The following is a 144,179-nucleotide window of genomic DNA, read 5'->3' as shown; positions in this document are numbered from 1 at the left end:
CATATATATATATATATATATATATATATATATATATATATATATATATATATATATATATATATATATATATATATATACATACATACATATACATACATACATATATATACATATACATATATATATATATATATATATATACACACATATACATATATATACACACATACTGTACTTACATATGTTACACCCAGTGGTGGAAGAGGTATTTAGGCCCATTACTTAAGTAAAAGTAGCAAGATCATAATGTAAAAATACTCTGTTACAATAACATCCTTCAATTAATTTATTGAAAGCATTTGACATTGACATGTTTTAATTATGTAAAGACATGTTCAAGGAATTCAGATAGAGCCTGTATCAGGGCCATATTTAGTTCAATGTGTTATATGTCACTATTTTTGGTAGCCTACTGTAAAAAAAAAAAAAAAAAAAAAAAAAAAAAAAAATTAAAAAAAAAAAAAAAATATTTGCCTAATCTATTACGTATGCAACTGCATGCACTCCCTCACTGGTTGCACCTGCATTTCATTGTGTCAGCTGGCAAGTCGATAACTTGCCATGCAGTCTTATCTGTGACGTGTGATGAATGCCTCTATAGACACACACACACACACACACACAACACACACACACACACACACACACACACACACACACACACACACACACACACACACTTGTTTGCATGCATCGACAGCCTGTCAGTAAGGTGTGAGCTATCCTTATCTGACCAGCAATATTTGGTCTTAGTCTTCTCTCCCAACTACACACATGTTGGATATTGAAATTTCTTCTTTTTTCTCAGAAAGTCCAAATATGCCATTACTGTCTGACATTACCGTATAAGTGCACTAACACTCCATAAGTCCTCTGGTGCTGTTGATACCTGATTGGAGCAAGCAAACACATTAAAATCAAAGTGTAAAGTGGTAGCACAGTGTTGTAACCATAAGTCGCTGAACAAAATATTTTTATAACGTGTTTACTTAACTGCTACAGCTGGAAAACATGTATCTGGTTGTGTGACTTCTTTTGAAAAACTGCATCCTGCTGCATACAAACACTTCACCTCCCTCATGCATGCCTCTGCACAGCCTCAATCGTGTGTACTGTTTTCCTCCGAGTACACTGCATTGTGAGACAAAATGATGCAATGTTACATGTAATGTTACATGTAAAATTAGAACTCATAAGGTTACAGGTTATTGCATGATTCACTATAATGCATCAACAATGTGGGAACTTATGTGTCCTCATATGTATGGGAGTTTAAATCGCCTCTGTCTTTGCAGCACTGTCACATGGTGCCAATGGATGCACTAAATGTTGCAGAACATCCACATCACTGCCATCACGCTGTCCCATGTGTGTTTGCATCATGGGTTACTCACCAAAGACCAAACGCTTACAGCTTGATCATTTTTGCGTCATGTGTGGTCCGCAGTAGCTTTTGGCTCAAGCTGTGGTTTTGTAATGTGGTTGTGCCAGCTCCCACTGTAGATCTCAAACAACAAAGCTCAGTGTCTTACTCTAGCTGTCCTGACTGTGATTACTCTGTGGGCCCCCCCCCCCCCTTCCACCAACACTGTCCTGGGGAAAAACAAACTTTGTTCTGCCATAACTCTTCACACTGGACTTCTCCGTCTGTCTCCTCCCAACACTTAATCAAATAGTATTCCCCTGAAGGCGGTAAAATGCAGAGAACAAAAAAAGCCTAGATTCACAATAAAGAGAGGAGGGCGTGAGAGAAAAGAGGTGAAAGGTGGCTGAGAAGGGAGGGAGGAGATACTGGCAAGCATCCCAAATTTCTGCAACTCAAGATTTGACACTCAGGCTCAAAAGCACTGACGTTGGCTCGAGATCTGGTGCTGACTGAATCCAACCTTCCTTTCATCTAATTACATGGACACAGAACACAGAGGGTATATATTCTACAAATAAACAGATATACATACACATTCCTATGACCCACGTGCATGTCACAGTGCCTTCTTTTCATAATGCAACAACCACCAATGACCAACAAACAGAAATGACAGCGAAAACAGCCACCTACTCGAATAAGGTCTCCATTGCCTTGTGGCTCCCTAACACAGAGACGCACAGATACACACATGTATGCACACGCACGCATGCACGCACGCGCACACACGCGCACACGCACATGCACACACACACACACACACACACACACACACGTTTGCCAAGTCCAGCTTTGCAGTTTGTACCTCAAAGCCAGGAAATCAAAAGCCGTTTGTATTCATGTGCACTGTTCGGAGGAAGAGGGTTGGTTGGTTTCCTGTGCCAACAACACCGCGCAGCCCTGGGGTCCTGGCGACAGCCTCACACCCCTGTCTGCATCAATAACCCAAAACCATTGTGACAGACACAAAAGCTGTCTTAGGGTAAGCCAGGAGAAAGAGGTGCCACTCTTTATTCCTCCCTCGTACCCTCGCTTCCGCCTGGCTGTGTTGAAAAAAGTCAACAGGAGCGTGGAGAAAGAGGAGGAGCAGCGAGAGGACAAAACTCTGCACGAATGTCTCCACAACCAAACGTGTTTTTACTACTCTAACTGTAACACACATTGAGCTAAGAACACGTGCGGCTGGCACAAACAAGGAGACATCAGTGCTATAAATCACAGACTCAGTCACCATCTCAAAAAGAATTATGCGAGTCTTATTACATCGTCTGGCATGTTATAAATATAAAAATTTATTGACAAAGATACACGTGGCCCCAAATACCCTGTACAGGTGATTCACTTCCTTTCTTGACAATAGCTGACCCCCATTACAGATTTACAAAGGTATTACATCAAACACCAACGTACTCCAGGGTACACCGAGAGAGCCCCACGATCATTTCTCCACAGTAATTACAACAGATGCAAACGAGAAATGATCATCTGTCAAAACACGGACACAGTGCAGGATTTACTTTGAGGTATCTCATACAAACAAGACTTCAATATGTGGGAGTGACAAAGCAGGTGATTGAGTGTGTGTCTGTTAAGCTCATTGAAAAGACATTATGTATTCCCTTAGTTGCAATAAACACTAGAATAGTTAGAACCTGCTGCGGTTAGTCAGTGTTTCACTGATGTTTTTTAATACTGGACTCATGCACTAAATGTCTGGATTAGTGATACTGATTTGAACAACAGTCAACACCAAAAACTCATTTGGAACGTCACAACATCCTGTACAGCACACGTCAAAAAGAACATTCATTGTGGTATCATATACACAGAATACTGTTAAGTATTACCTTCTCTTTTTTTTTTTTCTTTCTGTGAGGAACAAGTTAACAAGGAGAGAAAGAGTGTGGTAACAGAGCCGTTGCAGACCTTAACCTCAGAGCTGTCAGAATGAAAAACTAGTCGAACGCATATTCCTCGCCCCGTCAGTAGTAGATGGACAAAGAAATGAGGAGTGATTGGTGGCCCCTCTGAGCAGAGTCCCCGGTCAAAGTGCATTACAATGTCTGCACGGCACATCCATGCAGCAATCGCTGGTTCAGTGCATTTACCTTTTCCTCTAAAAGCCATCGCAGGAACACTTCCTTAACCACAAGCTCCCACCCTGCTTAACAGCTATTAATTAAGCATCAGCTCGGGGGCTTGAGGAGGTGCAATCCGTTCTCAGTCCTGTTTTTTTTTCAGAACAAATTGATAAACGGGACATTACAGCTCGAAAGGGAAAGCTATTTCCCCCCCCAGCTCGCCTGATTATAATATTCATTTTGTCCGAAGTGTAAGCAACACCGACTACTCGATAAGAATGAAGAGCGATGTCTCGAACATTTAGAGTACAACACGTGTACAGGACAATACAGTACAATAGCTTATCAACATGGACAGGCTGCAGGAAAGCGATGGTTATCACAGAGTTAAATGGAGTATTTATCCAACAGATCCATAAACCATCGGCCATTAAGTTTAACGCACAGCCTTCAATCCCACACAGTGCATTTATTTATTCAGTACAAAGTCCGTCATGGTTTCTAAAGCTAATAGAGATCCACACCCCGTGACTCAGACCCACTGAGGTTCCCTTTCACAGCCTACGGTCCCCATTGTCCACATACTCCGCCAGGCTGTTGAGGGCCGTCTCCTCGCTCTTGGACTGAAGGACATTGTCCCCCTTCCTGGAGGGCTTTTTAGTGGCCCGTGACAGCTTCCTCCTGAAGGTATCTCCAGCCAGGAAGTAAAGAATAGGATCCACACAGCTATTGAGGCTGGCCAGCCCCCGTGTCACCTGGTAGGTGGCGTAGACGCGGTTGTTAAAATCGCACATGTCAGGGCCCTGGAAGTAGAGCCTGGCCCTCATGTTGAGGTTCTTCATCACGTGGAAAGGCAGGTAGGAGACGGCGAAGACGGCGAGCACGATGATAACCAGGTGGATCGATTTCTGCCGCAAGTGCGCGTTGTTCATATCGTTGCAGATCAACGCTTTGACGATCATGCCATAGCAACAGAATATGATAATGAAGGGGATGCAGAACCCAAACACAGTCAAAGTCATGCTGTAGATAAAATAACCAGGTAACTCGTCCTCAGTGGTGGTGTCATAACAAGTGGTCGCGTTACGCTTTAAGCCAGTCCTGGAATAATACAGGATGGGGGAGATAGCTATAACAACCACCACCCACACCAACGCACTGGTAATAACCGCATTCTTCTTCTTCAGTCTGCCCAGAGACTTGAGCGGGTGCACGACCCCGGTGTACCTGTGAACACTGATGCAGGTCAGAAACAGAATACTGCCGTAAAGATTCACGTGGAATATGAAACGCTGCAGCCGGCACAGGACATCCCCGAATATCCAGTCTGTTTTGTTGAAGTAGTAGAAGATGAGGAAGGGCAGAGAGAGGACGTAGCAGAAGTCAGCCAGAGCCAGGTTGAACATGTAGACGGAGATGCTGCTCCAGGGTCTCATGTGGCACACGAACATCCAAATGGCTAGGCTGTTGCCCACCAGCCCTGTGACGAAGACCATGATGTAAACCGTGGGCAGGTAGTAGAACTGGAAGCCGGTCCTGGTGAGGGAACATCCTCTCGTGTGATTGTGGAGATCCGTTACGTTCAGCAGGGAGGTCAAGTTCAGGTCCGCGGTCATGGTGTCAGGGGCAGAGGCAGGTCCTTTTACTGCAATGGGAGGGATGGACAGATGAGGAAAGGTTTCATGTTTGAGATTTGATTTGGTATCAAGGTGCATAGACATAGACACACGGGTATAGGTGGAATATAGCTGTGATCTGTTGCTATCTTCTATAGTTGTTTGGGCTCCATGGAAATGACGTTTTGCATTCAAAACCAGTCGTGCACAGACTCGACGTTTATAAGCTCCAAACTTAATTCTGAGGAACGCCTACGTGCAGTCTAACAAACACTTGAGTGTGGACACACACACACACACACATACAGAGAGAGAGAGAGAGAGAGAGAGAGAGAGAGAGAGAGAGAGAGAGAGAGAGAGAGAGTGAGAGTAATTATAACCGTATTACAACACTCACCGCTGAGTTAGACCTGTATTCCACATTCCTATAGCCTTCACAGTGGCAAAGATTTTAGTCAACACGCGGATGGGAGACTACGAGCTGTCAGGTGTCTTCAATAAGCGACCGAACTGTGTCGGAAAATTGTTTAAAAGTTGCGATATCCTTCAGGTTCGCGCTGAGACTTGAAGGGGGAAAACAGCCTGCCGACGGTTCGTCACGCGGGGCGACGAGTTTCCCACAACAGCGGCCGTGGGACGCGACGGAGACAGCTGCAGGCTCTGGCATGGAGAGCAAGAATCGCAAGCAGGCTCCGTAAAGCGAGAGGAGGCTCTCTGCGCTATGGAGAGGGGAGGTGCGCACCACGCAGCTTCCCGTCTCCAAACCCGCTCTGTCTTTTTCCTCTCTCCTCCCATTGGACCCTTATCAGATCTGACCTGCCAGCGCGAGCGGCATATTGGCAGGCTATTAGAAATATAGATAGGGTGCACACATTTTTAACCAGGCGGAGTAAAAGTGATTTATGGTTATTAAATAGTATTTCAAAAACAACACAACGGTCTAATAGGCAGGCTGTTGTGTCAGACAGTAATACTATTAGACTTATAATGCACAGATTTATAAAAAAAAAAAGTAAACAAGGAAGCCCCCAAATTACAGTGACAATAATGATTTCAAAATGTTTTGGGATTGGTACAGAGAAGACACCCATATATTAAAAATCTAAATTGGAAATGGGCAGAGCTATAACTACAGTGATATGTCACGGTTATGGGGTTGCCATTGCAAATCATGAATACTGACACGAAATATCCCTATGCAATGACAGTCGATGTCAGTCATGAAGAGTCAGGAATCAACGTTAGGTTAGACAGGGCAGACGTGTATAAACAACCAACTACTGTTTTCTCCATCAAGATGGTCATTTTCTGTCTTCGAAAGTGCTGGTGAAGACAGCTGGATGTGTGCGGCACAGCCAAGGACAAAGCAGACACTGGCAGAGGCAGCAGACGGAGGGAGTATGGTGACGAATAGTGAAGGGATGGGGCAGTGGGGGGAAGAGAGAGAGAGAGAGAGAGAGAGAGAGAGAGAGAGAGAGAGAGAAAAAAAAAAAAAAAAAAAAAAAAAAAAAAAAAAAAAAAAAAAGGTTAAGGTAATTATGCTGTGATGCCAAACATCTTAAAAATTAAAGAGGAGTTAGCCAAGACTGTAGCAATAATCTAATGGATGGTATTAATGAGACAGAGAATAAATGTCCACCATAACCATACACATTATGGTCCATTAGATGATGTATAGTTAAGTTGCTTTACTGTGTGCCATAAAACTCCACAATATTATTTTTTGAAACAACAAAACAAAACATGTCAGAGAATCATAAGTTCTTGTTCTCATATTTTCTTTAGCATGGGCAACTGCTATCGCAGCAGCTTTAGCATAACATAGAGAGTCTTTAAAGGTATATTATTTAGGATTTTCCTAAGAAAACAATGTATAGACTTAACTAGACAAAAGTAATCCCTCTACAGTGTGTGGTGGTGTCTGTATCTGCAAAGACTCTGCCCTCTGCCTGTATTTTCTCTTTTCTTCTTATTTTGTGAGTGCTGGACGTTTATGGGCGTGGACCAAGAGCCTTTGGACGTGCAATGTCCACGAGGCTACCATGAATAGGACAGGATAGGATCATAGAGACACAGCATATAAGAGATGAGATGAGTATTAGCTCATCAGGAGTAGCTACAACCACAACAACAACAACAAAAAAACACTGAGGCCCGTTCCAGAAAGCAGGTTTAGTGAAAACTCTGAGTTGGTTAACCCTGAGATGAGGGAAACTCTGGGTTTTCCGTTCCAGAAAGAGAGGTAACTTAACCTCGGAGTCAGTTACTATGGTAACTGAGTCTGTGAACCTAACCTGGTCGGGAGCAGGTTTTCTTCAAGAAACCTCGAGTTTCTCTCAGTCTCCTCCCACTGAGAGGGAGGAGAAACTCATTTCCTCATTCATTCAGTCTGTATCAGGCGCATTTTAATGCAGTTTTATCTGCATGAATAAAAAAACGTATTGGTTTATATTTGGCAGATTATAAAACGTTTTTTTCTCAAACATGTCACGTCCTTTTGTCGACAATCCCATTGATGAAAAAGCTGTATTAATTCACAGAGAGTTTACGTCGGTATTGAGTCTCGACTATAGATGTATTTTCATTTCCACATAACCGATTTGAGAGGTATTTTTTATCACAGTCCATTAGATATGTAGATACCTTATCCGTCCTCATATCACTAACATCAACCATCGTGGACAGGCTTTAACATCCCAGCAGATTCTTTGTATCGCATTACGTTTTTTGCAAACAGAAGTTTTCTTAACAACAGTGTAGCGGATCATACTGTAATGGTAGCTAGGCTAAGCCACTGAATGCAGAGCAATCAGAAAAGTGTGACTCGCTCTGAAACGTTTTTTAAACTTTTTTGTAGTGTTCCCTGGACAGTAGCCGCTGTCTTGCTTTTTTAACGAAACACATGTTCAAACTCGCTGTTTGTGCGCATGAGTATTTCCGCCGACCCGTTTGTTTGTGGTTGTTACCATGGTGAATCGTAGAATCATGGCTCCATTCATACTGCCTTTTGTACACGCGCGTAACCCTGAGTGAACCTACTCCGAGTTGATTGAACCAACTCATATCAGCTGTTCTGGAACCGAAAACTCAGTTTCCCATCTCAGGGTAAATCAACTCAGACATCAGGGTTAGACTCAGAGTTTGTTAAACCTCCTACCTGGAACGGACCCCTGGTGAATGTGCACCATAACACATGAAAAAACACACAAGGGCAGTCCCTCCAGGATTTCGCTACCTTTTTTTGAGATTGTTGTGATCCAAAATGCCTGATTTCACGGGAGCTTTTGTAAAAAATTGCGATAAAAGTTGCAATGTCTTTTGTATGTTTGTTGCAATGAAGTTGCAGATGACAGTGAAAGTTGCAAAAAAAGTTTTTTTGTATAGTTCTTTAAAAATATAAAGGAAACTTGTTTTGGGGAGAATAATATTTATTACTATTAATTAATTACTGGGCTGAGATTTCCTAGGAACCTTACCAAAAAGTCTCAGGATGCTGCAAATGTTGGAATAATATGAAAATGGCTGGTGGATTTAAGACAAAAAAAAATAATAATTTATTGAATAAATCAAATATGAACATATATCTCTCTGTCAGCGGCTTGTTAATCTTTACATTGTTAGTTAATTTCCTATCCTGGCCACACACACACACATTCATACGGTTTGATAAAGGACTTATTGGACTTTAACTTATCATTGCACTTACAATAACGAGCGTAGCTGTCCTCAATTTAGGTCATTGTGTCGTCTCATCTGCGTTTTTTCCTGCATCCACTGTGTGTGACTGTGTGTGTGTGTGTCACAGGGAAAATGGAGCAGCAGCCCCGCCCGCTGCAGACAGCCGACAGTATTGAAACAGTAGCCGCTTCAGTGACTTTATAGTGAAAAAACGTCACAGCGTACATTGATGTTAAAATGTATACAGGTTGGCAGAACGGTCTGAAATGTCTTTCGCTGTACGTTTTGTTGGTAAATGTGAGATGTTCGAGTCACACACACACGTCTCGTCTTCATAACAGAAACAAGGAAACAAATTTGACCTGTTCCCACTCCCGCTTGGTCAGTGGCTGCACGTGGGACTGCTGGGATTGTCGCGAATAATGAAAATGCGATAGGGGCCCCCGGCTGTCAATCAATATCTTCCAGTGATGCGGGCCCCTGATTGGTCCGGGCCCGTAAGCACCGCTTACCCTGCTTACCGATAGTTACGCGTCTGCCATCGCACAAGTCTAACTAACACAGACCCACAGAAACAGATGGTGATGTAGCTCTAAATGATCCAGCAATGTGGCACCTTCCCGCGGAGTACTGTGTGTTTTTTTGTGCTTTAGAACATAACCACCATGAAACAATTTGATATATACTGAAATATTTGTATTTCTCTGATTGACTGTTTTTTTCACAAGTCTCTTCATTCACTCTATAGCTCTCTACACAAGGATATATACATTTCCTAGCAATCGTTCCAATTACTTTGATGACGTCATAGTAGATAGATAAGCAAGGGGCACCAGAGGAAAGGAGGATTAGTTCAAGGTTGGTTTACACAGATAAATCTTCAGGAAGGTAAACAGTGTAACAATTTCTGTACAAAGTTATGATACCAATTCAATCAAACAGATGAAAGAGGCTTTGTCCAGAGTTTTCCCAGAATGAAATGTATCAGATTCTCAACAGAAGTTTTGAAAAACCTTGCTACCAATACTATACCCGATGACCAAACCATCACAAACAACAAAAAGAAGCAAACAAAATACAAAAACAAACATTACTACAATACATTCATAGCTAAACAAAACATGGTAACCTAAAACATTAGCGAGCTTACAGTTTTTTTCGTTTGCTAAACGACTAACTCCAGTCTGCACAGCAGCAGTTCATGTGGACCAAACTCTAGTTCATTTTTCATTGCTTGAACACAGTTTTCAAAACTATACACACTTATCCCATGGCTTTAACCACAACGTGCACAACACTGTAGATTTACAGCACTTTGTTCAAATGCTAACACACTGCTGTCAAAACTGTTAACCACACATTCAAAACGGAATAGATTTCAGTCTGGCGCCTATCAAACACTGCTGATTGCAATTTTAGCTGAAAGCCTAAGCAGGTGTCTTGTTTTAGACTAGTAAGTGAACATTTACAGTATTTATATATCTCAGAAAGCCTTTTTTTGTATACAAACACCAAATAAGAATGAAACAATTATACACTGTACCGTTTGAGAGAAACAGGTAAAAGAGCAAAGATACCAATATGTCCAGGTAAGATGTCTGAGGTTATATACACAGCTATAAAAAAAGTGAAAAACACTATATCTTTACAATAGTAAAACTGCGTTTTTACTGTTTTTCAGAAAGTAATGGAGGTGAAAGCAATAGAAACACCACATTCATTTGTATTTAGAGATGATGCAGATATCCAATGTGATGAAGAAAACTTGCCACATGATGCTGGAGAGAGGCAGGATTAGTCACACTATTCTTTGTTGTTGTTATGTACCTTTAGTTTTTTTTCCCAGTAATTCCATAAATTACCAGAGACAAAATACTATATTGAAGAAAACTGCTGATTTTCATTCCTTCTTGTTTACCGTATGTAAAATTTGGTATGTTATACAATCTATATTTTTTACTTAAATAAACTATTGAGTAGTGTCAAGTCACTCAAATTGTTCAAACTGTAAAGATGAAAAAGTTTGTAATTTCTGTACTGGTGTTTGACGCTAGTGTTTTTACCCTCAGTGTGTTCTGAGTGACGCTGTGTACTCTTAAGGGAATTACTGTAATTGTTGGGGTTTTGGAATTTATAGAGTGTGGTCTCGACCTACTCTATCTCTAAAGTGTCTTGAGATAACTCTTGTTATGATTAGATACTATTAATAAAATTGAATTGAATTGTGTGTTATCTCAGTGAGGCTTGTGCACAGTGTTTGGCTGCACTGAGCCTGTTTTGAGACGTGTGTTAAGAGTTGTGTTGCTTTGAATGAGTTTTGCAGGTGATGTGAACGGTTTAGCTCGGGTGACTGTTAGTAGTGCAGACTGTAGTTTGAGTTTTGCACATGGGGCTCCAGTTGTGCCCACTGTCGTTTAGCAATCGAAAAAAACTGTAATAAGCACAATTTTTCGGTTAAGATTATTGCTGTGCACTCACAGCCATAAAACTAGCTATGGTTAGACTTTCACATACTCATCTAAGGTTCCTCCCAACACATTGGATAATACCTCAAAGAAAATTGAGTAATTTTGAAAGACTTTCAAAGAGTTGCGTAGTGACAATTCAGGTGTATTCACAAATCTGAAGTAACTCATGTGACACATCATTTCACATGAAAATATTTCATTTCCACCAAGTTAAAAACAAATAGTTGCGGACATTGAAATAGTGGTAACAGCTTGTTTGAGAATTACTGTTTTGGAAACTTGTAGCATGACGTCTCACTATAGGTTTCTAATCAGTTCAAGATATGTAACAGTGTTCATCTGCCAACAGAAACACACAGAGTGATGAAATATGCCCCTCTTGGTTTATACTTGCGAACAAATGTGCCTCTGTTGGCACTGAGGCAGACTTTAGTCAAAACAGATTTCTGCAGGCATTGTGATTGAGCAAACTCATTCCTAAAACGTAGCTGATGAGCAAGTTTGACATGCGACATTTAGAGTGCATCTGCTTACTCTGACCTCTCTTATACCCCTGCGAAACTGCCCTGTGTGTTGTCATGAAGACAGAGTGAAATTAAATGCAAGGATTTAATATTCAAAGGCTCATAGCAGGGTGAGCTAAGTTAAGAAATGCTCACTGCACCTGCCATTAAATTCCCTGCCAAGGACCCTATCCTATTTGGCTCTGACCTCCATTTTCTGCCCCAGAGGCTGAGAGGGACAGAGACATATCGGGCACGGCTGGACGCACACTGTTAGATTATTTTGGATGTGTTAAGCACTAACATTGGCGAGGTCAGTGTACCTCAACCGGTCAGAGAGGTTGCTGGGGAATGTTTGAATGGATTGTTTCAGCACATTTTCAAAATGAATTCAAGAAATTTTGCTGTGTGAGTGAAGACCCCAACATGTTTATGGAGTTGTTAATATGGCACAATGGGGTTAATACAGACATTTTAAAACATTACAAAAAACTATGTTTAGGTGATTTTTCTTTTAACTAAAACCACCAGCATGTTCTCTCAGTTCTTTCGATTATTATTTCCTTTTGTGTTGCATTTTTAAAATATTACTAGGACTTACTAGAATACTGGTAGACATGTGTGTGGAAGAACTAAGGCATACAAAAAAGGCAGTAAAAATTGTCAGCAATAAGAAAACAACATTTTGGACACAAATCTCTGTTAGGCATCAAACTCACGATACAAAAACATTATCCTCAAGCAAGGGTTGCAAAAGCAATCAAAGGAGGAGTCAAATCACAGACACCTAAAACAATAATACCTTGAATAAGTGATCAAATAGAATAACACGTGCAACGTATCTCAAGTTTAAGGATACAATAGAAACCTTGAAATGCTGTAAAAAAGTCCTGGACCATCAACAAAAATAGGTGATTGATTGTTGACAATATAATCTCACCTTAAGATCCATTTAGTGCCTGTCCTGGAGCTTTTGAGCATATCACCAGGTCTTCTTCAGCAGATGGATTTTGCTTTGTTTACCTGGAATTGTAGATGTTCACATTGTTCTGACCATATTAGCCAAAAGATAAGCTTCAAAGTTCATGCTTAAACTTCAAACAGCACTTTTCCAAACAATCTCACCTCAAGGTCCCTTTAGAAGCTGTTGTGGAGCTTTCGGTCTGTATCGCACCATCTTCCTCAGCCCATTGAGTTTGCCCAGCACTTATGGAATACATATAAATTGTCTGGACTCAGTAAACAGTGATGACTTAAATGCATGACTCACAAGACAGAATCAGTGCAGAATCAGAGAAGTTGACAGAAATACATATAAAATAGCATGCGGGGGAGACACAAATGCACAGGCCGATTGGCAGGCTGGGGTCGGCAGCAAGCAGGAAAACAAAATCTGTGGCAAACAAAACAGAGCTGGGGTTAGACAAGGGTAGGCAGGGGAACGAAAAACAGGCAAGCAAAACATCCAGGGAAGCACAATAGACAATTTAACGGCAACTGAGCGAAGTGGGCTTATGTACTGCATGGGTAATGAGGAGATAGGGAACAGGTGTGTTTAGCAGAATATCAGAGCAATTTTCCTTCCGTTATTAAACCTGTCAGTTTCCGACCTGTTTTTCTCCCTACCTTGCCATCCATCTATCACTCTCTGCCATCTGTGCTGTCTAACTGACACGTGCAGTTATGGCGGGTGACATTACCACCGCCTAGACTGAGAGATCGATGATCTGCTAGGTAGCTTGTAAGGAAACCATGTGAAAGTTCTGATGTTCACAATTTCTTACATCACCTCATTTAGGACTATGTTAGCTACGCAGAACGTGTGTTTTAAACATTGTTTGAATCATTAAGATAGAGAAATGTGTAAAAATAAATAAATTGTTGAAGATGGGCTAAGCTGTTAAGTGCCCCCTGATGACATAGAAGCGGTTAGGCCTATGTGCTGTGGCTGAGCTCTGGACAGCCCCGGCCCAATTTATCCCCTGCTTGCCCAATTCAATACAGTCCCGCCCATTTCAGCCATAACCTTACTTGATATGGTATGACCAGTAGCTATTTCAATCAGAAGATACCTCATTTAGAGTGAACAATACATTTTTATTCAAGTGCATGATAAAAAAGAATTTGAGTCTTCGGCGATTAGACCCCATTGTGACATGGTATATTTAGGGAGGTAGTAGTCTATAACCACGACGTCCCACTTCCGGGAATGTGCTGGATGTGCTGGATGTCACTCTTTTGGGCCGGATGTCCATTACCTTCCGCTTTCTTTGTGTTGGAATTTTAAACTCCGGTGGATTTCTGAGGACTATGGTTAACTGCTCCTCAGATTTCTGCAGAGTAAATCCAGACAGCTAGCTAGACCATCTGTCCAATCTGAGTTTTCTGTTGCACGACTAAAACTACTTTTGAACGAACACACGTTCCACCAAAACAAGTTCCTTTCCGAGGCTATTTTGCGGCAGCCCCGTGGCTCTGCTCGGCGCTTAGCACCGCCAAAGACGATTGTGATTGGTTTAAAGAAATGACAATGAACCAGAGCATGTTTTTCTCCCATCCCAGAAAGCTGTGGGGACTAGCCAGACCCTCCTCCGCAGCGCTGTGAAGGAAGGTCTGGCAAAGCGAGACTATGGACTATGTAGTGATGCCGTGATTGGTTCAGGATATTTCCCCCTGGTGGTGGTGGTGGTGGTGAAGAGAGTTGCTGAAGACCTGGATGATGGAATGTGACTGGTCACTGATATGATAAAGACTGGAGGTGAAGAGGTGGAGGAGAGTGACATCCGTTTGTACTGAAATGAAAACTGACAGCAGCAGAGAGGAGAACAGATTTTAAAGTTTGACCCCAAGTATATGATTGGCCAAGAGAGATCGTGGCAAGATCTGGTTGGACTACTAAGAGTGAACGCCCACAGATTACAGCTGCAGAGAGAGAGGCAGAGAGAGGCGAGAATGAAAGAGTGAGTAAAGTCTTCCTGATTGAACTTTCGCTAAACTTCATATTCCCTTTGGATAAATATCACTGAGCGTGTTTGTTTGCTTTATGACTCTTTTGTTGTGCTACTGCTAAATTATATGTGAGCATTTCCAGTAATTGTACTTGTGTAACAGTACTCTTGGCTACAGTGGCTGCTGTATTACACAATTCTACAAAGAAATTGGAGTTAATGGTGTCTTTATTAAAAATGAAAAACATCCTGTAACACTGCTGCATGCTGAACATTTTTTTTATGGATAAACCTGGCCTGACTTTTACTTGCTCTGCTCACTATGTGACAAATTCTGGTGAGTCAGGTGTTCCCAGTCAGAACCAGTCCATGTCTTAGGGAGCAGAGTTGCCTTGCACGTGCGTCCAGGTGTGAAGTTAGATAAGGACAAAGTTGAAATTGCCTTCTGCAGCTCCCATCCCCTCACTCACTGTGGCTTGCGGATCACTGCCTTCCAGTCCAAAACATCCCAACCACTGCCTCATTTGGTCTGTGTGTAAAAAGCAAACAGAATGCACAGAGAAGCGTGACATTATTGCAGACACTTTAAAACAGGTCATTACATTGAGAGTTGCAGCTGAAACACATTCTTAACTATAACAAGCCCTCTGGGTCCTGTTGTTTCTCAGCTGCGCCAGTGGATTTAGTCCCATTGCCAAACGTCTCGAAACTGACTGGATGTCTAACACTTTTCTTCATGTCCCATATGTAATCATGGTGACAATTGTAAAGCACAGGAGGGAAATTCTATTTGTCTCAGGCTCTGACCTGTATTTCTTTGCATTCTGCTTCGCTGGCTCCTCGTCGAGACGGCTAATAGTGTTTCTTGCTTGTGTCATTCTCATTAACTGTGGTGGAGCAGGGTTTCTGCAGCAACAATGGGGGGGTCTGATGAAAATCAAACCCCACGCTGCATTAGCATACTTAGACCAGCATGCATCTGTCTAATTAGGAAAATCTAATCTTACAAATTAGTGGATTTGTGAGAAAATTGTTTTCCTCGTTGCTGTTACAAGCTCTAGCGCCACATTTTATCTGATATTCTGTTACTCCATTCATCTTTTTGTTTTCTGTGTCTGCCTTTGTGCCCAGTAGGTTTTTTTTTTTTCTCTCTCTCTAATAAATCCATGGGTTTCTTTATTTTGCTTCATCTAATTCCAGGCTCATCACATGCCCAGAGGAAGAGCACCGCACACAACGCACGCGTGCTTTTGATGAGCATCTCCGCTGGTATTGATCTCTCTTATCGGCCGTCCAACAGATGAGACTGGAAAATAATGAATTCTTATTTTGCCTCTCTTTTTCTGTCACTCTGCATCACTCCACCATTCTTTCTCTTGCTCTCCCTTCCATTTATCCTTCATTCCAGATGAACATCCACCCTCACTCTCCTCCCAAAATGAACGCCTGAAAAGGTGAGGTGACTTGAATTCATTATGAGCGCTTTGCCCACATGGGAACTCTCAGTAGCCTGTATTTTGCTTTTCTGTGTTTTCAGCCTAAACACCAATTAACCACTGAGGGCCTGGGAGAGCGAAATATTTAGCTCCATTTCCAGTAATAGCATGTCTGATAGCCCGGCTGACTCTTTCCCCGAGGGACTCTTGCTGTAATGACACAGCATGGCTCACTTGGTAACAAACTTGGCAACGAACACAGTTTGGTCACAGTTGCGTCAGCAGTCAAAAATGTTAATGCTTTGTTTGTAGTAGCGAGCAGTGTGCATTTCTTAATCGTGCATGTTTGGCATTAAAGCAAAATATTTATAATATCACATATTTAAAGACAAGCTTTTTGTAAGTTACTGTTAGCCTTACAGGGAACATGAACATATTAAGAAAATACGCCGTGTACACTTGATGAATAAACATACTATGCAGGCCTAAGCATGACGATCTGTTTTATCCACATGAACATAAACTCACTCAACAACTCCTGACTTATATAAACAGGTTAGTGTACACGGTATAACTGAATCAAAACTATCATGAATCTTATTTGTGGGGTGAGCGGTGTGTTTGTTAATTCTATACGAGATCTGATAACCCTCTCGTCAGTAGTTTTCATAGACTGATTTGTGAGCATACAAAGGAACAGTTTACTCAAAGCTGCTATATTCATTATTTTTATGTTAACAATGGACTACTTGTTTGAAAGGAGACGTTCCAATTGAAAGGCCAGTAGAGAACTAGAAGGGAACTCTGAGGGCGCAGACCGCCAAGGCCATGCCCTATCTTGCAAAGTAAAAGACAGTTAAGAATAGGGCTGGGCCATAAATCGATTTTATCGATTAACTCAAATGGGTAGTTAACTTTGACTCGTTGAAAATCGGTTTTCTCCTTAACATCCGCCAACGCTCCTCTCTGTGCTCCCGTAGTTCCGAATGGGCTCAGCCCTCCCCCCGCGCGTTTTTCATAGAGATACACAAACAACATGGCAGTGACAGGGACTAATGTTACTTCTTCTCTTAAGTAGTCATTTTATTACTTACTTAACTATGCTCCATAATTAAAATAATAATCATTTATCATAAAAAATGTTTTACTCCTGCACACTTTGCACTCTTCATTGCACTACTGCCTCAACCTGTCTATATTGTTTCTGTTTATAGTGTGTATATATTGTTTGTTTTGTATGAGTAAGCACATTGTGAGCATTGTATAATCCAAAGCAAAATTCCTTGTATGTGTCCTCATAGCTGGCAAATAAAGCTGATTCTGATTCTGATTCTGTTTCTGATCTCCGCCGAAATGTCCTTCAGCTTGCGGTGCCCTGTACCCGGCTCACAGTCCCCTATTCTCGGATAACTGAACCACCAGCTACCGCTGACCTGACGGAGCACCACGTGGAGCACCGGGAGCCGGTGTTGAGGAACTCTGTAGCGACTCCACACATCCACTAAATGCTTCTGATACGACCGAGCTGTGACAGAGGTTTTTACCACTAGTTACTACGAAGGAGCTTGCTATAGGTATGCTACATTCAGGAGACCATGGGATGTTAATGTACGTTACCCGGCAACAGGTGAAAATAGGGGCAAGGTTGCGCGACTTAAGTTAAAATGAATTGAACTTTTAGGCGAGGAACGAGAAGTGAATAACCTGTATGTGTGAGAACAGCTTTATCTCACGCATCCGTTTTGTTGTTGAATATATAGCATAATTATATATACAATTTGTTGAATTTATAGCATAATTATACAATTTGTTGAATATATAACATCATTATATAATTTTGTCATTCTTTCAGGGGGGACGGGCCACCCCCCTAAAACAATGGTAGGGAAAATACTCCAACCAACAAATATTCCCACAAAATTGGAATGAATAATCATAATGATATACATGCCTATGTGGATGAGTCAAAACAAAATAAAGTTAAAACATTTTCAATTCAACAATTTCTTTGCCATCTGCAGATTGATCTTAAGTAGGGGAAAAAAAATTGATTTAAATCATAAATCAGATTTTTTGTGAAAAAATCTGGGATTTTTTTTTGCCTAACCCTAGTTAAGAATAATTTGTGTTTCCATCCCGTGATTCAGATCCGCTCCAAAATGTAGTGGATTCTTCCTTGGCCCATGCTACACCCTTCCATCAAGTTTATTGGGCCAGTAGTCTTTCCGTAATCCTGCTGACAAACAGACAAAACAAACTTGGCGGAGTTAGTTATCTCTTGGCTCTGCAGTTCTCAGCTCTGCGGAGCATTTTAGCATCTTTCAGCTCTCTGTTTTGGTTTTACGCCCCAAAAAACATTGGACTTTTGCCAGGTGGCCAGAAGCACACCTCCAAATGAATGCTATTGTTGCTCTGTATATGCTGAATGTGTGCATAGCAACTGTTTGCCGCCACCATATCAACCTAAAAGATGATGGTATGTCAATGTTGTTTCTGCTGGCCCAAGTGGCCAAAGCATCTTAAATAAACTGAAGTAAAGATGAACTGAACGGATTGTGATGTCACTTGCAAACACGTCATCATAGTAAAATTTGTGATGACCTTCATAGCTCATCTAAAGCACTATGCTCTCCTGCCCTTCTGATATAATTGCCAGATAACTAGCACTCACTCTAGATGGACCTTAAAAGAAAGGTCAAGTCACGTGCACTCTAGTTTTCAGTACACACACACACACACCCGCACACGCGCACGCACGCACGCACACACACACACACACACACACACACACACACACACACACACACACACACACACACAAAAGGTCAGCTGCTCCCTAGGGTTCCTCTGACTGCAACTGTGATCAACAGGCTAAACCTTATGGCCAACCCCACATGCAGCCTACGCTCTATCTTTTCTTCTTTATATAATCTTCCTCCTCCCTATCTTCCAATGACTCTATCGGCATTTCTCGTATCCACTATCAGTCTATCTTAACCAAATGGCAAGGTATCGCTTACTTTTGCTGGTCCAACTGACTTTTCTATTATCTGATCAATGCAGCTGAATGTCACAGAGGTTTTCTATCAAGCAGAGAGAAGGTCAGTGTATCTGCTCTGTGTAAATACCAAAGTAATGTAGCTCCTGGGCCGCCATTTTGCCAGGCCTTTTACAGTGGAGTGAGTCAAGGTATGGCTGATATTTGTGCAGTTTTGCAAGGCAACCGTGATGTGAATACAATTTTATGTTTGTTTTCCCAGAAAATAAAATAAGCGGAAGTCTGAGTTTTGACAGACGTTGCTAGCAATGTCATGTGAAGTGGTGATGAACAATCACTGGGTTCTTGCACCATTTTTGAAGTCAAATGTAATGCTTTTTAGGACCTTTTTAAGACCACCACAAATATAGTTTAAGACCTAAAAATGTTGTAAAAAAATATGTGATAGGAAAGAGTCATTAATAAGATTATTAACTAACTTAATAGTAGTCCTTGTGCATCCTCAAAAAAAAAATTATACAAGTAGATTCGAAAAGGCAATCTGAATGGTCAACTAGACATGCAGAATATGCTCAAATCAGCATGACAGCCAATACATCCATGCTTTTCTAGTCTTAACAACTACTCAAAGCGCTTTTACATAGTATGGGAACCATTCACACACTGTGGCCTAAGGCTGCCGTACAAGGTGCTACCTGCTCATCAGATAAACATTCACACTCCTATGCGCAGCATCAGAGGTAACTCTGGGTTCAGTGTCTTGCCCAAGGACACTTGGACATGAGACTGCAGAGCCAGGGATTGAACCACAAACCTTCCGATTGGCAGGCGAACGCTCTACCACTGAGCCACAGCTGCCATTTCAAGACATTTTATGACCTTAATTTCACGAAATTTAATTTCAGACATTTTAAGACTTTTTAAGGACCCGCGGGAACCCTGAATCAAAACCTGTCAAGTTTGTATTTTAGCATTTTCGTTTGCCTAAATATTTGGCAATTATTGTAAACTTCAAACTGACGATACAATTACTGTACTAATCCCACATATCCCATAACCATCACAGGTTCTTGCAGGCTCCCAGGGGGTCCCAAACACCTCATTAGAAGATGAAAGGAGAATTTGTTAGTGAACTGTGATGATGAATCAGCCTTTCTAGTGGAGAACGTTAATGACATCTGTTGACCTTCATTTCAAACAGTCCCCCCCCCCCTTCACACCATCCATATAAAGCCAAATGAGAACCTTCTGGACCTCAAACAACCACAAACCAGTTTATGTTTATGCCACCAAGTCAACACACATTTATCACAGTGAGTCCAATTCCAGAGTAAACACGAATGCTTAATAACACACACATGTGCACACATTTGTAGAATACATTTAAAAGTATTGTACTGTGCATTATAGGTACTTGTACTTATTGCCATTTTATGGAACTTTATACTTCTTTTCCACTACATCTCCGATGGAAATATCATAGTTTTTACTTCAATGCATTGACATTGCATGACAGTGTTACTTTTCAGAATACATATTTTCATTCACTTCCTGTCCATAGACAAAAGTTTACCTTTTTTTTTCATTGGAATTGTTCTGGTAAATTGAAGGGTGAAGTGTTACTTTATGGGGTTGAGAAGATTCTCCACTTTCTTGAGCTAAAGCAGCTTAAAACAGGGCTGTTTTTGACTTTTCAGAGATACTTGGTTCTCACAGCACATTGACAAACATATGATGAACTTATAGAATATGATATATATAAAAGAGTTAAAATGAGCAGACCCTTAAACATCTATGTAGACCTTAAGTAAGGTTTTGAATGCAGGACTTGTACTTTTAGATTATTTTCTATTATTAGTACTTTTAATTTAGAGAAGAATCTAAATACTTCTTTCAGACATATTGTTTATTTATTTAGCCTGCATAAAAGTTAAAGCTAAAAATAAGCTAAAAATAAGTAAAGCATGATGAAAATGAGCATCAAGAATGTCCATCTATATACTATATATTATGATAAATAACCTTCCTGTCCCACTTGCACTGACCCCCACACCATCCAGCACACCAGCTATCACCTAATAGATCCCAATGAGACTGATTGTTGAAAATGATTGAGAACATGTATGTCTGCATACAATGGCAGCATAAGGAGCCTGTGATACACACATTTAAGTATGAGATAAATATACCAAGCTAAAAAGAAAGTCTTTAAAAAACGGGTTCAGAAGAAAGGCTCTCCAAATGATCCTAAATCCTTGCAATCTCCCTTTAAGTCTAACATTTCCTGTTTCAAAACATACATATTTAATACATGTTGTCGTTGGGGTAGGTGGTGATTGTTGCTTCTAGCAGATGGGAGTAAGTCTAGTGGCTATTAAGGAAGTGAATGCTCTAATGGAGCATGTCGCTAGCTGGAGTCAATTTAATTAAGGCACAAATGGTTTGGGGAAACATATCATTTTGACACATTTGTAAAACACTAGACAACAAATACCAAAATATGTACAGTAGGTAATGTGATGCTTGGCCTTTAAACTGATGAGGATAAAGTTATGTTAGTTAAATGGATGCTTAATCTGAGGCTGTATCAGACCATGTCTGCCACTGAGAGAGAAAGTACTTTATCGATAAGGTGTCGTTTTCCACCTCTAACTCCTTTCAATAAATGAAGATATTACATATAATACCATAAAATATTAGCATTAATCTCTTTTCATTTTGGAGGTGGGGGCAACGGGACTACAGTATATCATTCTATGTTATTTGTTAAGTTGGTAAAGAAGAAATATTAGCTAAGAGCTGCCAAAAACCATAAAAAGTATGACCCAAAACTATAATTTATTGAGTCTAATGCATACAGATTCTAAAATATGCCAACGCATTGACAGACAGAAGAGAGATAGAGAGAGAGAGAGAGAGAGCACACAGCTTCAGCAGCAGAGATTTCAATTCACAACAGGAGAGCCAATTTTGCAATTAGTTCTAGGCAGAGGGGTCAGTGCATCAGTTTAGTTCAGACTTTGGGAAAAATAAGTCCTGGGAATGAAGAAACGAGCTCTTTGCATAGTCAGAATAGATAAATAGATAAGGTCGTTGTAACCCAAGAATGGCTTTATAGATAAGCGTGTGCCTGCCTGAGTGACATGACAACTGTATTTGGATAATTTAACCTTTTTAGGGGCTAGGCACATGTTCCAACTTCAAATCCAAGACACATTCTAATCCAATAAATCCTTGGCCAACAAATGATTTTCTGTATGGCACCTATCACTAGCCTGGTCCTACCAGACTCTCGTACATTTCCTTTGTACAGAGAGTCTGGCTACTCTCCATTGAAGTGCTAACTTCCTTGAAGGCGGGTACTCTGTTGAAGTTTAAAACTATTGGATCTGCCCAGAGCCACTCTTGATCTGCCATAACCAATCGCTAACGTTTGGTTGTGACGTATGTCATGCGCATGTGCAACAAGAGGGGAGACCGACAACTATCGGGTTATATTTAGCATTAGCATCGCTAGCATTAGCCTTAGCCAACTCCTTCAACACTAACGGAGCGAGCTGGAAAATCATACTTTTCCCGAACCCCGTGGGGAGGAGGGCCACAACATCATGGCCACCAACACAACTCAGCAAAGATTGTTCTTGCTCGGGCTTTAACTTCTGGATATTCGGCAGCGTTGCCACAACGGACCGAATGGCTTCGCTCGCATCTTTCTAGCGCACGTCCTCAACGTCATCGCTGATTGGACCGCCAAATATTTGGCCGGAGAAAACCCAAGAATATACCGCAAACCCAGACGTAGTACTGAAGGAAAATGAAAATTGAGCAGAAATACGTAGGAGGGCGGAGCCAGGCTAACCAAAATTTGGAATGACATTCCCCATCACATTCGAACACTATCATCCATCACATATTTTAAAAAGTCATACAAACTTTTTCTTCTTGATAGTCACACTTGCACACATTGATTGTTGTGTATTGTTCTAGTCTTGTTTGTCCGTATTTAAAGGGGTGATAGAATTCAAAACTGATTTTACCCTGTCATAGTTGAATAACGAGTTTGGAGGGTAACTAGGACATACATAGAACCTCAAAATCCCATTGACACTCCTTTCCTCTGCAAATCTCACAATTTGAAACTGCCGCTGAAAACGGGCGAATCTGAACAAAGCTGGAAGCTGACGTCAACTTCCCAAATCCTCCTCATTTAGCTCAACCTTCTATCTTTGTAAAGCCCCCAAATTTACATAGGCCACTAACTGATCTGAGGTCAGTTAGTCTTCTAAATCTAGGTCGTGCAGATCTCTGCTATTCCATTAAAAAATTCACTTCTGAGACTTTTTTATGTGAGAAATCAACTATGTAAAACTCAAATATGGGCCGTTTTATGAAAATTGATGGCTAATTGCAAATTTGGTAAGTCAGTGTCGGTCTTCACAAGCTCCACAATCTGCCGAGACAGGCGGCGGCTGATGGCCGGGTTTGCTGCCTTCCCTGTCGGCCTCACCGCCTTCACAGACTCACTGAGCTGGAGCTGTGTCAGGATCTCCCACACGAGCTGCGCAGTGTACTTTAGAAAAGAAGAAAGTTTGGAGGTTTTGCAAGGATATTGAAAATGAACCACGGTTGTAAATGCAGCGTTCCAGACTGTACAACGGAATAGCCTACTGGCCGAGAGAAAAGGGTTTAGAACGAGTATATCGGACGAGAGGGAGTTGTGGATCTAACGCAGCGCTGCAGAGGCACTGGCAGAGGACAGGCTTGCAGGAGTTCACTCTCCTCTCCCCACGCTTACTAGCTAAAAAGGTGAGTTAATTCTTTGGTGGAGTTTTTTTTATGTTGCAAGAGTAACGTTAGAACAACAATATAGTTATAATGAAAGTGTCGAAACTTTTTTATTTTGTCTCGGCTGTTTTAGCCGCTGCAGCTCTCGCCTGGGCATGTCTGGGCATGTAACAGACAGTGTGCCTGTGTTTGTGTGTGTGCGCTGTGCAGCGGTGTGTGAGTGTGTCAGTGTGTGTGTCTGTGTTTGTGTATGTGCGCTGTGCAGCGGTGTGTTTGTGTCTGTGTGTGCATGCTGTGCACAGGGCAGCAGTGTCTGCGTGTGTTTGTGTGTCTCTAATGTGTGTGTATTGGATTCGCTCAACCAATCAGCGCGTGTCTCTAATGTGTGTGTATTGCGATTCTCCTCAACCAATCAGCGCGCAGCTCATCTAAATATTCTTGAGCATACCATATTTGGAAGAAAAGCTGTCGTTCCAAATAGAGCCAAAACACAGGGATGCATAAAGGCCAAAAGAAATAGCACCTGGGCCATTTTCAGCCCAACCAATGTTACATACCCCATTAGGAGACCATAAGGAACAGTGTGAAATACCCTACATAATCATTCTCTCACCCCTTTAATGTTTTATTTGTTTGTATCTGTCTAGTCCATGATAATTCCCTGTATAAATGTTTTTTACAGGAACAGGAACCTGCTTGAAACCTGCTTGTTTTTAAACTGAGTCAGGCCCGTTTATATTGTAACTTAATTGTTCCTTTTAAATTTTCCTGTATAATAAATGAAATAAACCTATCACACAATGGTAAATTAAATTCTAGGTCAAGGCCAAACAGATCCTGATGCCTTTCATTCATCCAATCACTATTTTACATTACTCAAAAATGTAACCTTCAGGAGCAACAGTTTCAACAAAACAAGAACATTTCTAAACTGAATTTGCCACAATGAAGCTATAAAAACAAACTGAAGCTACGCACTTAACCTGATTTACGAGAGGAGTTGGGTCAAATGACGAAACGTTTCCAAAGTGGAGGGTTTTAAGTGTCAATGTGAGGAATGTGGAGGGATGGATGGAGAGGATTGCAGGGCAGAGAGGTTGTCTAATGGAGAGGGTTCTCTGTTATTCAATAATTTGTTGCCCCGTGGTTGGGAACTAGGATGCTGAAATGCTGAGATGCAAAGGGGGGGTGAAAGAGTAGGGGCTAATGGTGCACATTAGCGTAAAGCTCTTTGTGTGGCGTAATGTTGTGGGGCTAATACTGACTCAGAGACACAGGAGCTCGGTGAGACATAGAGGATGTACATTACCATACTTCCAGAACAGACCAACATCGATCTACATCATGCCAGAACTAAATACAATTTTAATCAAATACTTCCTGGATTTTACCGAACATTAGTACGTGCCTATAGTGCTTAGTGGAAATGAGGTGCAATTGTGTTTCTGTGCGTATATTTGTATGAGTGTGCTGAAAATATCCTATTTTGTGTGGAAGAAGATAAATGAGAAAATGAATGGCGCCATCTGAATGTATAGTACCTTGCCGCATTAGCATTATTGCCCTGTCTGTGAACCATAATCAGAATGGCTGTGATTCACTAAATCCTTAATGGAATAAAGCCCGATGATGAAATACAGTGCTGACAAATGGAAGAAAGGGAGAAAAGAGAAGAAAATGACTTTGTCAAACTTTTCCCATTTGGCGATCAAGCTTCCGTAAAATTGCTGAACATTCAGAGTGGAAAGTGAACGAGGTTGTGAATTTTATGAGCAGTTTGACGAGGTGAAAAATAATGTGGCGTATTTGAGACTAATCACTAAATGTGAGCAGTAAATCATGTCTTAGGGTAGGGATCCACTGTATGGTGTGTAAACTAGCATGTCTAAACATGCTAAGGAGTGTTACTGCACATTTGGCAGCCATGTTATACAGAAGAAAAGAAAGAGAGGGAGACAGAAAGAAAGAAAGAAAGAAAGAAAAAATGAAATATGAGAGGGTGATAGGTAGAAGTGGAAACTGCATGACGCAACCAGTTTAAATGCTTACACACACACACACACACACACACACACACACACACACACACACACACACACACACACACACACACACACACACACACACACACACACCTTAACATTTTCTCAAGAAATGCACATAGCAGATTAACCACATTCCAAAGCATGTTGTGTTTTTATTGCACACCACTGCCATGGCACTCAAGAAAAGTGAATGGTTGTGGTTGTACACACATAAACTGATGTGTAAAGGTTTTAATTATAAAATGGCATGCTCACATGGCAGCTTGCCAATTCAGACACGGCTTGAGTCGATGCCTGGGGAAAAAAAACACACAAAAAAACAATAGATGTTCTGTGGAGGTTTTTTAGGAGTTGCAGTTATATTAAGGATCTCTCCTTGTCACTGCTGCTCATCAATATTCTGCACCATGACAGGAGAGGGAGAGAAATGGATGAAGGTAGGAAGACTTAAAAGGCAGAAGGGACAGCACACAGAGAGAAGAGAGATGTGACAACGGGAACCGTTAGTGACAGAGGGAAGGACCAAAGGGTGAATGAATAAAAGAAAAGCAGAGAGAGAGAAGAGAGAGAGAGAGAGAGAGAAGACAAGGAAAGAAGACTCTGAATATAGAGCTGAAAACCGAGGGAAAACTGACAGATATGAAAAGAGAAAGGAAGCAACAGAGTGTTACATCTGGGAGAGAAGAGAGCGCCAAGACCGAAACAATCCCTCCTTTCTTGTTATTGGAGAAAGGGACAGGAAGGCAGCAGTGCACCATGGGAGTTCTGAGGCATTTCACTGGAGATGAAGAGAACCAAGAAATGTCTTTCATAATTACTTTCCTGTTCTTAAACATCTTCAACTGTATGCTGCCACTGCTACTTATTATTATTATTACTTTGTATTACTATATCGTTCTCCCTTCACTTCTAGAAAACGAATGTCTTTCTTATCTCCTCCTTCCCACATTCTTTAGTTTGTACCCCCTCCTACTTTCTCAGACGCATTAAACCAAAGAACCGATATGCAACTTTTTTTTAATCTTCATATTAGATAGCTGTATGGTCTGGTGAGCACCATTTTCCAAGCCTAATAAGGTGACAGAAAGGATTACAAGAGGAAGTCAGTACAGCTTCCAACAATTTGCTTCTCCAGTGTCATCCACTGGCCTGTTATTATTGGCTAATTAATATTAGATTGGCAAATACAGATGAGTGAAAATATGATTACTAAAACAGGATCTGGTGCTCCATCAATCCAACAGTGGCTCAGACAAAATAGAGCCTCTTGAGCAGCTATTTGTTCTTGTGTGATAAAGTGTCTGAGTCACGGTGCTAGTTAGAATTATTTACACACGGATTCCTGAGAAAGTGCCTACCTCAGGTTTGGCTGCCTACATGAATACACTCATGCTGAAGGTCACGTGGAGGAGCTGTGTTGGGTAGGCCACAGGAGCAGGAAATAGCAGAGAAATTAGACAGACCGGCCCTAAATAAAACAACAAGTCACTATTTCTCTTTACTGCATTTTGACCCCTAGTGGTTTTTTTTAAAACACATTTCAAGTGTGTGATGATAGCTTTAACCTGATAAGACCACGTTTCAGGAAAACAAAAAAACAGCTCTGTGCTGTGTGAGGCCAGAGAAGAAGAGGGAAAAGAGACAAATAAGCAAAGGAGCCTGTGGCAATACATCTTCTGCACTGTGATTGCTATCTTTTCTATGGCACAAACATTTTCTGTTTTGTTACAATGTGAGGCTGAAGTAATACCCACAATCTGGGAAGCATGTGTATTGAAACTTGCTCTGAGGGGCTGGAGAGATGAATCAGTCTATTGAGGGAATATTGAGACATTTTGGGAAATACGCATATTTGCTTTAGTGCCAAGCGTTAGATGAGAGGGTTGATACCACTCTCATATTTGTCCGTTAAATATAAAAAGGAGCTGTTGTCACTGCATTTGCTGCCAGGAAATGTTGTTGTGCTGTGTTTTGAAGCAGTGCTGTACTGTAAATAGAGTGGATTGTTTGTTTGATTTAATTAGAGGAAATGGCTAGCAATTTCACTGCTTTTGACCTCAGCGCCAACTGTTCGCTGTCTGAAAGTAATACTACAATTAGCATCTAGTTAGCTTATCTTAGCATAAACACTCAAAACAGGGAGAAACAGCTAGCCTGGTAAGCTAAACAATTCACCTATCAGAACTTCTAAATAATCATTACTTAACATGTCATATCTAATTAATGTAATCTGTACAAAAAAAAACATGGACCTTGCCAGGCCAGTTGTTTCCCAAACTGATATGAAATGGCGTATGTATGACACGGCAATTGGTATGCCATTATTGGCGTGTTATCAAGACGCATACTTGCTTTTTAGCGTGTTTATCAACGCCGTTTGGCCTCAATTGACTTAAATTACCTTGCGATTGCGTGTGAATTTACGCTGTAGCGAGTAGTATGAAAGGGAAACACAGGACTTTCACCCAGGAGAGCAGAGATTGTGTCCCGCGTGTGGCATTTCCTTAAAACCAACCCCGTTCTTTTCCTAAACTCGACCGTCGCTTTCTTCTAATAACACGGCAAGACGGCGACAACACGCCAAGTGGCGTGCATGTTTACGCCCACTGTATACAGCGCAGACATACACGCGGATAGCTCAAAATGCATACAGGTAACATGCCACTTGGCTTAAAGGAGAACTCCGGCCAATTTTTACGTTAATTTTGATCGCTATAAATATGCGAGTACTGTCAGAATCGGTCCTAGCAACTTGGAGTTGCTGCAGCTAATGCCCATAGCTCCCAGTTAGCTAAAACGGCAGTTGCCTCTTAACAGACACAAAATGCCATTAAAATGTCTGTGCAACATGAACAGGGCTCTTACGTGACAAAAAGATGCGTTTTCAACTCAGACATCCTGCCGGTAGCTAGCTCGCCCTGCTAGCTGCTAGCTGCCGTCCGGGATGAGTGTGAATTCAGCCAGGCTTCGATGATAATCATCACGCAGCAGTTCCATGTGTATTTGTAGCTCATCCATTTCATGTGCGATCCATCTGGCGTTGGTGAGTAGGAGTCTTGGCAGTGGCGGTCTGTGTGGTAGTTTCCTTAGCTGGGCTAGCAGGCCCGACCGACATCCTTGCTTCTGCTTTCTCCCCGCCTACCTCGCCTGCCGCGGCCGACAACAATGCAACGAGCGCCCGCTGGTCTGGTTGATGTCCTCCAGAAAACAGGGCATGCCTTCGCGGTGAAAAATTATAGTTTATTTCCACCTCAAAAATAGGTAATTGAGCGCTGTAGTGGTTATGACCATATCAGTGACTATGTAACTACATGGAAACGGGATAAATGATGTCTGTGGCTTGCACAGTGATAGCGTGAGAGAAGGCTAGCTGTAAAGTCACGCTGAAGTCCCGTGGGAATTCAGTTGAAGCAGGTAAAGGTAAACTACCACACAGATCGCCACTGCCAAGACTCCTACTCACCAACAACAGATTGATCGCACACAAAATGGATGAGCTACATTAGCTGCAGCAACTCCAGTTTGCTAGGACCGATTCTGTTTTTTGTTTTTTTTATCGACAGTACTCACATATTTATAGCGATCAAGATTCACGTAAAAATTGCCTGGAGAAAGTCTTGTGTATGTTTACGCGAAGTCATGATACCACGTTGCGTTTCCAGTCTTTATGGTAAACTAAGCTAACCAGCTCCTGGGTCCAGCTTCATTTTGAGCCAATGGGCAGACTCTCTCATCTAGCTCTCAGCAAAATAGATAAGTGTATATGTCGAACCGTTTATTAAAATAAAAAATAAAAAACTTGCAAAGAAGCACAGTGACAAATCTCATTACTTTTACATCTTTTTATTTTAGGAAAGTGGCCGCTACAGAGCCACCACCGGATAAATGAGTATGAAAATAATGTAATACAGCACATAATGCAACACTAGAGATGGGATCCCGGTAAAACAGATGAAATAAAACACCTGAGACAAATGTTGGGTATGTATAGGAGAGCTACATATAGGTCCTATATGCCAGACTGCCTGTCTCAGCATTAGGCCCCTCTCACTCTTCCTAAATCACTGTGAATTAATAATACCACCAGCGATTTAGGTGCCAACTACCACTGTGCCGTTAGCCTGGTGATAGCATCAGTGAACAGACTGCTTTATGAGCTAAACATGGGTGGCAGAGATGGACGAGATAAGGAAGAGTGAGGGGGGGAGAGAAGGAGCCGTTGAGGAAACTCATTAATGAGAGGGATGGATTAAGGGTGTTACACACATACACACACTTACATGAGCGGCATACTAAATTATACTTGGTCTACCCCGAAGTGCAGATTTATATTAAAGCTTCAAATAATCTGTCTTTGGACTGAAAAGGTGATCCCCACCTCTTCTCTCACCCCCCCACACCCCCACCTTCACAAGCTGAGACAGAGTTGACTTTAATCCATTTCGGCTCCTCACTCATGTTACTGTTCACTTCATCCTCCTAGCTGTCCACAGAGTCCTAACAAAGATGACGTTTAGCCTACACCACAGCTGTTACAACAGATTTTTTCCCCCCTCTATCTTCCTGTGGGCTCTGATGTCACAGTGGGATCTTTCTTCAGGCTTTGTCTCTCTCTGTATGGCTCTCATTCTCTGTCAAGATCCCTCTCTGCTGCTTCATCCGTCCTCAAATAGCATCCCAGTACACTAAAGACAAACGACTGGCTAATTAACTCACAGTAAAGGATATCAAACGGTATGTTAATAGGACCTAGATCGTGCCTTCTTTGACCTCCTCTCTCATTCCTTTATTCCCGTCTTTGTGTGCTACACATAACGCCAAGGGACATCCTGTCACCATGTGAATAGTGGCTGTTCATCTCTGGGTACAGCTGTGCCCTCAGTACCCTTTTGTATGACCCACATTCTGTTAGCAAAATGCCCTGCCAGTTGCTATGTACCCCCTGACTTGTTCTTCTTCCGCTATCTAAGAGCTAAAATATTCAGTAAAGTTTAAATTCTGTCACTGAAGATTGGTAGAGGCTCAAAGTCATACGATACGCCTGAAAATGGCATGTAGTGTTCTGATTGTAGTGTGAAGGCTGTAGTTCAACTGTTTGCTGCATTATACGATTCCTATTTAAATGACAAGACAGGACAGACACGCCAAGACTTCTGTACCTCTCTTGAGTCTTTTGCAAACGAGCACTTACTGCCTAATGTGGCAAGGAACATGTTTCTATCTTTGCAACAGGTTACGCACTTTCGGTTCTAGCTTCACAGCGAGCAGTGGACTTTCAAAGGTTTGCACACAGAGTAGGTGTTGCTATAAGGTACACTTCCTAAATGGAACAAGGGATTCAGTTACATGACTCCATCACAACACAACCAAATCACAGGCCGGTTGTTGGCAGCACGGCAGACAGGTTGGCATTACATTCTGTGATGGGCTTCAACCGTACAGATCGATACTGATTCTCTTCCAGGAGGAGATGATATTAGACTAACCTGCTACTCCCACTCAGTTTTTTTCCATCAGCACAGGAAAGAAAACACACACAGATACTTACTGTAAACAAACACAGACACACACACACTTACTGTAATCACACACATATACACACACACACACACACACGAGAAAATTGGAAGTTTCCGCCGTGCTCAAAGTAGCACTCAGTGGAAGTCAAGTGGTGACTCAGCACACAGATAACAGTGAGGGAGAGACAGCAACAGGGTTTAAGGCAAGGTGGGGAGGATGGTGCATTAAAGTAATGAAATGATTACTTTGAAGTAAAGGTGTCAAAGAGTGAAGAAGATGATAATATAAGCTGTCTAACGTTTTGATCATCATGCATCAACCCTGGCATTACCTGTTTTTTTTTTTGCACATAAATTGCTTTAACGATGCCCCTTTCCTCCGATCTGTTGTTTATCTCTGATGTCAAAGGAAACACATCTTCACTGTTTCTCGTATGCACTCGCATCTCACTATTGTGCCTCCTGCCACATGTAATACTATGTGACTTTGACGACTCCCTTCTGCCACCATCGCCTCCTGTTGTTGTTTTTTCTCGCTTCTTTCTGTCGTTCGGTTTCACGCTCTCTTTCTCTCCCTGCCTCATTTCTCATTATTGCCTACGTAATGAGGTCAGCGCATTAGTCTATCAAGGGGTCAGTTTTGAAATAAAAAAAAAAGCTCTAACCCCTTAAGGAACAGACATTACTGTTTTGTCTCTATCTCTAATTCACAAATAAAAGTGTTTACATTTGTATTGTGCTCCCCAGCATTTCCTCCCCTGCAGGGCGATTCATTAAGTTACACTTATTGTGTATTAATGGACAGGTACGGCAACGTTCACAGTGAAACTTCTTTTTCCCCACATTTTGGCTGGGGGTGCACTCTTTTTATACTCACGAACCCAGAATCACCCACACACTCACACACTCACACATTCACACACCATTCAGCCTTCTTTGTTGTTTTAATAAGAGCCTCATTGAAAAACTGGGCATGTGGAGGGGGCAGTGGTAAGTGAGATTCATGACGCGTTGCGGACATGAGGTCGTACATCATACTTTGTGAGGCGGGCGACAGAAGCTGCCATTATTGGATCAGCATTGCTTCATTAAGTCCCCACACGACACAGTCTGCCGCTAACGCCTGTGGACAGAGAGATGGAGGGGAGGGAGAAGAAAGAGAATGGAAAAGGAAAGTTAGGACAAAAGCTGGGAGGGAAAGAGATGTAGAGGAAGAGATGAAAGGAATGAGACGACGCACAGGGAGTTGACAACCGATTGAAGGAGACAGACAGAGAGAGAGAGAGAGAGAGAGAGAGAGAGAGACACACACAATAGTTAATAGCAAGAAGACAGGGAAATAGAGAGAGAAGAGTGAGATTGAATGTGAAAAAGTGGAATGGAACGGAACCACAGTCATCAACAATTTTCTGTAATTCAAGGTAATTTGATGATTTGATGCCGCTATTATTTCATTAGATTATTTTGTGGTGTGATCAGAGAATTGAAAAAGCACCAAGAAACAATAATCTCAGCCTATTCAAATACAGCTCCAATGATGGATTTACAGGTGATTGCACATCCCTACATTGTGCAGTCACTGCTGGACTGTACAGTAGAGTCCCATAATTGACATAGAGATGGTGCTATCTGGTGGCTGTACTGTGCATCACATCTTAGAACCAGCAGCATGGGTTTTATTTTTGCTTTGGAGAAGGACACCGTACCTGCAAACCTGCATAGGTGTTTTCACTGCAATCGAGGGTCTAGTCAGCCACATTAACTGAAAACGCCTGCGTCAGTGAACCAGGGTTGGGCAACGGCTTGAATGTGACGCATTTCACATCGTTTTAAATGCTAAAATGCTGGACTCCTCATGTGTAAATTAATCAACATCCCAAGGTGTTCCTCACCTTAATTAGATTCTTTAAAGAACGGCATCTGCTAAATGAAGTCACATTCAGATGCTATCAGTACTTTTTTCAAAGAAATGAGGCACAATCTCAATTAAAATCTTTGCTCCTAATTAGAAGCTTCAGTGGGCAGGACTAATTGATGCATCGTGCGGAGAGATATCTAATAGGATTTTAATGAATAGCGATATTGATTTGAGTGCAATGAAAACATTTAAAATATATCTGGAACATGTTGGACCAATGTTAGTGTTTTTAACAAATATGCTCACTGAATATTGATGTGTAATTATGAAAGTTACTTCAAATATACAGTAACAGATGATAGAATTACAGATATAGATATAAGAGAGGGGATTTTATGGTGAATAAATCAACAAAATAATATGGAAATATGAAATAAAATATGAAAGCGCTTCGATTTGATGTTGAATCGATTCGGTGCGATACGATGATTCAATCTGATAGATACAGTTAATATTTGTTTAATTTACACACATTCATTTCCCATTATGAATTAAAATAAGCCAGTTACGGGGCGGCCCTCTAGCTCACCCAGTAAGAGTGTTCGCCCCACGTTGGCTGAGTCCTGCAGCGGCGAGGGTTTGAATCCGACCTGCTGCCCTTTGCTGTGTGTCATCCCCCATCTCTCTCCCCCTTTCATATCTATCCACTGTCACTTCATAATAAAGGGAAAAGCCCCCCAAAAATAAGCCAATTATTATATATATATATATATATATATATATATATACACACACACACACACACACACAGTATCTCACGAAAGTGAGTACACCCCTCACATTTTAGTAAATATTTCATTATATCTTTTAATGGGACAACACTGACGAAATTACACTTTGCTAGAATGTAAAGTATTAAGTGTACAGCTTGTATAACAGTGTAAATGTGCTGTCCCCTCTAAGTAACTCAACACACAGCCATTAATGTCTAAACCGCTGGCAACAAAAGTGAGTACACCCCTATGTTAAATTCCCATACAGGCAGGCAGAGTTTTATTTATTTTTTCACCATAGAGATTATGTCGGTTAGCCTAATAGCTGGTTTGATTTGCATTGAGAGATGATTTTATGGAAAGTACCCCATGCTAATCTCTAGGTATAGTGAAGGGCATGTGATGATGTGGTGCTATTTTAATTCCAAAGGCCAAGGGAACTTTATCAGGATGCATAGTATCCTGGATCCATGAAATAACTGGGCTTTAAAAATAAAAATCTGCCTGCCTCTATGGGAATCTTTTGTGAGATACTGTATATATATATATATATATATATATATATATATATATATATATATATATATATATATATATATATATATATATATATATATATATAAATGTCACGCAGTGATGTGAGGTCCTTTGTTACCAGCAAAATAAAGGCGTTTCCACTGTTAAAAAAACTTAAGCTCCACAGGATGGTTTCTTCAATAATTTATTTAAAATCCAACCGGTTCCTTCTGCAAAAAAAACATGACTAAAAAGACTAAAAAACAAAACTCTCCTCCAGCAGGTCACAGCCCCGACTTGTAAAAGGGATCAGAGAATAGCAAAACTATGCTAATAGTTTACATCGTAACTTTAACTTAGTTAGCTAGCCACTTAACCAAATCACATCAGCTCCGTGTTGAATAAAACAGCCTCCTTGCCTCTGTAATCTTAGAGACAGTAACTCAAAGGTCTGAGGTACACAGCCATTGTGAGCACTCATATACAGTATTACCTGAGTAGCCTGCACATGTGAGCATAATGTTGTGAGCGTTAGCATGCTGCTAGCGGAACTGAACATATTAGAACATATAGCTAAACGTCAATATAAACTTAACACACCCATATATATACCAGTCTACTCACTTGGTTATGAATACACACATGAATGGACGACTCACAGACTGCAGCCTCCAATTTACACTATCCATGATGTATTGTTCTCGGCCACTTTCACCGCTAATGCCAAAAAACTAGCTAAACCTAGCAGTCGGCACGTTTTTTTCCTGCAAACCCAAACAAGGGCACTGATTGGCTGATCCCTGCCATCACACAAATGGTAAGGCATTTTGTCTCTGTCACGCATTGGTCACACATAAACACACACTCATCTCCTTCAACAGCATTTGCATTTGAGCATACCGCAGCAGCTTCGTTGGATTGACAGAAAAGCTTCATTCAACCGATCCGTAACATTAGAACCGGGCCATCGGCCGAATCCTGGGTCCTTGTATCGATGTAGCTAGCCGAATCTGTGATAGTACAACCGGATACCGATTTGTATCGGTGAATCTTTACACCCAGCTATAACTCTTTTTAACTCTGTAATGTAAATGGCAAATGGCCTGTTTAAGTACTGTAATAAGCATATGCAGTAATACTAGAAATACTAACTTTATTTAGTCATGTAGCCTAATTATGGCAACACGTCATTGCTTTTTTTTTTGTTATCATGTTGACTTATTCAGAAGATTAATAAAACTAATCTATGAGATGTCTTTTTAAAGCTTAATGGCTCAGTGTTATGTGACATCACTGTTCCTGTTCTCCTCCTTAAAGTGTTGGCCACGAAAGCAAATATATGTAGGCTATTTTTGGAAATGTGGAGCTATTACTTTAATTGGACGTAGAACATAATTTAGCTACAATCCCTATATATATATATATATATATATATATATATATATATATATATATATATACACACACATATATATATATATGAAATAATACATCTTAAGCTAATTCTTCAGTTCATTTGTAAATTTTTATTACATTTTTTATTCATAACAGCAATAATCAAATATAGCAATGCAGGCCCCATGAAGAGAAATGTGCCAAGAACGATATTCTCTTAACCACACTAATCCATCAACGTTGGCACATCACAGCACATGTTTTATTAGCTACATTCATGACTTCAATTATGACATGATGTTGCAGTTAATACAACCACAGCAAACACATTCCTATAAGGTACAGTTTCCCCACCTCTATTTCATTTCTGGTTTCTTTGCACACATTTCATTCTGATGAGATTATATTGTATGGCTTTAGACAATCAGAGGTTTTCTCTACAGGTGCATTCCAGAGGTGGCCAGTATGCAAACATGACACATCCTTTCAGGGGGCCTGGAGCAGTAAAACAAGCAGAAACAAACTGCAGCAGAAGACAGAATACATCATATCAGCACTACGGGCAGAGAAAACAAACAAGAAACGCTTTTATTATATCATAAACGTAAGCATGCGTGCTTGTAGGAGATGAGAGATGACGAAGATGATCAGGACACAATTTCAAACTACCGATTTAATGACCAAACCACAAAACAGTATTTCAATCTGAAACGATTCCCTAAATTCTGCCTGATGTTGAACTACATTCCTGTTTGGTCAGTTTCATCTACTAGAAGCACAGCTTACATAAACATAAAGAACATACTTATAGCTATGGTGTTTGTGTTGCATGTACTCTCCAAGTGGTAAAACTTTAGTGAGTATATTCTCAGGAATCTTTTTTTTTTTGGTTTTGTTTTTTTAAATAAACACTATTCTATTTTTTATTTTCATATATGTTTTATTCCATTACATTGATAGAATACTGTATACTGTAAATACATCTTTCTGTGTAACATGTTTTCTTAGTCAATATTACTGTCGTGGTGGTTTTTTTTTAAACGGTATATGTATTTCCTTTAACATGCATTCTTCTCTGAGTGAAGTAAGGAGACAGGACGTGTTGTGATTGGTTGGGCCTGGGAGGGCGTGGCCATGACACACAGACCTGTCAATCCAGGCAGGTTAGGGGACCAGACAAACCCAGTCAGGCTCTTACGTTGGAGGGTAGTGGACGCCTCCTCCAGAAGGTTACCTGGCAAACTACAAGCTGCTGACGAAAAAGAAGAGCAACACTTGGCCTTTTCTGAAACGGGTCGGAGAGTGAGAACTCAGTGCCCTTTTGATGCAAGCAATTTTGTTCAGCCTTTCCTAAGATTTTTTTTTTTTTTTTATCCTAGCAAAATTCCTTGTCGTTATAGACGCAATTTATTTTTTTTTTATTCAAAATAAGATCTCAATATACATGATTCTCTCTTTTTGGACTATGTACAGAAGTGCAAAAAAGTCAACCTTTATCACCTTTATCGCCTCAAGATTCCCCACCCCACCCATGTTGTTTGCAGTTGGCTAAGTAAGAGATGAGTGTGCAGACTCAGTTCCCCACTCACCACGTTCACCTGACCCACGCCAGCGACGCCCCCAAAAAGTGATCAAATATGCAGCTTGTTTTCCAACATGGCCCAATTTCCAGGGAGAGTAAAAATATTAAAACAATAGTTACTATTTGAAATGGATACAGTAGAAAATAACATCTTTAGTCTAAACATCTAAGAATTTATAATAGTCTTTTTTTTTCTTCTCATATGACTAGATACAAACCTTACAATCGTTAAAATATTACTTGGTTATTGGCGATGGTTGCCACAGTGACAACTTAGCCTCTCTGTTCTATTATTTCATCACTGTTAGATACTCATATAAAACATCTTTGTTCAAAGAACACAAAAGGACTAGAGAAATGAACAATATGCATACAGTTCAACGATATGCATAACGTAGAAAATATTGAGTTTACAATCATAATCATACTAAAATTAACATTACATGGAATTTCAGGAAACTGTGCATGAGGAACACACAAACACACTTTTTTTTTTCAAACCTTATATTCATTATAAGAACGATAAATATAATGAAGAAAACTCAAAATCCAAACTCAATATCAAAATATCCAAACAAAATAAAGTAAAAGACTCCTCATCTAAAAAAAAAAAAAGAAAACAAAAAAAACCACAAGAAAGTTAAGAAAACACTGACAAAAAAAGTGACAATTACATAGTGCTCTGTGTGTGTTAATATGGCGTGGATTAGGCAACTGGATGGTTCAAAATGGCATGTTGCTTTGTGCTGACCCGATGGTTCATTCTAAGGCTTTGGATGAGTAATACAATCGTTTATTTCTCGCCACGTTCCCCGTACTATCCACCAATTAAATATGCCTGAAGAACACCCCAGAACACAAAAAAGACAAAGAGTTCTAGAGATCTACTCTATACACCCGATCCTACTTTGGGCTCGCCTTTGCAGCCCGCACATTTTAGAAAAGTAGTCCCACTACCCTACCCACAATTTCTCACATCAACAGTGACACAAATAGACTTTGGCTGACTATCTGAAAACAGCTCTCAGGTAGACGCACTTAACAAATATTCTTAAATATGTCAGCCAATATATACACTACACTGAATCTACTTTGACAATCTGCTTTAAAATATGCATAACCATACAAATGAAGAACAAATCAATCATACAAATCTGTCGCCAGTTTGCACCGTCGATTCTGTCTCACAGCAGTTTGGATACCTTACTGATCGCCCAGTTGTTTCAAAGCTATTCATTAAAATGTCTTCATCGTGAGGAGAGTCTTTGGTCACTCATACAGGCCAACACCCCACATACAACTCATCTGACTTTTAGAGGCAAAAGACTTAATGGCCATGGAGAGATCTGTGTCAGCATAAATCCAGTCATTTCCTGTCCAAACAACTGAGAAGAAAATTCCCCAAAAAAGAAAGTGATTCATTCAGCAGATTTGATTGAAGGAGACAATCTTGGGAAGGTAATCTAATCAGCAGTGGTGCTATTAGGGATCACAGGTAATGACAGGTCACGACAGTGGACACTACATGCTGTCCAAGAGAGAAAGTAGACATATTAAAGGGAATTGTTGAGTTTGAACACTTTGTAGAACTGCTTTAATAAAATCCAGATGATGATTGAGATGTATGGCACTTTACAGAGATGCCTGCACGGTTAAAGACATGTGCTTAAGAGATAGAAAGGTAGGCTACAAAGGTTTGAAAGACACCTCACAGACATTCAGTTGCTATTTTGCCTCTGAGTGCACTCACGAGATTTCCCTTATCACTGGTTCAACAAAATAAAAGCATAAACAAAATCTTTGTGCATGCATATGTGATTCAGTCAGGTCATTTGTTTACCTCCAATGAAATACAAGGTGCACCTTTGTGTAAATAAATGGACACATTAGGGTCAAAGACCACCAACCAATGAACAGACAAACAGCACAATTCATGATTCTTGGTCAATGGACGTACCAATCCAGTCGATTCGGTTTTTTTTTGACGACTGCTCCGCTCGTTTTACCTCATGTTAACATTCAAAGTGTGTCCGGTGTATAAAGGTAAATGGCCTCCACAGAGCGAAAGGCAGTCTTTTAATGCAAATGATGTTCTGTTCTGTTTTTGTGTTATAGTGTGCATGAAGTACACATGAAAACAATCCTGACAAACTGTGCCTCCTACGTTAACATGCAGATTTATCCCAAACCGATTTAGATTTGGTTCTCCATTTGCTCGTGATGTTACAGGCATGAAGGGTGACCGCTAATCTTAGACTCGACACCAGCCCGCTCCAGTTCCATCTGGAAAGAAGACACAGCAACAAAAAAAACAGCGAAACAGATGTGAAGGGAGAGGACAAGCTTAGTTTAGACATTTCAAATCGTCTTTAAATCGGACCCTGATTTCACATCACGAGCGAGGCTGAATGTCAATATAAGAAGATTCTACGAAACCCTGAATCATTTTTATTGGCAAAGGTTTTTTTTACATCAAATGCAAACCTTTTTTATTTTTATTTTTATTCATGCCTTTCACAATATCTGTGTCCAATGCTCCATGTAAAACCACAAATTATCTTTTTTTTTCACATCAGATTTTTTACAGATTAAACAAACAAGATATAATGTGATATTTGGTGAACCTTAGAGGTGCTGGTAGGTGAACTTTGCTAACTTTGGACAGCCAGGCTAGTTGCTTCCCCCTGTTTCCAGTCTTTGTGCTAAGCTAAGCTAACCGCCTGCTGCCTGTAGCATATGAGAGGGGGCAAATAAGCCATATTTCCCAAAAAGGCAAACTCTTCCTTTAAATTCTACATTACTTGAATAAAGTGGGTGGTAGAGATTGATTATATAATAATAATAATAATAATAATAATAATAATAATAATAATAATAATAATAATAATAATAATAATAAGAAGAAGAAGAAGAAGAAGAAGAAGAAGAAGAAGAAGAAGAAGAAGAAGAAGAAGAAGGATTTCAGATTTGCAAGAGTGTGAGATGTCGGGTGAGAAAGAGGTGCAGTACATACTGTTCTGATTGAGACTCCTACATCTGGGTCACATACTTGTGACTAGTCAGATGGTCTGCAGATATCATTGGAATCTGATTGAGAGGGAGAAAGACAGAAATAGAGGGCAAGAAACAGGGAGACAAAGAAGGAGGGGGACGGAGACGTCAATTGAAATGAGGACAAACAGCACTTGGTTGATTGTATAAAGATACGCTTTGTAACTATCTAAACAATCACAGTATCAGATGCTCTGAAAAGCTAGCAGAGATCAGAGATGACCACCATTCATACATTTTTCATTAAGAGGCACGTGGGAATCATAAGATTAAAAAATCTAACAGATACTGAAAAGAGAGAGAGAGAGAGAGAGAGAGAGAGAGAGAGGGGCAGGAGAGGAGCAAACCTGATTGGCTGTTGCGGTTGCAAAGGGAACACTTGTGGCAGATGTGGTGGCTGCAGACACATTAGCACCGTGCATCATGGGTACTTGGGGGGAGAGATCACACAGGCAGTTGAACCAGAGCAGATTTAAAGCTTTTTATGTTAATAAGTCATGTGCACATCTGTCTATGGAATGCTGATGTGAAAATTAAATAGATTTAAATAGCTTTAAACCACATCTAGTTTCTAGTTTTTGCTGTTCGTTCTAACAATGACTCAACAAAATGTGAGTAAAGAGATAGAAACAGATGTGTTGTGGAGGGAGAAAAATAAATCAGAGAAATTATTTTTCCTTTTTTTTACAGTCTGTCTTTTTGCATTCATACTGAACAGGGTAGCTAATTGGCTGTTGTTTTACCTCCCTACAAAGGAAAATTACAATAAATTATTACTAGAACTCAAAAAATAAACTTACAACAACTACTACATGTACCACTTGTTCTACTACCAACAGTAACCCCTTATGGTATGTATAACCAGACAGTATAATGAGGTGACCTAGAGGTTAGAGAGCTTGGAATGGAAGTCTAATGAAGCAAGGGGATTTAACTGCAACAAGCATTAGGTGACAGGCAGAACGGTGGCAGAGCAAAAGGGGGTTCATTCCATACCACAAAGATGTATCGCAGAGTTAAAAAAACACATAACTTCCAATTTAAATGGCAAGTAAATTCCTAATCAAAATTTACAATTCACGGCCACACTGTCGGCTGCGTTGAAAAGAGGTTAACGTATGCCATTTTGGGTTCATGTCAAAGTCTAAATTCACAAGAATGTGCTCACATAATGTGGTGAGTTGAATGACACGTGAGTGACTACAATGAATCAGTAAGGAAAGCTGGCACCTACCAACACTTGTTGCAGGTGTCATGCACAATATCGAGCCTGCCCATCATGCATTGCAACAGGGAGTGGAGTGAATTGGGAGGAGAAGAAATCAAACAGAAACCCATTACAAGTGTTATAAAGTCAGACACATTGGATTTAACGTGAATATGAGGAGACTGTGCTGAGAATATGTTAACCTGCTGGCTTCAATATCATGGTTATACAGCTGATTATGTACCAGTATTGTTCATTATTAAGTACACAGAATAATCATTCCTTTGCGCACAACACAGCTGCTGCAAACAAACATACACTGTAAGAAAAAAATCCGTAGAAAAACGGATAATGTCCTGGCAGAAAATAACCAGTACCTTTTCCGATAAGTTTACGGACATTTCTGTTATACAAATTCTGCAGATTTACAGTCTATCCTCTGTACCTTTTAACGGACATTTCTGATATACAAATTCTGCAGATTTACAGTCTATCCTCTGTACCTTTTAACGGACATTTCTGTTATACAAATTCTGTAGATTTACAGTCTATCCTCTGTCACTTTTAACGGACATTTCTGTTAATCCAAAAAAAATCTAAATACGGAAAAACACCTATGAAAAATCATTACAGAAAATTCCTTCATATTAACAGAGTAAATTAGCCCGTATTTCTACAGACTTTTTTAACAGTGTACCACAGCACAGGAAGCAAATATAAAACTCTGGCTCTCAACTCTCACTGCTCCATTAACTGGAAGGGGAAATTAAAAACTACCACCAGAGGTCCTATTTTCCTTCCGGCAGCCTAACAGCTGTTTTCACAGTGGTAGCTTTGAATGACCTGCTTTCAGTGTTCAAACGATTTAATTTAAGCCGTTAATAATTAACATACTATAGACTACCATTATTCTAGCAGATACAAAGACCAATTTTAACCCAATGTGGATTGCTAAGTTGATATACTAAACACATATGCATGCATAAATGAGCAGTCAATATCTTTAGAAAAACAACTAAACTACTGTGACTAAAAGTCCATGCAAACATTTCCACCTTGTGACCAACAATGAAATCACACAGTCATTCAGCCATTCACATCAGTTGTTAAAAACATTGTGTGATTTTTGACAGCCAATAGCAATGGGATCACTGCCACAAAACACAGTGAAAGAAGGCTCAGGCCTTACCTGATGGTATGAAGGCAGCCTGCTGCTGAAACTGCATGTTGGCCAGGGCCTGTTGGTACTGGAATACACCAGCATTGAACATAGTGGTGGCACCGTTGGCTTTTTCAAGTGCAGGTCTCTTTGGTAAAGGAGGCAAGACGGGAGGGAGCCCCTGAAGAGGGGACAACACCAAAATAAAGGGATGGGAGTGAGGGAAACCAAAAGATGGTAGCAGTGACATTCAGGACAGAGAGAAGAAAGAATTTCATTAGAAGATAAAGTTGCCCCTTCCAAACAGCTATTACAAACACTGGCAAGCAAGCAGTGGACTGCACTACCTCTGTCAGAGCAAGTCAGGACAGTGGTGCTAGCTGACAAACTGTGACATCTATCTTGCTAATGACCACAGAAATATGTCCTCAGCACAATGTCATGAACCTTATGGTTTTGAAAAAAAAGAACAGTACATAAAAATAATTATTTTGCAGGCTAAGGCAAAACTAGATCTTTCTTTAACGAGAACTATAATGACAGCTATGGTACTTGTTATTGTATTGATTGTTGGACCATCAACAAGAAGGATGTAGTTAGGGAAAGCTGCACTGCCAGCTCCATGATAGTAGTACACTATAAGCCGTGTTAAGACACCTCTTTAACAATTACGCATGCAATATGGAAAGTGACAGAATCATGCAAAGACTACCATACTTTTTTAGAAACGAAAAAAATAACATTTTCATGCCACCAATTATTTGCTTTTGAGATGCACTTAAGGTGATGAACTGACCACTGACAGTGAAAATGTAAGGGATTTCCTTTTTAAGGCCTTTTCTGTTTTGGTCCCTGATGTTTTGAATCAAGATTCAAATGGGATAATTACAACAACAAAAAAAGTCAGTTCATCACCCCTCAGTGTTTCCTCATTACATATCTACTTTGTTTTAGAACTACATAGGTACATCTACTACACCACAGCTACATGCCAAGCTAAAAGGTGAAAGGTCATAGTACCAGGTCAAAAGTTGCGTCGAGGGGTCGCTTCAGTGATTTGACAGCCGACTGAGTCTTAATTAGCAGGCAGCGAGCACATGATGGCAATGGGCCAATGGGGTTCAAGCGCATTAACATAAACCAGCAAGCGAAGGTGCATCATGGGGGCAGCAGTGCAGTGTGGGTTGGTAAGAAAAAAACAAAAAAAACAAAAATAAACAAACAAACAAATAAAAACAAATCATTGGAATGCAATATACAACAACAACAAGAAGACTAGGGCATGCACATTAATGGCTGTGGGGTTACTGAAAAGAGTTTTAGGCCTTGACGGAGTTTATTGTCAGAAGAATATTCTGTTTCATGAACTATAACTATAACCCAGCTCTCAAACAGTAGCTGAAACTGCCATTAACATCGTCTAAATATATAACGAAACACTGTTGTCACCAAAGTTCTGCCCTGGCACACCTTAATGTCATTCTAAATTGGCCATATAAGAACTTAAGTGTGTGCTTTTTAAATACACCAGTCAACATGTGTTTCTTTCCTTATGTATTGCTTTATTGACATACATTTATAAAAATCTATAAATCACTTATGAGATCTATTTTGACCTACTTAGCCTACTTAGCATTTACTGTCAAAGCACATTAACTGTGGACATTAACCACAATACACAACGGCTGCTTCTGTATTTTATTTTTGACTAAAACACAGCTTTTAACACTGTATGGCTGTATAACTTCTAGGATGTTATATTATACTATTTTAGTCTATTTATGCTATCTCACTTTTTACTGTATTATGTTACTGCTGTCTCTCAGATCCTTTGCTAAAACACATTGTAACTATGTTTGAAAAGTGTTTAAAAGAGGCCGATAATAAAACAGTAGGGGATTTTAAAGGAACACGCCGACTTATTGGGACTTTAGCTTATTCACTGTAACCCCCAGAGTTAGATACAGTACAGGCCAAAAGTTTGGACACACCTTCTCATTCAATGTGTTTCTTTATTTTCATGACTATTTACATTGTAGATTCTCACTGAAGGCATCAAAACTATGAATGAACACATATGGAATTATGTACTTAACAAAAAAGTGTGAAATAACTGAAAACATGTCTTATATTTTAGATTCCTCAAAGTAGCCACCCTTTGCTTTTTTTGATAACTCTGCAAACCCTTGGTGTTCTCTCAATGAGCTTCATGAGGTAGTCACCTGAAATGGTTTTTACTTCACAGGTGTGCCTTATCAGGGTTAATTAGTGGAATTTATTCCCTTATTAATAAAAAAAGCAAAGGGTGGCTATTTTGAAGAATCTAAAATATAAGACATGTTTTCAGTTATTTCACACTTTGTTGTTAAGTACATAATTCCATATGTGTTCATTCATTGTTTTGATGCCTTCAGTGAGAATCTACAATGTAAATAGTCATGAAAATAAAAAGGAAACGCATTGAATGAGAAGGTGTGTCCAAACTTTTGGCCTGTACTGTAAGTCCATACATACCCTTCTCATCTCTGTGCGTGTTGTAACTCTGTCTGACGCCCCCAGCGCTAGCTAAGCCTAGCACAGATCCTGGAGGTAACCGGCTCCAACTAGCCTACTGCTCCAAATAAGTGACAAAATAACACCAACATGTTCCTGTTTACATGTTGTGATTTGTATAGTCACAGGGTGTACAAATAACAAGGCCACATGAGACACAGGCATCTTCTAACCGTATACAAACTGGGAACTATATTCTCAGAAAGGCGAAGCACTGCTACGTCTGCTACTTGGGCTAGCAGCACCTGAAGCCCTGTGGTGAGGAGCAGAGAGTTCGCCTGGAGTTCGCTCAGAGCTGGAGTAATAGAGTCAACAATTACTAGATAGTAAAAGCATACTGACCTTGTTATTTGTACACCCTGTGACTATACAAATCACAACATGTAAACAGGAACATGTTGGTGTTATTTTGTCACTTATTTGGAGCAGTAGGCTAGTTGGAGCCGGTTACCTCCAGGATCTGTGCTAGGCTTAGCTAGCGCTGGGGGCGTCAGACAGAGTTACAACACGCACGGAGAGGAGAAGGGTATGTATGGACTTATCTAACTCTGGGGGTTACTGTGAATAAGCTAAAGTCCCAATAAGTCGGCGTGTTCCTTTAAAGGTACAATATGTAACATTTCTGCTTTAAAATGTCTAAAAATGACCATACCTATGTTATATATTTTTATGAGTTGTGTTCTTACACTATCCCAAATGTTTCCACCAAATGTCAAACCGAGAGAAATCTGTTATTTTATTTTCAGACACGGCACGTTTCCTTTAGTCGCCCGTCAGTGGCGTCATATAACCTTTCACCCTCCAGTTACTCTAACTTCCGTCAGAACACTGGCACCAAGATCATACGTTCAGGAGTAATTGTAAATCATGCAATGTCACAGAAAAAAAATACTTGTAACCGTAATACTGCTTTTTTTTGGCCATAAAGCATCATTTTGTGATTAATTACATCCCACTTTTTATCACAGTAATACAACAGATACCTTATTTATTTTGAAAGTTCAATATCGACAAGTAGCTAACATTGATGCTAATGCTTTGTGGGTAACATTATGAGGTTACAACATCATTCAACACGCTTTAGTATGACTGTTTCGACCACAGTTAACAGGACTGGGCCAACCCACGAATAACTTCACTAGCAACGTTAACTGTATAGATAGACGATTAATCTAATGCTAATTTAGCCAGCTAGAACACCCCGGTCTGTCTGCCTCACTCCCCCGGCGCAGAGAGACTCAGTCGGGGATGACAGCTGACAACAGCCCCGGGACATATAGCTAGCTAGCTATCGTTAGCCCCCAGTCAGCTATCAGCCAGCTACTTTTATTACAGCAACCCCCCGGCCAGAACTTATCTCCAGTGCCTGGTGCTTACGACGCTAACGGCAGTTTAATTAAACGTCGGGAAACGGACCATATCAGACCAGGCACCGAGTCACAACAGCGGCCATCCATAGAGTTAGCTACATCTCCGCAGCGCCACCGGTGTGCTGAAAATCTCCTCCCTGCCGAATTTCTCCCCTCTTCGCGTTAAGCTGTCTTTACGGTTAGCTAAATTAACCCGACAAAAGGTGAGTTAAGCACCAAAACGAAAAGTTAAGATTACTGAAAAGTGAAGGGGAGATAATTCCGGGCAGCTGGGAGATGTTCTGCTGCTGCACAACCGGCATCGAACGTCCTGGCTCGCTGTCGCGGAGATTCCCCCGACAATCCCCACCCACACCCGTCTCTCAGCCTCGTTTAGTAGCTAGCCAGCGTTACAACAAACCCCGTCCGCCCCGGTGTTGAAACGATCCAAAAGGTGACACTGATATGTGAAATATTTTGTGTTTTAGCTGCTGGCTACTGTTAGCTTGCTGGCTCACGAGCTAACTGGTCAGCTACAAATAAAAATCTAATCAAGAAAAACGTAATTATGTTGGGGAAACTGCAGCTATTTTATTAGAATGAATAAACGTAACGTGAATAAACTTGAACGGGTAAACTCGTCCGTGAACTGATGCATTCTAACTGGCAGCGAAGGTGTTTAACACTTAAAACTCCCATAATTCCACGCAACTTCCCAACGTCATCAAAAGTCCAGTTTTACCGTCCATTGTTTTGGTTGAGAGACCCCTAGTGGCAGAAAGTTACATATTGTACGTTTAACACAAGCCTGATAATGTTCGCGTTGATTTGGCTCAAAGGACTTTGGTTTATGCTTTTAAAATACACTAATAAAACATTGTTTGTTCGCTTATGTATGTTTCCTCATGAAATTAGAATGTAAGTTGAAAAAAACAATTAAGATAATTTAGTCCAAGTCTGTGGCCATATTGTAAAATTTACATTTTCACCACTGATTGTCATTTTAAATGGCATACAAGCTGAATGAGCAAAGGAATAAATCTGCTCACGACATTTAGCATTTTAAAGAGAAGAGAGGCTAAAAAGGGCAGATATTACTGATACTTTTGTTCGAATTTGGAGACGGGTGTGATCGTATTATGCCTAATTTGGCTTCAACGTGAAAGGTTAACTGAAGTCAACCTTAGCCTCCTTTCTGGAATACCTGCTGCACAATGTCATCTACAGAATTTGACTGAGCAAAACCTCATTGTGTCTCCATTTAGAAAGTTATCACTGCATTGCAGGAGCAAGGTTCAAAATGAACAGCAGTCTACACAGTTGTCTTTTCAGCAAAAATGTAACATACCTGTTGACTGCGAACGACAGCAAAAAGATATATACAACTAACAAAGCAGCAGAACAAGGAGGAGCAGGAGGAGGGGAAGAGTACGCTCAGTCACATACGAGCACGATCGCTACAGCCTGCCGCTAATAAAGCACACATATCCTCTCTGTGTCTTCTTAGTGCGTTTTTTGGGTCAGAGCTGAAGAGAGCACGAACAGAGGAGACTGGATGTGTGCTGGGAGATTGAGTAAAAGCACAGGGTAGAAGGTGTTGATTCAAACAACTACATCCATAAGAAACTGGGAAAATCAAGGCCCAAATAAGAGTGTGTGTAGTATACTGTACGTGCTCATGAGCAGGCCATATTGAATGAGCCCACATCAACATTAGAAGAGCTTAATGATATATTATAGGTCATCACGTGAGGAATCAAGTCTTATATAACTGTGTGTACTCTACGCTTGCATGTTATTTGTTTTAACTGATAGAAATTTCTCTGGCTGCACAGTACACAGTACTTCTGAAGTCCTTACTGGTGTTGCAATCTGTGGACAGATACCTACCATGGCTGCAGCAGCTGCAGCCTGGTTGACTTGGTGTTGGGTGGCTTTGATCTTGGCCTGCAGGTGAGCCGGAGGGTGAAAGTACTTGCACTTCTCCCTCGAGCAGCGGCCCTTAATGTAGTCCATACACACAGTGACTGTGTTGTCGTTGGTGTCAATCATAGTGCTGTCTGAAGGGTGGGCAAAGCGACAGTCGTTCTCCCCACGTGTGCAGTTACCTCGCTGGTATTCCCGACACACCTGGTGCACAAAAAAAACAAAACGATAACAAACACACTGTTTTAGCCCACTACTTTTACTTTGCCTACACGCCGATAAGATCACAAGAATTAAAACAGCAGACCCACATCGTGAAGTTACTGCTCACTTTACTTCCAATTTGATGGAGTAATCAATCTGTTCGGTCATTTCAGAACTTGACAATCACTTCACCAGACAGAGCTAACCAATCTTAGTGACAGGCTCGGCCATTACTGTTGATTGATAAGCAGAACAGACCGTAACCAGCGTTTACACACTCATCAATCACACAGCATTTATCCATTATTGAAATGAGCTGTGTTGTTGTTCTTCCTCATAGAGACAGAAGAGGGCAGCATCTGCGTGAACAGTCGGGAAAGTGATTGCCTCAGCCTGGATGCAGGGGCTCAATGAGACTCGTGGGACATATTGGGGCTGGTTGCCCTCACGGGAGGCTGCGGCTGACGTAATCACCAACCCACGCATAATAACACACACACACACACACACACACACAAAGGTGTGCACATATAAATTATGAGGCAGCATTTTTTCCCAGAATTAAATGTTGACAGTTAAATAACTGCAATAACTTAAGATCTCTGTTTGAGTACTGGCAGCCACTGCTGAGTCTGAATTGCACTCAGAATCCTATCCTACTCCAAATGAAATGTAATTTCATGGTACGTTGTATCGATCTATCAGTTATTGTAATAGAACAAGCCATTTACCAAATGTCTGTTTACCAGTCTCACTGTCTGCATGCATAAAAGATTTGATTTGTGGTGGAACGGCTGCCAGACAAAAAGCCACCAACGGTGTAATCTACAAACTAACCCTGCTCTGTCTCCTGTCATGACAGCTCATCATCCGCAATCACCTGTGTGAGAGACGGGGCAGGATTCGGCCTCTCTCTCTGTCTCTTCTTTCTCTTACGTACCTCTCTCACGCACACACACACTCGCATATGAATGTACACTTACACATGCACGCTCGCACACATTAATTCCCCACCACTGCCACAATCACCACTGCTGCTTCTGGTCTTATTTAAAAAAAAAAAAAAAAGAGAGACTGCCTTGTCCTTGTTGTCAGGCAGATGTTGGAGAGACTGGTGAGAGAGGGAGGGAGGGAGGGAGAGAGGGAGGGAGGGAGAGAGGGAGGAAACAACGGAGAGAGAGGACAATGTGTGGTTGATGAATAAAGAGTAAAGGACAGACAGATGGGGATCAAGGAGACAGAGTGAGAGTCTTAGGGATCAAGTGAGTGAGGCTTGCATGGAAAAAAAGAAGAGACGAAAGGGAAGACTAAGTGGAAGCAATTTGATGTTCTCGGCACCAGGTGCGGACCAGTGTGTGTGTGTGTTTTTTTTAACAGTGTTTAATCATGCATTAGAGCGATCCAACCCAGTGGAAGTGCTTAGTTGGACAAACAAATAAAAGGTCTGTTAATCATATTTCTGTCCCCATGGTAACGGTCCCTCTAGGCCATTTACATCACCACGGTTTTAGGTAAGCAACATATGATTCTATGCACGCTAAAAGGCTGCAGTATAGCTCCATAAACGATAGAGTCCGAGAGACTGCCGGAAAATATTTCCCAGGAAAAACAGTCCGGAGGATTGTCTTCTAAAATAGGAATTTCTCTCAGAGTCAAGGAAATAGCTTGCACATATCTTCTTACTGGTGTGTGTTTTGGTCCACAGAATTCCAGCTATGTTGATTTTGAACGACACACAAACTAAAATATGTCTGGCCCTTTTTTGTAAGATATTTTTAGCAAACCTAGTTCCTGACTAATTAGGCTGGATCTGAATGCTCCCAATCAAAAAGCTTCACCAGCACACACGGCTGAGCACTACAGGCAGTGTCGACCACTGGGCCTAAATATCGTGAGAGTTGAAATGATATTTGCCCTCTGCCGCCAATTTTTGCATTTGGGTGATACATATTACATATCTGTATGTCTATTTACTGCACTTTGGTGCAGAATGCTATCAATCTTTAGCCGGAAAATAATTTCAATCCCAGACTGAATCGAGACCTGCGTGTTCCTCTTCTGTCAACTTGCCTCCAATTTTCCTCAGCCCCGATAACTTAACTCCATACTTTCTTTCTGTTATCTCTGTCTCTGCTGGCCCCAACTGCTCCCTCGATGACCACAACAGGTCTACAAATCGATTTCCTATCCCCCCTCCATCTCTTTTTCCCGTCATTGACCCATCCCCTCGCACTGCATGTCATCCACTCGCACAATCGGACCCAGAGACTTACTCAGCCTCACCCCCATTAATTACGCAGCTACCCAACATTTCATTTTACATGTAACCTTCCTGACGTTCTCACACGCCTCCTGCCAGCCTCCAACGATTTCCCCATTATTCCGCTGTGAGAGTTTCCCGGGTGGGGCTGCATAATGGATGAGATTGACTCACTGGCCAATTAATGACTATCTGAACACAGCTACAGGAGCGGCAGTCATCGGGTTTCAAATGACTGATTACCTTCATAAAAGAATTAAAGATTTTTGTGAAAATGACACACTGATACAGTATAACTTGAGCTTGTGCTAAACAATGCTGTCTGCTGCCCGTTGACGGGAAGCAGCATCGACAGTAGTGTTTGTAGAGATAGTCTCATTAATGTCTCGTTCTCTTTGCTTAAGTCTGGGGTAATGACTGCATTATGGTAATGGAATGTAGTAACTGTAACAGAAACTGTGTACCAGATCCATAATTAACAGAAACTGTTGAAGCAAGACTTTGCAACCCATGCTTTTAATATTCAAATAGGCACAGCCCATATTTCAAAGCCCAATCTGTTTGCATAGCTGGGAAAAAGACCCTCACCGGGTGCAGTGTTTACTAGAGTTTTGTTAATCTGTCTTCTAATCTGTGACTGATATGAAAGTAAAATTATAATTATGCAAATCCTCTGATTTGTGTGGTCTTTGGTATGTGCGCGCTTGTGCAGTCCCATTTATCCTGCGTCCATGTGTGAGAATGTGTGTGTTGCTCACCTCCAGTCTGTCTGTCCTCATGAGTTTCTGTGCAGCAGCAGCAGCAGCAGCAGCTGGTACAGGGACATTGGGGTTGCTGGTGACCAGTACGGGGCCACTGGGCAACATGTCAGCAGGCATCAGGCCGGGCGACACAGGGCCAAGGTAGGGGTTAAACGCAGCAGCCGCTGCCGCAGCAGCATTGACATTGGTTGCAAGGCTGGGTGTGACTGAAAACATGGGCTGTGGGCACATGCAAAACGAGAGAGTCTGTCAAAGTTGAGCAAAACTAACTCATTCAGATATGTCAAAAAGGTCTTCATATGCAATTCAATTCAATTTCATTTGTAGTGTCAAATCACAACGGGAGTTAACTCAGAACACCTTACAGATAGAGTGGGTCTAGACCACACTCAATGATTTACAAAGACCTAACAATTTCCCACGGGCAAGCATTTGGTGCGACAGTGGCGAGCAAAAAACCTCAGACAGACCAAGGCTCTAGGTGGGCGGCCATCTGCCGCTGCCGGTTGGGACACAGAGACACTGATAAAGATATACATAGGATTCATAACCATTATAGCAGTTGGCATACAAATACACAAAAGTTGAATATCTAATTACATCTACCAATAAGTATAATGCCATCCTTCCTCAATCCGACTCACATTACCATTGAAGATATGTGAAATAAGAGATGTATGCAATCATCAGCAGCCAAGCAGAGGAGAGGAACTGTGGTTGGGGATGTGGAGGGCAAAAAAAGATGTCAAAAATAGAAAATGAATGGGTCTTCAATCTGAGGAAAAACACTGTCTTCTTTAATGGCTGCTTGTTTTTCATTTGAGATAACACATAATGGAGGCCTTGACTCTGTATGTGGTGTTACCTCCTCCCTACATGAATCAGATGGAAACACACGCTTCACACACCAGCGATCACACACATATATACGGGCTGAGGGACGTCAAGCTGTGTGTGCGCGGTGGGGGGGACAATACTGTACTAACATGCACTGCCTGTATGTGCTTTACTGGAGTTTAAAAGACGCATTCCGCGAGAGGGAGGCTAAGCAGTGTGCTAGCTGACATAGCACAGTGAAAGTTTTTCCAGCACGTTCCTGACCTCAGCCCCAGTCTGAGGATTGTCTCTTGAGCCCCTGCCAACATGACACAGTGAGTAATAGAGCAGCAGCAGCCAACCCTGAACAGCTACATTCCTCCCAAAAACCTCCTTGCTGCTCTGGGATGACTCAGAAAATTAAGGAATAATGGCGTGGACTTTTTTATTCTTTCAGTGCTTCCCCTCTGGAATGTCTGAAGAATTACGTCCCATGTCCGCAAGGTACTCTGGAAAAGTAGATGTGTCTCTCTCAAGGTGCTCAGATGTCTGTTTTGGGATATTCGCATGCAGCTCAAGGTTGGAATGATGTCAGTGGCTGCAACAATGAAGTGATGTCATCCTGCAAAAAGTTTGTGATCTTGCTAATGGCCTTTTCTGGAATGTCTCTTCACTTAGCTTTGAATTGTTTCCAATAATGATAAGACGTTGCAGATTCTTGCTATAAATCACAATCGCAACAGATTGAAAACAGTTATGTTAAATTGAGCATATTTACACAGTAGGGACAGAAAAACATCTCACTGCCTCCTCCTGTCAGCAATTAGGGTTGCCGCAGTGATGTGGTGTTTGTCCGACCATCTTTAAGTTACACAGTTTTCCCTTTCTACATACCCGGAATCCAAATTAGAAAAACATGTTGACAAAATGAGCATTGCAATTATATGTACATCAATCAATAAATTTTGATCTCACATGTTAAGAAAAGATGACTTTTCTACATCACAATTTTATGTGACAACTGAATGCTCATAGTATCTGAGTGGGATTGGACAAATTAACTTGCACTCCCAGAGTTAAATAAAAAGATAGAAAGCAATGTGATCATCTAGAGCTGTGTTTAAATGCTGTACTAGGCTAAGTAATGGTTGTGGTAAGTTGTTTTGTTGTACAATAATCTCATTTTAATACTACTGAGTTTAAGTAAATTGAGTGAGTGAGTGAGTGAGTGAGTGAGTGAGTGAGGGAGTGAGTGAGTAAGAGAGAGAGAGTGAGTGAGAGAGTGAGTGAGGGAGGGAGGGAGGGAGTGAGTGAGTGAGTGAGAGAGAGAGTGAGTGATTGAGAGAGTGAGTGAGTGAGTGAGTGAGAGAGTGAGTGAGTGAGGGAGGGATTGAGTGAGAGAGTGAGTGAGGGTGGGAGGGAGTGAGTGAGAGAGGAGTGGTGAGGTGGTGAGAGTGAGTGAGAGTGAATGAGAGTGAGTGAGTGAGTGAGTGAGTGAGTGAGTGAGTGAGAGAGTGAGTGAGGGAGGGATTGAGTGAGAGAGTGAGTGAGTGAGTGAGTGAGTGAGTGAGAGAGTGAGTGAGGGAGGGATTGAGTGAGAGAGTGAGGGAGGGAGGGAGTGAGTGAGAGAGAGAGTGAGTGATTGAGAGAGTGAGTGAGTGAGTGAGTGAGTGAGTGAGTGAGAGAGTGAGTGAGTGAGGGAGGGAGTGAGTGAGTGAGTGAGGGAGGGAGGAGTGAGGAGTGAGAGTGAGGAGGGAGGAGATGAGGGAGGGAGGGAGAGATGAGTGAATGAGTGAGGTGAGTGAGGAGTGAGTGAGTGAGGGAGTGAGTGAGTGAGTGAGTGAGTGAGTGAGTGAGTGAGTGAGTGAGTGAGTGAGTGAGAGTGAGTGAGTGAGTGAGTGAGTGAGTGAGTGAGAGAGTGAGTGAGTGAGTACTGTAGATAGATATAACTGTAATGTGGGCTGTCTGCTGACATTGACTCTGTAATAAAAAGCATCACGAGCGCCATCACTTACAGACAGCTGTAATGGACCCTAATTACTTCACCCTCTGCACAGTTCCATGCGTGAAATGAAAGCCCTCTCCTACGCACATGGAGGGTGGACAGCTATAGGCTGTAGACAAAAAAAGTGGGAGAGCAGCAGATATGATTTGGTAGAGATACTGGGGATGGGGGCAGGAAACTAAGCTAGCGACACAAGGGAGGGATGGAGGAAGAAAAAAGTCTGATTCCTGGAAAAGCTAGTACCCGGTGTTACCCCTTGTTCCCTTTTGCACACACCATGGCTCTGTTTTCTTGACGTTTCTTTTTAGTGCAGGTCTAAAGCCATCGCTCCTCGCTGCTGTCGTTCTATCTCCTTCACTTTACCTACCTGTCTTTACTCTGTTCATTTATCTCTTGCTGCCTCACTGTGTCCTCCCTTTCTTCTTCTGCTGCGTCCTTCCCTGTCAGCCTATCTTCCTCCTCCTATCTTCTCCTCCCCTTACTTTCTTTCTCCCCATGACATAAACAGAAAGGGAAGGCATTGCAGTCCCAGGGAGATCTATTGCTTCTTTAAACCCTTTCATAGTTTCCTCTGTTCCTCTCAATGGGCCTCTCGACTCAGCCCCTCTTCCCTAGATAAGGGTGATAAGCCATCAGCTAAATGTGTGTGTGTGTGTGTGTGTGTGTGTGTGTGTGTGTGTGTGTGTGTGTGTGTGTGTGTGTGTGTGTGTGTGTGTGTGTGTGTGTGTGCGTGTGTGTGTGTGTGTGTGTGCGTGTGTGTGTGTGTCCAAGCATGCAACATCTGAAGCTCTTTTGAATAGTCTGAGGCAAATTCACTCCACTGCTCTCACTTAAACATAAAGGGACAGATGAGGAGACGGACGAATTACTTCAAGCCTGACTGACAGGTCTCATTGACTCTGTAAGGTCTCATGGATCTGGCAGGGAAGGATTCATTTGAGCTGGCTGACTGGAGCTCCGGCCATCACCTTGAAGATGCTTGGAGCGTGCAGCACAGTCACAGAGTCATTTCTGATGTCATTTTCTGCATGCATTTGTGGGTGTGTTGCATCATAATAATATAATGCTTTATTGATCACTGTATAAAAATACTCCCACCGTGATGGGATTAGTCCTGAAACAATTAGTCAACTGGTCAATTAAACAATCTACAGCAAATTAATCACTAACTATTTTGCTGCTTTTCTGCTTTTCTCAGATGACATCACCATATGTTAAATATATTTGACTTTTGGACCGTTGGTCGTAAAGAAATAAAATGTGGACGATGTCACCTTAGGCTCTAAGATGGCCATTTTTGACTTGTTTTGACATTTCATAGACAAAACAAGAAAGTATTTGCCAGATTAATCAATTCTTAAAATAATTTCAAATTGCAGCCATAGTTGAATCTAAACGATAAATTGACAACGCAAGGTCCACTTGGTAGATCTATACGTTTAACGCTCCAATTAAACAATAGTTAAATGCTGTATGTTCTTATCCAGCTAACCTGGCTCTTCGAACACAGCTAGAAGGTAGATTCGGTAATTCTGACCAGTTAATATGACAGAAAGTTAGTTTTATAAGTCTTACCTACTGCACCTTTAAATGAAACACAAATATCTCATGAAGCATGTTACTGGAACTCTAAGACCACTGATTAAACTGCATAACAAATTTCCAGCAATATGTCAGAGTTCAAGAGTTCAGCAACCATTTAAATGTAATTATTGATTTGTTGTTGTTTTTTTTTGTTAAAAACTGAAACATTTAGTTGAACGTAGTATGTCTTTTGCTCCTAGAATCACAAACTATTTGTTCTGTTTTAGTGCACTAATTTGTTTCTGAGCATCACAAACACTGAGGCACTGAGAGCCACTCCATCTCAAAAGGGCGTGTCAGGCGTAAATCATCTTTGTGCTATTCAGTCTAAGGGGAAACATTTCATGAAAGTTCTTGCTCTCACAATAACTCCAGCTCAATTTTAAGAGAATGAAGAGTTTTTAAACCCTGAGTGTAGGGAATGAGTGTAATCTGTATGTGTTTATATTAACGTGAGCTGCTGTGTATGCTGACTGTATGTGTCCTCTCACCACTGGCTGTAGCTGTGTGCCGGGCATCACAGCGTTGGCGAGATGCATCTGTTGGGCCAGCATGGCCATGTTTTTCTGCTGGATGAGGTTGTTCCTTCCATTGATCTCCAGCTGGGTCTTTAGGTGGGGAGGGGGGTGCAGGTACTTACAGTTCTCCCTGGAACAGCGGCCCTGAAGGGGACGAGACAGGAGGAGGAAGTAGGAGGAGACAGAGGAGAGGGATAAAAGAGGAAGGGATAAGGAGGATAGAGACATGGAAAGAGGAGATTTAGAATAGTGTTTCCTTTAACTGTTGCCTAATGTAAAGAAGTAATGAGCCTTGACTCAAGTTGCTGCCCTCCGAGTTAGCAGGCGCTGACCTTACATCCCTGACATCTGGGCATGCCACTGGCTTTTTTCGTAAAGAAGACCGATCAGTTCTGCTCTCTTTTCTCCGTTTGTGACCTAAGCTGCACGCCTGCTACCTTCACCAATTTATCTAGGTCCCACCGAGAGACAAATTAGCTTCAAGAGCAGAGATGAAGAGGATTAGCTGTCTATGTGCTTCTGCTAACAGATTGTTATACACAGAGCGAAAGATAAAAGAGAGAGAGAGAATGTTATAAGTGCTATAGGTGCTATTGGTCTGTTAATCATGTGGTCTATAAAATGCCATAACATTTTCTAAATATCACATATTGTACAATCCCACTTTCTTAATGCTCAATGTGACACCTTTACAGCGCTTGCTTTGTCCGACCACCCATCCGAAACCCAAAGATATTCATTTTAATGTGACGTAAGATGAAGACATGCAGCAAATCCTCACAATCAAGAGTCTGGAACTAGAGAATGTTTGACATTTTTGCTTGAAAATTCTTAATTATCAAAATAATCGGGATTCATTTTCCCGTTGGTCAAATAATCGATCAACTGGCAACATTGTTTTCAGCTTCACCTGCGAGGTGAACCGTTTCATTCAAAAGTTCTTTTTTTTTTCTTTTCTCGAGAAAAATGATGTTAGAGTGAAAAGAGGCTGGTCAAGAACACATCTCATTGTTAAGTAAAAACAAAGACAGGGAATTAAAAGGAAAGTGAAAAAGGAAAGACAAAGTGCACTGTTGCTTTAACTCTAAAGAGGAATTTTTTTGGGGAGGATTTCTACTAGCAAAGACTTGGGCTCTCCTCTGTCCTACCACCCTTGAAGCTGTCCGACTTGATGCCGGGTGTTTTACGTGGCCCAGTGAAACACTATCGATCCCCTCCCAATTGAGATAAATGACTTGTGTCAATACTTTACATCGTTTCAGAAAAGAACAGGCTGGAGAACTGATGCTGGATCGATAGATGATTGGAGACTTCTGTGACAATAAACATAAACACATCATGGCAATGTATCTAATATTCTGCTAGTGTCTATAGGCAGGCAGTGCAGTGTGTGTCTGGGTGCTCGGCGCTCTGGGTGATTATATTCATCCAGCAGCCGGCAGCCCAAGGGAAGGAGGGAATGTAATTTACACTCTCATAATGCCTGCTCCACTGAACACTTCCCCGGATAGGTGTAATATTTTAGAGATCTCCTCCACTTTTCTTTTACTCCCCCCCTTTCATTCCCTCCTGCCTCGATCCCCTATATACATGCCAAGCCCCATGCTGATATTTGTTCTCCTCATCATGAATACAGAACAGTTGAGGTGCAGGGGTGCTGCTGTGATCTGTGTATGCGAACATGTTCGTCTATGTGTGCCGAATGTGCAAAGCAGAAGTCTGCCTTTGTCGACTTCACTCTTTGTTCTTCTCTCGCCTCAATCTTCCCCCATCAAAATGCATCCTCCATCTGTCTCTTCCTATTACTCCTTTATATAAATCAATTTCCATGGACTGAGGAGAACAACCCTGCGACAACCCCACAGTACCACCTCCCATGGGGAATTAAAGGTTGGCTGTCATGCTACTGCTTATCTCAGTGAGATTACCTGCTGCCCATTGCCGCCTATGACACATGCTTTCACAACCTTACACATACACTCTCCCTGCACTCTTCCTCTATTCCGCCCACATTCCTTCTTTCCTTTGCTTCTCTCGCTCTATCTCTCCATCTCTCCCTTTTATTTCGTTGTGCGGCCTGTTCTGCCTAGCTACAGCAGGGAACATACTTTGCATTAGAGAGCAGCAGAATGTCAAGAGTTCTTCCAGCATTTTCATTGGCTGAGAGCTGAGAGTAATAGTACTCCCAGCCTGCCGATTGGCCTAGAGGCACACATTATAACAACGCTCCTATTCTGGCTCATCCCTGTGTGGCTGTGACTATTGATCAGCGCTAATTGGCTAATGTCGTTTGATTTTCAAGGCACATTCCCCCCGGGTGACTCGATTTTAGCATGTCAACTCCAGCCTGTGTGTCTGTGTGTGTCTGTGTGTGTCTATGTGTGCGATTAACTGTGACAACGCAGAGCTTACATAAAATTCCCCAGGCACTCTTTGAAGGCAATTTATTCAGGCAATGGTCAACTTCAACGCAGCTTTACTCAATATTTTCTATGTAAATATAATGGATCAAATGGCTACAAGTATGTGTCATTTAAAAAGGTATATCTCTCATAGTGACCAACCCAGAGAGAGATATCACCTCTGCAGCTCCATGAAGCTTTTTAGCATCTTTGAGCCCATTGTTTTTATTTTATGACCCGCAACTTTTCAGCCACAAAAAGCAGCTGTTTCCAGCAAAAAAAAACTCCCACTATCCCACTATACCCCAATGTATACTGCCCACTTGTGGCGGCGCTATAAAAAAAAGCAATATGCAGAAACTCAATGTGGCATGAGGCTGCTGTTTAAAATGCCACAATGGAGCAGTGCAAGCCAAATGTTTGTAAGTGTTGATGTATCCACCTGTCCTGCTGTACTCAGGAATCTCATGTACAGATATTTGTCCGTCTTTTGCTATGTTTTGTTTTCTGCTAGGGACCGTTTTTTTTGTGTGTGTCCTGAATAAAGAATAAAGTGAAGTAAAGTAAAGTATACACTACCTGCTCAGCATCAAACAGAAGACAGACACTGTCAGCGACTAGCTGGTAAACATAGTGGGACATTTACCAGCCAGATATTTTTCAAAGGAGTGGATGGAGAGCAAAGTAGAGGCAAAAGAAGTGAACACGGCGGTACTTTTTAATTTTTAAATATGTCAAGCTATGTTGGGAATAATATTCAGTCGCAAACTTATTTTAAATTTTAAAGCAACGACATGTTTAAAATAAAACGTACTTTGAACATTTGTCACTACCTTTTACATGTTTGAACTTACTGTTTTACAATCGTGTACACATATATATATATATATATATATATATATATATATATATATATATATATATATATATATATATATATATATATACTTATCATTATGAAAACGCATTTGTTTACATTCAGTTTATTAATTTATATTACTTATATAATATATATATATATATTATTATATTGATGTTATACTTTATCCATTATTTATTATTTTATTTAGTGTGATGTTACTATGATGTGATGTTACTTACTATTTTACCTGTGATGTTCTTTTTCTTTTTTTATAGATATTTATTTAGCATTGAGGAGGGAGCCTGGAACTTAAGCTTTTCATAGCCAGCAAATGCTTCTCTGTGATTATTGTCCATATGATAAATGAATGCAAACTTGAACCAATAGCCCTTTGTAGACAAATTGTAAATTGAAGGGACTGTCATCGCCATCGTTTGAAAAACATTTGGCCTTCTCGTACGAAACCATGATTAGCATTAAACTGAAGAATACTCTGTGGTTGATGAATGAATGAATGAATGAATGAATGAATGAATGAATGAATGCTTAGCATTTGAATCAGCAGACTGAATACAGGAATTGTATATTGTATAATGGATGAAATAAAAAAGCTTTGTTAGGGAATTTTGATGGTTTTGGCCCTCTCATTTCCTAAAGGGCAAGGTCGGTGGCTTTCATGTGCTTATCTGCCTTAATTAGTTGCAGTTGTAGAATAACACAATGGCGTGGAATCACTTATAATACAGTGCAATCTGATGTGGATAACTGTCTGATGTGTATCATCATGAATATGTTTTTGAAAGAAGTACTGTAGATGATTTCCTTGCCCACTGCTCCTAACTAGTTAGGATGGGTTAAATGTAGATGATGCATTTCTCGTATGAGTGTAAATATGTACCTGGCAAATAGGAAATATTATTAACTTATATTATTATTATTATTATTACTACTATCTATTGCTGTGTTGTTGTTGTCTGAATAATTCAATCGTGCGTGAGCTTTTGTCCCCACCGATCACTACCTGCGATGCTAATGTCCCGGCTTCTTCCCTGCACCTTTTTTTTCTCCTGTGTTCCCCGTTGTCTAAACGGTGTCAGTTTAGGTTAATGGTGAGCCTGTCTGATCCAAAGCAGTGCTCCCTCTGGCTAAGAGCGTATACTATCAGACTGCGCTTATGTTGACTCTGTTCCGCCTTCACCTGTCTGGCTCTCCTCCACTCAGACGCTAATATGCTAACAGACTACCTGCTGCGTCTGTCTCTCAGGCACTCTGTCGATTGCTCCGTCTTCCTCCTTGTCTTTTGTCTCTGCCTGTTTCCCTCCAATCCTACCTTTCAGGTGCCTGTCAGGGCTGGTATGTTCTCCCAGCAGGTCTTTGCACCAAACAAATGTTATTATTTCCTCATTCAAAGCTGCAAATCATCTTTTAAAACATCAGGGCAAGGTTTTGCTAAACAGCTTCAATATGCAATGTGATATGGTAGTCTCATCACCAAATATAGGTTCTGAAACTTGAACTAATTCGCTTTTTTTTCAGGCTTTGGATGTGGCTTTTAATTGGCAAGCCATTAAAATAAAGTGAAACAGCTGTCACAGTCCCACTCTTAAGTTTATGTTTGCTTGTACACGCTGGGGAATGGAGCTTTCTGCACTTATAAATCACCTTGGCCTCATTACACCAGATACCTTTCAGCCATGTTTAAGCTCCTGGACATGCACGCACACAAACACACTTTTTTTACTATTACTTTTTACTATTTTTAGTGTAATTTAACAACCTTTTTTTTCCAGGTGGCAGAATGTCATTGATGCTTATTAATCAGTACAATGAGAACATAAAGCTAAATGAATTCCCAGGTGCCTACATACATGCAAGTATGCATAGACACAAACACACATATATGTATACATGTCCTAACCTTGAGTTACTTCAATTACCACTGCGGCATTTTCACTGCAGTTTCAGGTATCGCACGTCTGACCTCGGAAACAACATGGTTTTAATCAGCACCACATAATCCTTTATGACAAGGTTACATCAACGAGGCCATCCACAAAAACAACTGTAAGTCAGGACAGCGGGCACTGGGTTTTCTTAAGCCTTGAATTTCCACCTTCCGGGCAGGCCTTTTTTTTTTTTAAAGCTGCTCCTCTACCCGTTTTATAATGCTCCTTGACCCTCTTTTCTCACAAGGCTTATTTTTATCCGTTTGAGCCAAGTCGTTGAAATAAGGGGTTACAATTAAAGGACAGTGAATGTTAAGGAAGTCCTGCTAATAATAAGTATATGATGCCTATACCCATATCTGCCAAACAGCCAAAAGTAAGGGTCAAGGTACTTTAGATCACATGTTTATGAAGTCACTGACTATGTCTCTCTCTCTCTCTGTGTGTGTGTGTGTGTGTGTGTGTGCGTGTGTGTGTGTGTGTGCGTGTGCGTGTGTGTGAGCGTGTGCGTGTGTGCCTAAAACCGGCAGTCTTATTTCTTTCTGAAGGATGTGTGTGCTGTTGAATACAAGGGAATAAGACCTGTGGCAGAATTCCACTCACGGATTAACAACAGAGACAAAAACAAGACCAGAAGAAGAAGAAGGTAGACAGTTAAAGACAGGTACGAAAACAGAAAGAGGCCCATTAATATTAATCAAAGCAGTTTGTCTGACTGATTTCAGCAGTGTCTTTACTAGCAGATATCTACATCCTCCAAGGGTTAAATGGTGCATTGCTTGCCACCAGCCTCTCTCCAATGTTCACTCCAGTAATCACCCATTCATTCTAAATTATATTTTAATCTACCCATCCCAAATGACTCAGTCCAATTTAACAACGCATAATCCAAAAGCCTCTGATCTTTTCTGCATTCTTTCTCTCTGCACACGCTGCGTCTGAGCTCTCCTCAGACTACCGAATACCGTGACCAGTATGACAACTGTAGAGTCTGGATAGCCACCGTCCCAAACTCAATAGTGCAATAATAATTCTCTCCCAATGGCACCGCCTCTCCCTCCTGCTTCCAAAGACAACCATCAATCAAGAAAACGCCGTCTGGCTCAAGGCCGTGATGAGAATACACAAGCACAAACGCATGCACACACGCACACACGCACACACACACACACACACACACACAAGCCTGTGCTTTCTTGACCAAAGGTTCCTGTTGGCAAGCACACATCAGACAAATTATGACATCAGATACAGCACAAAGAACGGCCTGTCTAAGGACTGAGAATGCTGCCAGACTGCCCAATAACTCACTTACTCACTCTCTCTCTCACACACACACACTTTAATACAGCACATTTATTAAGCAATACACACAAGCTGGAAACCACTGGCTCATTATGCCACATGTAAGGAAGTCAATCTGATGAAAAACATGTTGTTGATTTTTTCTTTGAAGACAATGGGGAAAAACATCCTGTTTTCTTTCTCTTTCTTCATCTTACCATTTGCCACTGCTAATACCAGATGTCTATATAAGTCTCATTATCTCTTTCCAATCATTTATCAAATCTGGAACACCCCCCGGTGCATTAGTATAATAGCCTGGATCAGTTAATGACCTTAAAACCTCATTTAACTGGGCAGAGGGATAAGCCTTTGAGACAAAGACAAAGATAGATACGCGGACAGGAGAAATACAGGCAGTGAGAGACGGAGGCGATGCAACACAGCACGTAGACACTACGACTAGAATAAAACAGCTGCTGATTTCACAGAAAAACACTGCTCAGAAAGTGAAGCTCCTTTACGTCACAAATGACGCCAAGTCCGCAGAAAGCTTTTAGCCGTAGTGCAATCAATTAGCCAAAACACCAATTACAGCCCCCAAAAGCACTACTTAGCCTGGCAGTGTGTTAGCATGTTTTGGGTAGGTGCAAGTACAAAATCGTCAGCCCAGGAAGCTAATGACGGGGCAAAATCATTAGCCGTCACAGCTAATGACAGCACTCGGCCACTGCCAGCTGCACTGTTCCTCGTTTGATATCCACTATTAGACGTGTCTGAAATGTCTAGTTCAAGTGGTCCATGTTAAACTAATATTTAACTGTTTGATTCATGTTTACAAATGGTCATAAGCATTTCCTCTGCTCAGTGATGTGTTAGATAATAAACAGGTGTGTTATTTATGACCTGTAACATTGACCACATCAATTACGGGCCATTTTATTATTTAAATTTGGTCGAGTTTCGATAAAAACCTGCGCGTTTCGCTCGCAGGTTTCTCTATAGAGCTCCCCCCACAGCTTCGGAATAGATATTTGGCAACACTGTCGTAAAAACTCGTTGGCGACTCTCCCCCCTCCCATCTTCTCCCTCTGGTCATGTGCATTTGTTTTCAAAGAAGCCGGCAAACGCAACCATGTCCACTGAGATTTTTCACAAAATATTACCCTTCTCTCCCGGGTCCGTAACATTATTCTTTTTTCCTACAAAGGCCTTAGAACGATGTCGGAGCAGAAGCAACTTGCGTTTGCCAACATCAAGCTGACAAGTTTCTAATCAAAGATACTTGCAAGTGCAACTGCAAGAACGCCAGGTCAGCATCGGATTTGCAGGCTTCTGTTTATCTCAATTCTCGCCATTCTGAAAACACAGGTCCGATGTTTTCTCGTGTATGTGTCTCCTCGCTCGGTCAGTCTGCCGTTTCCTCTTTCTCTGTTCCTCCGACAATGCTTTCCTAGCTTTCTGCTTCTTTTTTGCCGGCACAGCCATGACGATAGTGTGAAAAACTCCATGGCTACCTTGTTCTTATAGCTAGCCGGTTCCTGGATGGGGGCGTGTAGCGGCCATAGACAGTGAAAGAAAGTTGCGAGGGTGGTTTTTCCGCTCACAGGCACTAAGGGGAGGCGAGACGGCCACCATTCAACCCGAAAAAAAGTCATATAACCATTCTAATGACTCTGAAGCTGTTCAGTTAAGGTAAATTAAGCTAAAAAAAACTGCATAGTTCCCCTTTAAGAGGCTGCCCTGTCCACACTGTTGTCAATTTTTTTAAGAAATAAAGTCAGTAATAGCTGCCCAAGATGTTTTTGGAATCTTTCTTAGTATGTCATTGCTAGTTTAATAGCAACATAACGCTTGTGGCTGAGACCGTTGCTTACTGTTTGGAATAGCTGCCTCCTATTAACTGATTGATATATCTTTTCATTGATTAATTGGTTTTTAAATTAATTGATTTATCATTTAAGTGCCGTCACAAGTTCCAAGAGCCCAAAAATGTCAATTCTGCAGATATATTGATATATTGTTTCAGCTCTTCTCCCAACCAAGATGCCTGGCTTCAAACCTGTGTGTGTGTGTGAGAACCCTGTGATAGACCCTGTCCAGGGCTTTTTGCCCCAGCCAGCCTGCAAAGGATAAACAGGTGTAGATAATGGATGGATGCATACAGGCCCAGTTTAAATGAGCAAACGAAGTGCTCCAAATATGCAACCCCATTAAGTAGCTAATTATTTAGTTAACTTGGAGGCTATTTAAGTGGGGGTGACCATCTATAATGCACGATAATGCAAGATAATGCAAGATACTTACCCATCTTACTCACCCTCCCAATTTGGAATAAAAGGAGGCTTTCCAGTTTTTTTTTGTTTTTTTTTCATTCAACATTGCATGAATGCAGTTTAAAGCTCCAAACACCTGAGGAATGAGACAGAACTTTGTAACCTGGGTAGAGACATTTCTGTGGCCAGTAAAGTGAGGATCAAATTTTGGTATGTAGTTTAATAAACTGGGGTGTTAGCTCCCTGATTGTAGCAAAACAGTACTGTTGTACCAAATCAACATACATGTATTTGGAAGTCACCTTGCTATCATAAGGCAAACAAGTGTGTGCTAACGTGTGTTTACTCCCAGAAAGAAAAAGCTTTCCAAAATTTTTAAAATAGCAGGAGAGGGGATTGGCAGGCCACAAAAGCAGCTCAATGATCTATTTGACAGTAAGCCTGGCAAACTCGATTCCTTTTAAGGATTCGGCTTATTCTGAGTCACTCACTAAAATGATCCGGGTTGTGCGAGTCACTTGAGTCACTTGAGTCGGTATTGATCTATAGGCAAGCCGAGGCGAGCTTGCAATGTTTCGGACTGTCTGCTCGACCTAATTGCATTTTAATATACTACATTTATACACCAAACCTACAGTAGGCCTAGCTAGGCTACATGCAGAACATTGTATGTTAATTCAGAAGTGAAAGAATGGCTTTTGTTGCGGATTTGCTTTACCCTGAGCTCGAGGAGAGCCTTAACTCATTCGTCTGCTACAGATCCACTCATGATAACGTAGCCGGCTACGTTATCATGCGGGAGCCCGCGGGTCCTCGAGGACTCGTGAGTTCTCCAGTGGTCTGCGAGCTTGCAATGTTTCCGGCTCTGAGTCTGCGGGTCGGGAAGTTCTTATAACCTGTCCCGGACTGTCTCTCTGCTCACTCAGTCGCTTGATTTGACTTGTGGAGTTGTTGTTGCCTACGAAATTGTAAGTTATAAAGCTCATGTCAGCTAAGATGGCTGGGACAAGTAGTAGCTAATGTTGCAAGAGGTTTGTGTGTGGCGCTGTTATCATTTTAGATTGTATTGTAGTAGGATTTAACTGATCCGAGTTAATGATGCTAGAGACTCGCAACTCATGAGTTAATTTAAAGAGTCGGGTTAAAGATCTGAGTGAGTCACGACTCAAACAGGTTAATTTGACAGTGCGGTACTCAGAAAGGCCAGACAGATATCTGTGGATGCCTCTTTGTTTTGCTTTACGTCATTGCTGTTTTAATTACATAACACTATGAATTATGAATTTTGGGTTATTCCCTTAAGTAAAGTTTGCAGAATTCCAGATTTCCAAAGTTGTGTATAAAAGGTTCAGAATTTCAGTCTCCAGCACTTGCATATTTCACGGTGGGGCAGCCCTGAACCCTTTGAGGACTGTTGCTTACTGCTTTGAAAGTGAATTTCCCCCATGGTCAGCAGTAAAGTAAGCAGTAACGTTACGAGCCAGCGCTCTAGGGGAAAGAGAAGCAACAGAAAACTAGATGGATTTTGTAAAAGTTATTTATTGCACTATTGGAACGTCTGTATGTAACTTTACAAATAACAAACAAAGGAGGTAAACTACAAAGGAACGCAACCAAAAGAAGACTCCTAACTCAGAGTTTGACTAAATTAAAGAAATGAAACCTTAAACATGCCACTTCACTGTCCAAAAGGACAGGATAGAATCCAGGAAGTGAGATGAGCGACATCTCAGCATCTGGACCAATCTCACACAGGGGACCACACATACTACTTTACATACATGCAAAACACCAGAAAGGGTTAGTCCCATAGGGCGGACGCTGGCCGAGGGAATAACCACTAGCACAAGCAAGAACTAAAGTAGGTGGTAAAGGGATTAAATATAATGTCAAAGTCACTGAATCGGCAACAGAGCCTCCTTTTCATCTTTGCTCACTATGCTCCTTTCACTGCAGTCATATAGCCAAGACTTGCTCATTTTTCGGTTGCTTGTAAAATCTGTTCGAAATGGAGGATTAAAATGAAAAAGAGTGTACAATATGTGTGTGTGTGTATGTGTGTGTGTGTGTGTGTGTGTGTGTGTCGCTCTCTCTCTGGAGGGTGCAGTATAGGTGGCAAGTGTTGTCCTGGCTCCTGTGGGAACGTCATTGTAGCATTGTGTAAGGCAAAGTCTCTAATTAGCTTTGTTCTTATTAAGCCTACAACACTATCTCCCCTCACACACACACACACACACACACACACACACACACACACACACACACACACACACACACACACACACACACAGTGATGTAGAGAAAGCCACAGCCCCTGAGATCTGGCCCTTCTTCTCTATTTCTCTTTCAATTAACCCTCTTCCTCCATCCTCTATCTGTTCATCTTTTTCTTTCTGCCTTCATCTTTACTTCACTCCCAGCCAAAGCATTGTCTGTTCACAATCTCTAAAGTTGAGTCTAATTCAGGTTTATCTCCCATTCACTGTGTCAAGGAGGCAGGCAGAGAGCAAACCCATTAAAACAGTCTTAATGGAAGACTGGTGAAGAGGCACACAGGATTCAGCTTTTAGGCCTAATTATTTTCTGCCCATCTTTGTAATGCTCATTCTGCAGATATATTGGCCTTCACTAGCTGCTGGGAATTAGGCCTCTTTCATTTTTTACATCCAAACCTCCCTCCTCTTTTCATATCTCGATCTTCCCCTGCACGCTCTCTTTAGATTGCTTCACAGCCATTGTCATTAAGTGTTCATCTAGAGATGGACGAAATAAACTAAAACGTTTTTGTGTCTTTTTTTTTTTTCAAGAGAGATAGAGAGCGAAAAAAAGCAAAAGAGAAGATTAAGTTGTGAATGAACAAAAGATGCTCGATGACAAAGACTGGCAGCTGCCTTTGGTTTGTGCTGTGATCTTTAGCAGCTACACTAAGTGGCTCCAATGTGGAAACAGAAGACGCTGTTGGCAACAGGCACCGTGCTGTCCTCAGTAAAACCTGCACGAGTGGACACAAACATGACAACCATATGAGTGCACAGAAATACATGATGTGCTTGCTTTGTGTACTGAACTCAAGAGGGAGTTAGTATCAAATGACAATATATTTTTCTCCCGATCAGGATCAGATGCAGTGGAGTCAGATGGCTGGAATGTTCTATTCTATTCTACTTCTGATGAGTCATGGGGGACAGACGTGGCAGATAATTATGAGACCACACCCTGAAGCTCTCAAGTGGGAGGGTAAGTTGATAGACGCGAGTAGAAGCATCTTTTCTCGCATATGCTACATGTCAGCACACACACACACACACACACACACACACACACACACACACACACACACACACACACACACACACACACACACACACACACACACACACACACACACACACTCTCCTATTCTACTACAACGAAGGATGTCACTGTACTGGCATCAGCAGCTAGTGTCATTGCCTCGAGGTTAAAACAGATAAGAGAGGATTAGCATTCACTCCATAAAATGATGATACCCACCCTCCGCAGGCGCGCACACACACACACACACACACACACACACACAACACACACACACACACACACACACACACACACACACACACACACACACACACACACACACACACATGGCGAATGGCCAGAATTGTTCTCCATAGCCAGTGCACAGCTTCTCTTTTCAAAGACAAAACGTCAAATCTAATAACAAATAGATGAAGAGAAAACGAAAGATAGTAATACAGAGCTACAGCACATGATCCTTGTACCGCCAACAACTGAAAAAAAACGTCTGATTTAAAAGAAATAAAAAAATAACAATAGACAAAATAACAGATTCATTTCAGAATTTGATTTAAGGTCTTTTAATTTATAGATTTATTTCATGCTGGAGTTATGTATTTCCCATCCAAGAATACTCAGCACAAATATTTAAACAGTTAAATAGCTTCTTTTTTTTCTCAAGACTTTGGCGTCACCACTGCAGAGGACCATTCAGCATGCCGTTTTCCCATAAAGATGCACAAGAGAGGGAATGTGAGGGACAGAGAGACAGACAGACAGAATAGGCCAAGACAGAGTCGTTTGTAGGTTAAGGATATGTCTTGTTGGCGCGATATGAAAAGCATGACACAGTGTTTCTTAATTCCCCCCCCACACACACACACACACACACACACACACACACACACACACACACACACACACACACACTGCACGACACGAGCAGAGGGCCATCACTGCGTAGCGCCTTTAGGCTGCACACTCATCCACATCGATCCACATTGATCAAAGTCGGCTTGTACCACTTCAGCAAAGAGCGGGGTGATCACCTTCCCTAAGCCTCTCTAACAATGGACTCATCCGTTGTCAGAGATGCCACGTATTGTATGCAGTCACAAAAGCAGCGTTGTGTATCCGGAGCCAAAATCAAATAAAAAAAAAAGATAAAGGTCAGATGCAAATGCAAACAAATTTGGCCTAAAATTGAATTGAGAATAACACTGAAGCTCAAATCATTTGTTTTGCATGAACACAAAGGATCTGACGGTAATCTCAGTGTCATTAGGATCAGATATTTTGTGACATGTAGTGCAGTCTGGACTTCAAATATCAGCAGGAAAGCTGCAGTGAGAGCCTGCACGGTGACAGACAGAGTGCTGTCGGCAGACCCAACACAACACAGCTGCTGTATCTCGCTCTGATGGCTGAGCCTGATACCGCTGTAATCCAGTTAAAGCCTCTTGAAGAATGACAATGTCCAACAGCAAGCCCTGCAACATGTACTATAACAATAAAGGGATATTACAGACATTCTTCAATCTTGCACGCGTCAAACAGACAACTGACACGACTCCTGCTCACTTCCACGCTCTCCTCCTCTGTTATTACTTTCTCTCCATCCATGCACCATCTATCACATCTCTCACATCTTTTTTTCCTCTCCATCTGTCCATCACTGTCCACGCTACACCATTTGATGTCTATGCACCCATCCATCACTCTTTCAATTCGTTTCATTGCTGCACAGTCTCTTTTCCTCTCTGGCTTTAATCTGCTTGTTGACACCCCCCCCACACCCCCTTCTGTCTGTCTGTCACTGCAGACACATTCCTCGCCTCATATTTAATGTCATGATGGTGCAATTACAGATGCATGGCATTTCCGCAATCAAATTGGCTTCTTGGGTCATTCATATCACACCTATTTTTGTTGTTGCTGCAGATTTGCATGATCTGCATGTTCAGGGCTAAAAAAACAAACAAACAAAAAAGACATAAATGGACTTTACAGGTTGCTGTAAGATGGTGATACAGAGCTGATGTGTAAACTTTTGTAGAAAGAAAGAGGGAAAGAGCATGCTGAAAGCAGCAAAAAACATCCGCTCCATAATGGTCATGAAGGATCAATATTGCATGGAGACAAAGTGCTGCTAAACAGTGTGGTTTCTGTTAATTAGCACTTCTCTAATGATCTCTCTCTCTCTCTCTCTTTGTTTCTCCCCTTCCTTCCCCCATTCCCTCGCTTTCTGTACTTCCCTCGCACTCGCGCACTTTATTGCTACCTTCCATTAAAACCCTTTCTTTCTTTCTTTGGCGTCATCACTTGTTGATTGCTCTAAGTCTGAATTCTGTCCTCAGTTCTGTCTCAGCAGAGAGAACAGAGCGAGAGGAGGTATCCGAGTTCTTTTCATAAGCGTGATAAATATCCCACTCATGTGTTTGTGGCTGATGGCTCTCAAGGATGAGATTTAATGAACCTCTCATCCAACTCTGATTATTTTCTAATTAGAGGAGTGAGTGATGGTGGCAATGAGTAAATTCATAAATGCATGTTTATAACTGCAGGGGTAAAAAAAATAAAACAACAAACATGGTAATGACAGACGCAGTTGAGCCTTGTTTACTGCTCTCCCTTGGGAACAGAGGTTGTTTGACAGAAAGAAATGTTTGCAAATTACAAATGTAAATCAAATTCTGTTCATAATCTAAAATATGAATGCGTCTGGAGTAAATATTAAAATGTTTTTAGTTGCATTAATCAAGCTGGACTTGCCTGCTAACAAATTCTATATCTGCGAGCATATTTTTCATTATGATGAGCTGTAGGTGTATACCTATTGCTTTGATACTGGTTCAGAGACCCATATATGGCTAGACTGAGTTTAGGAAACGAAAGCTCTCCAGTTGAAGTCAGGGTTAAGTTCGTTTGAGATTGTTGTTTTGGTCACATGATAATGCATGACAATAAAATAAAAAAATGTCATGTCCCGTGCTTCAAGTCACTTTTGATCCCAATCGTTCCCTTAGAGGCTCTATCAGGCTGTATATGCTTTGAGCTAAATGCTAAAGACACTATGCTAATATGCGGTTGTTTAGCAGGTACAGCGTTGACCATGTTCACCATCTTAATTTTGTGTGTTAGCATGCCAACACAAAGTACAACTGAAGTCGATAGGGATGCCATTAGTTTTGCACGTATTTAGACATGAACCAAAGTGTTAGTTACAATTTTGGACTTGATGATGGTGCTACATGAAAAGTTAAGGGGTCATTGAAGGTACTCAATCCATCCAGTTGTGTCAACCCCCACGGTGGCACTAGATTATAAATCAGGGGATCACAAAAGTCAGAAGGATTCATCCTCTTGGAACCATAAATGTGTAGGCTATGTATTAAATGTTATTTCAGTCTGGACCAAAATGGTGAATGACCAACTGACAGACATGCATTGTCATCTCTAGAGCCATGTTTCCACAAGGTTATCACATATAGGCATACAGGAATTCACACTCACAATCCTACCTACAGGCAATTTAACCTAACCTGCATGTGTCTGGACTGTAGGAGGAAACATGCAAACTCCACACAGTTCTCCACACCGGTTCGCAGTCGGTTCTGGATTCCAACACTGTAAAGACACGTGCTGACCTCTGCACCACCATGCCTGCCCTAGCCTATATCCACGAGGTTCCACTTCCGGGATTGCTCCAGTGCTGCAGGAAATTCCGCTGGATGCATGTCTTTTCGCTGATGTCTGTTTCCTTCCACTTTCTTTGTGTTGGAATATTAATCTGATTAATTTCTGAGGACTATGGTTAACTGCTCCTAGACTATCTGTCCAATCTGAGTTTTCTCTCATACGACTAATACAACTTTTGAACGTACACGTTCCACAAAAACAAGTTCCTTCCCAAGGCTATATTTTGCAGCGGGACCGAGCGGAGCTTAGCGCCACCCACGACGATTGTGATTGGTTTAAAGACATGCCAATAAACCAGAGCACGGTTTTCCCCCATCTCGGGAATGCTGTGTGGACTAGCCAGACCCTCCTCGGCAGCGTGTGGAGGATGGTCTGGCAAAGCAAGACCATGTCTGCCCATACCGACTTCCATCCAAAATAATGACACTTCTGCCCTTTTGTTTCACTTTGATCAACCGTATTTTGAGCTGAGAATGATATTCACACACTAATTTCAATTACAAAATGTCTGCAATACCATTTACCAGACGGACTAACGGATTGCTGATTACCTACCTGAGGTGAATGCTCATGTTTTTATGTCGATTTTTTTTTTTTTTTTTTTTTTTTTAATTTTTTTGTGTTGTTTCTGTGTTTAGATTTGAAAGTGAAGGATTATGCTTCAGAAGTGTGACTGCATAGTGCCTGTACTCCTGAGATCAGATGAAGAGCAGAGGGTCAGTGACAGATAGAGGGGAAGAGGAGACGGAGGATAGGCAAGACGGGGGGGTGGGGGGGGGTGCACAGACTTACGGCGCTGCTGTGAGACGAAGGCGGGCAAACAAGTTGGCAGACGACTCGCTGTCCTGGAGTGAATTAATGCTCCATCGCCCCCACCCTCCATTTACTTCTCCCTCCACCCCCATACACCTTACTTGTCTGCAGTCTAATTTAAATGTTTGTTTTACTGCATCACTCTCAAAGAATTACAAATGGTGTGCTATAAAAAAAATAAGGCGGGGGGGGGTGATCGGTGTACTTGGAGAAAGATGGGGAGTTAGATTGGTGAGGTGGGGAGGGGGGCGAGACAGAATAACTGGAATGGATCAGGCCATAACTGATTAGCTATTCTGTTCACAACAGCAGTAGCAGCAGGAGCAGCAATAGCAATGGGACATCACGACTCAGCATGCTGATATTAGCTTCAGACCATCCAGCCTCGTACAGAGACAGATACAAAATGCTCGAAAACTGTCATATTTGGCGAGAAGTTTGCATGTAGAGAGTGGTAGTTTGAGGCAAAATTAATGTTTTGGTAAGTGGATGATTGAAGGTGATGAAGGGTGCCAAAAGGTGAAGGAGAGACGATTGCATGTGGTGAGAGGCTATTGCTGAATGCCCTTGTATGTATTTTGGCTCTGATGTTGTTGTGTCATGTCTCCGTGCTGATGCAGCATGTTTAAAGATGGATACGTGTGTGTTTGCGTGTCTGTGCTGAGGCAGCGTATCCACAGATGGATGTAGAATTGGTGGCCTCTCTGAGGACAGAGAGACATTTAGAGGAGACGTTTAAGGGAGGACTCGCTCGTGAATCGAGCCAGACAAAGTTAATAGCTGCTGGCTGCGTTTTCACTGCTTACTTAATGGCAGTGTGTTAATAAAAGCCTCCTTTTATAATGTCCTGTGTAGGCTGAGCCATGCGAGGAATCAGATATGGTATATCATATTTAGTTAGGCCCAAAATATGTATTCTATTAATGGATCTGCAGAGTGCTAGATGATAACAGTTAGAAGGCGCACACCCACTTGCTAACACTAATGTTTTGGAGCATCTCTTACACCAATAACATCGCTTTACAAAAACAGCTCAGAGGACACTCATGTACGCACACAAGCACTTTAAAGGCACAATTCAAAATACAAAAGAACTACAATTTAACATACCTTGAGTATGGAACCTGCTGTCATTCCTAAATTGATTGTCAGTTTGTTTTTAAAGTCAAGCTAAAATTAAAATGTGTTTTCGCTCAAAAATCAGTAACTATATCTTCTGTGTTTCTTTTGACTTGTGCACTCAATTGGTCAAAATTGTAACTGATATTCCATTTTTATTATATTTCTGCAGTGACAGTGGCCCTCTACCTAAGTGCTCCCTAGGAAGCGTGAAGTCTGGTGGGAATCAGTATTAACGTTAGCAAGCTATGCTAACTATCTTCCACTTTCCAGACTCCCCGTAACGACAATAAAACCAAATCCTCCAACAATGTTAAAGTTCTGTTACATATATCAGTAATGTATGTACACTGAAGTAAACCTTGACCATGTTACACATTAATACATGTTGAGAAACATATGCTGATTATCATCTTGTACCTCAAATGTACATTATATATGTTTATTTATATATGATCATTGTGTCCATAGTTGATGTTTCTAAGAGTGACACAAGGTATACATCTTGCTTTTGGAAACATTGGACTCAAAGCCTGTATATGTTTTTATAAATGATGCCTCATCGGCACCATTCTTAAATGTTTTGTATTGTTTTATAACTATAACTATATATATATATATATATATATATATATATCTGTATTGTGTTGTCTCTATGGACCTCTGTGTCTTGAATAAAGATGAATATATAATATACCTGTAATTTATATGGTAAACCTACTGATTGGATTAGAGGTCGACCGATACCGATAGCTAGGTTGGGCCGTATTTGCCATAACCGATTAATCAACCGATAGTATTTAGAATTGATACTGGATAAAACAGTTGACAAAATACATACATTTTTTCAAAAAAAGTCCACACGCTTTTGCCAATAATCAAAATAATAATGTCATATTTATTGATATTACACCCACGGCAATGCTACACAAGCATGTGTGTTGTCTAAAACACATGTTCTCCTACATATTTGGAGTCATCCAGTGCAAAATAAACATAATGAGCATTATAATTATTATAAAGGACAAACTATTTAATTTCAAGCCATGTTTCCATCTTAAATAGTGAGCCATTCTTCTCTGTAGAACGGTTAAGAACTAGCCTGACGTGGTCCTACTCAGATTCTAGTCAGAATGTGAGTCTGAAACCGTTCTACAGAGAAGAATGGCGTCACTGTTTTGAGATTTGGCATACATTTGGGCCTTTTTTGAAGAAATGTAAATAGTTTGTCCTCTAGATGAATTATAATGCTCATTCATTGGATAGACCTACAACCAATCAGAGCAACGGCACTCAACGCAAGAACTCAACACTGTGTATCGTCTCCATAGCAACCACTCTTTGCACAATGCATTCGTTCTAACTTCCGACTTTTAGACTTTTTTGAAGCTGGATATATCATTTGTTGCGTGTAAATATAAACGTGGATAACGTTAGTGATAGTGACATGCTCGCTACAGTCGCATTTCTAGAGATGAATCGGCGAAAACACGTTTTATTTCAATGAGACACGCCACGGCTTTGTTCTAACGCCGCTGGGCGCTCCCTCTCTTCACTCAATCTCTATCGCGCTCCACCATATAACGCTACCGTGCTTTCGGGCAGTTGTTGATGCTCCTCCGCTGAGGATTTGAAAATGAATGCGCTGTCGATTCTACACATCTCAATTCTCCAGCGGCAGCCACTAGACGGATCGTGGACGATTTGGGTCGGACTTGCGTTTATTTTTGTCAGTGTTTAACCGCTTGAGGTAAGTTAGCCTAATGTTTAGCGTCATCTCAACCTCGAAAGCAAACAAACATACTGTTGTGCTGTTCTTTCTCTACTAATGCAGCATCTATTCAACAAATTAATAACTTTATAATGATATGACAAAATTTACTGTATACATACCTTTTTGCTGTCGATGCTTTAAACGCGCATCTGATGTCAGACTTCTCCGCACAGCATGTGCTCTCCGTGCAGCGCGCAGTAACACGTGTCGAAAATAAACAACACGAGGCATCAGTGATAGTTTTTATTTCGCCTCTAGAGGCCGCTATTGTAATGCATGATGCCAGCAGACCCTTCTCAGCTCTCACGTACTGTGTAATGAATGACAGCGCGCGCTTCTCAGCCGCTCCAGCAACAGACGCAACCAGGAAAAACTATTGGTATGGATTTTTGCCGATAATGATAGTTCCACCAATCAACTATCAGTGCCGATTAATCGGCAAAACCGATGAATCGGTCGACCTCTAGATTGGATATTTAAGACTATGCCCTGAGTATATTAAGTGACATGAGCAATCCATCTTAAAAAGGTTTCTAAGACAATGTCATTATAAAATGTTGTGGTTTTGCCACAGTTATATTCATATAAAGATTTTAGATTTGGGAAGAGAGCACTGCTATAGGAGCGGTAATTGCAGAAGATACCCTTAGTTGAGGTATTGGAATCTGTATCAGGAGAAAAATGTTGTTGAGAAAAATCTGTTCATTTAAGACCACGTTCACACTCTTAATTTGAAACTATGTTTCTCTGTTTCGGCCTTCAGTCAACCCTGAGCCACAGTAAAAAAAAAAGAAAGCAAGAGACAAACATATGTCTCCCCAATATATGATCGAAAGTGATACAGGAAAAAAAAGATAAAAATCACTGTGTGTGAAATGGAAATTAAAGTGTCTGGCATGCCAGGGAGGAGAGAAAAGAAGGTGTGTAGGATGGGTTGACTAAAGACAGATTAACAGAGGTAATGAGAGGAAAGGATGAGAGCGGAGATGACAGTAGAATACAGATACAGAGAAGATTATCACTGTTGGAGTATGTTTCCTTTTCAAAGAGTTCTTATCTAATATACTGCATCCCTCTGTGCACACACACGCACACACACACACGCACGCACGTACGCAAACAACTCTACTTTGCCCGACCTATTCTCCTTTTATCGGTTCTCTTTGCTTTTTTCTCTCTCGCACTCACCCTCTACATTTGTTGTGTCTTCTCAAGGACTCTGAAGTACACTGTATATGTAGGTCACCATACATTGCTTAGCTTGTGTTTAAGGGGCTGCAGCACATCTGTACGCCAGGTTGTGGGCGTGTGTGAGTTGTACTCTCTAAAATACAGCTTATAATTATTGATCACTCAGACAGGAAAAAAAAAAAAAAAGTGCTACTCATAACAGTGTACACAGTGGTAAACATGAATGCTTATAACCAACATATTTCTGAACATACGACACATACTGTACATCAAAGTACTTAGAGGTTGTTGCTTCATTATGGAGTTTACAAAAGCTGCAGGGTTGTTTTTTTCTATTTTAATCATTTCAGTCTCACATTAATTATTTAGGTACTTCGGGAAATGTTGAACAAATATAAAAAGACCTTATCTTTTTTTCATTGCAATGCGCTTCTCTAACTAACTCCCAGATGGTAGGTATGTCTGAGTCTTTTTTTTTTTTTTTTACTTTGCCTTTGTTTGATGATGAGTCATTACACAAAGGGGAATTGGTGGAGACCAAAACCACACTCCAGGCACACTGATAACAACCTAAGGCTTTTTTGGCATCTAGGAAAATTGTGCTTCTTACGCATGCAATTCTAAGAAAATATTGCAAAAACACACTGTCACTGGCTCCGTTTTATAACAGCCATTATACCCTTAAAGAGGCTGTTTAAAGTGATCGTGGGGACATTATGCACATCCACTTTGCCATAATGACACTATGCCCTGTTTCATTGCAATAATAAGTTCACTGATTCTCAAGGACATGTGGCATCACTAGGACGATCTTCACTTTCAGCATAATGTCATGCAAAATGACACCCAAAAACGGTGTGGTAAGTTTTCATTAAGCTCTAACAGCACCTTTATAGGCCTTTCAGTTAAGGACATGATTGTGAAGTGTCTTACGCCACCTTCACACTGGCAGTTGAAATTAGCTCCGATACGGCTTCGAAGTCATTCATTTCCTATGGAGATTCGCAGACCACATGCGAATGGGTCCGAACCAGGTCCGAACGAGTGCGGTGCGAAAAAAATCGTGTCAGTTGGTCATCCGGATGACCAAAAAATTAAACTCTTGCGAAAGGCTACGGACGGTTCCTATCCGACGGACGTTAGCGTTGCTATGGTACTGATAAACAAACCTGCTAATGCTAATTGGTTAGCTAGCAACAGACATCGAACTATTGACATTATACCGCTATATCACATTTAACCGACCTGACATGTCAACATCCTGGGCAACTTTTCTCCACGCAGCAGCCTTTCTATTTATATCTCTATAAGAGAGGTCATAGAGAATTGTACATTCAGACACTTATCAGTCGTTCTAGTCTCTCCGCCATTTTTGTGAGTCGCTTCCGAAGCTTTTCAACGGTGTAATACGACGTCCGCTGGGGGCGTATTGCGTATTACGGAGCTGATTTCAACTGCCAGTGTGAAGGTGGCGTAACAGTACCCAATAAACTGGAGCTGACCAGCATCTTTGAGGTCTAAGTGTTTTGCTAAATGGCCAAGAAGCCCGAAAACAGCATGTCTGGTCAACTGTACACTGTCCAATTCGCTGATCCAGTCTTCATATGACACCTTTTAGCCACTGCAGGTGGACTGAGTGTAAAATTAACACCCCTGGGGCATCAAATATAAGGCAAGTTTGTCTTTAGTTACTGTAACAACAGTCAGGTGCCACACTGGCCAGAAAACTTTTGAGACCAAAACATTTTAGTACTTTCAATATAAAACTGTTTATTTATTTGTTAATTTTTTTTGCTTTGTCTTTGTTAAACTTTTGGACTTTTGGACAACCAGACACTTTCTCTGACAATGAGCCAATCAAATGAAATCAAACCAATGGCTCTCTATCAAACATTCTTTATGAGCTGTTTGTTTCACTGGCTCCAAACTCTCAGATTGCTGTATTGAACCGTATATGTGTAATTTACTCAACTATCCTCAAATAATGTGCCACTCTTACTATTGTAAGAGATACAGAAAAGAATAAGAGGGGTGTGAGATTAGTATAATTAAACAACTTGTTATTGACCCTAAACAGCTACCTTACGTTCACAAAGCTACAAAAAGATGAGCACTGTAATTCGTATGATTTCCACGTTTTTTGTTGTTGTTGTGCACACACACATTGACATTGACATGACGTGTCACACGTTTTACAGTTGTGCTGAGGCTCCACGCAGAGCTCTCGCCGTAGCCTACATAAGTGGCCTGATGTTTATACTTGTGCACTGGTGTGTGCGTCGAGCCGCATGTGTGTGTGTGTGTGTGTGTGTGTGTGTGGGGGGGGGGGTGGGAGTGCCACCGAAGTGAGAGAGTGCCGCCGATTAGCTTCGGAGCGAGTAGCGACTCTAGAGTCATAGTGAGAGAAACAAAGTGTCTCCCCTTTGTTTTCTGACCACTGTGGGAAATCTGGAGCAGTAGAAGTTAACTCTCTCCTTGATTTCACGTTGTTTATGGAGAAGGAGAACCAGGAAATGAGTCGGGGGAAATGCAACGCTACCAAGCCACGGCTGAGCGACGTGCATCGCCGCGACGTGTAGTTACATTTTTCGAGAGGTGCACGTCACGCTACGGCGTAGGGTCCGGACCCTGCGCCGTCAATTCGACGCACAACTATAAAAAGGCCTTAAGAATGCGGCCGGCCGCGCATGAGCTAGTCGGGGTGATGTGTGTGTGTGTGTGTTAACACACAGGACTTTCAGGCCAGGGAGCGGAATTTGCTTCCCAGGAAAAAAAAAGACTTTCACCCAGGAAATGCTTGTTCCCTACAATCTTTTTCTGAAGATTCGGTGCCTAAAGTGGGTACCCCCAGGATTCTTCAAGTTAAATGTAAGATGTTTTAAGACCTACCCTACGAAGGTGGAGTAATGCCGACATTGCTAGCTGATCAGGAACCTGCAGGCGGGTCTTCCAGCTCCGCTGTTTCATTAGCGCTAGACTGACTCGCACGCTGATCTGCTGGTTGTGCTAACCTCAGCCCCAATGCACTCCGCCTCGGACGCCAACTTGTCCGCATCTCTGGCCAGACCTTCAGACACTTGCCCATTCTAACCAATGAGCTAACTTTAGCTTTTTAGTAGCACGGTGCGAGACGTTTTGTTTTCTTTCCTGACAACTGATTGATTCGCGCCCGAGCTAAGGGCTAGGCCAGAGCTAAGGGCTAGGCCTGAGCTAAGGGCTAGGCCAGAGCTAAGGGCTAGGCCAGAGCTTGCTCATCATGTCCATAGAATTATGATAAAACACCATGTTGCGCCAATATTATACATGTGTCTCTTATGCGCACACTGCGCACATTCCGCGGTCAAGAGCGTAAAGAGAAACACTGAGGTAAACAGTACAGTACTGTCATATAACATCCAAGTCACACCAAACGGAGTAAAGTTAAATTGTAAAGTCACACACTCATTTATACTGTATGATGTTAAGGTATTTATTTAATTTTTTAAAACCTTTGTAAACAAAATATAATACTTTGTGTACGAAAGTTAAGACTTTTAAGGCCTTATTTTGAGAATATTAAATTTAAGACTTTTTTTGAAGACTTTTAAGACCCCGCGGGTACCTTAACTTTCGTCGACGTATAACGGTCACTTTTTCTTGCCGTAATCTCGAGCTGTGAGGGAGGTCTGAAGCCGGCATCATAAAGCTCTGTAGCCGATGTCCCGCGACCAGCCAGCGGTCCCCTAGTTTTCCTATGATATCGTACGTCTTAGTGTGCATAACTTTACGAACCCGTTCATGAGAATGCGTTTCTTAACCTGCTATCTGGTTCACTTCATGTTTCCGTTTTGCTGTTACACCAAATGTTCAATAATTACAGTGCACACCTTTCACATATTTCAGAATTAAGATGGTATTTAAATCTACTAATAGTTCATTCAATGAAAATAATGTGGGGGAGTTTAATATGCAGTTCCAGATTTTTTATCTCATTCTCATTCCTTTCGATTCAATAAGATAAACATGTGTTCATATTTTCTGTCATTGTCAATTCCCACATAAAAGCATCATGGGATTTTGTATTATCATACATCAAATGAGCAGGTGGAGTCCAGACTCTAATAAATTCATATATTCAGTGAAAAAAACACAATATACTGTGGGATTGTGGGAATATTACATTCCTCCACTTTGACTAACACCACAAAATTAAATTATGAACTGCAGAAAGATCTAGACAAAAGAACAAAATTAGGTGAAGGTTCAAGTAAGGGTAACGCTTTGGTAAATAGTGAAGTAGAAATGCACCCCACCCACAATATAAATACATGTGAATGTCAACTGTTTTTTTTATCACTTTGTATTTGAATTTTAAAACATTGTGGTAATTTAATAATTTGTGGTCTTGATTATGGGCTGCAGGACACTAAGGTTGAATACTGGTAAAATGTACAAATTGCCAACCCAATCCTTTCATGTGAAAAATTTAAATAATCAGTCCAAGTCCATGCAGCATATTCTCCTTTCAAACTTCCCAGCTTTGACAGAGAAATGCATCTACAGTATATTTAGCTTTTAACCGTCATTCGTCCCGAAAGAACATAAAGTAATCACTACTCATTTAAATATCCAGGGCCACTTTAAAGTTTCTCATGTAATATTGTTTCCTCTGAAGCAAGTAAATAAGTAAATTGGTAATTCCTGAGTGGGCTTGTTAGACTGCATGTTAACACTGAGTAACAATTTCTATTCGGGGCTAAAATATAATCAGCACAAAAAGACAAATCTGTAGATAGGAAAACAGCAATTACTGCAACCACTCCCCAAAACTAAAACCCCATTCCTCATATGTGTTCTAATATAATATATTCCCAAAAGTAAAAAAAATTTAAAAAATTAACAATGTGTAAGTATATGTACGCTTTAACAATGTACCATTTTTGTACCTTATAGAGGTTTTAGGGCCCAATATTCCACTTAACATATTACTATTAACAACAGCTCCTGACAATTATAGTGGATATGGCAAATAATAATACAACAATAATGACAAGGTTTTCCAGAAAGAAATATTTAAAATGTCAATAGAAAGGATACAAATCTTAATGAAAATAAATTACGTGGAAATTTAACCCACTCAGACAATTTCAGTTCTTCTGTAACCATGTCCATCATACTGTATTGGAGCTCCTGTGGCTCTCTGGCTTACACCTGTTTCCCATCACAGCCCCAATGGTGAGTTTATTGTATTTCGTCAGCCTAAATACCCCCAGATTAGCTTTTTATTCACTTACAATGAAACCAGATTTGTCTCCAGCTGCTAATAGCAACAAGCTGCTGAATTCCTGTGGCTGGAGCCAAAAGGACAAGCAAATACACCATTTTCTTTACTTTTCTTTAATCATAGACAGTTGGCTGACAAATTTAAAAATGATTGTTTGTCTGTGCCCTTAAAAACTGTCTGACTGTTAAGTCATATGAGTGTTTTTTTCTGATCTGGCACCTCTCTGGGTAAAGTTTCCACACAATTAAAAATGTGTGGAAAATTTGTGGAGTTTTTTGTGAACACACTTGCTGTCAGTTTTAAGCATTTAAACAAACAACCAATGTTTTCAATACTAAATGAGTACATTTACACTAAATCATTTTGAAGTTGTGCTGTATACCCTGACAGTTTTCTTTTACTTTCCTTTGTAACTGTTGTAATTCCAGATGGAGAAGATCAGTCTCTATGTAATATCAGCCAATCATACAGAGTCTCTGCCACTGACTCATTTCCTGTTTTCCCTTTATTGTTCCATTGTCACACCACCCATCAAATGGAACTTTCCACTACATTCACCTTTTCTGAGATAACACTAAATGACTGAATGAAGTGAATGAAATAAAGACAAACATTAACAGACAAACTGGTAAGCCTGGCGACTGGCAAAATACTGTAGTCTAAGAATAAAAAAAAAAGATTCAGAACAAAGTGCATTTATTAAAACAGAGAATAAAAGAATATTTGAATACAAAGAAAAAGATGGAAAAAGCAAAGGAAAGCTAACTATATGCCTTTTTTAAAAGCTCCAGCTACAGGCCCTCCCTTCCTTTGCCGGCCTGAATTTCATCAAGAATGAATTAAGGGCGGGTGTTATGCCAAATTGTCCAGGAGTGCGGAGCCACGTGTATCACCATCCATCCCTTAACTCCCTTTTTTCTCTCCACATCCTCCTGTCTGTCCTTCCCTATCCCCTTGACTCTCTCTCCATGCCTAGCTATGTATTATGAATTCATCTGCAGATAAAGCAGATCTATCATTCTGTCATGGAGACAGGGAGGGGAGGTAGACTGTGGAATGCCCTGGCACTGAGAGCAGGGAAGGGCACTGAGCATAGTGCTACGCTTCCTCGCACATTCCCTGCTGTGCCTGCTCTCACCCTCTCCGGCTCAGCCTGCATGTCTGTTTCCATGATCCATGCGATTCCCCTGAAGCCCCCCTTTTCCATTCCTGTCTTACCTGTACCAACCAAACCCACCCAAGCAGCCCAGAACTGTAATAACACAGTGCTTGGCTTAACAAGAACCACCCCGCCCCCTCCATTTTTAAACCACGGTAAGCTGTGGCCTGGACTGGCCTGGACTGGCCTGACTTGACTGACTTCCAGCTCTGGTCTCCAGTTAGACTGAATAACACCGTGCTTGCCAATCAGATAGGAGACAAATTACAGGAAATGTGCACAGCACGGTGAACATGACTCTAGGATTCAGAATCATTGTGTGCTCGCTTGAGCCAAAATTCCCAGATTGACTTAACCGATATATCGCTGTATCCAACACATATCCAGCCTCTGGAATAATGAGGCAGCAGGCTGAAATGCTGCACTGTGAGTGTGTGATATGTGTGTGCATATGGTGTGTATATTCTGCATATGTACGTGCACATGTACCTGTCTTCATAAACTATATTACTGTTTATGTTTGGCCCTCAGCCAGGACACATGCTGCCACAGCTGACCCTTCACACTCTCCTACTGTTGTAGTTAATTATAAGTGTGACCAGATGTATATTCACTGGGAACTGTCTACAGTATGTTTATGACTGAAGGGATAATTTGTTGTTTATAATGCATTTTAATTAATTTTATTGCCTCATCTTCTCTTCTTCTTCAGTTGAATTGAGTTCACACCTGACTTTGTCTCTGTAGCAAACACATTTTGAGAGAAATTAACTGTGAGGGTTTTTATCAACTTGTAATCAAATGATTCCTACTTAACCTATCTGAAAAACATTAGCTGACAACATATTTAAATTTTTTTTACCGCTCGTGGCGACTAAAGCATGATTGACGACTTTGTGGTTATGTTTAGGGAGGCAGGGTCTTGCGTACAGTTCATATTGAAAAAGTCAATGCTGAATTGGTTCCGAATGGTCCTAGGGATGGCAATGTTGGTGGGTCAGTCCACCACTTTGGTCCAGACTGAAATATTTCAACTATTGAATGATTTGCCATTAAACTTTGGGCAGACATTCATGGTCTCCAGAGGATGATTCCTGCTGATTAGGTGATCGCCTGACTTTTCCACGATCACCACCACAAGGTTGACAGTTGTGGTTTTGAGTGAAGTGGCTCAAAAACTAGTAAAAAATTAGTTAGCGCCATCATCAGGTGAACATTTTAGTTTTTTTTTTTTTTTTGGGGGCGCTTTTCCACCTTTAATTTTTGACAGGACAGCTAGGTGAGAAAGGATGAAGACATGCAAGAAATCGTCACAGGTTGGATTCAAACCCTGGACCACTGCGTCAAGGCATAAACCTTTCAGTACATGTGCACCTGCTCTACCCACTGATCCAACCCAGCCACACTACATTTTAGTTTGTTTAATACTTACAGTATACCTGCACAACTATTGACATTCTCATGAGCTTCAGCTGTACTTTGCTTTAGATTCTCATTAGCAAATGTTTGCATACTAAATTGAAAACTAACATGGTGACAATAGTCAATATCATACCCAACATGACTGACAGCTTCACAAACTACTAATTTGGCTGGAGAATCTTAGTCTTGTTCAAAATTTAACCAAAACCACAAACCTCCCTAACTTAGTGATTTCATCGCTTAAAACTAACCACTCATGGGACTCAGGACCTAAACTGTCTGTGGTGTCAAAGTCCAGCTCAATTGGCACCAGGCACCCCAGTTACCTTCCTGCAACTTCTGTGTTTCCTCAATGCATTTTAAAGGAAACATGAATGCTGACAAGATTATAATCACTGGCACTGGCATGTTTTGTCCAGTCCAGGAAGTGCCTACATTCTTGCACAGTAGCATATAAACTGGTATATAAATTTGGTTGGTTGACACTACCATGACAAAATGACACAAAGATCTAACTCACTTATTATTGAAAAAAAGAAAAAACTAAACTCAGGCCCTTTCGTTACAGTCTATTGACACTACAGACTAATATAGATTCTAATCAGCTATGCTTTTGAGCATCAGGAAAACATTTCATGCCACAATGAATATGCAGCATTCTGTACTCAATCCATTAATATTTATACTGTATATATTATATACATATTTATTTTCTTTCACAACTTCTCAACCTGGTCCATTGACTCTTTCCATCTCCTCCCCTGTTTGATTTTTCTTTCCCCCTGTCTCTGAGAGAGAGAGAGTGAGATGAGCTGCATATTGGGAGTATGTTGTCCCAGTGCCAGGGCAAAAATAGACAGTAAATTACAGAGCCTTCTGAGAACACCCCACTGCGCTGCATGACCTCAAAATAACACACAGACATACACTCGCAGACTCACATACAAACATGAAATACACAGTGTGCTGCCCTACTTCTCTGTTTCCCATTCAGCCTGTTGATGTGACGATCACACAGAAACCTTCGCAACGTGCCAACCGACAGTCCTGCGCTAAAGTTGTGTGCCAGTGAAGGAAACTCTGAGTCTGATTCACAGATGTTAATGCGATCACGGCCTCATCTCAGCTCACCAAGACACACATGCACACTCTAAAAAGGATTTATACACATATGTATTTATCCCGTTGCCATGGCTTAACGTTATGGCTATAGAAACAATGCATCACGTTTCATTACAGCTTTACCTTCTCTTTAGGTCTAACAAGTTTTGGCATCCTTACACCCCAAAATAGAGCGCAAAACATCCTGAAGACAATGCTTGTCAACACTGCACGCTAGAAGACGAAAAAAGACAGTGATGAATGAACATTACAGGTGCTTGTCATGCTCACCTTGAGCGAGTCAAAGCAGGCAATGACTCTGCCGTTTTCCACTTGACAGCTCTTGGCAGGGTGGGCGAACTTGCACTCGCTGTCCGGTCGTGAACACGTTCCTCTCTGGAATTCCCGACAAACCTCCAACGTCAGCCACTTTGTGTCCCGGATCTGTGTCATATTCAACGCCATTTCGAACCAGGCAGGAGGGGTCGATTAAGAGCAATAGATGTCCAGCAAATGCAATTACGTGCTTCTAATGACACTGGGGCAAATAATGATAAAGAATAGATAAAGGACATGGGAAAAAGATATTTTTAAGAGGTTTTGTCCCCCGGGTCTGATTCTAAGGTGAAGCCTGTGAGGCCTGGGACTCGCCTAACAGCAGCCCATCCTAAGAGTCTGTTTGTGGCTGTAATAGGAATCCTCCACCGCCTGTCACCCCGGTCCTGGGCTGGTGACGGCCACAAGGGTTTGCTTTGTAATCGCTCTCTCTCTCCTTCTCTCTCTCTCAAACACACACACACACACACACACACACACACACACCAGTTCTGCCAATCGCCTCTCTCCTCGGCTGAACTGTCAGATGAAAAGAATGGCAAAACACGTTATCGATCGAGCTGGCCCATGATGAAAAGATGCAGGGCTGTAGGAGAGGAGGAAGGAGGAGAAATATGAACAGAAGGAGGAGGATGAGGAGGAAGAAGGCTGTGGTTAGACAGGACGGGCAAAGAGACAATCTTCTTCCGCTCACAGGAGCCGATAAAAGCTGTGTGTCTTCAGTATCAGGCTCTGTTTGCAGATTAGTGGGGAGTGGTTGACTTCCACAGAGGAGGGCTGAGTGGCATGGATGGAGAGAGGTCTGACTGGCAGACGGAGATGGAGGGAAGATGGAGTGGTTTGGAGAATGGCTCAGTGGACGGGGCTGGCAGTCCTAGGGCTTCAGGTGTGGCTTGGAACTCTGGCAGACATGAACAGGCACAGAGGCAGAGGCAGCTTCAGTGGAGCCAAACAGCCACAGGGGTCACCGAAAGAAGGCACTTCTCTCTGTGGAGAAGAAGGAAACAGTGTCAGTGAAGCATGGCTTAATGCACTCTCTCTCACACACACACACACGCACACGCACACACACACACACACACACACACGCAAAAAACGCACAGGCCAAGGTTAATACACTTAGGCACACATTTAGATTCATACACACAAGCTTCATTCGAACACTTTTCCAGCATTCTCATGCACATCCTCTCTCGCAGAAGCCCTCACAGAGACTGCCAGGCTCTCAGCTGGATAATCGAATCAAACACCATATCGCCAACAGTAAAGCTCACACATTCAGGCGCAATTTATTTCAAAGGATGACATGAAGAAGAGAGAGATCAAGAGACAGAGAATCAAGAAGAAAAAGGAAACTGGGAAGACCTATGGAGTATGCATCTGTCCAAAACATTGTCCCATACGTTTAATACTAATATACACGCAGCATTCTATGCAACAATATTAATTATGCTAATTTTGACTGTGGTTTATGAGAATCTGATTTTTTAAGTATAAAATACAATAGTAATTACTTTTTTACTATTTGCAAGGATCAGCCTTTGAAAACAGTAGTACAATATAAAAAAAACTATCACAGACTTGCAAATTTGCATATTCATAGGGATTTCTTCATCTCTATAACACCCGAGCCCTCGTTTCACAGAAAAACTGCAATTGATCCTTTCCTTAAAAACAAGACAGTCTATGCTGTGAAAGGAAACACTGTACCTTTTTATAGCAATCAATAACAAATTAGTGTTTTAGTATCAAAATATTGATTAGTGAGTTATCAATCTGCCTCTCCGTGGTGAGATTGGAAAAGGCCAATCAGCTGGCTCGATGGTTCCAGCATCCCTGCTGGCAGGTGGCCAGGAGATAAGGACTAGATGATATCACCATGAGAGAGAAAAACTAAAAAGGAATGTGACATATTTTGGCTTTTTATTTTTATTTTGCCACACACATTCTGGCATACTTCTTAAATCCACTCATCCAGAACACTTCCTGACCTTTCTGCTCACATCCGGATGTTGAAAGAACAGACTGCAACCCAAAACTCTACAGTACGGCTGCTACGCTTACAGTAAGAGCCCTTAACCCTACATCCCACATGTGGTTACATCACTTCTAAGTCCCCCACACTCAGATGTAATGTATTTATGAATATGGTGATTTCCACTGCACTGATATGACTTCTGTTTAAAGCAGTCACCCAGACAGAAGTCTGTGAGCAACTTTAAAATGACTTTAAAGATTTAAAGTAATCTATCTGTTACTTCTGTAGCCCTGTCCCTAAATGTGCAGGAAGAATATGTTACTCCTCAGCCCACTCTCATTCCCAACTTGTGAAGTACTGACGCTTGGTCAGTGGCTCTCAGCGTCAAATACCCACGCAAAAATCACCCTTTAGTGTGTGTTTGGAACGCACCGGGCATAGCAACAGCTTGACCGCGGCGCAGTAAGATGACGTAGTATTAAGAACGGTAGCAAGTAGTATGGAAGACCAAAATCTGCGTAAAGAGGCAGGTTGGGGTGGGAGAAGGGGTCAAACAACACAGGACTTTCACCAAGGAGACTGTGTCCCGTTCTTGTCCTGCATGTCACTGAAACGTACATTTTGTAACCCCACCCACGATCTTTTCCTAAACCTAACTGTCCTGTTCTTGTTCCTCATGATAGTTAAACGTACATTTTTTAACCCCACCCACAATCTTTCCCTAACCCAAACTAAGTGGTTTCACCCTGCACGTTGAAAAATGACCCAGCGCGTCCAAAAGTGACACCAAGAGTTCCGACGAAGCGCGTCGAATAATGACGCCAAAGGCTTAAGCCCCCGAGGCGCTAAAGGAGACTTTTTGCATCAGTAACTAACGCCAAAGGCACCTGACCAAGCATCGTTTTTTGGCGCGCTGCGAGTGAATATGTGTTGTACTCCTCTATACTTCAGATCTGTATTCGGATACTAGTAGTTGGTTTGAGTCAAAAACGGAACACCCTTCTCTGTGTCTGCTAGGATGACACTGCTTGTTGAGTTTATTTTGTGTTCATGTGCTTCTGGGAAGCAACAACATCAAAGACTCTACTGTCAGCTGTCAAACACTTTCCCAACCATTTTTTTTATAAAAAAAATGAAACCATAAAGACAATGATGAATGATGTGAAAATGTTGTATGTAGAAGCTTGCATTCAGTGGTTACTGTTTTGTTGCATTGGATGCCAGAGTTTCCCAAAACAACACTTAAAGGTCCCATGGCATGAAAATTTCACTTTATGAAGTTTTTTAACATTAATATGCGTTCCCCCAGCCTGCCTATGGTCCCCCAGTGGCTAGAAATGGCGATAGGTGTAAACCGAGCCCTGGGTATCCTGCTCTGCCTTTGAGAAAAGGTCACACCTTGCCCTCCACCTTGACCCCCCCCCCTCCTCCTCAATAGCTACAGACACAGAAATGGCACATCCTAAGGAAAGCTCATTGTGGGACTGGCTCTAGTGGCTGTAATTCTGCACAAAGGCTAAATTTCAGGAAAGAGACTTCAGATACAGTATTAGGGGACCAGTAAGGCCTATATAAAAGAGACTTCAGATACAGTATTAGGGGACCAGTAAGGCCTATATAAAAGAGACTTCAGATACAGTATTAGGGGACCAGTAAGGCCTATATAAAAGAGACTTCAGATACAGTATTAGGGGACCACTAAGGTCTATATAAAAGAGACTTCAGATACAGTATTAGGGGACCAGTAAGGCCTATATAAAAGAGACTTCAGATACAGTATTAGGGGACCAGTAAGGCCTATATAAAAGAGACTTCAGATACAGTATTAGGGGACCACTAAGATCTATATAAAAGAGACTTCAGATACAGTATTGGGGGACCACTAAGGCCTATATAAAAGAGACTTCAGATACAGTATTAGGGGACCACTAAGATCTATATAAAAGAGACTTCAGATACAGTATTAGGTGACCACTAAGGTCTATATAAAATCATCCAAAGAGCACCATGTCACCTTTAAAAGAAACATTTAATTTATATCAATTAGAAGAAAAACATGCAAAATACAACGGGATGAGCCTTGTTTAAGTGAAAAATGTAATGAGTTCTCTGACCATGGATAGATATCAAGTCCTGCACTTGGCTGGAAAAACTTTCACTCTCAGCCAACTATTATTGGCCTACTAGGTTTGCAACCTACGTGTAGTGAATGCAACAAATTCAGGCATTTTTTTCTGTCACCACGCATTCTAGGAACTGAATTAAATCAACAGATGATGAGACAGGTTGAAAGAGGGTAATATTTCAAAAGGGATTTACAGCCATTTTTTTTTCAGAAAATAACCCTAAATACACCAAACATACATTCCAGATTAAGGATATTTAACATGATAGAGCATCAAGGGATTGATTTTTGGATTACTAATACTGCAAAAAAAAAAATAATAATAAAAAATAAAATAGTGGTGGTTTTGAAGAAAAATAAGCAGAACTAAAGAGGGAAGCGAGAGAGGAAGAGGAAAAAGAAAAAAAGTAAAAATACTCCCTTGGTCTTGGTCAAACATTGATTGCTTATGTGTCATGCTCTCTCCTATTTGGGCCATCAAGTCTGTGCTGTGGTGAACTACTTTTTGAGCCCAAAGCTGATATTTTGAGCAGTGTGTGTGTGTGTGTGGACAAGAGAAAGAGGCCAGGACAGCCCACTGTATCTGGCAGGAAGACTGTGTGAAGGAGAGAGAATACAGAGAGGGCTACCATAACCAGTGCATTAAATATGGAGTGGCAAAATTAGCATTCCACATCGCCTATTCTTACTCACTTCCTGACCTCTTCTATAACGCTCTGTATCACACCAGTAAATCCCAGATGTTAGGATGGTAGATGATATTTCTTGCATGCAAATAAAAGCAGGATGACCTATATATAAAATGCAAATGACCACAAGAACGTTTATTTATGTAAAGGGACTTTCTGGTATTATCCAACCTGGGTCTTATGTTCATATTTATGGCCACTCTGATTGTAGGTCATGCTGAAGGCTTGTCTACAGTACACAGCAGGGGTTTCAGTCGCGTTTTTCAGTCGTCCCTCTCATTTGATGTGCATTATGCAATGAAATTATTTCAAGCGCTTGTCGCTGAATCTGTCCAAAAGTAAACAGAGACATTAGATGTTGTAGCTAACTGCATGAGGATCCACTTTTGAAACTTGCCAGCAAACTAAACAGTAAATGTATACTGTATCTGTATATTTCTAAACAGCTCATGAATGTTAGGGGTGTGCAAAAAATCGATTCACATTCGTATCATGATTCCAGCTCTACCGATTCAAAATTGATTTATAAAATTCCAAACATCGATTCATATTTTTTAATAAAAACATTTTTATTTTATTTTTAATTGTATGTCTACTGCAATCACATGGGAAAAGTAACTACATTTACATACTGTGAATCGTTCTTTTAATCGAGAATCGTTTTTGAATCGAAAATCGATTTTTAATTGAATCTTGAGCCTAAAAATCAATATCAAATCGAATCGTGACATTTTCTGAACCGTGCACCCCTAATGAATGTTTTTTAGAAATAGGATCAACTCTACTGTACGTTACATGTATTAACTCAACACAAAAGCCACCACTGAACACGTTAAATAATAGCGACCGCATTTTGAATGGGTGTGTATGAGGCAGAGAGAGAAGGAAAGTAAACAACGATCTTTGTCATAAAAATGGCCAGTCAGCAAAGTTATAAAACTGGTTATCAGTAAGAAAAAGTAGAAAAAAAAAACACATACACTTGTATGCCTAAAGTACCAGCTGAGGGCCAGAAACATGGCTCACCACAGTTCCGCCGTTGCTGTTTCAGAGGCTATGGTTCTAAGCAGAGAGGAAACGTGAGTTCAGAGAGAAAAACCACTAAACATCCAGTAGCACTGACATAAAAAGGGAATATATGCCCCATTTACTATCACTGCACGAATAAGCAAATAGCTGGAAAATGTACACACATTAGATTAGACAAACTTACCCTAGAGTCCTAAGGCAATGTCATGCTAGTTTTCTCAAAGGAGTTATGTTTTCTGTGGATTTTCACCCAGCACTTGTGTGATACCTCAGTGGAAACAGCTGTGACAAAATGAGCCGCCGTGAGCTTTGACATCAAATAAAGTACGTTTAATAAATGGGGCTCCACCTACATGTATTATTAGCCCCAGTTCCACACGGATATATCTCGTGCCAAAACCTTGAACTAAATTCCCATCAAACAAGCCCAACCCATTTGAAAACCGAGAGTGAGGATCATTAGACGAGGCTCATGTCAAAACAGAGGATTAAAACTAAGGGTGAAAAATGTGAGAAATGACTCTGGCGTTGAGGAAATATAAATAAAGCAGTCATCAATAAGCATCTTAGCATGTTTGAATAATGCATGTGGCCATTTCCCATAGCCAGAGGCAGGAGATATTATTACACCATCAGATCAACTAGCCGAGGTAATAAGTTGTAGAGGAGGTAGCGAAGGCTGGGGATATTACAGTATGCGACCCCCAACCCACTAATGCCCAAACTCGCTAAAGACACAAACGCACACACACACAAACACACACACACACACACACACACACACTTCATTGAAAGTATGGAGAGTAAAATCTTTTTGTCTCACTCGACCAACTTCAGCTGTTGACATATGGTGCGCACAAAGCAGAGAGCAATGCCGAGTGTCACCGGGGTTCTCGTCTCCATCTCCTCGTTTAGAGGAAGCCACCTGATCCTGTGCTAATCCATGTGTTAAAAAGGTGCCAACTCTGGATTATTTCATGGATATGACAACTCTCCAGGAAAAACATTCAGATTGCCTCCAGTGACACCACTGCTGCTGAATCACTGACTGTTAAGACCCGATTACAGACATAGTAAATGTGTTTTAACAGGCTACATGAATGGGAACGCTAAAAAATGGCGGTGTTCACAGCAAAAACTGGATTCTGTTCATCATTTTCCACAGAAACTAATCTTTTAAAAAAAAACAAAAAAAACATGTTTGTCCATTTTCCATCTTTCAAATTATTATTTAGCTTTTATTAATTCACAAAAAAAGTTATGTGTGTCATCATAGCTTTTTAGTTACAAAAGGTTACTTTCTATTTAGTCTATAGCCACGACGTTCCACTTCAGGGATTGTTCAGGTGCCGTCAGAAATTCCGGCAGATGTCACTTTTTTCGGCCGGTGTCCGTTACCTTTCGCTTGGCATTTTAAACACTATGAGGACTATGGTTAACTGCTCCTCAGATCTCTGCAGGGTAAATCCAGACAGCTAGCTTAGACTATCTGTCCAATCTGAGTTTTCTGTTGCACGATTAAAACAACCTTTGAACATACACACGCTCCACCAAGACAAGTTCCTTTCTGAGGCTATTTTGCAGCGGCACCGGGCCCTCCAGCGCTTAGCACCGCCCAAGACGATTGTGATTGGTTTAAAGAAATGGCAATAAATCAGAGTATGTTTTTCTCCCATTCCGGACTGCTGTGTGAACTCGCCAGACCCTCCTTCGCAGCGCTGTGGAGGAAGGTCTGGCAGGGTCTGGCAATGCGAGACTACTTTTTATTTTCTCTTGTTTTCATCGTAAAGGTTGTCAACAAATCTTTTTCATTGCTGTTGATGAAATTAACGCTGAGCTGCGTGTCTTGATATATTACTGTAATGTGCCTTGCTTAGGGCAAGCCACATGGAATTGCACTTTCTTTTATGGCAGAGCCTGTCATGCTGTTAACACAAGCCACATTCAGCCCTGCATCTGAAAGCAATACAGAGGGAGAGAGAGAGAAAGAAAGAATGAGGAAAAATGGAGTGAACAGTGGCCAAAGATGAGAGCCCCTTATTTTACCTTAAATGACTTCAGCAAAAAAAGAAAAAGATGAAGGAAGATGAAGAAAAGAAAGCAAGAAAGCAAGTTCATCCACGTTTGATTTCCTATGGCTGACCTTTTAAACACAATAGACAGAGAAACAAAAAGAGCAACAGTCCAAATCTACTGGAAGGTAAGAGGAACAATTTTCTTCAAAACAAACTCCCCATGAGAGTCCCAGTGTATACTATACTATATCTTCTAAAGTGCACTTGCGCTTGCTGTCATGCAAACCAAAAGGTCTAGTTTGTTTAGGTGGCAAGTTGACAGCTCAGACATTCCTGAAGTGTTACAAATTCAGTGAGGGTCTCAGAATCCAATGATCATGCTTTGTCCCATAGGATGATTAGTGGTGTAACTTCTGCACCTTTGGAAAAGCTAAAGAGAGAAAAGGAGAAGGAAAGATGGAGGGAGGGAAAGAGAGAGGGAGGGGAAATTTAGTAATGCGAGAGGTTAAAGGGCGCTGACTGCAGCAGCAAAAAGCAGATGCTGGACGCTTCATATTACACCGCATCACCGGCCGACCAGGATATCATCTATATATGACCTGAGCTGCCCTTTATTCTGATAGGAGCATCAGGAAGAAGAGAGGGGGAAAGGCTGTGAGAGATAAAAAGAAAAAAAAGGAGACCAGAGGTGGGGACAGGGGAAGGATAGAGGCTAGAGGAAGAGTGAAGGAAGTCAAACAGGAGCAATAAGCATGAGTTGGTGAGAGACACAGGTAGGTGTCTGGTAGTAAGAGCAGAAAGTAAGTAGATCTGGCAGGTATAAAAGAGGAGGAATCAGCGGGAAAAGGAGGGTGGGGAAAAGCTGAATTTGGTTCCATTTCAAAGCACTGCTGGCGCTCCGCTGTGATACCATCTTGACATTTCTCATCTCTCTTTATTTATCTTTCTCTGATCCCCACCTGTTCTCCTTTTCTTTTGCTCTTCACGCGTCTGCTCCAGTGGTTTTTTTTCTTCTTTTTTTTTTTAGCTTGTTCTCCCCTCAAATCCTTCTCCTTCTTGGAAATCAGCTCGCCTTCTGCTAAGTTGCACTCCGAGTATCATGTGACATAAACAACTTTGTGAACGTGGCTCGTCTTTTAATAGTAGCCGCCCTCATTTCATTCGCCCACTGTCTCAGCCCTCTCTATCTCTCCGTCTCGTTCCTTGTATTCACACACACCTTCTGCTGCAGTACCACAGTAATTTGCTGCAAGGTCATCATCGCCACGGCAACTAGGGAAACCATGTTTAAAGCAAGGACAAAGTGGTGAACGGTGTCAGGTCCAGCCTGATATCAGAGCAGTATATGGTGGAAATCATATGAAAGACAGCAACTTTTCAAATGAGGTCTATGACATCTGAGCAGTATCACCCACTAGACTCCTACACAGGTCCATTAATGAGGCTAGAGCAGTTAGCCAAGAAGGTGCAATAGCAAGAAAATGCTTGTGTCATCCAATGATTTAAGTTAAACACAGCTATGTATGCAAAGAGTGTCATTGAAACAGATACAAAAAAAAAACTTTTCTACTGTATGAACCAAATGTTTGACAAAACGCCTCTTACATACTGATACCTTGATCAAACCAAAGTAAAAAAAAATTCTCTGGAGAGATCAGAAACCTTCACGGCAATGGAACCTGTGTCCTATTGCAAGGATGAGAGAATCTAACATTGAAGAAATCCTCATAACGTTAACATAACGACTACATTTTTTTTCAATCTCACATATCCGATATGCCACAGCCTGACCTCAGCCCAGAGCCGTGTTAATTTTGTCAACAAAAATGACAACAAATATTAATTGACGACCCTTTTTTTCACAACAAAAACTAGAGTAATACTAAATAAAAACATACCTTTGAGTATAATTTCTGTCGGCGAACCAGAACAACGCATGGACAAATGAATTACTGCTTAAATGCTGTTTTGTTCCATGACCTGCAGAATGACACATTCTGTGCTTCTGATTGGTCAAATGTATCTTATCCTGCTTGACCTGTTGCACAAATAAGCAGAATATTTCATTCTAGTAATGTTATCACTATTATCTGCCAATAATTTTAGCTAAAGTTCCACTTCACGGAAGGAAAAATGCGACAGATTTATGGACAAAATTCATTTACAATCCTGTTGAAACTAACAGCAACAAAACAGCTGTGACAAAACCACAAAAACAGGCAGACCAGGATGCTGACAATTTTAATAAAAATAATAATAAAAAAAAAATAAAGTTGCTGAAAATGTAATGTTATGAACGGCTGTGGCGGTGACTGGAACTCCTACATTGCTTTCCGTCTGCTATATTTCGTGTTTATAGGAATGAGTGCAGGATTAATACAGAGATGACCAGTTCAGGATTTAAATTTTTTTGTCAAAGTTAACCCTGGTGACACAATTTGCTAACAGGAATACAAAACAGCAGGCTATTGAGTGCTTTATAAAACATAGAACACTGGATTTAGTCATCATGACTAGCAATTTAGTGCTATGTTACTTACTGCACTGTGTTATTATTGTACGTTAAGCTAGGGTACTATGATGTTTATTGACGGACCCTTTCACATGTTCTTTACGGTCGCCATTGTCAGTGTTGTAATGTAACGGAGTACAAATACTTCGTTACTGTACTTAAGTAGAAATTTCACGTATCTGTACTTTACTTCGCTATTTAAATTTATGTCAACTTTCACTTTTACTCCACTACATTTCCTAGATAAAACGTATACTTTTACTCCGTTATATTTCCACTAAGCATCTTCGTTACTCGTTACTAAAAAAATAAAATTAGAAGAAATGTGTGCGACTGCAATAAGGGAGGTTTGGCGAATCACTGCTCCTAGATTGCATTGGCGACGCGCTCGCCACAGCCGCTCTATTTCAGCGCTGTTTTGTTGCTAAAGGAGGAGGAGGACGACAACGGAAACCGCCATGGAAGCATGAGCACCTACTGGAGGACCTCCCGTTATCGTAGACGACCAGGCTCGACATAAGCACACGATGGCCCGGGGCCAGTAAAACGTATGTCGGGCTGGTTGCAGCCACAGTCACTGGTGTGTTTGTTACTTCACGCAGCACATGTACTGACTGGAAACGTTACCGAGGATTATTTACCGCCGATGGCGCAGATGAACTAACGCTACACTCGTTACTGTAAGTAGGTAGCCTACAATAAAACCTCCATGATTAAAGAGTCAATACTTATCAATAACCCACCTACATGTTGTACAGGCAGAAACACGTAGAAAGCGATATTTCAGTCTGCTCTGTCTGCGCTGTCCACTCTCGTCCACCACACTGTGCAAACCCAGCTCTACTCTGCAAATAGCGACTTTACAAACGAGCTACAATGAAAGATGTCAGTCTAACTGTTTGTCTTAATTTGCAACCAATCTTGAACTTTGGACAAACTCTTGTAAACGTAGCTGCTGTCTAAACGAGCCATCCTCTCCGCTGGAGCGGTAAACCTATGGATGTATTTTAAGACCAAAACAAATACATGTGGCTACTTAATATGCACGTGAATGACGCCTTCTTCATTCTTGACGATGTTGCCGGTTGTATTATTTAGCAACAGAATTGTCTTATTTCAAATTAGGCATACAGGACTAATCTGAGATCATTTTCTAGTTAAGTAGCCTATCTAGTTATCATTATGGATTTTCCATGTTTTTAGGGGTTTGCTTACTAATGTAAAAAATATAGCATTAATTTAGTAAGAAAGTTAAAATAATATCAAACAAGATGATGCGTATTAGGAATAATTTAATTTTCTTTATTTGAAAGTCCGGCCCCCTGGAGTGTCTGCTTAAAAAAATTCTGGCCCTTGGAAAAATGTAGTTGATGACCCCTGGTCTAGCTTTGCTGCTAATGGCACAACATCCTGTGGTAGTGGCTAGCTGGGTTAGAACCATTTTCTAAAGCATAGGTGCGGTGTATATTTTCCTGCTTTTTTGTCCTTTTCCAATAACACCTATGATATTTCTTTCAGGGCCAATAAAAATGTAGAAGGGGCCAGCAAAACTCTGATCTACTGGCCCCGGGGGCCAGTGGGGATTTTTTTTATGTTGAGCCCTGCGACCACACTGACGATAGTGGTGAACTCGCTGAACAGGGTAGTGGTGAAGATAACGTCATACACCCGTGTTGCAAGAAATGTTTCTGTACATTGATGTCAGCTCTAAAAATCAGCTGTTTGTTCTTTGAACTTAAGAGAATTGTGCCTGAAAAGTCCGAGAAAAGAATGTGATTTTGATTTGATGAGTGAGATTAAGAAGATATGGGAACCCTGAATATGCTTTATGCTTTACTATAAGAAAGCCACAATAAAAGTTCTAACCGCTTGCTTTAAAAAAAAAAAATACTTTTACTTTTACTTCAAATACTTAAGTACATTAAATATCAGAAAATTGTTTTGATACTTAAGTACAGTATATATCAGATACTTTAAGACTTTTACTTAAAGGGGTGATAGAATGATTATATAGGGTATTTCACACTGTTCCTTATGGTCTCCTAATGGGTTATGTAACATTGGTTGGGCTGAAAATGGCCTGGTTGATATTTTATTGGCCCTTATGCATCCCTGTGTTTTGGCCCTATTTGTAACAAGAGCTTTTCTTCCAAATATGGTATGGTCATGAATATTTAGATGAGCTGATTGGTTGAGCGACTTGCCATACGCAGACATTAGAGACACGCGCTGATTGGTTGAGCGAATCCCCAATACACATACATTAGAGAAAAGACAGAATCTCATATTGCAGACACTGCAATGTTTCATTACCAAATTCACTTCTGAGACTTTTTTAAGCGAGAAATCAACTATATAAAGCTGAAATATGGGCCGTTTTACAAAAATTGATGGCTAATTGCAAATTTGGTAAGACGTGTCGGACTTTAGGAGCTCCACAGAGTCTGACGAGAAAGCGGCAGCCTGCTGGGCTCCATACCCAGGGCAAAGTCACCCTTTGTGGATACTGCATACGGGGCTCCGCGGCCAGCTGCCGGCATAACTCTAATATATTTACGGTTTGAATTTCGTCACGCCACTTATATAACATCATTCCCCAATGTCTTATAAAGTTAACCGTTGTGTCCGATTTGATTTTAAGGCATTTTTATGAACGCGAGGCGTCTTTGTAGGACAAGCAGCTGCTTGCTATATGTCCCATTCATTACAATGGGGACATACTGCAGCTAGCTAGCTACACTGTCGCCATAACTAAATTATATTTACAGTTTGAATTTTGTCACGCCACTTATATAACATCATTCCCCAATGTCTTATAAAGCTAACCGTTGTGTCCGATTTGATTTTAAGGCATTTTTATGAACGCAAGGCGTCTTTGTAGGACAAGCAGCTGCTTGCTATATGTCCCATTCATTACAATGGGGAAATATCGCAGCTTGCTCACTTTCGCATAACTAAAGTATATTTACAGTTTGAATTTCGTCACGGCACGAATATTACAGGTTCCTCAAGGTCTTACAAAGCTTAGCTAACACAATCGAATGTATTTTTGTGAATGTCAGAGTTAGGAGGAGGCTAGCTAGCTCTCATTGATGGACTCCATCTCACCGCGGCTCTATCAATGAGACTCGTGGACAAGAGGCGTTTATTTCCCCGATTGTTTGTTTAAATAACTCAACACACATACCCATTATAAGATTAACTGGAACCTGCGGGCTGCGGTAAAAGATTGCGGGCGTAACAAGCTCGCTGACACTGCGGTCAGGGCGGCGATGTAGCAACCCAGGCAGCACCAACACCGGCACTAAACTCCGACACACAGTCGGAGAAAATTTGCAATTAGCCATCCATTTTCGTAAAGCGGCCCATATTTGAGCTTTATATGGTTGATTTCTTGCATAAAAAAGTTTCAGAAGTGAATTTTGTAATGGAATAGCAGAGATCTGCGTGACCTAGCTAGATTCAGAAGACTACCTGATCTCAGGTCAGTTGTGTAGCCTATGTAAATGTTGGGGCGTGACCGTTCTCTTAATACACCCATGGCTGTGACAAAGGTTCCGGTTTTTGGGAGGTTGACGTCAACTTCCAGCTTTGTTGAGATTCGCCCGTTTTCAGCGGCAGTTTCAGAAAATGAGATTTTCATAGTAAAGGGGTGTCAATGGGATTTTGAGCTTCCTTGTATGTCCTATTTACCCACCGAACTGTCGTTATTCAACTATGACAGGGTAAAATCGGTTTTGCATTCTATCACCCCTTTAAGTAATATTCTAAAAGGTAACTTTCACTTCTACCGAAGTCTTTTTCTAGTACAATACTTGTACTTTTACTCAAGTATTGCTTTCTAGTACTTTATACAACACTGGCCATTGTTTGGTTGGAATGTAATGTAGCAGAATATCCAATGTAACGTTTATTCATTTTACACAAACAGACAAACAATGTTGAGTTAACACACTAACATATTAGCCACATAGAGGCAGTTATTGTGCTACCTTTTTGCTAGCTGGCATCATAGCGGGTTGGGATCTCAGGACTTTTTCTTTAAATAAAAAACCTATCTTCATAATATAATAATAATAATAATATAATAATAATAATAATAATGCTCGCGCAGTGAACCCTGTCCAACCAATGCTGAGCCCCACCCGTGCAAGCTTGAGATCTGATCCAACAGTCTTTGGCTGACTTCTGGTCATTCTGAAACGATGCTCCATTATGATGATGTTTCCACAGATTGTACCATCAGGGTAATCTTAGACTTTATTCTATCCCTAGCTTGTGACACACACACACACACACACACACACACACACACACACACACACACACACACACACACACACACACACACACACACACACACACACACACACACACAAACAAACGCACAAACACACACATTAGTATTGACCACAAACCATGAGACAGCAGATCTGCATCATTAACGGAGGACACCCAACTACAGCGATGAATGGAAGGTCAATCAGTGCATTGATATTCAGGACACAGCCATATGAGTAATATGTATGCATATGCACAACATCAACTATCTCTCTTGTGCGCCTTTTCTATCTCGCACACACACATACAGTACACACACGCACACACACACACACACACACACACACACACACACACACACACACACACACACACACACACACAATCTATGACTCCCTCCTCCTTTAGCTGTAAGACAAACAGAGGGGAGGGGAGACAACGAGGGCAGTCAAGTGGCACGTGTGCAAGCTGTCGTCTGCACTGTGATATCAGCGCAAATGTTTAAACAGCCTGACATGCACACAGAGACAGGGGAGAGGCAGTTATAGCAGACACCCACATGAATATGGATATGACATACTGTCATGCACATTTAGATAAATGGTTAACTATTTGTTAGTGTGTGTAATGGAGAGGGGGCAGTTACATGGATTGTGCATATGCATATATTTTGTTCATCTATACAAAAGATTTTCACTCGTATCTTCACTGCAGTGTGGCTACCTGGTAGTGCCACTGTGGTGTAATGCAGCGGCAGGGTGTCATTGAGTTCATGGACATAAACCAACCCCACTGCCAGACCAGTCTACACCTCTTAGGAATAGCAATGGAGTAGGTGTGTGTATGAGTATATACGCGTGTGGGTGGGAGGGTAGCGAGAATAAGAGCGAAAGTCATGGAGACAGACAGAGACAGACAGACAGACACTGAGACATGCAGAAGGCAGACAGGTGAATAAGAGAATGACAAAAAGCAAAAACAAAAACGAGGAAGAGCTAAAGATAGGTATGACAGACAGGTAGACAGAGGGGAGGAACAGGTGGCGTGGCCTGTGGAAGACAGGGTGCATCTATTCAGCATGTAATGAGATGGGAGCATAGTGAGAGAGAGGATTCAGACACAGAGACACAATGAGTACAGCGAGATAAGGGTAAGTTATGCCAGTGGAAAATCCTTGACAGGAGACGGATCAGTAACAGCAATAAGATCACTGATTAGAAGCTGAATGGCTGAAAAGCTTAATAGCAAAATTGTTGTAAAGATTATGAAGCTCATAGATGGAGATGATTACAGTAATGCTAATGATTTGGCCTTCTGTGAATTCTTCACATTCCAAATGAGGAAATACCAGAAGAGTGGATGTTCCCCAAAAGAAAGTATTAAAAAAATTAGTTTTCCAAATGGCAGCCACACACACACACACACACACACACACACACACACACACACACACACACACACACAAAGCCCAGACTTTGCAGTGTTTGGCCAAACAGGGGACAATCTGTACTCTTCAGCTGTCTATGACCAGTGATTCAGTTTGACACCGTAATCTGTGGAAATCACAGAGGTCCGCCGTGGAGCCAACTGTATTTACTATATATTACATCTTCCACTAGTGTGCATTAGTCCAGTGACAGCTTTGCAGACGGTAGGGAAAACAGCAATCATACGCCACTGACTGACTCACTGTGATTTCGCCACTTGCCAAATGGCCTCGTAGGACTCCCCCAACCATTTCTCTGAGTGACCGACTGTCTATCTGCCAGTTATATTCTCTGCGTTGAATTTCTGGGACTCAAAGTCGTCTTCACTCGCGTTCTCCTGCTGTCACCTTTATCAGAGCACCCGCCCTTTTTTCTTTTTTCTCTCTAATTGAATAATACAAATCAGGGTGTCAGAGTGCCCATGTCATTATGCACATACACCTTAACTGTCTCCCACACACACAAACACACGACTCATCTGCATTCGACAGACATGCCCTGTGCCTGCTGAGGAGAGCAAGGAGATGACATCACTTCTAAAGGACAGATTAGTTGAGGGATGAAATGAGAAGGCGGGGGAGGAAAATAAAAGAAGACAGATTCATGGAAAAAAAACCTGCTTTGCTCATTTTTTCAAGAATCAACACGGTCAAATGCAGGTAACCATGCATTCTCTTCTGCGTGTCTTTCTTCTCTCACACGCAGTTGTTTGGTCAGAGTCCTGTGTGCTGTTAAATTCAGTATGTATCTGCCTCTGCGCTCTCACTGTTCTATACTCTAATGACCTTGTAGATCTGCCTGCTCTGATCTGCAGAGAAGCTTTTTCATCGCACTGAGAGTCAGACACCGAAGGAGAAACACAAAGTGAGCCATAAAAAAACAAACAGACAGACAGAGAGAGAATAAAGACAGAAAGGGGTGAAGAAGTGACACTGTGAAAGAGAAACAGAGGTGTTGAGAACAGCGTGTGAGAAGAGGGTGTGTACTCAAAAGAACAGGGAACATATAGATAGACGCAGTGTCTATTGCAGCATCAGTTTGGTAAATAATAAAGTCAAATTTGAGAGTTCAAACTACGTTAACCAGTTGTATTACAAAAAACAAATGGGTAAATAAAACATTCCTACAGTGTTTCCTCTACCATACATATTTGTAGGTGGGCCACACTCAAATTCCCATCAACATAGAGAGCCGAAGTCACGCCCCTTCTACTTCCGGTCCGTGGGACCTGTCTTTCGAAAACAAATATGAACAGGAGCGAATGGGGAAAGACAAATTATTTTATGATCCCGTTTGAATTGAGCCATGAATTACACATATGATGTTCATTATATATCTATTATAATAAACTGAGACTTTCTAGACTTGCGAAATGATCTATTTCGCAAGTCTAGAAAGTCTCAGTTTATTGTTAAACTGTTGAAGTATAAGACTGTGAAAATACGTAATTAGAAAGACTACACACTTCAAAGTCACATGGATGACGTCTCGCTGAAGCTACGATGTCTCTGTGTATCGTACCGGGGATGTAACGTTACTCAAATGAGCCGAGGATCTCGCCTGTTCTTTTGCTTATCTGCTGAAAACACTTCACTGGATAAAACACATCAGGTAAGATAGCATTACATGTGTTGTGGAACAGAGCTAAGATAGCTAGCTAGCGAGCAAGTTGAGCATGAAGCTAGGTGACGTAAATTGTGTGAGACGAGAGATGTAGTTCACTGAGCGGTGGTATATAAGTGGTCATATGACAAACCTACGGCTAACTGAGACTTTCTTCACTAGCGTTAATATTTTTTCCGAATTGAGGTCCCATGAGGTCCACCGGAAGGGGAGGGACTTCGCCTCTCTATTCAGGCAAGATCTTCAGGCAACATCTTCTATTCCAACATTTATTTTATTTTCACTACTTTCAGTTTTCTGCCGCTCTGATTTGCCATGATATTACAGAAAACGTTTTGTACCTGCAAGGCTTTTATTGTGAAGTTTGTAGCGACAGAAAGTGTAGCCTTAGCATAAAGGTTAGCAACTGTGCAAACTCATGTATTGAAAAATAAAAAGGTATATATTAAAATATTGGATTAAATAAAAATATATATTTTTTTTTTTTAAATCTTTTTTTGTCAGTGGATCAGTTTCAAACATTGCAAATGAGAAATTGGAGAAAAGATATATGAACTACAGGCAGCAGGCTGTCATAATAGTTTGGTTGAACCTCCAAAATGTCATCAAAGTTAGTGATACCTTTTACTATCATTTCCTGCATGCGGTACGGAAAATTGGCATCATAAGCTCTGATCACAGTTGTTCACAGCACAGTGCAGGTGTCCAAAGCTTATGGAAAAGTGGCAAATTAGTTGTGCATGTGTGGAGATTAAACTGAAAAGGGTTTAGACCCCAAAGCTACAGGAATGCATTTCATACACTTTAAACCTATTTCAGTAATTACGCTTTTAATGCAAAACAAACAGAAGTGTTCTGAAATCCTGCTTATATTCAAAATACAGAGTTTTTCCCCCATTTTTTTTTTAATTATTTTCATGAAAACGGCAAACATGTATTAAGCACAGCCCTTTAGAAATCCATAATGTCCAGTAGTTGCCCCCCACCCCTCACCCCCTCCAATTAACAGCCAATATCACATTCAGATGTTATTTGGAAAACACTGAAATTGTAATTTAAATTTTTAATGATCATTTAGTGTGTGTATCTGTGCTAATGCGTGTGTGTGTGTGTGTGTGTGTGTGTGTGTGTGTGTCAGACAGGTAAAGACGGCCTGGGTAAAGCAGCAGTTTAATCATTTCCTGAGGGCAGCTGTAGTGTAAACACCAGTAGTGCAGTCATTATACAGTGAGGAGTGCAGGGCTGGTCATTATGTGTAAGTGTGTTTCTGAGTGAGTCGGTGTGTGTTTTCATTCATTCATCCATGAACGTGAGCACATATTTAGCTTTAGTGTTAACAGTAGGAGTCACACAACAGGGATGTCAGTGTACTCCAAGAGAGAAAGAGAGAGGGACAGTGAGAGTTTAGTCTGCCAGAAAAGGGAATGTGTGTCACTGTGTGTGTCTCTGTGCATGTGCGCGTGCGTGCGCGTTTGTGCGTGCGTGTGCGTGTGTGTGTTAACTACTCTGCGGAACATTAAACACTTTAACGTTACCCATTCTTTTGTCTGCTCAGCTCTTTTCCACATTAAAACTGTCCCGCCTCAAACTACCACACATTAGCAGTGAAGCACGGTGGCCATCTGCATATGTACACACACGCTCAAACAGACATATATAACTCACTCAGACAACACATCACACTCAACATCCAGATGGTGAATAAAAATTCCAGAAGTGAAATGGCAGAACAGAGCAGAAAATGTAAGCAGGTACAACTCAGTCTGGTGTCCATAAACACACACAAAGTAACACACAGCGCACATACACAGAGTAAACAGCACAGACTTACTGTATCTCTGCAAGGACTCATCTGACTGCTGCTGAGGGGAGAATGGAAAGTGAAAACCTCATGCTTGCTTCGCGGCACTCCTCTCTTTCCCTCCCTCCGTCACCGCCCCCTCCTCCCTCCTTTTTCCTTAGCTTTCTCCCTCCCCTGCCTCTTTTCCTTCCTCCACCTTCTTCTCCTCCTCCTCCTCCTCCTCTTCCTCCTTCCCTCCCTGTCCTTCACTTCCTCGCTTCTTCTCTCTCCCTCCTTCCCTCTTGCCAGAGCCCTGCTGTATTTAGATACACCAGTCTCCATATAAGGCAGCACAGCTAAACATGTCACACATAATTTATCCACAGCAGGCTGCAAGTTCACCTTTCACAGCTCGCGCTTGGCTCGTATGCAAAAGAGGGAGGAGGGAAACACAGGGAACTTAACTCAGACAAACTTCTACTGTCAACAGCCACGTTCCCACAATTTCACACAGCGTGAGAGTGCGTGCGCGTCTTTGTGCATGTGTGTATGTTAACAAATTCTGACAATCAGACCGTGAAAATGCTACCCGAGACCAAAATGCAATTCACCTGCGCTGTTCCAACACCTCCCTCTCCCCCTTTTCTTCCTCGCAGTCTCACCACCATCTGTGTCTGCAGGCAGTAAATCTCATACAGATGCTGTTTGTGAGACCTGTCCACCTGCACGCCTCCCCCCGCTTCTCTACCTCCCTCTGCTCTCCTTATCTGTGCTACTACTGCCTTTAAAAAAAAGAAAAAAAAAATTACTGGTAGGAACAGAGAGGGGGAGAAAACAAACTGCAAGGCATAACGTTTAAATAGGGTTTAACAGAGGCAGAAAAAGAGAGAAAGAGTTAAAACTATTTTGTTTTGTGATTGAAATAGGGTGATGCAGAAAGTGAGAGTGCAAGCAGGGCGAGATTAAAAATAATATGTCAACAAATAAGACGCCGCTCAGAGTGCTGTCTGGTTGGGCAATTCCCTCTGATGATGTGTCAGGTTTTGCACAATCGATAGCTTTAAAAATACATGCCTGCTGACCTCTCTTCTGCCTCCTCTATTTCCCTTGGTTGAGTTTTTTTCTCTTGAACTTAAAGCCTGTATATTGCACTTGGAAAAAAAGAAAAAGAAGAAAAAAGAAATGCGGCATGTAGATAGCAGTTGTGGTGAAGAGAATGAAAAAGGAAAAGCAGAGAATAGAGGGAAAGAGAAAACAATGATAGCTGCACTTGAGTAGCGGTGCTAGCTGTTAGCTTTCTCCGCCCTCTTCCACAGCTTCAGTCCACTTACAGGACAGCAAGAGTCACAGCTCTGTTGCCATGGCGTCTAACTCCATCAAACACTCAGGTGCATACGTGTCTGTGTGTGTGTGTGTGTGTGTGTGTGTGTGTGTGTGTGTGTGTGTGTGTCAGGTGGGTGTTACCAAGTGACTCAGAGCCACATCACTGACTTGTGGCTGGAATACATCAGAGTGTTTGGAATTTATCACTGTATTGGCGTGTGTGTGTGTGTGTGTGTGTGTGTGTGTGTGTGTGTGTGTTTTTTGTTTAACTATATAAGTGGGGTCCAAAAACCAGGAGTCCAGTATACTTGTGGGTTCCCGACAGCTTTGTGGGGCCAAAATGCTGGACCCCACAACTTTAAAGGGCTGCTTGAGGGTTAAGACTTGGTTTTAGGATTAGGGATAGAATTTGGTTATGGTTAGGGGGAGGGTAAGGGTTAAGGTTAGGGTAAGGGGCTAGGGTCCCCACAAAGATAGTGCCACAAACCTGTGTGTGTGTGTGTGTGTGTGTGTGTGTGTGTGTGTGTGTGTGTGTGTGTGTGTGTGTGTGCGTGCATGTGCGTGTGCGTGTGTGTCTGTGTCTGTGTGTGTGTGTGTGTGTGTGAGAGTGCAATGTGTTGATTGAACGGTAGTCTGCAGCCTGCCCTCAAAAGCACCTATGATGGATCTTTGTGCTGCTTTAAGTGTTAATGTAAACATTACAGCTCCAGCTTCTGTAAATATTTATCAATTCGTTCATAGAGTCATTACAGACGCCGGCAATATGGAATTTCGATTTTAGCGCTGACAAGTCACTGACGTGCCCAAAAAAGGCCCTGCAGTTGTCTTCCAGGATTACACTGAATTGGGAATGGTGTCCATATGTGTGTACGTGTTGTATTCTGAATGTCTAGAGGGCATGATGTCAGCTTTCTCTGGATAAAGCTATGTCCGTAAAATATGTCAGTTATGCTCTATAAGGAAATACTTATTTTCACTTGCCTCACTCAGAGCACAACTGTCAGCTACAGATGTAGTGTCCTGCTCATTGACACTTCAGCAGGGCAGCTGCATTCAAACATATGCTCCGTGACACCTTCTACCGCTGCAAAAAGTAGCAGTGGAAGAGCCTTCACCTATGTTAAAGCAATACAACAATGTAAAAATACTCCATTACAAGCAAAAATCCTGCATTCAAAATTTAACTTTAGTGAAAAGTTTAAAAAAAAAGTGCTCTAAGCTAAATTCCTCATTTACATATTTTTTGGGCTAATTAGGAGGAGCAGATACAAGCTGTAACCCTAACATTGACATATTATCAACTTATAAAGTTGTTATGGTGAACCTGTTTGCAAACTGTTTTCAATTTACACATCCAGCAGATATGGAGTAACATTAGCAGAAAAGTCCCTTATTCACTCTCTTTACCGCTGGTTTGGTCTCAGCCAACTCCTGAGTAAAATATCTGGTAATTTAGCTGCTAAATAGTCCACTATTTTCCACAGCATGTCACTAACTTTGTCTGTCTGCCCTTTGGTGCTGGATGGGTAACTGAAAATGACGCTGATGTGAGTGAATCAGAACAGTAAAGTTGCTAGCCAAAAAAACAAACCGCTGAGCTAAAAGTTGCTACAACTTGATAGAGTACAGAACTGCAGAACTGCAGAGTCAGGTGGTAATGTTCTGTGGATTCATCAGTGCCACTCCGAGCGACATTTTTTACATTGCACACAGTTGTTGTACTTAGTATAAAAAGTATTAAAAAGTACCCACTTTGGAGGCAGAATGGCCCCTATCAGTGTTACAGTGTATGATTTTACATTATATAATTGTTAGAATTATTTGTGTATTAACGTGCAAGTGGCATTCTAATTTTGTAGATGACGGAAATGGAGCTAATTTAAACTAGTTTATAGGCTATATTGTTGTAGTTTGATTCATATTGCATTCTATTTCAAATGCTCATTGTAAGGTTTTTAAAATATGAATCTATGAAGCACTTGTTCCACCTGAGACATAGTGAAGTAGAAGTGCAGAGTAGTATACAATGGAAATACTGAAGTAAATAACAAGTCCTTCAGAATGATACCTTAGATCTTGAGTAAATGTACTTTTTCCACTGGCTTCTTGTCTAAAGGGAGGGACGCAGTGATGAAGAAACAAGGCACAGTGAAAGGCTTTGGACTTGCTGATAATTGCTGCAATTGTGGATAATTTGATGCACACGAAGGTTCCTGCTCACTGCTCTGCTGATGTCTGTGTACGGAGGAGAGAGGGAAAAGGACTTTCGAGGCACTGCCTTCTAACACAAGCCAGCGTCTCTCACGTCCTCGCTCGTTCTGATCATTTCAAAACGAGGCCACAGATCCGTGAACATGGGTCCCTTGTGTTCCAGATCATTAAAGACAAGAATGAGGTGAAAAAAAAAGAGAGAAAAAGAACAAAGACAGGAGTTAAAGTTGAACAAGGAGAGATCTGGATCCATATATCATCTTTGATCCAGACTGCTACGCAAAGCCAGAGCTGGACCGAGAGTAAGAGAACTGACAACCTGGAGAAGGATCTTACCGAATGGAAAATCCAGCAGGGTGACTCGGTGTGAGTCTGAGAGGTTTTCTGCATTCATAGCAGACCTCTGCTCTATTGTGGAGTATCTGAGGTCAAATTATTAAACATCATTATTTAACAGTCTGTTAAAACTGCATGACTTGCAGAGCCTCTGCGTCTTTCTTCTTTGTCTGAACAGCTCTGTGTTCTGGTACCAATTCTGGCGGCCCAGAGATGTGACCTCATGGTAAAATGTGGGAATCTGTCAACACAGAGCTCTATAACAGACAAGTAGTAGAATATATGAATGACCATTGTTCAAAAAGCACCTAGACTCACCACTGAAATAGCTCTGGTATGACCACTGTTATATTGCAACAATTCAGACATACGTCCGTCTGCTTTTCTTTTTCTCACATACGGGGTCTCTTGGCTTCATCTTGAATTGAAACACTCACTTTATGGAACACCTTATATACCCAGATGACTACATAGACGCATATATCTACATACTTTAATCAGGCAGCTTTCAATCTCCTGAACACCAACGCTGAATTATCAATGAGCAAAGGCAGAGATATAGATGCTACTGTCATATAGGTGTCTGGTGGATAATTCTGTCACGCGACAACACAGATAGTGATGGGGGGGCTCTTCATGAAAGGAGCCATAATGAAAAAGAGGAGCCTCTCCATTTTGAGTTTTGACAGGTGGATTTCTGCAGGGGAAGTGCAGATACGAGCCGTGCTCTCTCAGAACTAAATGGAGACAAACTGAATATTCAAAAGAATTTTTTTTGTCTGATCTGCATTATGGCTTTTTTTGCATTTCATTTCCCAAGCCTCAAAAGCTCTTTGCATAGTCCGTTACAGTGTTCAGCATATACAGCTTCCCACATCCACATAATACACACTGTCAAAAGGTGCAAGACACACATGTAAAACAGTCTCAAAGCTCCTTTGAGACGTTTGTGTGATAAAAGGTAAGATAAATACAATTACTTTGAGCTGGATTTGATTTAAAAGCTGGCTTTTGTGATAATACAAATTGTGCTCGATATTTTCTTTAGGGGTCTCTGAGGCATTGAAATTATAACCTTTTGGAGTTAAGGTTTCATTTAGAAATAATTGAGTTTTATTTCAAACCTTTTTCTCACGTGTCTCCAAATTACAGTGTCGAAACATGATTTCATGATGGAGTCCCATGGGTGGAGGACTGAAATTTCCCATTTGAGTGCTGGGGTAATACATTTTAAGAGTCCCTGCCCTAAGCTGCTGCAATTGCGTGTCTCTGGCGCAACAGATACGGTCAAAAGCCTCAGTGGCCGTTAAACCACAAGCTGACCCGTCATGGAGAAGCCACGCTTTTAATCGCCACTCAGCTTGCACTAGTGTCACTTGTCAGGCCATGTAGGTATCTAAAAACAGGCTTAGTTTATTGAAGTATTTGAAGTTTTGGGGTACCAATTATGTATATTTATTTTTAATTACAAAGTGCTTTGGAAACTTAAACCAAAATGCCTCATCAGTGATCGTCATTATAAAAGTGTAACTTATAATGCATCATTGGGTCAAGTTGTTATTGACAGGCACACTGGCCTTACATTAGAAATAACATAATTTGTCTCATATTTAGTGCCACATGAAGCATATCAGACAAAATCATGCAACATTAACTAGATATTTTGCGAATAAACTTTTAAAGCCAAAATGTACTGTTGAATTCCTACTGCTTTGTTGAATCATTTTATAAGATTTGAAATTATTTTGCATTAACAAAAAATATGCTGGACTGTACCCAAAAAAAGGTAAACAGTCGTCAGAATGACAAAGTGTAACATAATGTGCAATTCCATTATGAAGTTATCTTTCCTAAAAGTTACGCTGTCTTCACCAGCACTTCCATAATATAAGTACATGCAAAACCTTCCCAGCATAGTCAAATCAGCTACAGTTAAACACTATCTGCAAGCTGGAGTGGGGGAACTACAGTATGCAAAAAAGCAAACCCAGTAACCGACAAAATATTTTACATGCATGTCAGATATTTCAAATCACTCTAAGATGTGTCCTCACTTTTAAAAAAATCCCAAACTCAGACCTTTCCAAGTAAGAAGAACGATCAGCAGCATTCGAGAGCAACAGGCAGGGAAGTTGTCGGAATCATAACATGTCAAATATTAATGACACCCTGACGTCTCCACAGAGCAACTCTCCCCTCTCCTCCTCTCAAGAAGCAATAACAGACGGATAAACAGATCATCCTGTAAACCCCGTGGATGTCCGCGCGGTCAGAGAAAAGCTGCCTTACCTGCCTGGTTGTCTGTGTGTTTCACTTGCACTCGGTCCTGGTGTACGAACGTGTGTGTGCGCTCACACACAATCCCTCCGAACAGGAACTGATGAATCTGCACGACTTCAGCCCTGCAGCGTGCAGTGCATTATGGGGTTTCAGTCTCTCTATTTCTCTCTCTCTGCTGTGTGTGTGTGTGTGTGTCTCTCTCTCTCTCTCTCTGTCTCTCTCTCTCTCTCTCTCTCTTCCTCTCTCTCTGTTGGCACAGTGTTAGAGGGGGATGTCCTCGCCTCCTGTCTAGAGAGAGGAGGGTGAACTCACACGCGCTGTATCCACACACACACTCAATGCAAAAGAAGCCTCATGATGACGAGTACCGCGGCTCTGGTTGCCGTGGCAACAGCCTCCCCCTCCTGTAGCTATACAGGCTCTTTCTCTCAGTGTATTCTGTTTGAATAGTGAAAAAGTGAAACATGTTTCACAAACTTATTCTACTAGTCTGTACGTCTTCTATTTAGCATTATGTTAGCATTTACATTACTTTGAGCCAGAGCTAACCAGCCAACGAAGAAATGACGAGAGACTCTTGCAGTTATTGTGGTCACTAACTGTTGCTTCTGCCTTCTGAGATAAAGAGAGGGTGGTGTGTAGTCAGAGGGGATAGAGACAGACACAGATACTGAGTGTTTTATGTGTATGCACATCAGGCATCTCTGTGCTTGAGTGTGTGTGTGTGTGTGTGTGTGTGTGTGTGTGTGTGTGTGTGTGTGTGTGTGTGTGTGTGTGTGTGTGTGTGTGTGTGCGTGTGCGTGTGTGTTTGAGTGTGTTTGAGTTGGTTGATGTGGTGGTTCCCTGAAGCAGGCTATAGTTCCTCTTTGTGGTTTCTTCCCATTTTCCCATTGCTACTGCCAGCGCACTGAGGCCTGCAGCCATTTGATAACATACATTTTCAGTCACATTACCGACAAGGGAAGTACAGCTGGACTGACCAATGAAATGAATGGGTCATGTGCACACATGCATGCAGGCAGGCAGACAGACAGACAGACAGACACACACACACACAGAAAGACTGACTATGCCCACTGGTGTAATTATTTCAATTTTCATCATGATTCACCTTCCTGGAGGTCGTTATGAAGTGTTATTTAGCGGCTGATTCAGAATGATAATAGGAGCTTGGTAGGTTATCGAGAAGGGGGAGGGGGGGGGGGGTTGACAAGGCAGAAAAAGAACAGAGAGACAGAGGAAAAGAGAGATAGAGGGATAAGTAGTGTAAAGGAGAGAGCATGACGGTGAGGAAGAAAAAGAGACGAGACCTCCTCTCCACCGTCTCCCATAGCGACAGAGTGGGTGGAAGGCCGTGGCTGTCCTTCAGGCCCTGTAAATCAGCAGCTCACAGCTGAGTCCTGCAGCGCAACCGCCACACTGGTAACCCCCAATCCTCAATCTTTTCATATCTAGCCTTCCTGTTGTTTTGTATCGCACCTGTTATCTCTGTCTCTCTGTCTCTCAGTCATTGCACGGCCCGATTCTGCTCCCAGCCCTACCTGACCCTGCACGCATCTTCTCTATCACCAAAACACGTATATTACAGGTTCATATTTAGATTATGATGAGTGATACCACCATGCCACCGGAGCCGGAAACAACCTGATTAGTCGGACCAGTTAAGAGAAAAACTACATCTCCCACAGTTCTGTTCTCTGTCCCTCCGGTAGCCATGGGAACAGGTAGGAACTGGGATTCACTAAGCATTGATTGTTGAAAGTCTTGCGGGGATGATTTAATCAGTGAGCTTGGCAAAGGGAGGGAAAGAGGGCAGAGAAAGGTATAGACAAGGTGGGAGGCAACAGATGGTAGTGAGTGTCGATGTGCCAGCCCAGGATACGTCTGCTTGTGCAACGTATTATCATCAACAAGTTTGTATATCATACAAAATATCATGTTTATATTTATATTTATCTGTGAAACTACGGTACTTTTTCCGTCACCTTTCGGTGAAGATTAAGTTTAGGTACCAAAACTACCGTTACGTGACTGGTTGACCAATCAGGTTGCCATAGTGGTGCTAAGGCCTGCCAAGAATGTGCCACTATAAAGTTAAAGCTACTCCTCTAGTCGCCAGTGCTCTGCAGGAGAGAAAACTGCAGTGAATCAATAAAAATGGGCTTTTCCGTGGCGCTTTTTTTGCCTTTGGAAGAAGCATATATCTGAATAAGCTGGCATCATAACTGAACCCTCATGTGCTCTGTGTAATGAAGGGTCCTTGAGTTGGAGCGACACTGAATAACCATTAGTGGCATCAGCAGGTGTCTACAGGGTCCGTGTGCCACATCTATTCATTAGAGACATTAACACTAACCACTCACGCGTGCGCGCACACGCACACACACACACACACACACACACACACACACACACACAGAGCTAACTGCTTATCGGAACTATTTATTAACACTGCAGCTCCCCTTAAGCGTATTGACCATTGATTAGGCTTATGCATAATGATGGTGGTGGAACTGCTGGTGTAATTATTACTAGACATTGTGCCTCTCTCTGATACTGTGGATTAATTGTAGTCCTGCATGCAGTACTGTGTGTATATGCTGCATTACAGGAGCAGAAGTTTAGAGCCATGCTCAGTGGGAGTCTGTGGAAATTAACTTATTGGCAAATTTTCATTTGCAAATACTTAGCATTAGTTTTTAGCTTATTTGCTAATTTTACCAATTTTTTTTTTTGTTCAAAGACCCACATGCTTACAGTAGTTATATCACAACAGAGGCTGTTTTCAGCCAGTAAACACTTTTCATTTTTTTTTATTGAATATATACTTTCAGAAGCACTCTTTGATGTTGTATCCTTCATCCTTATTCCCAGCACAACCAGTAGCCTTCAGCAACTAGCTGTGCTTGTACAGGTCAGGGCAGCTTGATGTCAAAGTTCTACCAATTCTACAAACTAACTTTGGGCACAGTTTATGTTTGAATAAACTAGCACATGACTTAAAAAAAACTATTATGTTATACGGCTTTTCGAACATTTGTGCAGAATTAATTTTTTTCCTTTTTCAGCTATCAGAGGATGCAGAGACTGTAGCGGCAAGTAGCAGTTGAAATATTGAAGTTTTCCTTTGTTATTGGTACTCACTGTTTTCATTACAGCTTGTGATGGTTGTTGAAGAATAAATAAAGAATGGTATAGGTACAAATATAATATTTAGTGTACTCTATCATCAGGCTTAGGGAGTAATGGAATACATAGAATGGCATTATATAATTAAGACACAAACAAAATGTAACTGTATTCCGTTACAGAAAAAAAAATGTCATAATCAGATCACTGATACATTTAGTAAAGATGGATCATTAGCAGGATTGCAATTTTAAAATACATTTTAAAATGAAAAAGAAATCGATTGATATATGTGCAAACACTACAACACTTCACAAGGCTCACACAACACCACTCTGTCTTTAATGAAACCAGAGCTAACAGTCCCTTGTCATGTCCTCTAATGTAAGTAAAAAAGTTGTTGGAGTTTGAGGCTGAGAAAGTTCCACTACACAACACCAATGAATTGCGAAGTGCAGCTTCTGTATGTCAGGGAATCAAACAGCAACAGCTCTCAAGAGTTTGGCAGGAGCAGAATAAACTGACCAATAAATAGTAAACCCGTAACCCCTTCCAAATTAACATCCCATAAAACAAGGCCCTTGTGAATGTGAAGCCAGGAGTAAAGTAACACACTTAATCACTAAAACAATACTAAAATCTCACTTTGAACCTTGGGATGGCAAACCATTATGTTACATTCATTTGGCTAGTGCAATTGTTCATAATAATATATGTTAACTATGCAATCTAACATTTATAAAAATCCCCATTTGTTTCAGTTAAAAGCCATTCGATCAAATATGCTTATTGTCCTCTGGCTGTCAGCTTGGCAACCAGTTCAGCACTGCTGCCCCTGACAGCGTTCCACAGATGAATGCCACTCCATTGTTGGGACAATGATGTGAATTGTTGAAAAGTGTTGGATAGAAGAACATTTCCTTGTTAATGCCACTCACACAGAATGGTGCAATGTAGCTGCAACGCTGTCAGTGTCTTGCTGGGTGTATACTGTATGCTTACATATAGAGTGCAATGTACATACTGCCTATGTGTAGCTACAGTCAGTTACCCAACGACGCAGACAGAGCTAGTACTGCCAGTAGCATGTGGATGTGAGGAATACAAACTTAACTTCATTTCTCTTTTTACTGTAAGGATGCAAAAACACTTTGCATATTAATCTACAGCAAGTCAGGCTCTGTACGTGGGAGAGATGTTGACATCTCCGATAACATAGGTTACTCTAGGGTTTGATCTAAATGCCTGACCCTGCCTAGAGGAGAGAACTGAAAAATAACACGAACACACACACACACACACACACACACACACACACACACACACACACAAACACACACACACACACACACACACACACACACACACACACACACACACACACATATACGCATGCATACACATGAAAGAGTGGGAGTGAACAAATCTCAGCAGATTGCCCTTGGTAACTAACTGTTGGTAAATATTCATAAGAACAGTCTCTAGACCCATGGCAACTAGAAGATAGACAGAAGATAATGGTTATTGGAGAGCGTGTTGGAGAAAGAGAACAGATGCTACGATAGAGAGACAGAAGGTGTTGGATAACAATGAAAAAACGGAACCGTTGCTTTAATTATTGGTTTTGGTAGTTTAAACACAGTTAAACAGAAGTGAAATGCTTTGGTCAAAGAGATGCACCTACTTTTTTCTTTGACTAATTGGCAATTGTGGTAGCTTCCTAATGCATAAAGAAAACTAAGCTAACTAAACGTTGTTCATGTGGAGATAAACAGCTGATTAGAAATGCATGAACCAAATTATCAGAGAACATGCAACTCATCACTGACTTTCTGAGCTAACAGGGAATTTAATGATAATAACATGTTGAAACAGATTCAAGTGACCCATGTCTACACTTTGTACCTTACCAAAATTCGACTGTGAATAACAAACTCAAACTGTTACTTTTGTTGCGGTGAGAAAACCTCACCTGCAGCGGCCCCCAGGCAATATGGAATCGAAAAGTTTCTGTTTGATTGGACAGACAAATGCCTCGTGAAATAATATTGCCTGTGGTGAATGTGAGTCAACACACACTGTACATATTTGTAAGGTCATGTTTTTTTTGCCAGATGATGTACCTAGTGTTTAATGATTGTGAACACTTCTTAATTTCTTATTTCATAATTCAAAGTCAGAATGTCTTTCCCTGAAGGCACACACTCTTATCTAGCAGCTGGTTATAGATGCACAATTCACAGTGCAGATCAACCCAGAAGGTAAGCTATAGGGAAATCCTGGTGAGCAGATCATGTCCAGTCTGTGCACCATATATACAGTAATCCTCTGTTTGTCTTCCATGTGTTCTTTTACAGGGGTGATGTATAAAGATAACTTTCAGCTTGGCCTTCTGACATAACTAAAAAAAAAAACAGGGGTTGGACATTCTGAGTGTTGGATATAGTGTACTCATTTTCCTTCTGTATTGATCTCTAGCAATGAACACACTGCACAGTATGCCTGAAACCCATTACAAAGAATTCAGTAATATGTCTTACACTGATCAGAGGACTAAGTTGTTGCACAGGTGGAAATGTAAGAAAATGGAGAATGTGTTCGAACAACAATCTTCTCAGCAGTGCTGGGCATTTAAGTTGAGACTTTAACTGTAAGGATTCACTTTTTGACTTTTACTTACATTTTGCCTTGTTCACATGTCACATAATACTTTAACGGGCTTGTATGACACTAGGCAGTCCAAACGGATCAGTACTCTGCTTCTGTATCACATTTCAACTTTGGCCTTCTTGAAAAAATACTAATCACAACATCTATCGTTCCTTTAGCTAAAAATAAGTCTGTTTCTAGGAGGTGCTGGCCAGCTTAATAGACTAATTAACTCAAATCCCAGGAGTACTGTAACAGCCAAATGAAATTAAGAAACAGCTCACACAACAGTTTGCATTAGAGCCAGTGACTTAGTATTTTTGTTGGTGTGCAATAGTCTGCATGAATATCCCTTTTTTAATCTCTCTCTTTTTCTCTAAATTACAGTACATGTACAAACATGCAAATCTCTGTCACACACACCGCAATGATTTTTCACTTTTCACGCCCTTTCCCCCTTTCCTTTAGAGACAGTAATCCCCAGCTGCAGCACTAATAGCATTAGCAGAGCATATCCAATCCCCTTAGTACCCCGACAGGGAGCACATAGCTTAGACCTACACTGAGAGAGGCACTCTGGGGGACTACACTACCCATACTGCCTTAGGAAATCCATGCATGTTACTCAGCTCACTATTGATTAAAGTGAAGTAAAACAAAGACTAAATATAGAGTAGAAAGCCGTGCAGTGTCAATATTATCACAGAGGCAGTGAGACATAGTTTCTGCAGAGTGCTTTTCAGTGGCTGGTTGGTTGGTACTGTGAGAAAAAGCTGTGCGTAAGTGCAACAGGAAGAGACTTGTAGAGAATATGAAAGACCATGACAACTGGTACAGAAGTCATGAGCGAAAGCTGCCATTTGTAGAGTGTCAACCTTCAGAAAATTACCCAACAGTGCTGGGAATAACAACACAATCACTGCACTGATTTCTTATTGATAGACCATAGAGTATTCTACCTAAGCTATTTGTGCTGCATCATGGCTCATTTAGTCTATTCATTTGTGAAATACCCCAGTGTTAGTATAGAAATATAATGTACAGCTATATTTATATATTGCTTTTTTTCATTAACTGTAATGTTTGCTTATTTGTAGCTTGTAGGACGAGTGTGTTGTCACTACTTCACCAGCTGACTAGGTGCTCAAGTTTCAAGGATCCAAATGTGAGAAAAGAAATCTTTAACACTAATTACATTTAACTGGAAGAGTCTTCTTTATTTCACCAGCACGTTCCTGAGCATATTTGCAAATTTCTAACTTCCAATGACTCTAAGAAAGTTCATATATTTCTGCCAATCACTGTGTGCTACGTTTCGTGTGAACGTGCATGCATGACCAAACAAACTATGAAAAACACATTCAGCAAAATAATAAGCATGGTCATGTGTCTTGGATGAGTAAACAACATGAAACAATGTTAACATGATTATTTCAGATTGGAATTCACCAAAGCCTCCTGGTGTGTTTTGCTGCATGTTTCCTGAATTATTCATCTACATACAGAGCTGACAAGCATTTGTATGTAACTGTGTTTGTGTGTGCCTAAATGTATGTTGTATGTTTCTGCAAAGCTAAGGAGAAAGAAAACATGGATGGATGGATAGATAGATAGATAGATAATTAGATAGATAGATAGATAGATAGATAGATAGATAGATAGATAGATAGATAGATAGATAGATAGATAGATAGATAGATAGATAGATAGATAGATAGATAGATAGATTATTTGTGCAGTCATCTCTGAATGGTCTATTTAGCATCACAGTGCAAACAAACCATAATCTCAAACACAGCCTTCTAAGGCAGGGCAACACCAAGCCAACCAGCAGAGGACTTATCTTCCTTCCTCCCAGCGACACAGCCCCCATTAGCCAGCCTGCCAACCACACCGCTTCTTGACTCCATCTCCATCGCTCAGCCGTTACCCATTGCTCACGGTGAGTCATTGACTTAAAAACAGGCTGCAGTCTGCCAAAGCATCAGCTTAAAAGTAATCATTCAGCTATGCACAGTCAATATTGCTTTTTCTTTTTCTCTTTATCTATGTGTGTGTGTGTGTGAGAGAGAGACAGAGAACAATGTAAAAAGCAATGTAGACACAAGAAGGAAAGAGGATGATACAAAGAAATGAACGGGAAAAGAAGTAGAAAAAATGAGAAGCAGTTGTGTGTCAGGCCTAAGAATGGGCTGTAACCTAATGAGTCTAGATGAAAGCTGACTGTCTGAGCTAACTCAATTCTTTGCTCTGCTAGTCACAGTTCTTAGCTTAATGTTTGCTACAGACTACTGATGCTGCGGCCAATGCTGGTTTGCCTTTTTTTGGTCATATGTTTTCCTGTGTGCGACGACCCTCTTCGCTGCTTGCATGCGTAGAATGTTGAACTTGGCTTAGGCCACACACGGGGTGACAGCATCCACACTGTGCAGCAGACATCCGTTTAAGATGTGTTTACAGTGCCTAAAACACTGGCATGTCTCTATTCCCGCTCGTATAAACATGGAATGTGTCTGACCGTGTGCACACTTGTATGTGTATGCAGTGTTTACACAGAACCGATATAACCAGAAATAAAGAAATACAACCAGAGAAGGAGGTAAAGGCCACAATACAGTATGTGAGGTTGTGGTTAAATACAGAACGGGAATGAAGCAACGCAAGCGCAGGATGTTCCAGGGAGGTCTTTGTAAAGGTTATCAGAGCTTTTGAGGGGCAAGGTGTAGTGTGTACACAGAGGTGAGGAGGAGGCATGATTCTTGCTCAGGAATGCTGTAAAGCTGTTTGTAGAGACAGCAGTCCAATGAAAAGGCTTAGGTGTTGGAGCTCTGCCAAAGCAGTGATGGGAAAAAATGAAGAAAAGAGAGAAAACGGTAATATGGGAACGAAAGTAAAGAATGGGATCCATAAAGAGAAATCGCAGGCGTGTTGTCCATTGAGGAGAGTTTTACACTCTTCATAAGAATGCAGTCTCAGGTTTAATGAAATCTGGGAAGCTCTCTTTAGAATTGAATCAAAGCCCTTCCTACCCTACTGCACCATTTCTACCATTTCCATCTACACTGCAGAATGCATTCATCCTCTTTTTTTCATCTGTTTCACACATTACTGTGGTTCCTGAGCACATTGCTATACCTATCTATCCGAGCCAGGTGTATGTGTGTATGAACGTGTGGCCCCATATAGAGGTAAGGTAAAAGAACATATATACATTATATAAATGTTGCCCCTGCCAGTCAGAGGGACTGGAATAAAAAAGACCAATAAAACTGACAGTATCCAAATACCCTCCAAAATATCACGTTAGACACACGAATAAAACAAAACGGTCTAATAAGAATTATTTCTCAGCTATTTAACCTTTATGTCATTGGCAAATAAAGATCAATTTATAGCGACTTAGTTGATATTCAAAGGTCTGAGGTTTAAAATAGAAACATGTCTCAGGAAATGTGGGCTGTTCCCTACGCAGTTATATGTCATAGAAGTTAATTCAGGAGTCAGAAGGAAGGCGTAATACAGTATAATCACAATGGTTGTGACAGGGTTGAGTTAATTTGACAGCAGATATGAAAGAGTGATTGTCATTCATGTCCCTTTAATGCATGTTACAAATTAAGCTTCTTCGCCGGAGTGTTTCCTCGTCTCGCAGGTTTCCCATGGATCGTGGTGGCACCTGGATCGTGGTTGTGCCTGCAGCCATGGTCCTGCTTGACACCAACTGCTACTATTATCATTATTAGTCATATTTATATTATTATGACTGCTTTTATTACTGATACTGCTATAATTATTATAATGATTCTATTGTATTCACTGGTACTATTATATGTTACTTGTTTTTGTACTATGCTGTACAGCTTGTAAAGCCCTCTGAGGCAAATCTGTGATATTGGGCTACAATACAATTGAATTTAATTAAATCTACAGCCACACTAGTGGCTTTTTGAGGCTGTAATTGGAACAGCTTTGAGCTAAATGATAAAATTGCATAGTGAATAATAACATGTTGATGTAAAGCAGGTATAATGTTTAAAATGTTAGAATCTTAGTTTAACATGCTAACATTTGCCATTTACAGGTAATAGACATAAATCAAAATGCTGGACAAATTCATAATTTGACTTCATGGTGGCACTAGATAAAAAGTTAAGGGATCACCAAAGTTATTAAAATTCATCCTAAAAGGGGGAAGAATGTGTGTACTAAATTTCAGGACAATACATTCAACAGTGGTTGAGATATTTCACTCAAACCACAAGCCACCCTCATCGTGGCGCTAGAATAAAGGTCAGAGGGATTTCACGTGATTAGGATTCATCCTCTGGGGACCACACATATCTGTACCAAAATTCATGGCAATCCAAATATGTAAACCTGCTGGTTGTGCTAAAGGGAAAAGGAGGAGCACCAACGTCAGAAGGGTTCATCCTCTGAGCAACATGGATGTCAAACTTTTACGGCAATTCATCCTAGTGTAGATGTTATTGATATTCTGGACCTCTGGACCAGACTGGTGGATCAACCAACATATCCATCTCAAAAGTCATGCTGCTAGCGTGCTAGAAAATGTGAAAATATAAGTATTTAAAGCACAGTGTGACTTTTATGAAAAGACAAGGGAGTGCTTTGAATAAAGAAGCAAATGAGGAACTGCAGCAAAAGAGGAGAGAGCAGAAAATCTATGCAGGTTCATTTCAGATTTATCTCCATCTGAGAAAAAAATCCAATTTAGATCCAGCCCTACTTGACCACATATCCTTGCAGCCTCCCCTTCACAACACAACATAACTCAAGGACAGTGAGTCAGCCAACCAATATGAGCCTAATCTAATCCTTGGTGCTGAAACCTGAGCCGCCATGAGACAAGCAGAGAGCTGTGATGTCACAGGGCGAGACCTGCGCCTCATCTACCTGCTGAGAGAGGCGATGCGAGAGGGAGCAGGAGTGGAAACAGGACATGGGAGATGGGAGAGACTGCTTCCCCTGTTCTAACACTGATGTTGTTTATTGGTGATTTTTTCCCCTCGTCTGTGTGCAGCAGAGCACGACGTTGAGACATTAGTATCATGCCACTTCTAATCACCACCTGGGGAGGAGTGAGTGAGTGAGGAGAAGAAGGCAGAGCGACTGACCAATGAGGAAGAAAGGAGAAAGCATAGATAGAGAAATGAGGATGAGGAAACACTGGTATGCGTACTTGGACGGACATGAAGGCCGCCACCACTTGACCAAACACAGACCAACATACAAGCGTGCTTAATTATAAACTGTATTTGACTTCTTGCCGTATTTATGCTACAGATGTCACCATATGAGAAAACAACAGGGTAACCCATCTTGATCGTAGAACAAACATTTAGACAACAAACATAAAGTCTTAGTGGCTATTCCTGTGAGCACCTCCATACACGCTCTCTCCTCGTTTTCTCTCTTTATTTTCTTAAAACCAAGCAGACTGAGACAAATTCCTGCGGGTGTGTTATTTAGGAGAACTGTTTGCCCACTTTGACAATGGCTGGCAAAGCGAGTCCTGTCCTTTGGTGCCAACGCAAACAAGTCAGGAAGTCAAAGACCCCACAGGGAAAATTCATAATTCTCCCCCTCTGACACTGAGACATGAAATAGAGAGATATTTAGAATTCGTCAGGGGTTATTTAGATTACTTTTTGTCAACTCAGTTAACTCAGTTAAACGGTTAAATTTTGTGTCAAATCTTACTTCATCATCTCACTTTTTATCTGGCCAAATGTACAGTGAAAAACATCCAAATGAGGTCACTGCTCAATGCATTGTTTTCCTCCAAGCGCCTTTTGCGCCTCGAGTGTTGAGACAGATTTCAGTGACGTCCTCCGTGGCGTTACGAGATTTCCCGGTCCCCTGACACTGTGTGACACCAATTAGGTGGCTGCGGATATGACAAAGCCAATGGTCCAAACGCTGTAACTGACAAAATAAACCTCTCAAGCTGTGTTTCTGTGTCTGATATTATAGTGAGATGGGAAAAGGCAAAACGGAGACAAGTCAAGAAAATTACAATGGTGAAAAGAGGGGAGTGGGGGGGAGGAAACAAGAGAAACCCTCACAGGAAGTTAAAAGGGAACAAAAAAGAGAAAGAGGGGGAAAGAACGGCTGATGTCAGTGTTGCAAAGAGAAGTTTTATGTCGTCAGCCCACGCTTGACTGTCAACTGACAGAGCTGCCGATTCAGGCCTCACAGAGAAGGAGTGACAAGAGAGCTGATGTGCTGTTAAGAGTACTTGGAAATCTGGGCTACAAAAATTACTTCCTCCCTTGCTGTTAAGCAATGTACAGTATTTTACAATCACTACCGAGGTTTTACAAAGCGCTCCGTGTCTCTTCTATCCTAAATAAACTATTACAATGTGTTTAACATAATATGACATGTTTTACAGCTCCCAGGTTCCCCCACAGCAGCTGTATGATGTCATCAAGTCAAGACACAGAACAGGAGGGCCATTATTTCCTGTGCAGTGTGGTAATGTTCACATCTGTAAAAACCTGGGGATGTCAGTAATGAAATAAGAGAAGAAAAGAGTGTGTGTGTGTGTGTGTGTGTGTGTGTGTGTGTGTGCGCGCACATGGAAAACAACTCCTGTAAATAAAACGTACAACTGCCACCTGCTGAAATGAATGGTAGCGATTCACGTGAACTGGCAAATCACACACAGATGTTGCAGTTCCGAGCACACCCCTGTGTGTCACACAGCTGCCAGTTTAATGCAAGAAACAAGTTCCATAGCTTGTGAAAAATCCACCAAGACTTACTCAAGCTACCGTTTAGGTGAATTAAAAGCAGGCAACTGCTTACTGCTTTTCTGACTGTTCACTATATGGATAATCATCTATACACTAACCATGCATTATGCAGAGCAGCGTTAAAGCAGAGATTTTGTACGAGTTTCACAATGTAAAGCGTATGGATATAGCCACGGCTTGACATTAGTTGTGCTTGACTGACCCTGAGCACTAGCTATCAGAGGCTGAAGTGAAAACATGGCAGGGTTAGATATTAGACCCCTACTGAGGCCAGGAAGTCTTAGCTCTGCGACGTGTCCAGTGAATAGCGTAGAGATTAGCTGACAGTTAGCCGACCTGACGGGGGTTTTGAAGTTATACGTCCCAGTAGGCAACAGAGGCAATCATATCAGTAACGCTGAGAAAGCCTGACACAGCATACACCACCAGCGTGTGTAAAACAAGCCTCTGGAGTTGCCGTGACTGAAAATGAAATAGATTCGCAGCAGAGCAAAGAATACTAAAAGACATGTAGGAGTCACAGGGGCACAGGGTTTAAACTGAGGGGGAAATGAAGGTCCCAGACCACCTATAAGACTTGACATAGTAGAACATGGGGGGGGGTCCTGGCTATTTAATTACATTTTCTGTCACAATTATTGCCCTGACATAACTTGGTTTCATCATCTTGTCAGTTTCCATTAGGGCTCCAAAGTAGATTTGTCAAGTGCACAGATCTGCAGTTTTGACATGCTGCCATGTACATGATCTACTGTAGGCAAACACGGGGTATTTAGTAAAAATTTAGAATATTTTCTTTCTTTTTTTATGGTCATTTCTGCCTTTATTGATAGGACAGCTCAGACATGAAAGGGGCGAGAGAGGGGGAAGACACACAGGAAAACCGTCACAGGTCAGACTCGAACCCCAGACCTTCTGCATCGAGGAACAAGCCTCTATATATGTGCGCCTGCTCTACCAACCGAGCCAACCGGCTACAATGTAGAATATTTTCTGAAGGAAATATTTCTAGTTATTCTCTTTCATAACGATTCGGGTACAAATACTCTGAAATGCTGTAAATGTATGATACAGTAGTTTTGTAGTCGAGCATTTGGAGTTGGGACTCTATAAACCACAAACTGCAATTGCGAATAAAGAAATATCCTAAAACGTTGCTTTATGTCAAAATCCAGCAAATACTTCCTTCATTAGGGTTGCGTTTTATTTTCTTTCTGCAGGAGCCAGGAGGAAAGAGGAAGGGGGACTTAATTTGACAGAGTCTCTGACACAGATAAAACAGTATGAGCCAAACTGGTTCTCTTACTGAAGTGAAACTGTAAATTGGCCAAAAAAAGCAATAGCTAGATGTATATTTTCACAACTAATAACCGGTCCGGGCTGTGACCCCCAACAAAGGGACGAGAGCAGGTGAAGCCTCCAATCTTTCAGCCCTGTCTGAGCATGCCAGCTTGACTGCTGCTCAAACACTGGATGAATTATTGAAACACCCTCTGACGCAAGTCTATGACCATATTTATAAAAGAAAATAAAGGATACAGGATTGAAAAAAAAAGAGTGAGTAACAGGTTGTAACAGTCAAAGGTGAGAAAAATCCAAAAAGAATAAAAACAAAGAATTCACAACAGCACAGGAGACAGGTCATGTAGAGAGCACATAAAGCTTGAGGACTTTATGCTGAACTTAAACTTCTGGATGTTACCGTAACACTACGTAGTTGAGATTTGCAGTCTCTCACTTTCTCTGCCCCCATCTCATGTGATGCACACTAAAACACTCATAAGACGCTCTACATCCGCTTTGATCCAATTAACTCACTGTCAAATGTGAACCACTTTGATAATTAGTGCAGAGTTGTAGTGATAAGTGTGTCACCTTCCAGAACTGGGACACTTTAAACTACAGGGGCTAATGGGAACACTCACTGTCAGCATGAGACACACACTCACTCACATGTGTTAACATGACAGTCTAGTTAAAATATATATTGTTGTCAGGCCGAATTATTTATTATTGGTTTATCAGCAGAGTTGTTTTTTTAGGTCAATCATTTAGGTTGTTTGTCTCTCTCTCTCTCTCTCTCTCTCTGTGTGTGTGTATGTATGTGTGTGTGTGTGTTTTGTGTGTGTGCGTGTGTGTGTGTGTGTGTGCCCGTGTATTACTCATGTTGTGAGTACATACATCCCTTACACAGTCATATTGTGGGGACTCCTTCCTTTTGGGGACTAAATGCAAGTCCCCATAACATCATCATTACATTTTAGTTTAAGTTCTGTGTGTGTTTGTGTGTGTGTATGTGTGTGTGAGAGAGATCAGGGTACATTTGGGACAAATTGCCTATCTAAGGAGGAGAGGGAGGAATGAGCGCAAGTGAAACTAGCAGATACAGTCCATCACCTTTTCATTTCTTCATTTCGCACGCACACAGCGACGAGGCCACTGTGACATACTGATTGGCACAGCTCCACCCTCGACTAACTAGTTCATCACAAGCTCTGTCATCTATTTCATTTCTGCCTCACTGGTCTTCATTCTGCTTCTCCTTTTTTTCTGACTTCATTTCCATTTAACAGTGCATAATAATTTAACAATTATTGCTCTCATGCATTGTCCTCCATTAATCCATCAGATTGTATCTTAACTTCCATTCATTATCTTGGTTCATTTGATCTAACTTTAAGGTGTTTTATTTATTTGTTGTTGTTGTTGCTACATCATTTCATCAATGTCATTTCCCACAAACATAAGGGAGGACACTTGTGGAGTTTAGCCCGGTATCAGAGCTTTGGGCTAATACTGCTCTCTGCTGGATTACATTTGAATCACAAGTGTGATGAATGTGTGAACATGTCTGTCAGGGCTAGTACATTAAATGTGCTGCAATAAATGCTATTTACAATTTATATCCAATTTCCATCAATTTCCTTCTCTGGTGGGTCTCACTTGTATGAGGATTGTAATTTGCATAGCTGTATGGGCTCTTTTATGGGATACTTTTATACCCGTCTCACAAATCCATGAACACATACACATCCAGGTGGTAGGAGATTACTATGTTTTTCAGTAACTGCATTCACATTTAAATTCACTAGTACTCTTGGGAGGTAGTTTAGTGCAGTGGTTTCCAACCTCACTGTTGGGACCCCTACAAGACAGGTCTGAGAGAAAAGGAACACAAATATTTCTACCTACACAAAGGTTTTAAGGTGTTCCTCTAGTCTTTTTTTCTTTTCTTCTAATTTACTGGCTTATTGAGTTCTTCAGAGCTCTTAATATATAGCTTTTTAAATTAAAAAAACAAAAACAAAATCCCTTTTGTTGAACTAGTCACAAGTGGTAAACATATGAAACTGGGGATGATGGTGATGAGGTCACACTGGTTAAGTGTACAGTGTTGTAGTTGTAGCTTGTAACCCTAAATCTTAAGAATGGCTCAAACAAACAAACACACACACACACACACACACACACACACACACACACACACACACACACACACACACAAACATCTTAATGTGACTATTGTTGCCACTGCCACATCCTCAACCAGCACCATCAGACACTGCCTACCAAGAGCCTGGGTCTGTCCGAGGTTTCTTCCTAATAGGGAGTTTTTCCTCGCCACTGTCGCACTGCTTGCTTTTGGGGGAATCATTGGAATTATTAGAATTGTTGGGTTGGGCTTTGTAAATTATAGAGTGTGGTATAGACCTACTCTATATGTAAAGTGTGATTTGATACTATAAAATTGAATTGAATTGAAACACACATTATGGCCCTTCAAACTGCTGAAGTCACACTCTTTGTCTGTATTTCAGATATGAAGAAATGTGGCACTAGTGGGCATTAGAGGAGATGATACTGGCCAGCATCCAGACTCCCTGTGCAGGGCTAGAAATTCATAAAGGTTATATGAAGTCTATAAAAAAATAGAAGAGAAAAACATTGTTTGGTGACTGGGATGTTTAAATCCTGAGCTCCCTGTGTTTTTCTCCTCTACTTCCATCATTTACTAAGTACTGCTTTACTATCAGTCACTAGGGTTAGGGCCAGCTGTATTCTGTAAATATGCATTCAGTATGTCATCATATTTGACCTATAATTCTATAAAAGGCAAGTACTTTCACTTTCTTTCTGTAACATATTTTTATAGAAATAAAAGGTTCAGATACATACAAAATAAAAACAGTTGTGTACTTTTACTTTCAAAGACAAACACATAGTCAACAGGTCATTCACTGCGAATTGTTCAAACCAGAGAAACCTCCAGAAGGCTGGCCGCATAAAGACAATCATTAGGAATGAGGAATGGTCATGTGTGAAATAAAATAAAAAAAACAACCTTTTTGCAGCACTGCTGTGAAGATGCTGATATTTTGTCTATGTGGTCTGCCACCAGAGGGCACTCTCATTATATAAAATGGAAATTAAAAACACTTTCACAATACTAAATTAAAAAATATTAAGGGGAATATTGGATATATGATAATATTATTTAACAATCTTCTCTTCCCTGTCCCAGACAGGACAAATGTGCTGAACTGTTTTGAACAAAGTGAGACAAGACAAGAGAAGGCAAACTTTATTTACATATAACTAAGTATTTACAGAAAACAAAAAAAAGGGTCATTCGTATTTAAAATTGAATGTGAAATCAAAAGCAACGTGAATACATATTACAACACAAGTAGTAATGTTTTATATCTATGCCCTAAATCAACCTAATCTTAAGGCACTTCTCATGTAAACTATGCTGCCTGTGTGAACCACAGAAATCCTACTGACTTGAATTGATGGAAGACACAGGAGAGCACTGCCTGGAGTTTTTCGGTGGTTGATATTGGACGGACATTTGTTTTGTGTAATCTGGAGCATGGCCAGGTGTTTTTCTTATTTAATGATTCACAGATTATCAGACATGCTTTATAAATCATATAAACCAAAAGATACTTTAACACTTTAACGTAAGCTTACCAAAGTCAGCATTAAACATACTTGACTTGACTTTGCATCATTGCCCCACTGTCGGCCTTCTAAAACACAGGAATGCAGAAAGATTACTCTTGATCCCAGAGTAATATAACCAAACAAACCACTGTCAGTCCCAGACTGGGTTATTTGAAGACATGCCCATTCTATTATACATAGCTTACTGTCTCTGCAGGGCAAGGTAAAAAATAAATATCACTACCCTGACTTTGTCTCACATGTCTCTCAGCAGTAGATCATGTGCTTTGCTAAGGCTGACCAACAGTGTAAGCTTTGTTGCCAAAATATACTTTAGGCTCCCTATTAGAACCAACATGTATCACAGGAATGGCGCTTTGATACCATAGCTTGAAAATGAAAGTCAACACTGTAGTATAGTTTTGTGTTTTGTGCTCCAGTGATCCAAAGCAAAGTGAATAAGGCCTTGTTCAGACTGAGTGACTGACAGCCCAAATCCGTTTTTGGCATATCCAGATGGTATCCAGATTGATTTTAGAAAATCTGGACAGCAAAAATCCAAATGAAATGAAATTTTTGCAAAGTCCGATCCAAGCCACATTTGGAAGTAGTTTGAAATGCAATTCCATCGGATTTCTACAGATGCGTCTCAGTTCGGACGCTCTGGCCGCTGGCCAGGAAGATTGTAATGCATTTTGTTGCTCGTGATACATAATAATTGGCTTTTCTCATGTGTAGAGAGCATGTGAACATTTCTCAGATGTTTATAATCAGCATGTCAAAACACCATGTTCAATTTAAAAGGATTAGAATTAAAGACACCAATTGTATGTCAGACAGTCAAGAAGAGGATCAGGTTTGGACTACATCAACAGATATACACTTCCACACTGATTAAAGATTAGTTGTTGAGATTAGTTAAGAAAGCTACATCCTCAATTGTCATTGTCACATTAATAGATTCCTCTAATAAGCCAGTAAAGGTCTAGGAACCCATACGATTAGTTAAACCTAGCCCTGACTCATACCTTCATAGAAAAATGTTAGTTCCAGCACTTACAAAGAAAGAACTAAGCATGAATCACCACTTTTTTTTTGTCAGCACATTGTCCAAATACAAATATCTTACCTATAGACGGACAAAATACTGGAATATCTAGTAAGTGTTTGTAGAGCAAACAGTTTATCTTACTTTTATTTTCAGACCTGGGCTTAGTTTAATTTTTGCTGCACATTTCACTCCATGCATTTGAATGATATCACTGGTCTTTTCAATGCTAAAGAATGTGCTGCCCAAATATCATTTGATGCAGATGACATAATGCTGCAATGCAAAGACTCTTTCCTAACTATATCCAGGATCAGTTTTTCAAGCCAAAATAGCTCCCATTTACCCTATAAAAAATATTTACTGCCCAGTAAAATATTTTAGTTGTTAATTGATGTATGTGCCCATACTATTAACAAAGTATTTTCAAAATCTTTAATCTGAATGGGTGAATGACACCTAGTTTTTTTTTTTAAGGCAAGGTATTGCATTCAACAAAAAAAGAAAAGGTGCCCCTGCAGCAGATTAAAATATTTCTTTCAAAGCCTTGAAAGAGCAACTAGCAATTTACGCACTTTGAGCTTATGCTTTAAGTAGTTCCCAACATGTATGCAGAAAGACAGCAACAAGTTGTTTGGTAACAACTTTCTGACTCAAGAGGTATGGCAGCAGTGCTACCCAAAAATAAATCACAAAGCCGCATAGAGTACATGACAAACTAATCTAAGATTTAATTTAAGACGTGTGAGGCCTACACAGGAACTAAATGGGTTCGTGTTGACTGAAATAAATAAGGAACCTGGAAATTGCCCGAGGAAAGTAACGAGGACGGAAATGAATTGCAAGTTTACGAGAAATAGAGTGATTGAGTCAGTTTATTTTCTTATCTTATCTTGCGGACACTGTCATCAACAGAGACTTTCCAAATAGAGACAAAAGGAAGCTTGAAGGTGTTTTAAGCCCCCAACGTCGACTTCAAGGCAGCGCTGCGACCATCGATTTCAAGGCACCTAACCCTATTCTTAACCCTAACCCTAACCCTAACCATTGCCTAATCCTAGTGCCTTCCAGGCAGCGCTGCATGGAAGACGACGTTGGGGGCTTAAAACACCTAAAAAGAAGCAGTATAAAACCCCTTAAATTTAGAGAAATTGTCAGATTAAAAATCAATCGCTACTGGAGGGAACACTGCATTAACAATCCTCAAAACTAATAATTTCTTTACATTTTACAATGTTTTACAAACAACCACATTTTATTTTTGTAGTTCAGTTTTTCTTTCTTTTTTAAGACCAAGACATTGTATTCAGTTTTCACATTCACATTTTACCTTCAAATTGCTGTTTGTACACATATAGCACATACTGTAAAGTGTAAACTAAGCCTATTCTGTGAAGAAATATAAAAGGGTTTACATCAAAGTCTGTCCTCAGTGAAGTAAAAACAAAGATAGTGTGTGTCTAAGTGCATAGATGGAGGTTCTATTGGTTGCTTTAAAAATCATCGCTTTCCTCACAGCAAATTAAGACTTGCAGCTTAACTTACTTTGGACCAACATTTTAGATGGTGTTGTCGGAACACTTTAAGTGGATGAGGCTTCATGAAGAAATCAGTTATTAGCCGTACAGCTCCATCCTGCACCAGCTCATTCTGATTAAAAACGATAAATATTGACTTATCTGCTTGTTGATTTATGTGTTTCACTCTTGCAATGCCACAATCACTGAACGCAATGCTTTTTCACTGACAGTAAACACATGGATGGACCCAGATAAATACAAAATATGTTTCTACTTGTTGCTATGCCACTGCTGTTAGAACTTGTAATTATGCTACAGTTATTGCATTGTAATTGGATGAAATACATAAAAAAATACAAATCTGAAATAGAGAATACATGAAACCATGAGCTTTTTTTTCTAAAACAAATACAAAAGATTGAAATAACTGTTGGAACAGCAGATCACAGGTTAAATTTGGTTGAAAAGTAAAAATGTTTATCAGACATTTAACACAAACGCCAGCCAATCAAATCAAATTAAATCAAATAGTTAACTAGGCAAAGCGTGGGTGGATAGTTTTTACTAATAACCTAATTGGTAACCTATCAAGTCTGCTAGGAAGTTTTCTGTGGTTTGTATCATCTTTTATGCAAATGACACTCAAAGTGTGTGTTTTCTCAGCCATGTCATATAAGAGGCACCAGAACCACCAGAGCACAGTGTTTACTGTTTCCAGTGTACAGATACTGTCGTGGCTGCACCTGCTCATGGCCGCACTCTATACCCAGGCTACCAGCAACTACAGCATGGTAAGTCTTATACTAACACATACAATATTGATGTTGTGCTGAATGTGTTAGCCTCTGAACCTAAAAATTCTTCCTATTGAATCTTGAAAATTGTCACAATTCCAAGTCATAGAACTCTGTTTCTATTATTACTCACGTTTGTTTCATTTTCTCTCCTTTCCCTCTTACTTCCCTTCTGTGCCCCTCTCTATTCCTCTATTCTTCATTCTCTATTTTGTCCTCTTTTGTTCTGTTCTGTCCTCCACTCCCGTCTTCTCTCCAGGTGCCACCTTGTACAAAGATCCCTGACATGCTCTTGCGGTACTTCCTGTCACCGTCTTATGGCATCGAGTTCTGCATTGGTTTTCCTGGCAACTTTGTGGTTGTACTTGGTTACATATTTTGTTTGCAGCAGTGGCAGAGCTGCAACATTTACCTCTTCAGCCTGGCAGTCTCCGACCTAATTTTCCTCTGCACACTGCCACGTCTCGCATACCTCTATGCGAACGACCAATCAGAAACCAGTCCCTATGCTTGCATTATCAACCGCTATGTTTTGCATGTAAATCTTTACTCTTCCATCCTGTTTATGGTTTTGCTAAGCATGGACCGCTTCCTGCTCATAAGATATCCAACACGGAACCACTACCTGCTGAGACCACAATCAGCCTTGACCGTAACAGGGCTGAGCTGGCTAGCTGTCAATGTGGAAGTTGCTCCAATGATATCACTAATGATTGATGACCTCCAGGGTGGAAACTGGAGTCGCTGCAGGGATTTTGCCAGCTTGGAAGGAAACATCAATACATTGGGCTACAGCCTGGGACTAACCCTGATTGGTTACCTTCTCCCTGTGCTTGGACTTTGTGGTTTCTCCTACCAAATTGCACATCTGCTCCGTGTCCAGGAAAGGGCTGTCCAGAACAGGACAACATCATACAAGCGGCCTTTGAGGGTTGTTGTAATGGCTGCAGTACTTTTTGTGGTTCTCTACACTCCATTCCATGTGCTGCGAAATGTCAGAATAGCATCTAATGAGGCCTGGGCAGGGCTTTGTACAAAGATGTACATACAGGGCCTGTACATTCTGACCCGACCGTGGGCCTATTTGCACAGTGTCATCGGCCCTGTCTTCTACTTCCTCATGGGTGACAAGTTCAGAGAGCTCCTATTTGCCAAGATCAGAAAGCTGGGCAGAATGAAAGAGCAGCAAAGAGGGCAGACTGAAAACAGTTTACACATATCCTTATGAGACACAGATCAACAATAGTGCAACCAAACACATGAACCAGTTCTATCTTTACATGTATTTTCTTAGTTTAATAATTTACTTTATTTCTGCTGTGTTTTCATTACATCCACCCATGGAGGTTTCGGTGCGGTTTGTCCGTTTGTTGGTTTGTTTGTTTGTCAGCAGGATTATGTAAAAACTACTGGCACGGTTTTATGAAACTTGGTGGAAGGGTGTAGCAAAAAAGCCAAAGAAAAACACATTTAATTTTGGAGCGGATCTGAATCACGGGGCATTTGTGTTGCATTCATGTGGTGTCGGAATAATTTTACGTGGTGACCATTTCCACGTATATCACAATATGGGCATAACTCTCACTGTACTGTGATGTTGTTCCACTTTTCTGCTTTAAATGCAAAATAATGCTGACATTTTCACCCAGTAAAAGCCTTTTTTACTACTAACGTTAAAGGCAGTGATAATGAAGCTGTAGCTCTGGTTTCACTCAAGAACAGAATGGTGTTGTGTGAGGTTCGTGAAGTGTTCTCATGTGTCCGCATGTGCATAGTAGTATATCGTTCTTTATTTTAAGATTTAATCCTGCTAATAAGCCCCATTTTTCCAAAATGTATCGGTAATATGATTGTGTCTTTTTTGTTTGTAACTTTATCTAAATAGAGTTACTTTCCCATGTAGTCTATTCTCCCCAAGCCTGATTATATGTGATAGAAGACATGTCTGGATATCCATGAAGTGGTACTGATGCAAAGTTAACTTTCATGTTTACAAAGTAAAGTAACATAAAATAACTGATAAACATAATTAAAGATTCATAAACAATTATAACATAATAATTCAGTTAAAGGCCAGAGCTTATTTTTATATTAATGCACTGTTTAAGCATGAGTATGTATGTGCAGACTGGTTGCTGTTTGTATTCGTATCTGTATTTAGTCAGATGAAACTGGAGGTGGATGTTTTATCATTTGTACTACTATTTTTGGGATGTTAGTGCATTACAGTCTGCCTTTGACGGTGTTACTTTTAAATGTAATAAAATATAACTTAACTAAACTAATAATTAATAGCTGCTACTTCTATTTTCTATTTGGAGGTTAATTGTGAGAAAATAAAAAATATATTGGGAGATGAATTGAAGCATTTCTTTTTTCATCTTTAAATATTCATTATCTTTTAAATAAAAGGGTGATGGTGTTTTGTGTTTTTTGACTGAAGACTAAAATTTGAATGCAAAGCCGATCAGAAGCCACCTCTTACTATTTGGATGTATGGGCTTTTCATCAGCACCATAATTAAGTCATACTTTAGCTAGATTTCAAATGAAAAGTGTTGAATTTCAATTCCATTACAGTACAAGCAATGTAAAAATGAGCAGTGTCCTATGGTTTATGATGTAAAATCATTCCATCCCCATCTTGAAAAAAAAAATGGTGATGCAATGTTCATTTAGCCTCTTGTTAGGACACAACATATTTCAATAAAGCTTGTTTATAGTGTTGGTTGGTCTCATTTATTGAAACCTTTTAATATATACTTCCATTCTAATGTAAATTTCTAGAGTTGATTCCATGAAAGCCTCCTTAAGAATTGGACTCAATATCAAGTCAATGATCTTTCATCAAACACACATAACTTCATCGGGCTTTAATAAAACAGATAGCATCAAGTGCTTTCTTTCAGCCATGTCTAATCACACCATGCTTAATCCCTCATTTTGTTTACACTGGCCTCTCTGCTGGAATGAGCAAAGAAAATAAGCGTTTCAAGATTTAATATAAAAGCTAGAGTAGTTGTATTGCAACAGAACCAATGAGAAGAGCAGCAGAAAGGTTTATGTGAGGATAAATACAAAACCTAAAGCTCTATTCTACATTTAATGTGACATCCTCTGGTGATATTTTTTAGGGAAGATATTGCAATTCAGACAACTGTGGCCATTGAGGAAACAAGGCCATTACAGAGGGCTTTATAGAGGTTTTTAGGTAGATTGCTGTATGTTAAATTTATGGTTTCTTAAAGAAAATACTTATTCTATGCAGTGATAATGTTGTGGAAATACAATGTATACAGTATGTGAACAATAAAATGAGTTATCATCATTAGTCTGCGACTCAAAATTAATTATGAAAATAAATCTACCTTGACTGGCTTTGGTTTAACTTAAAAATGTTAATGCATTTTACAATGTTTTAGTCAGATTTAAAAGCGATTGAAATAGGTGAATATTAGTAATAACATATCTTTTCTAGATCTACACAATTCTACTTCCATTCTGAAATAAAATACTGTGTATTCTATTGCATTTAAAGGCACAACAAGTGTGCAAACAGGGATGGCTAGTTCTAATGAATACTGCACATACAATTCTATCCTTCCATATGTGAAGCATCTGAACCCATTGTTGGTGAGATGAACAAGAAATATGGACCGAACTGCTTGAGACATTTTGCAGAAACAGACATATTTCTGATTATTTCTTTGATACGGGTGTGACAATAGATTACAGAAGAGACAGGCTGTGGACTGTCAACAAAGTTAGTTTGATAACTAACGAAAGGGTCTGAAGACCAAAACAATTACAATTGAACAGAAATAGTCTGAGAAACTATTAAATTAAGAGTAAAATAAATAGTCTACGAAACTAGCACGTTTCCTGACTATTAGAGGCGGTCTGAAGACCGTTCCGGGTTTTTCAAGGTTTGCCGAAGAAAAGAACTAAGCCTTGTGGTGACGACTCCATTGAAAAAGAAAAAGAGTATACTAAAGCTTTTGTAACTATGGGGAATGTATCCTCCATGTGAAGCATCTGGACCCATTGTTGGTGAGATGAACCAGAAATATTGACCAAACTGCTTGAGATGTCTGACATATTGGTCCTTTCTTTAATTAACCTATTTTATCTGCTTTTATATGTTTAACTGTTTTAACTGCTCTTTATTCACGTATTTTATCTCTCAGTTCTTTAAATTCTTATACTGCACTGTAAAATTTATTATTGTCTTTTAAATTGTTTCTAATTGTTTTCTGCTCTGCTCTTTCATGTTTTATGTAAAGCACTTTGAATTGCCCTGTTGCTGAAATGTGCTATATAAATAAAGCTGCCTTGCCTTGCCTTACATGACCAAACTATGGATATGCTAATCTAATGGTTAACATTGTGAACGTAATTTTGTCGCCACAATGTGGTTAATACAAGGTTAGACACAGGCACACATACACACCATCACACACTAGTTGTTGTTCTGTAAACTATAAAGCATGGCCATAACTTGGACAACCATCTGTTGGTGTTATTGTGCAATTGCTGAAAAGCTACAGCTTTCGTTAGACATGATGCAGGTGAAGATGATGATTATGTATATTATTATATATTTTTTTATTTATTATTAAAAAGTAGAATACACTGTTTGAAAAGTGCTTTTGCCAATAGCTGCTCTGCAGCGGTGGTCGGGACCAAGCAGCTTAAACTCGCAGGGAAGGTGTTCAAAGAACAATGGCTGATTTTGTATAAGATACGACATTTGACCGTTGAGCTTTGAACTCACAATCTTTGGGTCTGTAGGCAAATGCTGATCTCATTCGCTATTGCCATAGCTGTTGAAGTTATATTTTATTGAGTCAGCCTGGGTTGACTCAATAACATGACTTTCCTAAACTGCAACTGGACTGATTGTTAATCAGAATCAGGTGCAGACACACATCATACAAAGGGCAGTTGTTCACAGCACAATGCCTGATTAGATACATGTATGATCACCTTGCAACACGAGGTGCTTGAACACAAACCATTGAGGCCGTAGGCAGTTTCTGATCTCAGGGAGCTATAATCCGGGTGATGTCAGAAGTGGCATCGCAATGCCTAGTAGACAAGGAGCAGGCTTGCATGAAAATGCAGAATTTTAAGCTACTGAAAAAATTAATTTCTTATTAGAAAATTCTGAGAATTTGTGTACTTGGTTAAGACAACATAGAGATGCCTGTAATGTATTTTCACAAGGATCAATAAATGCCAAACTGATGTTTAAAGATGCTGTATTTTGCATTGACTGCAATGAGTGGATGAGGACACAATAAAAAAAAAATTAAAGTTAGAGAAAGATAAAATTCTGAAATTTGTGCACACCAAATCTACAGTGATCTTCAGATGTGATTTTTTTCCACAAACATCAAAGATTTAGTTTGGAAGAAATTGCAGTATTTGTTTACACTACTGTATGCAGTAAACATAATGCACTGTGGGGTCATTTTTTTATATATCAAAAATCTGAATGGAAAATTGGTGGAGGACAGTCTGGAGATGAAGTTGCCCAAATTTGGTGTCAATTGAAACAAATATGTGGGAGGAGATAGGTTTATGAAGTTTTGCATTTTTTGCAAGAAGTAAAATTGCCACCAGGTAATAGCAGAGTACAGTTTGTGCTCTATTGGGGCTACAGTTTGGCGTAAGTTAGTTAAGTTAACATTGTAGCATGTACGGCTGGTTTGTTATGAATTTTTAAAATTTAGAATTTGAAATGGCTGTTGTAGCGCCACCATCAGGACAATTAGCACACAAATCGCACTGATTGCGTTTGGCATAGGACTGGTCTTGTGTGCAAAGTTTGGGAACATGGATTTCTTAGGAAGAAGAAGAATAATACAAGCAAATACAATAGGGTTCACGCAGCTTCGCTGCTCTGCCCGTAATATGAATGCATACATAAATACAAAAGAAGAGATACAGATATATATATATTGGACCTCACAGCGGCTTTTCAGAATCAGAATCAGAATCAGCTTTATTGGCCAGGTTTGTGTAGACAAACAAGGAATTTGACTCTGGTAATCTTTGCTCTCAAAGTACAACACTTAACATATTAAGAATAAAAACAGAGTTGACAGTAAGAATACCTCAGGGTTCAATTCTTGGCCCTATCCTGTTTTCTTTATATATGTTGCCTTTAGGGGCTATTACTGGCAAGCACAACCTGTCATTTCATTGTTATGCCGATGATTTGCAAATTTATTTGCCTATGAAAGCGAATGACGAGTGAAATGAAAGAAATGAAAGAGTGGTGCACTAAACTCCCTGCTTAGTTGTATTAATGATATTAAGTTGTGGCTTTCACAAAACTTTCTTAATAATCAAAACCTATTTGTTTAAAATGGCTTTTAATATGTAGTAGCGGTGTAACAATTTCCCTCTCCTGTTTCTATGTAACCATTTCGGATTTTACTGTTTTCTATGTTTCATTCTTTTTATTGTATGATATGTTGTTTTATTCTTGGTTCCTGATGTAAAGCACTTTGGATACCTGCTGGTTGCTGTAAAGTGCTATATAAATAAATGTTGATTGATTGATTGAAGTATAAACATTGAAATTTACTGATAATGTAAGGATGTAAGAAACATAAATAAATGTGATATGGAACACAACAGAGTAATCAAAATGAAATAAAGGATAAGACTGTGGTACGATCAAAAAAATAGGTTGAGCTACAAGCGCTTCTCCGGTGAAAACACTTGGTGGTCCTTGACCAACCAGTGTGCTATGAGATAGAGTGTTGTCCTTCAACAAAAAGATAGGCGGTTCGATTTCCTGACTCTGGCAGCATGTCAAAGTGTCCTTGAGCAAGACAATGAACCCCAAGTTCCTCCTTGGAGTGAGTCAGTGTGTGTGTGTGTGTGTGTGTGTGTGTGTGTGTAATTGCGGTTCACCATCTACCGGTGTCATGTCAAAAAGTGGTCATCGGCCATAAACTGATTGCTGTCTACCCTCCATGCAAATACAATCTCAGCTGTAGCGGCAGAGTCAAGGCAAGCTGAACCAGGCTCCTTTCCTCCCACCCTCGCCCGGGCCACATCACTACCTGGATGTGTGATGGCTACAATGGACAAGCCTGATTGATCCACATGTATAGTTAAAAAAGTAATCAGAACCAAGCAATCAACCCTTTCTGAACAGGCACGCACTCCAAATGGGCACTGGACTAGTTCTAGTGAAATAGCCATAGTTTTTCCCATACAATTACTCAGATTCTATTTGTGGTGGTAGCTGACCAGTTATCAAGATCAAGGCAGATGCTAGCTTACTTAGCATTAGATTAGTTGACTACCAATACAGCTGTAGCAAATTTAATTGTGGGTTATCTTAGTACTAGTCACTCATTGCCAGACCTTACTCTGGATACATCCATCATGCGCTCTTGGATAGGTAAAAAAACACTCTGGGTTGTTTGCATTTCCTTGAACCAATCACAATCATCTTGGGTGGCGCTAAGCTCCGGACGAAACAACGGTGGATCTGCAAAATAGTTTCAGGACGGAAATAGCTTTGGTTGAACATGTGCACCCTGCAAAAGAAAACCCCACTTATTAAATTAAATTAATATAACTGTTCACACAATACAGTAACGTGAGCTATTTAAATTAGCTGGATACATCGTTAAACGTAATTTGTTCAGACCAGTGTGTACTTAGTCCATTGCAGGTCTGCCTTTTTGCACGATCCAAATTTTCTTAAAAACTTGCCATTTTCAGCGTGTAGCTTGCAAGCTCGAAGTTTGATGTTGTTTCCCAAAGTGAAGGGATTTTGAGAACGGCAACACACAGAGAGCGGAAGGTGAGGGACATCTGAAGTCAGGCTTTATCCTGGAAATGTACTTCTGTTGATTCAGACTAGCCCAGTACTGTTATCTGAGGTCAAAACAATAATACTGAAAATAAATGTTGAGGGTGTTGAACATTCCTGTACCCTTATAACATTACTGTAGGCCTACAGTTTTGTCACCAAGCAATAGCATTAGACACTTGTCAACATAGCACATTGTAATAAGTTGGATCGATATTGTATGATTTACAATTACTCTCGAAAGTATCATCTGGGGTTTCCTATGTTTTGCCAGAGGTTAGAGCAACTAGACGTGTTAATTGAAGCTATTGACAGGCGACCAAATGACACACTATGTCATAATTAAAATTACAGATTTTTCTAGGTTTAACAATTGTTGGAAACATTTGGGATAATGTAAGTACACAACTTAAAAAATATATACCATAGGTATAGTTGACATTTTAAGGCTCTCCAATACCAAACTAAGCAAAGCTGGTACTTGACTTTTGATTTGATTTAGTATTTATCTTGAACACTCAACAGTGTTGCAAAAGAAAACAAAACAAATTAATCTTTGCTGTAGTCTTGCCCAAAAATGTGAGTGGGTTGTTGTGAAAGAGGTGAGATCACCTTCCATTAAAAGTCAAAATTAATTAATTTCCAAAACAACACCTGGTGAGCTCCCGTTTCATAGCCTCAGGTCCTAGATGTCATCAGTCCTGTTGGAAACACTTGCTTGTCTTTGCTTGCCCAGCTGGCCCCTTGTTCCCCCACAACCCCCTGGGTAAAAGGTAAATTGGCAGGTTTAGGATGAAGCCACACTGAAAAAAGTCTAACGTTGTTGTTTGTTTAATGTGTATATTCTCGTTGAAATAGCTTACAATTATTAGTTTTTTCATTTAAAGCAAACATAGTTTATGTTTATGGTTGAATCCATTTTTTTATATGGATACAACATAAATTGGCAGCGGGACATTAAACTGAATTTATTCATTTGATCAGAGCATTTCTTTTTTTGATTAAGCATGATTTGCGCATTGTTGAGTTTGAAATCCCGCTCTCTGACCTGTTTACATCTAAATAAAGGATTTAAAAAAAAACATCAGTCACAGAATAATCTGTTGGGCGGTGACCGTGACGGTACACTCCAACAGACCCCTCCAGCCAAGCTGCGACACCAAAGAACAACGAGCAACATTGATACTGGTAAGGTAAAAACAATAAACTTTGTCTACCGTTAACATTTTTTTCCAAGTAAACCTGACTGGCCTTGACTCTGGCCGTAATTTCAGCACTCATGCTTAATAGCATGTAAATTATAAGATAGCACTAACGTTAGCATTCTTCATTCAAACTAAAACGTTAACGCTAGCTAGGTTACGTTAGCCGCCCTCTGGTTGTGGGTGAGTAATGTTATCACAGTCTGCTAGCCAACTAATAAATGCAAACAATAATTTCTAAATGCATTTTGTGGGGGCATTGACATTAGCTAAAGTTATCACGTGTAAATTAGTTTACGTTACAGCTAATGTTATGTTCGTGAATTAAAATGCATTTGATCTGCTGAGTGTTTTTAATAGTTAACAGTGGGGCGAAGAGCCTAGAAAACGTTTATTTGCCGACATTACTGTCTTTAAGAGCTCTGCGGGCTCTGTTTTAAAGCAAGTGAAGATATCAGTATCATATGAAACTACACGACATTAGGCATCAATTAGTACCAACCATGACGTGCTAGCTTGTCAGGAAGTAATAACGCTCCAAAGTTAGGCTTTTTTTGTTTGTTGCGTTTTTGACACATGGCATGGCAGGTAGTTAATCCTCAGGTTCAAGCTGCAAACTTGACTGATGGTTACTTCTGCTGTCAGTAGCATAAGGGCATATGTGATCTTTTATTTACACTCCTAATTATCTTGTGTTCAGTATTGATCAGCCATAATATGACAATCAACATTTTTGTCCCCTCAGGACATCAGAGCAACTTTTTTTTTAAAGTGACGCACAGGGGTTCTTACAGTGGAACAACACAAGTAAAATTAAATTCATGCAGGTTATTCTTGTCTGCTATCGGTCAGAAAAATAAATCTCAATTAGCATCCCTAGTCATCGGCTATTAAGTGTAAAGCTGCGTCACTCATTCCCTCTTATCATGTCTCTGCCTCCCCTCTGTCGCTCTTACTCAGGGCACCATGGCAGATATTGCAACTGTTCGATTGCTGATCATCGTGAACGAAGACAACAGTGTATGGAGCTACGCAATGGGATTACCAATTCACTGGAAGAGCTCATCAAAGAGGTAAAGAATGCATGTGGATTAGGAGGACACATAAGGCTGCAGTACAAGGACACTGATTTTGGGAACATATTTGTGAATCTGACCTCTACAACTGTAATTAAGGATCTCTCAGTTATCAAAGTTGTCCAATTTGACCCTGATACCACAACTATTGTCTTGTACCCAGTTGGTCCCACAATGAGTAGCATCCCTTCAGGTGGACAGGACAGTGAAGATTCCTCCTCAGGATCTGCACATACAGATGACACAATACTTCTTAGCAGCTGTTCCTCAGACTTATTAAGAACACAGCAGTGGTCAAAAGTGTTCCCAATCACACTCTTCTCATTTGACACAGAATGTCAACTACAGAGGGGGAATGAGGAGTACACAAGAAGCAAATCTAGGCTGACACCCTGCTCAAAAATGCTGTCAGACATACTGGAGAAACTGGCTGAAAAAGTCTACACATACAAAGCATACCCTACAGATGCTGACTTCAGCGATGTTGCTGAGGCACAGACAAGGAAGCACCCCTGCCTGAGAGAACCAGGGTCTTTCAATTATAGCTATGGATGCAAACAAAGGCTCAAGGTAAAAATGGC

The 144,179-nt window shown here is 40.8% G+C and overlaps 3 protein-coding genes and 1 long non-coding RNA gene across 15 annotated transcripts; 2 read left to right on the top strand and 2 right to left on the bottom strand.

Annotated features, from left to right (window-relative positions):
- Positions 1–2,698: 2,698 nt before the first annotated feature.
- On the bottom strand, positions 2,699–5,868 carry p2ry1 (purinergic receptor P2Y1). The gene is made up of 2 exons (XM_039792481.1): positions 5,524–5,868; positions 2,699–5,155 (listed from the first exon to the last, which is right to left on the bottom strand). The coding sequence occupies exon 2, from the start codon at positions 5,124–5,126 to the stop codon at positions 4,065–4,067; it is 1,062 nt and encodes a 353-aa protein (XP_039648415.1). The 5' UTR covers positions 5,127–5,155; positions 5,524–5,868; the 3' UTR covers positions 2,699–4,064.
- A 10,057-nt stretch (positions 5,869–15,925) lies between these two features.
- On the top strand, positions 15,926–17,555 carry LOC120553773. The gene is made up of 3 exons (XR_005638200.1): positions 15,926–15,992; positions 16,132–16,177; positions 17,524–17,555. It is a non-coding gene; the product is annotated as an uncharacterized LOC120553773 (long non-coding RNA).
- Positions 17,556–36,159: 18,604 nt separating this feature from the next.
- Positions 36,160–112,741, bottom strand: LOC120547286 (muscleblind-like protein 1). 12 transcript variants are annotated; one of them, XM_039782827.1, is made up of 11 exons: positions 112,625–112,741; positions 86,902–87,933; positions 56,997–57,167; positions 52,098–52,319; positions 48,840–49,079; positions 44,068–44,121; positions 43,078–43,228; positions 41,916–41,951; positions 41,029–41,111; positions 40,644–40,717; positions 36,160–39,913 (listed from the first exon to the last, which is right to left on the bottom strand). In XM_039782827.1, the coding sequence occupies exons 2-10, from the start codon at positions 87,073–87,075 to the stop codon at positions 40,661–40,663; spliced, it is 1,188 nt and encodes a 395-aa protein (XP_039638761.1). In that variant the 5' UTR covers positions 87,076–87,933; positions 112,625–112,741; the 3' UTR covers positions 36,160–39,913; positions 40,644–40,660. The 12 variants fall into 12 exon arrangements, with proteins under 12 accessions (XP_039638761.1, XP_039638751.1, XP_039638779.1 ...); XM_039782817.1 differs by lacking the exon at positions 112,625–112,741 and adding an exon at positions 106,517–106,615; XM_039782845.1 differs by lacking the exon at positions 112,625–112,741 and adding an exon at positions 106,517–106,615 and having other exon boundaries at positions 43,078–43,195.
- A 20,611-nt stretch (positions 112,742–133,352) lies between these two features.
- Positions 133,353–135,484, top strand: LOC120551620 (succinate receptor 1-like). The gene is made up of 2 exons (XM_039789121.1): positions 133,353–133,478; positions 133,591–135,484. The coding sequence occupies exons 1-2, from the start codon at positions 133,353–133,355 to the stop codon at positions 134,707–134,709; spliced, it is 1,245 nt and encodes a 414-aa protein (XP_039645055.1). The 3' UTR covers positions 134,710–135,484.
- Positions 135,485–144,179: the final 8,695 nt, after the last annotated feature.

This window comes from Perca fluviatilis, chromosome 2 (assembly GCF_010015445.1).
Source record: "Perca fluviatilis chromosome 2, GENO_Pfluv_1.0, whole genome shotgun sequence".
In the NCBI taxonomy this organism is placed as follows: Eukaryota; Metazoa; Chordata; class Actinopteri; order Perciformes; family Percidae; genus Perca; species Perca fluviatilis.
The sequence above is the reverse complement of the archived record's forward strand: the minus strand, read 5'-3'. Positions and strand labels throughout refer to the sequence as shown.

Bases quoted from the DNA above. Each gene is read 5' to 3' on its own strand.
- p2ry1 (XM_039792481.1), bottom strand. From the start codon at position 5,126: ATGACCGCGGACCTGAACTTGACCTCCCTGCTGAACGTAACGGATCTC.
- LOC120547286 (XM_039782827.1), bottom strand. From the start codon at position 87,075: ATGGCGTTGAATATGACACAGATCCGGGACACAAAGTGGCTGACGTTG. The intron at 44,122-48,839 runs GTAGGTATCTGT...CTGCTAATTAAG, and splicing joins CTGCAGCTGCTGCAGCCATG to ACTCAGTCGGCTGTCAAATC. The intron at 41,112-41,915 runs GTAGGTGCCAGC...TCTCCCCCCAAG, and splicing joins GACACCTGCAACAAGTGTTG to TACCCATGATGCACGGTGCT.
- LOC120551620 (XM_039789121.1), top strand. From the start codon at position 133,353: ATGTCATATAAGAGGCACCAGAACCACCAGAGCACAGTGTTTACTGTT. The intron at 133,479-133,590 runs GTAAGTCTTATA...TCCAAGTCATAG, and splicing joins CTACCAGCAACTACAGCATG to AACTCTGTTTCTATTATTAC.